This window comes from Nomascus leucogenys, chromosome 10 (genome assembly GCF_006542625.1).
Source record: "Nomascus leucogenys isolate Asia chromosome 10, Asia_NLE_v1, whole genome shotgun sequence".
NCBI lineage: Eukaryota > Metazoa > Chordata > Mammalia > Primates > Hylobatidae > Nomascus > Nomascus leucogenys.
In genome coordinates, this window is record NC_044390.1 from 36604205 (window position 1) to 36748383 (window position 144179).

The 144179-nt window shown below is 40.3% G+C and overlaps 2 protein-coding genes, 1 non-coding gene and 1 pseudogene across 6 annotated transcripts; 3 read left to right on the top strand and 1 right to left on the bottom strand.

The window, feature by feature from the left end:
* Positions 1 to 23951: 23951 nt before the first annotated feature.
* RAP1B (RAP1B, member of RAS oncogene family) lies at positions 23952 to 75280 on the bottom strand. 3 transcript variants are annotated; one of them, XM_003259786.3, is made up of 8 exons: positions 75075 to 75280; positions 36946 to 37028; positions 35263 to 35331; positions 33651 to 33707; positions 31437 to 31577; positions 28641 to 28784; positions 27864 to 27980; positions 23952 to 25267 (listed from the first exon to the last, which is right to left on the bottom strand). In XM_003259786.3, the coding sequence occupies exons 2-7, from the start codon at positions 37000 to 37002 to the stop codon at positions 27894 to 27896; spliced, it is 555 nt and encodes a 184-aa protein (XP_003259834.1). In that variant the 5' UTR covers positions 37003 to 37028; positions 75075 to 75280; the 3' UTR covers positions 23952 to 25267; positions 27864 to 27893. The 3 variants fall into 3 exon arrangements, with proteins under 3 accessions (XP_003259834.1, XP_030675881.1, XP_030675882.1); XM_030820021.1 differs by having other exon boundaries at positions 75066 to 75261; XM_030820022.1 differs by lacking the exon at positions 75075 to 75280 and adding an exon at positions 56727 to 56749.
* On the top strand, positions 42697 to 43251 carry LOC100595928 (annotated as a pseudogene). The gene has a single exon (XR_121291.4). The product of XR_121291.4 is annotated as an ATP synthase subunit d, mitochondrial pseudogene (transcript).
* LOC101177119 (60S ribosomal protein L10-like) lies at positions 57979 to 59067 on the top strand. The gene has a single exon (XM_012500064.2). It carries the CDS (start codon positions 58593 to 58595, stop codon positions 59046 to 59048), a length of 456 nt encoding a protein of 151 aa, XP_012355518.1. The 5' UTR covers positions 57979 to 58592; the 3' UTR covers positions 59049 to 59067.
* Positions 58508 to 58642, top strand: LOC115837125. The gene has a single exon (XR_004032159.1). It is a non-coding gene; the product is annotated as a small nucleolar RNA SNORA70 (small nucleolar RNA).
* Positions 75281 to 144179: the final 68899 nt, after the last annotated feature.

Genomic DNA, 144179 nt, shown 5'->3' on the forward strand with positions numbered 1-144179 from the left:
AAAAAAAAAAGAAAAGAAAAAAGAAACAGGCTCTTTGGATCACTCAGGCTGGAGTTCGGTGGCGCAATCTTGGGTCACTATAGCCTCAATCTTCTGGGCTCAAGCAATCCTCCCACCTCAGCCTCCTGAGTACCTGGGACTACAGACTCTCACTACCACACCTAGCTAATTGCTAATTTTTTTATGTATGTTTTTGTAGAAATGGAGTCTCACTATGTTGTTCAGGCTCATCTGGGACTTCTGGGCTCAAGTGATCCTCCTGCTTCGACGTCCCAAAGTCCTAGGATGATAAGCCACCTTGCTCACCCCCTCCCTACTTTTTATTTTGAAAATTTTCAAAGCTACAGAAAAGCTTATATAAAAATAGTACAGTAAGGCTGGCCGCGGTGGCTCACACCTGTAATCCCAGCACTTTGGAACGCCAAGGTGGGCGGATCACCTGAGGTCAGGAGTTTGAGACCAGCCTGGCCAACATGGTGAAACCCCGCCTCTATTAAAAATACAAAAGAAAGTTAGCCAGTCATGGTGGCGAGTGCCTGTAATCCCAGCTACTTGGGAGGCTGAAGCAGGAAAATCACTTGAACCTGAGAGGCAGAGGTTGCAGTGAGCCAAGATCACGCCACTGCACTCCAGCCTGGGCAACAGAGAGAGACTTGGTCTAAAAAAAAAAAAAAATAGTACAGTAGACTTCAACATACAATATTTCACCACAATTGCTGTCTTTTTGTTTTTTGTTTTTGGCTGAGCCATATGAAAGTTAGCTGTAGTTATGATACTTCACCCCTAAATTTTTCAGCATGTATCTTCTGTTAAATAAAATTGATGTGGAGAGCATTGCATTGGACTGAGCTCATGCCAAATCCATGTAATCAAACTGTACTTTAAAACAGTGCCTGTAGTCTCAGCTACTCTGAAGGTTGCGACAGGAGGATTGCTTGAGCCCGTCCAGCCTGGGCAACACAGTTAAGACACCATCAGAAGTCGGGCGCGGTGGCTCACACCTATAATCCCAGCACTTTGGGAGGCCGAGGCAGGCAAATCAGGAGGTCAGGAGTTCGAGACCAGCCTGGCCAACATGGTGAAACCGCATCTCTACTAAAGATACAAAAAATTAGCCGTGTGTGCTGGCATGCACCTGTAATTCCAGCTACTCGGGAGGCTGAGGCTTGAACCTGGGAGGCGGAGGTTACAGTAGGCTGAGATTGCACCATTGCACTCCTGCCTGGGCGACAGGGCAAGACTCCATCTCAAAAAAAAAAAGAAAAGAAAAAGAAAACACACACACACACACACACACACACACACACACAAATGGGCCAGTTTTCCAAAAAACAGGAGATTCACAGCAACTAATCAGAAGAGGCTCAGTCTACCTGACCCACTAAGGTCTGTTTTGACCTCATGTGTGAAAGTAACTTTGAAATGATCAACCTGTTTTTTCTTCCTTATTTCAGCTTTCTTCAGCCCATTTCTTTTCTTTTCTTTTCTTTTTTTTTTTTTTGAGACGGTCTCGCTCTGTCACCCAGGCTGGAGTACAGTGGTGTGATCTTGGCTCACTGCAACCTCTGCCTCCTGGGTTCAAGTGATTCCCCTGCCTCAGCCTCCCAAGTAGCTGGGCTACAGGCGCATGCCACCACACTCAGCTAATTTTTTATTTTTAGCAGAGACGGGGTTTCACCATGTTGGCCAGGCTGGTCTCGAGCTCCTGACCTCATGATCCGCCCAACTTCGCCTCCCAAAGTGCTGGAATTACAGGCACGAGCCACCACGCCCTGCCTCTTCAGCTCTCTTATGTCTATAAAGCACACCTCCTCTGCTCAGCTCTGTCTATTTTGTAGATGGGATGCTTCCTGATTCATGAATCTCTAGTAAAAGCCAGTTAAATCTTTAAAATTTGATTTGTTGAAGCTTTTTTTATTTGACACTCCTAAAACAAGGACAAGACATTCTCCTACCTAGTCACAGCAAATCAAACACTCAGAACAATTAATAGTGACAGAATGTCACAACGAATGTATGCAAATTTCCCCCATTGTCCCAATAATGTCCTTTATAACTGTCCCTCTCCAATATAGGATTGAATATTGGATTATGCATTTGTCATGTCTTTTTATTCTACTTTAACTTAGAATAGTGCCCCAGACTTTTTTTTTTTCTTTTAGTCATTTGGATTTCTGATTGTTTCCTCATTATAACTTTTTTTTTTTGAGACAAGGTCTTGCTTTGTCACCCAGGCTGAAGTGCAGTGGTGTGAACACGGCTCACTGCTGCTCAAGCGATCCTCTTGCTTCAGCACCTGAAGTAGCTGGGACTAGAGGTATGTGCCACCATGCCTGGCTAATTTTTTTGTTTGTTTAAGTTAGGGTTTTGCCATGTCACCCAGGCAGGTCTTGAACTCCTGAGCTCAAGCGATCCACCTGTCTGCCTTGGCCTCCCAAAGTGCTGGGATTACAGGCATGAGCCACTGCGCCCAGCCGATAAACACTTTAAAATACATTGAGGGGAAAGCAGAGTGCAGGAATACTACATAGATGTTACTAAGTATTTCTTAATCACATTGGATGGTATATGAGGTCTCTTTGTCTCAGTTTCAAAATCTGCCGAACTGTCCTTTCCCCAGACCCCCTCCAAAAGAAAGCATTCTTTCACCTGATGCCCCTTTCTAGCTGCTGTTTTTTCTCTCATTCCCATCTCAACCAAACATCTGTTTTGCTAAATTGTAAATAGCCAGTAGTGGTTTTCTTACTATAAATCCAGTGTAAGTATCTCTTACAAAAAGAGAATAGACATAAACAAAAGGAAAAAATTAAAGAATCCTATGATTCCATTAACTATAGCTGACTACAATTCCATGAAATACCATCATCAAGAATTACCCAGCTAAGTCCAGTTAACCCACAGAACCAAGAGAGTTAATAATATATTGATTTGCCAGGCACGGTGGCTCATGCCTGTAATCCCAGCACTTTGGGAGGCCGAGGCGGGCGGATCACGAGGTCAGGAGATCGAGACCATCCTGGCTAACACAGTGAAACCCCGTCTCTACTAAAAATACAAAAAATTAGCCGGGCGAGGTGGCGGGCGCCTGTAGTCCCAGTTACTCGGGAGGCTGAGGCAGGAGAATGGCGTGAACCCAGGGGGCGGAGCCTGCAGTGAGCCGAGATCACGCCACTGCACTCCAGCCTGGGCGACAGCGAGACTCCGTCTCAAAAAAAAAAAAAATAATAATAATAATATATTGATTTACGCCACTACATTTTGTGGTAGCTTTTTATGTAGCAACAGAAAAACTGTAACAAATGGAATCATATTGTAAAACTGTTCTACAATCTGCTTATTCACTTAACATGAACATTTTTATTTCAAAATTATTTGTCTACATCATTTATAATTTACCAAAACAATTTGAAAGAGTCATATTTCCTTTTTGTCTCCATTTACATTGACAAGGTGACCTAATGCTGTCTGACTACAACCTTCACTGGTAAATGAAAACTAACTAAGGCGACCAATGATCTCTGCCAGAAAAAGTTTATTTTTCATTTCTCAACATCTCTGGAATATTTGACACCATTCACCACTCTCTTCCTTAGTACCCCCATGCCATTTGGTGTCATGATTTTGTTAGTGGGCTTTTCCTAGTCCACTCCACCTTCTCTTGGCTAGTCTTCTCTATGAGCTCTATAAATCTGCCTTTACCTTAAACATTAGTTAATCTTTTCCAGAGCTCAGACCCAAGTCCTGTCTTCTTCAGTTCTGCATTATTTTCAGGCTTCAAACTACTGACAGTTTCCTAATAGATTTCCAATCTATATTCTAGCCTATATCTCAAATCTCAATTTTATATACCAGACTCATGCATCTGGTGGCTTACTAGACACATTCACTTGGAAGATATAAGGTACCTGAAACTTAACCTGTTCTTTTTTTTTTTTTTTTTTTTTGAGACGGAGTCTCGCTCTGTCACCCAGGCTGGAATGCAGTGGCGCAATCTTGGCTCACCGTAAGCTCTGCCTCCCGGGTTCACGCCATTCTCCTGCCTCAGCCTCTCCGAGTAACTGGGACTACAGGCGCCCGCCACCACGCCCGGCTAATTTTTTTTGTATTTTTAGTAGAGACGGGGTTTCACCATGGTCTCGATCTCCTGACCTTGTGATCCGCCCGCCTCGGCCTCCCAAAGTGCTGGGATTACAAGCGTGAGACACCGCGCCCGGCCAAACTTAACATGTTCTAACTCTAAACATGAACTCAATAGACCTGCCCCTCCCTCACTCCTCACCAAAACAACAACAGTACAACAACAACCCTACTTCTCCTATTTTTTTTTTTTTAGTCTTGGCAAGTGGCCATATCAGTTAGCCAAAAATTTGGAATTTAATCTCAGTAGGACTAAAGTTCCACGAGGGCAGAGATATTCATCTTTGTTTGGTGCTGTATCTCTCTGTTTGTCAATTGAATTTTTCTTCTCTCATCCCCTGCATCTACTTTGTCACCAAATCTCAAATATGTCTTCCCATTTCCATTGCTACCTTCTTCATTTCCAGTCCCAACTCATCATCTCTTCACTGTTCTAAGGTAGGCCCTCCAACCAAATTCCATTCTTTATACTACTAAGAGGATGATCTTCTAAATATGCAAATCTGATTGTCACCTTTCAGTTTCTTCCCAGTCTCAATTTTAACTTCAAACTACTACACTCAGCCTTCAGGACATGATTTACCTGTTATTATCTCTACCTCAAATTCTATATTCCAGCTATATTCAACTACAGTTCCCCAAACATTCTGCAGCCATTTGGCGTATTTTCTCTGCTCCTACTAAGTAGGAGCAGAAGAGGAATAAACCAAGACCATGTCATAGACTGCTATGCAGTCATTAAAAGGAAGTTTAGAGAGCATTTGTGATAACTTGGAAATGTTTATGTTTTACTTTAAATGAGGGAAGCAGACTGCCGTATTATATATATCAGTATGCTCAGAAACAATGTAAAATGTATAAAACAATACTGAATAAAAATTATACCACAGTTCATAGTGATCATCTTTGGTGAGACTTTGGCTATGCCTTGTTTTGTTTTGTTTTTTTGAGACAGGGTCTTGTTCTGTTGTCCATGCTGGAGTGTAGTGGCACAATCATGACTCACTGCAGCATTGACCTCCTGGGCTCAAGTGATCCTCCCACCTCAGTCCCCCAAATAGCTAGGACTACAGGTGTACACCACAATGCCTGGCTAATTAAAAAAAAAAACAAAACCTTTGTGTGTGTGTGTGTGTGTGTGTAGACAGAATCTCACTATGTTGCCAAGGCTGGCTGGTCTCCTGGCTCAAGTGATCTTCCTGCCTCAGCCTCCCAAAGTGCTGGGATTGCAGGAGTGAGCCCCTGCACCCGGCCCACTGTGCCTTGCTTTATTTAAAGCAATATATTTTCATAGCAAGATCCAATTGATTCAAATAAATATTTTAATAAGTTCATTAAGAATTCCGGGAGAGGCTGGGCGCGGTGGCTCACTCTTGTAATCCCAGCACTTTGGGAGGCCGAGGCGGGCGGATCACGAGGTCAGGAGATCGAGACCACGGTGAAACCCCGTCTCTACTAAAAATACAAAAAAAAAATTAGCTGGGCGTGGTGGCGGGCGCCTGTAGTCCCAGCTACTCGGAGAGGCAGAGGCAGGAGAATGGCATGAACCCAGGAGGCGGAGCTTGCAGTGAGCCGAGATTGCGCCACTGCACTCCAGCCTGGGCAACAGAGCAAGACTCCGCCTAAAAAAAAAAAAAAAAAAAAAAAAAAGAATTCCAGGAGAATGGCGTGAACCCGGGAGGCGGAGCTTGCAGTGAGCCGAGATTGCGCCACTGCACTCCAGCCTGGGCGACAGAGCGAGACTCCGTCTCAAAAAAAAAGAATTCCAGTGAGTCAGATGTGAATCTAGTGATTTAAGTTATAGCAGGTGCTTAAATACTTTTGCCGTGTTCAAAATATAGTGGAAAAATCTTGAATACAGTTGTAGGATACACAGAAGCTTATATAAAACAAAATTAAGTATTTAGACTATTAACAGCTTGTTCAGATACAAGATGGTGTGATTTTTTTCATTTTAATATTTGGGGAATTTTCCTCTTTGAGCGCAAAACGTGGCAAACATGCTGTTATAACTTAGTAATATTCTTTTTATCTAAAGTAATAGAATTGGCTGGGCCTAGTGGCTCACACCTGTAATCCCAGCACTTTGGGAGGCCGAGGTGGGAAGAGCACTTGAGCTCAGAAGTTTGAGACCAGCCTGGCCATCATGGTGAATCCCGTCTCTACTAAAAATATAAAAAATTAGGCAGGTGTGGTGGTGCGTGCCTATAATCCCAGCTACTCAGGAGACTGAGGCAGGATAATCACTTGAACCTCGGAGGCAGAGGTTGCAGTGAACTGAGATCTCGCCACTGCACTCCAGCCTTGGCGACAGAGTGAGACCCTGTCTCAAAAACAAACAAAAACCAAACAAACTCTCTCTCTATATATATATATATATTCTTAAAATCTATTATTAGTAAAACTTACATCTTGCAAATTGATATTAGTGCAGGGTTGGCAATGTTTTAGTCTTTTTTCTTTTCCTCCCTGGGTGTTGACCAGCTCTTTTAATTTACTTTAAAAAAATTGTGATAATGCGTACATAAAATTTACCATTTTAACCATCCTTTAAGTTTGTAGTTCATTGACATTAAATACATTTACATTGTTGTGCAGGGCAATGTTTTATTCTTTTTAAAAAAACTTGAAGGACTTGTGCCTGAACAATCCCCTCCCCTCCCCCTCCCCCTCCCCCTCCCCTGTTCTTTTTTTGAGATGGAATTTTGCTCTTGTTGCCCAGGCTGGAGTGCAATGGTGCAATCTCAGCTCACTGCAACCTCCGCCTCCCAGGTTCAAGCAATTCTCCTACCACCGTCTCCTGAGTAGCTGGGATTACAGGCATGCGCCACCACGCCTGGCTGATGTATTTTTAGTAGAGACAGGGTTTCTCCATGTTGGTTGGTCAGGCTGGTCTTGAACTCCTGACCACAGGTGATCCCCCCCACCTCGGCCTCACAAAGTGCTGGGATTATAGGCATAAGCCACCATGCCTGGCTGGGTTTCTTTCTTTTGCTTTCTTTTCTTTTCTCTTCCTTCAATTTAAAAAAAACAAAAAAAAAAACAAACTTGAGGGCCTTGTGCCTGAACAATGCTCTTTTCTTTTTCCTTCCTTCCTTCCTTCCTCCCTTCCTCCCTTCCTTTCTTCCTTTGTCTCTCTTTCTTTCCCTTCCAACCTTCCTTCCTTCCTTTCTTCCTTCCTTCCTCTTTCTTTTCCTTCCTTCCTTCCTTCCCTCTTTCCTTCTCCCCTCCCCTCCTCTCCCCTCCGCTCCCCTCTCCTTCCTCAGGATCTCGCTGTGTCACTCAGGCTGGAGTGCAGTGTTGCAAACATGGCTCACTGCAGCCTTGACTCCTCCTGGGCTCAAACGATCCTCCCACCTCAACCTCCCAAGTAGCTGGGACTACAGGCACACACCACTATGCCCAGCTAATTTTTGTATTTTTTTGTAGACACTGGGTTTCGCTTTGTTGCTCAAAATCCTGAGCTCATCTCAAATTCCTGAGCTCAAGCAAGCTGCCTGCCTTAGCCTCCCAAAGTGCTGGGATTACAGGCATGAATGAGCCATCGTGCCCCGCCCAATGTTTTATTCTTTTTTTTTTTGAGACGGAGTTTTGCTCTTGTTGCTCAGGCTGGAGTGCAATGGTGCGATCTCAGCTCACTGCGACCTCTGCCTCTCAGGTTCAAGCAATTCTCCTGCCTCAGCCTCCTAAGTACCTGGGATTACAGGCATGAGCCACCACACCTGGCTAGTTTTTTTTTTTTTTTTTTTTTTTTTTTTTTTTGAGACGGAGTCTCGCTCTGTCACCCAGGCTGGAGGGCAGTGGCGCGATCTCGGCTCACTGCAAGCTCTGCCTCCCGGGTTCACACCATTCTCCTGCCTCAGCCTCTCCAAGTAGCTGGGACTACAGGTGCCTGCCACCACGCCTGGCTAATTTTTTGTATTTTTAGTAGAGATGGGGTTTCACCGTGGTCTCGATCTCCTGACCTCGTGATCCGCCTGCCTCAGCTTCCCAAAGTGCTGGGATTACAAGCGTGAGCCACCGCGCCCGGCCTTTTTTTTTTTTTTTTAGTAGAGACAGAGTTTCACCACGTTGGCCAGGCTGGTCTCGAACTTCTGACTTCAGGTAATCCACGCGCCTCGGCCTCCCAAAGTGCTGGGATTTCAGGCATGAGCCACCACACCCAGCACCAATGTTTTATTCTTAAATAAATGTATTTGCTTTAAAAATTATATATATATACAATTTTTCTTTTTTTTTTTGAGACAGAGTCTCACTCTGTCGCCCAGGCTGGAGTGCAATGGCACCATCTCAGTTCACTGCAACCTCCGCCTCCCAGGTTCAAGCGATTCTCCTACCTCAGCCTCCTGAGTAGCTAGGATTACAGGCACATGCCACCATGCCGGCTAATTTTCTATTTTTCATAGAGACGGGAATTTACCATGTTGGCCAGGCTGGACTCGAACTGCTGACCTCATGATCCGTCCACCTCGGTCTCCCAAAATGCTGGGATTACAGGTGTGAGCACCACGCTCAACCTGTATATATATATTTTTTGAGATGGAGTTTCGCTCTCGTTTCCCAGGCTGGAGTGCAATGGCACAATCTTTGCTCACTGCAACCTCCACCTCCTGGGTTCAAGTGATTTTCCTGCCTCAGTTTCCCGAGTAGCTGGGATTACAGGCACACGCCACCATGCCCGGCTAATTTTCATATTTTTTAGTAGAGACGAGGTTTCACCATGATGGCCAGGTTTGTCTGGAACTCCTGACCTCAGGTGATCCATCCGCCTCAGCCTCCCAAAGTGCTGGGATTACAGGCATGAGCCACCGCACCCAACCATACATATATCTTTAAAATGATTTATTTAGTTTGGCTTGCTCTTAAAAAACACCAGATTTTTGTTTGTATATAGGTAGCAGTGATATTACAAAGCAGTTAAATATTGGCGATGTGAAGCAAAACAGTGCTTTGAATGTACTTTAGGAGGAAACTGCAAAATATATACGTTTGGTTCAGATAGACCAGGTAGCTCAAAAGATAGGAAAAACTGTTAAATTTCAAAAAGTTCATGAGTCGGTGGAGGAAAAAAGTATTTGAGCCTGGAATGTGTAAGTTGTGTATGCCCTCAAAAACTCAGGTGTGCTATTTGAACTTCATGTATAGGAGAAAAGCTAATGGAAGGATTCAACAAGACAGATACGATTCTAGGAAAGGATGTGGTTGTGGTGATTATAGCAGGAAGCCATTGATTAAGTACATTATGTCTTTTCAGATATGGTTTTTTTGGGGGTGGGGAAGTGTCTGCTTTGAAGAAAAATGCATTACTTTAAGGTCAAACAGGGTCAGAGTTTAAATGTGGAGCCTGGTTGGCACTTGTTAAATTGCGTGTCTTCCCAGTTAAGCAGTGTGAGGTAGTGGGTAGGATCATTGTCAGTTAACTTTTGGTGAGTTATTTCACCTCTTTACACTTCAGTTTTCTCTTCTGTAAAATTGAGAGAATAAGAATATTATCCTGAAAAATTTGCCCTGGGAACTAAATAATATTTATATAGCAGTTGAGATGTAATGCAGAACAAAAAGACTCCTTGAATTGAATTCTTGGTCCCCTACTTACTCTATGGAACCTTGGACAAATTATCTCTCTATGCCTTTGTAATTTTATGACAGAAATAATAGTACCTACCTCATAGATTTATTGTGAGGATTAAATTAGTTAACATACATAAATTGCTTAGGACAGGATTGGCATAGTTGGCATATAATAACAACTCAATAAACATTGGTTAATATTATAATGCACAACATATAATAAATATTCTATAAGTGTTTGCTATTTTATTCAACTCCAAGAAGGCAGGGACCATATCTATTTTATTCACATTCACCTATTGACACTTAGTAAGTGCTCAATAAATTTTTCTTGAATGAGAAGGTCATTTTCAATCAATACACTTGCATACAACTTCTCAAAAATGACTCTAACAAGATTAACTTAAAAAATTAATCAGATTATTTTTTTCATTTTCATTATATCACATATAGATATTTCACAGTAATCTCTACCACTTCAAATGATGTCTCTATCATCATAATCTTGTGGTGTTTAGAAACAGGAAGAATCCCTGAACAATTTATTTTTTATAGCTTTTTTTCTTAGTTCTTTCAAACTGTGTTCAATTTGATGAGGAAAATAGAATGGTGAAGTATAAAACTTTCTAATTTCAAATTACTCATATTACTGAATTGTGATTTAAATGCTGACATCTGGGAGATTTTTAACATAAAATCATAAATACATTACTGCTTCTTAGAATTCTAATGGTAAGAGTACGTCTGAAGTTAGTTTTCATTGTGGCTTATGCTTCTAATGTCTTAAGCATAGAGTAGCTAGTGAGATTTTTGAGGTAGTGGTGAATTTGCTGATAAAAAATTTGCCAGACAAATAAATCAATTGCAATGACTCTTCTTCACAGACATTTCAAGCCTCATCAGTAATGGAAATGATCTTGGGGCAACTGAAAAACTAAAATCATTATCCTCTGTTGATATAGGACATTATTCAGCTAAACCACAAAACTATTATTGCAACTTACGCATTTTGCTTTCCTGTTTTCACCTACTTCTCTGCTTGGCATAGAAATCCTGTAAATCCAACACACATCCACGTTTCTGAAGAGTGATTTATGAGGGCCCTTGGGAGAGCATTGTTTTGCTGTTTTCTATAAATAGAACAATTTATACTCTGTTTATATTTTATTATGCAAAGAATGTAGCTGGCATGAACCTTAACCCAAAAATTTGAGCAGACAAGGAAAGTCACATTAAAATTTTTCTCTTTTGTAGTTGTAGTTCTGACTGAGCCCTCATTCTGCCTGATGTGACGGGTTGAGGGCAGGAAATTCAACCTCACACATCACAGGGGCTGTCTCCTCTTCTCTAGGGCTTGCACAAACACTGGGGGGAAAGAGACACGGCTTCTGTGCTGCTAAGACACAGGAAAAGGCTTTTAGCTTTCAGTAGATTCTATCTACCTAACGCAGGTCATTGTCCAGGCCTCAGTGTTTGTCTGAAGATGGAAGGCATGTGCTGTTCACATCCTGAATTAAGTAGAAGAGGGTGGGGATGAGGCGGGGTGGGCCTGAAAATACAGAGAAAGCAAACAGACATCATTATCTGAATAAGTAACTTTTTGAAAACAATGTAACAAATAATTAAAAATTTGAATGGATAATCAGTTACCATATATATATATATATATGTCTATAAGTGAATATCTTCTAATTAGAGGATCTATGATAATGTATCTTTAAGAAGATGCGTCATGCATCTATGATCCTATGAATCCGCTCTTTAAGCAACAGAATATTCAAGATGTCTTTAATGTAATTCAGTTTTGTTTTTTTTTTCTGAGACAGGGTCTTGCTCTGCTGCCCAGGCTGGAGTACAGTGGTGTGATCATGGCTCACTGCAGCTTTGATCTCCTGGGCTCAGCCTCCTGAGTGGCTGGAACCACAGGCATGTGCCCCCATGTCCAGCTAATTTTTAAATTTTTTTGTAGAGCTAGAGTCTCCCTATGTTGCCCAGGCTGGTCTTGAACTCCTGGGCTCAAGTGATCCTCTTGCCTCAGCCTCCCAAAGTACTGGGATTATAGGCATGAGCCACCACACCTAGCCAAGGTGTTATTTTAACAATGGAAAATGTAGTATATTTAGTTCATAAATCAAGAGCACAAACTGACTTAAAATATTTCAAGTACATTTTGAGCTACAAACATATTGGCATAGAAGAGCAAACTCTGCGGCTTTTATAAATGGAAGTGCATTGAAAAGCATAAAATGATGGAATACTTATTGGCAATGCAATATAATGCTAAGAAAAAGTTGTGTCTATCTTGAGCATTGCCCTTGAAACTTGTTTGGAAGCTGAATCTGCTGCAAAAAGGGCATTTGGGAAATCTGTGCTTCAAAATCCATCCTGCCTACCTATTTGCAATTTTAAATGATTAAGTTTAATTTTTAGGAAACCCAGCATCCTAGAGAAGTCCTTCTGCTTCTTTGTCCTTCACAAGATCAACTGAAGTTCTCTAGCTGTGTAAAAAGGCTGAATTTCAGGTAATGAAAGAAAGTTAAACTGCTTTGGTTTTTTAAATTATTTTCTTGTTTAAATATAAGGTTTAAGTATAATGACAATTATTTTTAAATTTCTAAAATTAATTTTACTCAAAGATAGCATAATAATGTTAAGGAAAAGGAAATAATAATACAGTCATCCATGATACTGTTGCCAGCACAATAATTTTTGTTAATGCATATTATCATCCCATGTATTTAATTCATATTTTACATATAATGATGACATTCATATAGCTTTTTTTAATATTCCAGAAAATGTTATTTACTTGTTACTGACAATGACTCTTCTAGAAGAGTCATCCTGTTTTTTCTCCCACTGTTGTACTTTTGCTTTTCTTCTTCCACCTACTCAGATCCTTCACTTCCTCACCCCTATCCCTATATCACCATTTCAGGTAATGCATATTAACAACTTGGTAAATATCCTTCAGTTCCTTTCTTTGTCTCCTTTCCCAGGTGCACACATGCATCCCTCACATACATCCTTCTCTGTATTCTGTTTTGTTCACTTTGCACGGGAATCCTTCTAAGTCAACCTTTAAACATCAAACTCACTTTTAAATGAATGCATAATGTTCTATATTATGCATGAATCATAATTTATTCAATTTTTCTATTGATGAGCATGCACTCTGTTTTTCCTTCTAGAGTGTGGCAATAAATAATCTTGTGTATATATCCTTTCATTTCCTTGGTGTAGATATCAGTAGTAGAATTGAGGTCAAATATGCATATTTAATTTGAATAGATATCAGCTCTATAATGCACATTTCCATCGGCAATAAATGATTCATTTCTTGCCCTTTACCTCTCTTCTGGGACTGTAGTGTTCTCTGCAGTTTTCATCCATGTGTTGGGCTCATTGGTACTTTGATTTGTATTTCTCTGGCTACAGTTAGAGCATCTTTTTATGTTGATGGGCCATTTGGATTTGTTCTTATCTAAACTGCCTAGTTATGTATCTTTCAACCACTTTTCTTTTGAATAGTTTATCTTTTTTTTTTTTTTTTTTGAGACGGAGTCTCATTCTTGTTGCCCAGGCTGGAGTGCAATGGCACCATCTTGGCTCACTGCAACTTTCGCCTCCTAGGTTCAAGCGATTCTCCTGCCTCAGCCTCCTGAGTAGCTAGGATTACAGGCATGCACCACCACACCCAGCTAATTTTGTATTTTTAGTAGAGATGGGGTTTCTCCACGTTGGCCAGGCTGGTCTCAAACTCCTGACCTCAGGTGATCCACCCACCTCGGCCTCCCAAAGTGTTGGGATTACAGGCGTGATGCACCGTGCCTGGCCGTGAATAGTTTAATCTTTTATCTGTGTTATACTTTCCCAAATTTGACTTTGCAATATATTTTGCCAAATTTTAAATTTATATATACAGTCTGTGACTTATGGTCTTACTTGTAATTTTTCAGCTTTGTGATGGATTTATCAGGGTATTAAATGCATTTTCGACTTACATTTTTGACTTCTGATAGGCTTATTGGGACATAACCCCATTGTAAGCTGAGAAGCATTTGTGTGTACACACACACTTATTATTTACTTGAAATATATATTTTAAATATAGCTTGAGTTTTAAAAATTGGCTAAGAAGGTCTACCCTATCTCTAGATTTCCAGTCTCTTAGATGTTCTTCTAAGACTTCTATTGTTTTACTCTATAGCTTGAAAAAATTCTAATATATCTGGAAAGTGCTTTTTGCATGATATAGGGGTTGAACTTTTATTGTCTTTAGATGGATAGTTAGTTGTGCTAGCATTTTATTGATATTATTTTCTTTTTTTTCCCTTTTTTTTTTTTTTGAGACGGAGTCTCGCTCTTTCACCCAGGCCAGACTGCAGTGGCACTATCTTAGCTCACTGCAAGCTCTGCCTCCTGGGTTCACGCCATTCTCCTGCCTCAGCCTCCCAAGTAGCTGGGACTACAGGCGCCCGCCACCGTGCCCAGCTAATTTTTTGTATTTTTAGTAAAGACGGGGTTTCACCATGTTAGCCAGGATGGTCTTGATCTCCTGACCTCGTGATCCGCCTGCCTCGGCCTCCCAAAGTGCTGGGATTACAGGCGTGAGCCACCACGCCCGGCCTATTGATATTATTTTCTATTGAAATATATTTTTGTTGGCCGGGCACGGTGGCTTACACCTGTAATCCCAGTGGGAGGCTGAGGCAAGCAGATGACCTGAGATTGGGAGTTCACAACTAGTCTGACCAACATGGAGAAACCCCATCTCTACTAAAAATACAAAATTAGCCCAGGCGTGGTGGCGCGTGCCTGTAATCCCAGCTACTCAGGAGGCTGAGGCTGGAGAATCACTTGAAACTGGGAGGCGGAGGTTGCGGTGAGCCAAGATCGTGCCATTACACTCCAGTCTGGGCAACAAGAGTGAAACTGTCTCAAAAAAAAAAAAAAAAAAAAGAGAAAGAAAAAGAAATATATTTTTGTCATGTATAAACTTGTCATATATTGAAATCTAGTTCTGGACTCAGTTCTACTCTACTGATTAATCATTGTCATTTCTTTTTTCACTTGAACTTTAAGATCATTTTGCTTAATTTCTTTTCTTTTTTCTTTTTCTTGAGATAAGAGATTTGCTCTGTCACCCAGGCTGGAGTGCAGTGGCACAATCTCAGCTACTGCACCCTCTGGCTCCTGGGTTCAAGCGATTCTCCTGCCTCAGCCTCCAGAGTAGCTGGGATTACAGGCACCTGCCACCATGCCTGGCTAATTTTTGTATTTTTAGTAGAGACAGGGTTTCACCATGTTGAACTCCTGATTTCAGGTGATCCACTCGCCTTAGCCTTCCAAAGTGCTGGCATTACAGGCGTGAGCCACTGTGCCCGGCCCATTTTGCTTAATTTCAATTTCAAAACCTCACCCAAGTCTGGCATGGTGGCTCATACCTATAATCCCAGCACTTTGGAAGGCCAAGGTGGGAGGCCACTTGTTTGAGCCCAGGAGTTCGAGACCAACATCCAGTCTATTAAAAAAACAAAAACAAAAACCTCACCCAGTTGAAATTTAATTGTAATCATTATACATTAACATGCTAATTTGCGGGAATTGATATTTTTATATTATCTTCCCATTCAATGTATTTGTTCAGATCTTGATTTATGTCCTTCAGTAAGATTTTATAATAGTTCTTTCTTAGCCTTATACCTTAAGGCATTTAGTTTTCGTCTGTCGTGTTTACTATCATATCAACTTGTAGGTATTTTTAATAAAGAAAAGCTATTGATTTTTGTCATGCTTATCTTATATCCACCAAGTTCCTGAATACTTCTAATAGATTTTTTTGAGCTTTCAAGGTATTCACTTATAATACAAGCAAAAATAATTTTATTTTCCAGTGTCTATATTTAACATTTCATTCTTTTGATATAATGCATTCATTAGCTCTATTAGGAGACTCAGCCCCTATTCCATAGCATTGCTGTGAGGGTTAAACAACACATGTAAAGTGCTTAGAGCAATGGTGGCACACCTTAGGGTGTCCAAGAAATAACTAGTATTATTATTTCTCAACTATCAGAGCTTATCAGTTCTTTAATCTAGAAATGTCACTTTCGAGCAGTATCAAGCCAAATAACTGAATAAGTAAGCTATCATTTGCTGGTTTTTCTTATTCTTTCATCATTCCTCATTTTAATTGAATTTGGGGAGCCTACATGACAGCCTTCTTAAACTTCTATTTGTGATTCATAGGACGGCAGAAAAGAAGAGCCGAGAAAGTCTGTGCAGGGATGATTTCAGATTGTTAAGGTTATTTCTCTTTGGAAAAGAAGTTAATGTCAAACTAGATTTAAGGTTAGACATTAAATCTGTTTTGGTTTAACTCATGAAGAGTTTATTTTGTGCAGGTCAGGGAGACCTGGTCACAAAAAAATCTTTTGCTTACTAGAATTTGTAACTTTTCTTTTTCAAAGTGAGATAAAGCAGTCGAGCCAATTGTGACAAATTCCACTTGCTCCTCTGAGTGAGTTTTAGTAGTAACTGGGCTAAGAAAAAAAACCCTTCCTTATTATAATAGTCTTAGGGAGATCAACACTGTGCAACTGGCTCCTCTGACACAGTATGGAGGTAGGTAGTGGCACTGTAAAATGTCTTAACTTGCCAGGGCTAACCTGGTTGGCATTCTGTATCCATCCTGTTTGGATGACATCCTGAGACCTGTCCTCTTTACTCTCCCTTGAACAAAGGCCTTGGCAGGGGGCCTAGGGCAACCAAGTCATTAATTCTGCATGTCATTAACTACATCCTGCTAAGGAGAGAATGCCCTGACCATGAGAATATCCTGTACTGGTTCAGAGTGGAAGGATGGGGGAGGGTAGTGGATGCCACTTCTTTCTTTGGTGACATCCTCTGTGAAACCATTGGTGGAATAAAATTAGTTGTATGATAGTGGCCAATGATGTCCTCTTATTTCTGAAAAATTAAGTGCTGGCTGTTAGCTGTTTGCTAAATAGTAATTACCAGATAGTTCAGCTTCTGCAAGGAGCCCAAGATGCATTTCAGGAAGTACTATTGCTTTTTATTCTAACAAAATAGACTATAAATCTCCCGTTGAAATCCTGTATGATCCAAGGCATGAAGTCATGCTTTACTAAAGTTGGAAAATGCAAAGGAATGAGTAAGTGAAGTGAGAACTTTTTCCACAACAGCTCTGATAGAGAATGACTGAATCGACTTCTGGGAACTATAAGTTTGTATCTTAAACATGTAAAGCACACAAGTGGCTACAATTTCCTTATACCATTACTTGAAATAATAAATGGATAAAAAGGCTATCTGGAGAAGCCCAAATTCATTTTTGAGAAGTGATTACAGAGACAAGAAACCCAACCCTAATGCTGAATGTACTAACACATACAAAAACCTCAAAACCCATTGGGTTGAATTAATCTCTGACTTCCTCAAATGTTCAATGTACTTCATTCCAACCAGATGAGTTTTTATCATTTAATTCTGTGCCTGTCCATTCCTCCCATTTCTTTTTTTTCATGTACCTCTAGATATGACACTCTTCCCATTTCTTAAAAAACAAAAACAAAATAACCAAGCAGTAAATAAAACATTGAATTCAGTGCAGAAGCAAAATCTTATAAACACCACTATTTGGTCTCAGAAACACTAATTTTCTCTCATATGAATCACATATGTCTGATTAAAGATGGGACAGATGAGATGAAGAGAAAACCCTCTGGATATGTCTGAAAATGAAAAACAAAGAAAATAAGTTTGTTATATTACTATTAGATCTAAGTAAAAGGGGAGAAGTTTCTGTCATCATTGATAAATATAAAATATGTAGGGTAGGCAGGATATATACTGACACAAGTAGAAGGTAATTCTGTGGGATGACAATGGTTAACAGTATTCCATACCCAGTATGTTGCTTCTGGAATTGTAGAACTAGTCCATACTGAAACTCTGATGGACTCATTAAAGTCTCACCTAATCCCAGAATTCCCTCAGAATCCTTGTGGAGTAGCTTAATTCTGGGGCTTTCCTAGGTGCTCAGGATCTCTCTAGGGAGACCTGAGGGTCTGCTGATTCAGTTCAGAATGTTTTGAGTTATCCTGGAGCAGACCCATCTTTGGTACTGAAAAATTGTTAAAATGTTTTGGTAGGTTGTTAATGGCTCCCAACGACATGTCGACATCCTAACCCCCAAACTTCTGTTAACTTTATTTGAAAAAAGTGTCTTTGCAGATGTGATTAAGCATTTTGACATGAGATTATCCTGAAGTATGTGGGTAAGCCCTAAATGTCAAAACAATTGTCCTTATAAGAGAAAGATTATACAGAGGAGATACAAAGATGGAGGCACGTGATGTGGCATAATGCCATGGAACAGGTTCTCTCCGAGAGCCTCTAGGAGTACATCCTAACACTTTGATTTTGGACTTCGACCTTCAGAACTGTGAAAGAGTACATTTCTGTTGCTTTTTTTTTTTTTTTTTTTTTGAGACGGAGTCTCGCTCTGTCGCCCAGGCTGGAGTGCAGTGGCGCAATCTCGGCTCACTGCAAGCTCCGCCTCCCGGGTTCACGTCATTCTCCTGCCTCAGCCTCTCCGAGTAGCTGGGACTACAGGCGCCGGCCACCACGCCCGGCTAATTTTTTTTTGTATTTTTAGTAGAGATGGGGTTTCACCGTGGTCTCGATCTCCTGACTAAGCCACCAAATTTGTGATGTTACAGCAGCCCTAGGAAACTAATACATACTTTTAAACTAGGACACTAATTTTTTTTAGAAAACAATGGAAATAGATCAACATACGAGAATCCAATTAAAAAGAAGAATGTTCTCCCTAATATTTTGGGTAAAGCACCAAAATCCCACTTACGAAAATTGAGAGAAAATAGTTTACATTACTGGGGAAGTAGAGGAATACTGCAAATGCATATATTTGAAAGACGACTTGCCGGGCACAGTGGCTCATGCCTGTAATCCCAGCACTTTGGGAGGCTGAGGCGGGTGGATCACGAGGTCAGGAGTTCAAGACCAGCCTGGCCAAGATGGTGAAACCCCGTCTCTACTAAAAATAGAAAAACTAGCCGGGCGTGGTGGTGGGTGCCTGTAATCCCAGCTTCTCGGGAGGCTGAGGCAGAGAATTGCTTGAACCTGGGAGGTGGAGGTTGCAGTGAGCCGAGATGGCGCCACTGCACACCAGCCTGGGCGACAGAGCGAGACTCCCATCTAAAAAAAAAAAAAAAAAAAAAAGATGTCTTGTTACAGCTGAATTTAAATATAAGTTTGCCAATACTGGCTCTGAAACAGACTTTATAGTTGCTGCAGATATACATAGACCTGGTACTAGTTAGAGGATGGTATTTCCAAAAACTATCCCATCATCTCCTTACATTTGTAGCAAATTCACCACCAAGTATATACAGAGAGATAAAAATAATGAAGCATTTTGGAGCACAAAATTACTGCTGGTCTATAGCATACTAGAAGAGGAACAATAGTATTTTGCTCTTTGCCATAAAAGATGCTGTATTCTCAGTTGCTGCTCAGCTATTTGCCTTGTTCTCTGCCCCTGTCTTTGTAATAGCAATCCTTGTACTCCAACCCTTCTCCCCATCCCAAGCCTGTTTAGGCCAGGCTTTCCTTTTTATTACTTTTAACCCCATGTAATTCTTATGAAAATAATTTCATTCACACTCACGGTTTCAGTTGCCTCCAATATGTCAACAACTCCAAGGTCCAACCATTCAAATCTGACTGTGCACAGAAAATACATGTTCAAAGGTAGCTGACAAGCTGGCTGTGTTAATTCTGGCTCTACCATTACCCCCTCTGGGTTATCTTTCACACAGCTGGCAAATCTGTTGCTTTAGTTATGTATTATGTAACATTTACTATTAGTCTCATTTAGAACAGTAGAGAGCTCCCCATAACTACGTGCTGTACCCATCTGATTCTATTCCATTTCCAGTAGGGAAAGATACTTTTTTCTTTTTTGAGACAGTCTCCCTATGTTATCCATGCTGGCCTCAAACCACTGGAGCTCAAGACTTCCTCCTGCCTCAGCCTCCCAAGCAGCTGGGATTACAGGCAAGCACCACCACACGCACTTTTTTCTGCCAGCCACATAGTTTTTCATCATTGGTTGATTTGCTCAGGAAATCTGACACTGACCTGTTAATAGTCAACTAGATGTAATAGTTGGGAATATAAATCAAACAGTCCATATATTTTACAAAATACAATTTTTACTATGGGTCACTTGCTTTAGTATGGATAATGGAACAAGAACCACCTATGGTTAGACAAGTTATTAGATAGTTTATTTGGTCTTTCCCATCGACTTGTTAAACACCTTGCCAGCAGAGACTGGATTTTTTTTTTCTTTTTCTTTTTTTTTGCAGAGTCTCACTGTTGCCCATGCTGGAGTGCAGTGGTGTGATCTCAGCTCACTGCAACCTCGGCCTCCCAGGTTCAAGTGATTCTCCTGCCTCAGCCTCCTGAGTACCTGGGATTACAGGCACACACCACCATGCCCGTCTAATTTTTGTATTTTTAGTAGAGACAGGGTTTCACCATGTTGGCCAGGCTTGTCTCAAACTCTTGCTTCCAGTGATCCACCCATCCTGGCCTCCCAAAGTGCTGGGATTACAAGTGTGAGCCACCATGCCAGGCCAGACTGAATTTATTATATCATTTACTCCTTCCTACTCCCCTCTGCTCCAAACCTACTGCACTGCACATTAAAGAGTTTGACAGTAATAGAATTTCCTGTTCTGAAATTAGTGCTCACAGGGGACATAACTACCAGATTATAAATAGAAATCTGAATGGGTAATAATGGCAGATGACAAAAACATTAGAGGCTTTTGATCTCTGCCTATTTAAAAACTGAAACCTGACTTCAGTGAATGTATTATTCACATAAAAATCCTGTAATATATGTATGTGCTGTTTAGTTTTCAGGAAAAACCCTGCATTTTGACCCAAATGCTAAATTTGGATAATTGTCTCATTTATGTGGGTCTGTAAGGAAAGTCAGGTTAAACTAGGTTCATAGTAAAACATAGTAAAAACTGTCTTCGTACCCTTTTGGAGAAATCAGAAAAATTAGACTACCTATGAATAAAAAAAATTATATATATGAAAAATGACAGCTCACTTTTCTAAAATCATTACAATTTTCTCTTAGAAAGTTGGAAAGCTCTTAGAAAGTTTAAGAGACTGTTACCAATAGAGCTTTGTTCATTTGCTGTGTGTTTTCCCCATGTGGGCAGAAAATCCCTGCTGTACCTCCGATATTGTAAACAGCGCCTGAAACACGGTAGACAATACTGAATGGATTTGATTCTTAGTTACAAAAATCAGGTAGATGTGCCTAATTTTGGACAAAGCCTGTAATTCCTAAGGTCAGTAACCTACAGGCCACCAACAGGGATGTTTTAAGAAGCAAGTTTAAAATATGTGTAACATGGAATACTTTTTTAAAAAAATTGCAGCATTTAGAATACAGACCTATTTAGCAATAAGCACTTTACTTGTACTTTTCAAAGATAAACTAATGTCAAGCCTATGGAATTAGTTGATTAATCTGTTTACTAGTCGTTTCAACAGGTATCCCAACACAGACTCATCCATTTTCTTCCCAATAGTTAAGGAAACATACATAAAGTTTAGTTCTTTTCTCAATCTACCTCTCTTCTCTCATGTATTCTTGAAATATCAAATGTGTTGATTAGGCTGGGTGTGATGGCTCACACCTGTAATCTCCGCACTTTGGGAGGCTGAGGCAGGCGGATCACCTGAGGTCGGGAGTTCCAGACCAGCCTAACCAACATGGATAAACCTTGTCTCTACCAAAAAATACAAAATTAGCCAGGCGTGGTGGTGCATGCTTGTAATCCCAGCTATTCGGGAAGCTGAGGCAGGAGAATTGCTTGAACCCGGGAAGCAGAGGTTGGGGTGAGCTGAGATCGCACCATTGCACTCCAGCCTGGGCAACAAGAGCGAAACTCGGTCTCAAAAAAAAAAAAAAAAAAAAAAAAAAAGAAAAGAAAAAAAAAAAGAAAATTCAAACACATTGATGCCCTGTAACAAATAGAACAGACTTCATTTTTATTTTTATTTTTTTCTGAGACAGGGTCTCACTCTATTGCCGTCGTGGGAGTGCAGTGGCATGAACACAGTTCACTGTATCCTTGATCTACTGGGATCAAGCAATCTTCCTGAATAGTTGGGACTACAGGTATGGACGTGCACCACCATGCCCAGCTAATTAGAAAAAAATTTTTTTTGTAGAGATGGGGTCTATGTTGCCCAGGCTGTCAGATTTGTTCTGTTTGAAAAAAAGGCAAAACTTCATTTTATAAATGGAATTTTAAAAATTTCTATTTGTAATAGCCACATATGGTAAAGATGAGCTATTTACATTTAAGAAACAACTGAATCAACAAGAAAGTCAATACAGGGTTTTTACACATTTTAGAAAAATGTAAGTGAAAGACCACTCTGATTTTCTCCTAAAACTCAAGTTTCTCCAAGTATCGTTGGGGACATGAAAAGAACTCATGCCTTTTCTGACTCAATTATTTTAGTTTTTTCCCATTAAGCACCAGAAGTCAATCTATATGAGTTGTGTTCCCAAACTGCAGTTACTATTTTCTATAGGAGAAAATGGTGCTTTTTGCCAAACCACAGCCTTATTCCTATCAGCATTAAAAAATATTAATTTTACATATATATATAGTATATATATACACAGACCTCCACTGTACTATATATATGTACTCTATGTATGTACTATATATATAGAGAGAGACCTAGAGGATAGCAATGGCATTCGTTTCACTCTCCTATGAAGTAGGTATTATCATTCTCATTTTACAGATGAGGAAACCAAGGCACCCAACCAAAGGCATATAGTAGGAACTGGAAGAGCTGAGATTAAAAACCCAAGAAATCTGGCTCCAAAGTTTATATTCTTATTCACTATAGTAAACCATCCATCTTGTAACCCTAACACTCATCTGTAAGTAATGTGTTGTTTCCCACCAGAGCTGTAGTTCTTCACCAGGGAGATTTTGCCCTCCAAGTTCACCTCCCTCGTCCCCCAGCAATCCAACTGGGGGACATCTGGCAATGTCTGGAAACGTTTTTGGTTGTCACAACTCGGAGGCTGGGGTGGTGTTACTGGCATCTAGTGGGCAGATATTAAAATTCCTATAATGCACAGAAGAGTCGCCAGAATACATTATCAAACATAAAACATCGATAGTGCTGAGGCTGAGAAACTCTTCAATAGAATATAAATTCTAGTAGGGCAGCATTTTATAGTTGATCTTGGTTGCTGCTACATCCTTAGGCCTAGAACAATTTTTGTACTTAAGTACTTAATTTGTCCAATGAACGAATATTTAGCTGTTTGAGCCTACAACTGGGCCTGGTACATAACTGGTAGGCAGCATTTATTAAAAGTAATTATTGAATTAATGGTAGTATCAATGGATGTAACAGGACATAGTAAATTGAAGTAATTTTAATGTTTCACAGTCCCAGTTTTTTGGGCTTAATTTTTTTCCCAAATGATTATAAATAAAACCAGTTCTGCCAAAACAACTCCCTTTTGTAAAGAATCAGACTTTCTTCTTAACATGAAAGCCTTTAAAAATGTATCATTTAAACAGCGTGTATTTAGGGGATTAGCAGATACCCCTCTATTAGATATTATCACTAATTAATTGCTCCAGTAGCTGGCAAATACTTTGAAAAAGTTTGTGTTAAGAGCTTCTTTACAATTTTTAAAAACATTTTTAAAATAATTCTGTAAGAATTCAGTTCTTACAGAATTATAGCATATTTAAGAAAAATATGGATTCTCTAGAAGTGCTTAATCCACATCACTCAAAGATTTTTATAACCACAATATTCTAACTTCATCCTATATTTTAAAAAATCCATAGTGTAACATCCATCAAAGTATGTTAAATCATTCCTCTTTTACCTACCTCATCAAAGAGCTACTGAACATAACTCAAAGGCATTTGTTCATAAATAATACTGCTTGATTTACAAAATTATTTCTCAAAGAAAAGTTCAAAAGGTGGTTATGTGGATATTCAAACAATACCAGAAAACCTGCTGCTTACTTATTCCTGTAACTGAGTCTGGCTTGCCCAAATGTTAAATTATGAAACCACGCTGTGTAAAATGCACCTATTACAATTGAAACCAGGGTAAACCCATATTTATTTACTAGCACTGTTAAAACATTACACAAAACACATTCAAGTGGCAAGTAATTATAATGCAAGCCCTTGCATGGCAATCCAAATTTATTGAACTACTGATGCTAAGTTATACAAAATTGCACCACTTTAATTAAGGCTTTTAGTTTACATTTGGCCACCTCAAAGTAGTTGTAACATTAGGTTGGTCAATTTAAATACTGTGGCTCCCTGTTGGATAGACACACAATCTTTACATCCAAACATTAATGCATACAAAGCAACAAGGCATTGTTAAATAAAACAGCAATAGTTACTGCAAATTAGGCCTTGTGACCAATTACATATGATTAAAATTACTTCCCACATTCACATCCACAGTACTCGTCCACCATTTAACATCTCAACCAAAACGTTACACATGTGAAACAATCACTAACAGGCAAAAATACTAAACCTGTATATTTGGTATTGCAAATACACTTATGCATGAGCAAGCAAGGGATTCACAGTGAGAATCTACAGCTGCAGAAGCCTGAAAATGATTTACAAAAATTGTTAAATCATTAAAAAATTGTTTGAAAATATACACTTCTTGTTGTAGACCCCCACTGTACACACGACTATAAACATTGTTCCCTATGTAAACAAAAAAAGGAAACATATAATAAGAGATTTGAAAAGTCTGGACATTTCCTTCCCAACAGATATTAAAGGCAACGTCTTTAATCTAAGACATTATACTGAAAGGACTATCATATTTTAAAGACAAGATCACTGTCTCCACAGGTTTTTTAAAAATTAAAAAAACTATATAGCTGTGTTAATCAAAGCGCTTATTTTGTACAATAATAATGACCTTGAATTTCTTAAAAAAAAATTACAATAAGCTACAAGTATCAAAGAAGCGAAGTTATCTGGAGTAGTCTATATAGGAGCTCTTTGGACTTTCTTTTATTATGCTAAAATAGTGGTGCTTTTAGGATTTACATTATTGTACTCTCCAATACAAAGTATGGGGCATGTTAAAGTATACAGTACACCATTTTCATACATGTACAACATTGGTGGATGAAGAATGTCTCTTAGCAGTAATACTGGATGTAGCCTCTGGTTTTACCAGCTGCATACTCTAGGACTATTATATAAGTAAAAATCTCTCTTGTGATACTGGAAAGTGATTAGAATGTGCAAACTGATATAGTAGCTTTCATCCGCCTCTTAAAGGGTACCACCACAGGAAAGTCCATTTAAGATGTTGGTAGGTTTAACAAAGTTGGAATGCTGGCACTGTTGAATTGGGCAACAGTTCTTCAGACCTGTCAAAAGGAAAAAAAATTAATTAAAAACATGGGCTGGAAAAAGTAAAGACCCAAAAGGAAACAGTTAAGAAAACAGTCTTGAAAGTGTTAGAAATGAATATAATCTAGGCTCTTGTTCTAGGCATTACATTAGTGGCAACATACCACAATTCATGGCAGACCTTTTCATCTTTTCCTTCCAAAAAGATGAAGTCTATTCTGCTGCCCTCTTGAAAGTCAGTTAAATGAAAATCTGAGGAACAGAAAGGGAAAGTACCTTTGTGCAAATTTTTGTGCATTACCTTCCAAGGAATAAAAAGGAAAAAAAATCACATTAAAATTGTTAGTCAAGTCAACCTGATTAGAATTAGGATTAAAAAGTCAGATAGCAATATTAACAAAATGGGTGATCCTGTGCTTACACAATCGTAATGTAATCCTAGAATTAGATCATAAGTATAGAATGCACATCTAACCAAGGTTTCTAGTATCAGATAATCAAGTTCTTCCTTTTTCAATAAGAGTGGCTAAAAAGCTCGTTCAGAGAAGCAGACAAATAGAATTTATTTCATGACAGTGTTTTACAGATTTACAATCACATTATATACTTTCTAATTCCATATTTAAACATTCTATTAACTTTAAGACTGATGTCAGAAAAAGCTGGTATTATACTAAAATCACATGTAATTAAAGTTTTTTAAAAAGTAAACTTAGAACTGTTAAATATGTACTTTGAATAATTTTCTGCATACATGCCTCAGCTAAAAAAATGTTTCCTATTATATTTTCCTGGTGATCAGACTTGTTACAAGCTCCAGAAGAGTTGTTAATATATATGTGGCTGCTGAAATAATTTTCACAAATGCCTAGAACTTTAGGTCCTCATTCTGAGTCTGAATGAGGTTTGCAATCAAGTTTTCTAAATCCTAGCAGACTGCTGCAAATTAAAAAGGACAGATGGAAGTGTGTGAGCTTAAGCACATGTGTGCTGCTAAGAATGGGCATGTGGTCAGGAATTACAGGATATCAGAATGAGAGGATATACCACTAAACAGAACGCCCTAGATGGAAGGCAGGAATAAAAACTCTTAAAAAGATGCAGAATCAAAGTGCTATGGCAGCATTGAGTCAACTAACATAGGAAGAAACAAGAGTCAGGAATGTCAAAGGTTCTTAAGAATAAATAAATTAACAGTTTAACAATAAACAGTTTAATGACAGCTGAAGAGGAAACCATTATCACTGGCAAACAACAGCAGCTAACAGTTGAGTGTTAACTATGTGCCAGGTACTGATGGAGATCTCTGCAGCAAACCCCATGGTACACCTTTACCTATGTAACAAACCTGCACATCCTGCACAGGTACCCTGGAACTTAAAAGTTGAAGGAAAAAAAAAAAGTGACTGGCACATGATGAACATGTCAGGGGTGTGTGTGTGTCACATGATGAACATGTCAGGGGTGTGTGTTTTAAATTAGGCACGGGGTTGGCTGGGAGCGGTGGCTCACGCCTGTAATCCCAGCACTTTGGGAGGCCGAGGTGGGCAGATCATGAGGTCAAGAGATCGAGACCATCCTGGCCAACAATGGTGAAAGACCATCTCTACTAAAAATACAAAAAAACTAGCTGGGCGTGGTGGCTCGCGCCTGTAATCCCAGCTATTAGGGAGGCTGAGGCAGGAAAATTGCCTGAACCCGGGAGGCAGAGTTGCAGTGAGCCAGATTGCACCACTGCACTCCAGCATGGCGACAGAGCAAGACTCGTCTCAAAAATAAATAAATACATATAAATAAATAAATAAATTAGGGACGGGGTCTAGCTATGTTGCCCAAACTGATCAACTCCTTGTCTCTAGCAATCCTGCCTCAGCCTCCCAAAGTTCTAGGAATACAGGCATGAACCACTGTACTTGGCCATGTTAGGGGTTTTTATTAGCAACACTACCCTGTATTTATCTTAATACAGAATGTATCATGTTTTGCAATTAACTGCCTTTCTCTTTCAGTATACCTGAATTAGCTTAAAGTAATTAAGAGTCAAGGAGAGAAGGCTGGTCTTGTTCACCACTGTATTGCCAGCACCAACCAGTATACCGAATGAACTTATTTAGAATACTCAGTTGGGTGTGGTGGCTCACGCCTGTAATCCCAGCACTCTGGGAGGCCAAGGTGGGTGGATCACTTGAGGTTAGGAGTTCAAGACTAGCTTGGCCAACATGGTGAAACCCCATCTCTACTAAAAATACAAAAATTGCAGGGCGTGTTGGCATGTGCCTGTGATCCCAGCTACTCAGGAGGCTGAGACAGAAGCACTGCTTGAACCTGGGAGGCGGAGGTTGCAGTGAGCTGATATTGAGCCACTGCACTCCAGCCTGGGTGACAGAACGAAACTACATCTCAAAAAAAAAAAAAAAAAAAGAAAGAATACTTATGTGAAATACTTTACTCATGATGATGATAATTAATTAAATACTAACTCATGGATATCTTATAAAAATAAACCATTTATTTTTCAGAACCAACAAAAAGAATTCTATACTTGCTTTCATGACAGAGTGCCCTTAATAAGGCTGAGTGATTTAAAGTTAGAGGAAAGATAAGTGAACATACCTGGCTCAGAGCTACAATGCATTTAGTATATTAAAGCAACTGACATGATGACTTTTTGCGAGCCTTCCCAGGCACTGGAGTTTTTCTGTTAATTTGCCGCACTAGGTCATAAAAGATCTGCAAATACATTAATTTGTTTTAATTTACAGGAGGAACACCTCCCTCCCCCGAAAATGAAAAAAGTAAATTGAAAAAATAGAAATTTCCATGGATATAAATTAATGCCCGGAATTGTTCCGCTAAGGAATGAGAATAAAATCAGGTGTTATAACTGCCAAGCTCAAATTTTTGGGGAGTGTTAATATTGTGCTCCTTAAAATACTTAGTTGAAGGAGCTGCAGAGATCTTAACTTAGTTCAATTAGAACATTTACCATTACACAAAGAAAAAATCCTTTTAAAAACTATGTGTTTTTGCTCTACAACATGACTTGAAGCCTTTCAAGAACCATGCATACCTTTCGGAATTTTAGTCTCCATTTTTTACATAACATCCTTCATATACCTGAAGTCTTAATCTGTCTTCCCTATCCCTGTATTTTCTATCCAGTCTTCCTTTTTCATGGTAAATATCAATGTACAAGTATTTAAGAGACTGAAATAGTATTGTTGTTTATTTACTACATAGATACATTTAACATGAGAGGTTTTGGGTTTTTTTGCCTGTAACATCAACATATTACCCTGAGTACATATTAACTTGGGGTTAAGACATTTTCCATTCATCTTCAGTGTTGTACTTCAAATGAAGACCCATTGTAAGTATATTTGACCATACCTCATTAACATTTATTTTTGATTTTGCAGAAGATTCTAAGAATGCACAGTTGTTCCATTGTCTTGCTAGATTTTGACCTTGTTCCTTCCCTACAACTCTTTCATCTTCCAAGTCACACTTATTACCAACAAGAATCATTGGAACCTAAAAATACATTTGTGAGAGTAAAAATAAGTAAGTAAATATGCTATATGAATTCAAATCAAAAGAATTCTAAGAGTCAAATCTAAGAATTATGTTTCACAGAAAAATATTAAATAATGTATAATAAATTTACAGCCTTAACAATTTAATCTGTAACATAAATGTAAGTATTAACTTTGATGTCAATTATCTCCACTGCTTCCTCTTTTCATGGAAATGTCAAATGATAACTCCAAAGGGAAGAAAAGAGAGAAAGAAAACTCTCATATGTTAAGTAAAATGAACACAACCTAGTCAATGTAGACATAAATAAGACAATTTTACATAAAATTTTGAGAAAACAAGCTATGATCCTGTTATGGAGAGATGGGGGGAGAAAAACCTTAAAATTTTATCATAATGGACTTATAACTAATTATAGTAAGCAAAACATACAAACTTTTAAAAAAGTGCAAAAGGGTGTTACTGTGAAAATCCAATGTATTTCAGCATTTTAAAATGTTTCTCTAAAGGGTGTGAATCAACTTCAAGTTTTCTGGTTTCCTGATGTGCATTTATTAAACTCAGCATTCTCAGTTGCACAACACGAAAAGGAGAAATTTGGAAGGCCCCCAAAATAGAATTTTTAGTTTCTCATAGTCTTGTATTAAAAAAGCCAATCAAGGCTGGGCACAGTGGCTCACGCTTGTAATCCCAGCACTTTGGGAGGCCGAGGTGGGTGGATCACCTGAGGTCAGGAGTTGGAGACCAGCCTGGCCAACATGGTGAAACCCTGTTTCTACTAAAAATACAAAAATTAGCTGGGTATGGTGGCACACGCCTGTAATCCCAGCTACTTGGGAGGCTGACACAGGAGAATTGCTTGAACTTGGGAGGCAGAGGTTGCAGTGAGCTAAGATCGTGCCATTGCACTCCAGCCTGGGCGACAGGGCGAGACTCCGTCTCCAAAAAAAAAAAAAAACACAAAACAACAACAACAACGAAAAAACACCCATCAAACTGAATTTACTAAAAATCAAGACCACTTATTAAATGGATTTACAAATTTAAAAATGTTCCCTGAGATTGCTTTAATTATGTAGGGTTCCCCCAAATTCCCTTGTTTCAGAAGTCCAGAAAATAACAGCATTTACCATGGGTGTCTCCCAGCACTCACAATATTTGCTAAAATTAAACTGCAGTACAATGAGTCTTATTTATGTATTTATTTTGAGACAGCATCTCCCTCTGTTACCCTGGTTGGAGTGCAGTGATGTGATCTCAGCTCACTGCCAACCTCTACCTCCCAGGCTTAAGCGATCCTCCCACCTCAGCCTCCCGAATAGCTGGGACCACAGGCACGTGCCACCATGCCGGCTAATTTTTTTTTTTTTTTTAATTTCTGGTAGAGGCAGGGTTTTGCTGTGTTGCCCAGGGAGGTCTTGAACTCCTGAGCTCAGGGGATCTACCCACCTTGGCCTCCCAAAGTGCTGGGATTAGAGGTGTGAGCTACCATGCCCAGCCTGGTTCTTACAGTACCCAGATCAGCATCACCAACAGCACCTCGAAACTTGTTAGAAATGCAAATTCTTGGGTCCTACTGCTGACCTACTGAATCAGAAGCTCTGAGATCTCAGCCCAGCAATCTATGTTTTAACTGGTCCTACAGGTGATTCAGATGCAAAATCAATTTTGAGAACCACTACTATATTTAGTGTGATGAGGAATTAAACTCCATTATGGTAGACTCTGACGGGGCCCCTAAATTAAAAATAATGTTAGAATCTAATGTATTTGTTACCTTTCTTTAAAAATTATTATTGGCTGGGCACAGTGGCTCATGCCTGTAATCCCAGCACCTTTGGGAGGCCGAGGTGGGTGGATCACCTGAGGTCAGGAGATCGAGACCAACCTGGCCAACATGGTGAAACCCCGTCTCTACTAAAAATACAAAAATTAGCCAGGTATGGTGGTGTGCGCCTTAGTCCCAGCTACTCAGGAGGCTGAGGCAGGAGAACTGCTTGAACCCAGTAACGTGGGTGTTACAGTGAGCCGAGAGCATGCCACTGCACTCCAGCCTGGTGACAGTGAGACTCTTGTCTCAAAAAATAAAAATTTAAAAAAAAAGCTGGGGACAGTGGATCACGCCTGTAATCCCAGCACTTTGGGAGGCCGACGCAGGTGGATCACAAGGTCAGGAGATCGAGACCATCCTGGCTAACATGGTGAAACCCTGTCTCTACTAAAAATACAAAAAATTAGCTGGGCATGGTGGCGGGCACCTGTAGTCCCAGCTACCCGGGAGGCTGAGGCAGGAGAATGGCGTGAACCCGGGAGGTGGAAATATGGCGCCACGGCACTCCAGCCTGGGTGACAGTGCAAGACTCCATCTCAAACAAACAAAACAAAACAAAACAAAACAACAAAAAAAAGGGTGTAAGTAACATTTAATTTTCACAGGATAATGGCAAAGGAGGAAATTTCTCACTTTCCACATGATATATATTTGAAAACATGTATGGGTATTTTTGCCTTTCAAGGACAAAGTTTAAAAAAAACCAACACCCTCCTCCCCACCAAAATACACGAACTTTAAAATGAATTTAAATTTAGACTTAAACAATTATAATCAGGGTTTTGAAATAAAATATATTTATTAGGAAGTCAGCTTACATCATCAGTGTCTTTAACTCGAAGAATCTGTTCTCTCAGGTCTTGTAAATCGTTAAATGTGGACTGTGCTGTGATGGAATAAACTAATGCAAATCCTTGTCCATTTTTCATGTACAAATCCCTCATTGCTGTAAATTGTTCCTACAATAGAAAGAAAGGAACGTTAAAAAACAAGAATGTTTTGACAGTTATTTTTATAATTTTCAAAGTCTGTAATTATAGCTCAATGAAGAATATTGTAGTATTCTGTAACTTTGTTAAAATTATAATCTATGACAAGATACTATTTGAAAAATTGGCATTTTAGTTTCTTTTTCTTTTTTCTTTTTTTGAGATGGAGTCTTGCTCTGTCACCACGCTGGAGTGCAGTGGCACAATCTCGGCTCACTGCAACCTCTGCCTCCGGGGCTCAAGTGATTCCCCTGCCTCAGCCTCCCGAGTAGCTGGGACTACAGATGCACGCCACCACACCCGGCTAATTTTTTTCTTGTATTTTGGTAGAGATGGGCTTTCACCATGTTGGCCAGGATGGTCTCCATCTCCTGACCTCGTGATCTGCCTGTCTCGGCCTCCCAAAGTGCTGGCATTACAGGCGTGAGCCACCAAGCCCAGCTGGAAATAGGTTTCTTATTTAAAAATAATATACCAAAGTAGATTTATATACAAAAAATATACTCAAGTGGAACAGAAATATCCTATCCCCAAAAGTTACTAAAGGCAGCTTTTAAAATATATCATAGTGTGTAGAGCACCCCAACTGTATCTGCCAAGTTAATCTATATAGCTATGACTCAAATGCTATAGTTCTGTAGGGCTCCATCAGCATGATCTAGACCATCCCATTTTCCCAAACTATTTTTCTTCGCTAGACTGTGAGCATTTGAAGGTAAGAACACAGTGCCTGACCTGTATCAGGTATTCAAACATTAGCTGAATGAATACCATACACCAAGAACAAATCTTCCCTTCATCTTCACATACCTACAAATCTAGTTTGTCTATAAATACGTTGAAGGAGAACAGATACCAATCAAAGTATTTCTTTTTCTTCTGAGATGGAGTCTCACTCTGTCACCCAAGCTGGAGTGCAGTGGTGTGTTATCAGCTCACTGCGACCCCCACCTCCAGGGTTCAAGTGATTCTCCTGCCTCAGCCTCCCGAGTAGCTGGGACCACAGGCGCCTGCCACTGCACCTGGCTAAGGCTAATTTCTGTATTTTAATAGAGACGGGTTTCACCATGTTAGCCAGGCTGGTCTTGAACTCCTGACCTCAGGTGATCCACCCACTTTGGCCTCCCAAAGTGCTGGGATTACAAGGCGTGAGCCATCACACCCAGCTCAATCAAAAGATTTCACACAGCTGCTGAGGAATGAATCTATGCCTGTATTATTTGAAATATGGTAATAAATTGTTTTAAAAGTACTAGTGAGACTGAAAATTTTCCTTCTAACACATTTTCTAAACTTTTCAATAACTGACCCACTGCAATTACAAAAAGTGCAATATACTTCCTCCACCTCCCGGGTTCAAGCTATTTTCCTGCCTCAGCCTCCCAAGTAACTGGGATTACAGGTGTGTAACACCATGCCCGGCTAATTTTTTTATATTTTTAGTAGATATGGGGTTTCACTGTGTTGGCCAGGCTGGCCTTGAACTCCTCACCTTAAGTGATCCACCCACCTTGGCCTCCCAAATTGCTGGGATTACAGGCGTGAGCCACTGTGCCCGGCCAATATAAAATCAATGATTCCACAGAACAACAACAAAAAAAAGATTTAAAGTTTAGCAACTAGTGCTCTTATTTATTTTTTTTGAGACAGTCTTGCTCTGTCACCCAAGCTGGAGTGCAGTGGCACAGTCTCCAGTCTTGGCTCACTGCAACCTCTGCCTCCTGGGTTCAAGAGATTCTCCTGCCTCAGCCTCCTGAGTAGCTGGGAATACAGGTGTGTTCCACCATGCCCAGCTAATTTTTATATTTTTAGTAAAGATGGGGTTTAGCCATGTTTGGCCAGGCTGGTCTCGAACTCCTGACCTCAAGTGATCCGGCAACCTTGGCCTCCCAAAGTGCTGGGAACAGAGGTGTGAGCCACTACAACCGGCTGCAAGCAGTACTTTTAAATAAGCTTAACTAATATTTGTCTATGGAGTACTAGCATTTATGAAGTCAATACTGTTCAAACGGTGCATATACTTTGGTATTTAGTTTTACCTACCGTTCCTGCAGTATCCAAGATTTCAAGCATACACTGTTGTGCATCTACTTCAACTTGCTGGTAGAAAAATTAAAATACATGTTCATTTTTTAAACGTACATAAGACTACCTTAATATACACAAAAAAGCTAATGTATCAAAAATAAGACACACAGATTATAACAACTTTACAAATATCAAGCAATACTTCAACAAAGCAGGAGGAAAAATAGCTAAGTAATCAAGATTCAAAGACCCCCAAATTGTAATCAAGTTCAAAAGCCATGTGTTCTCAAGTCAACACAGGGAAACCTACACAATCCGGTCTCAATATGGATCTCTCAGCACTTAATTCTAGAGAAAAAATAGTTTCAAAATAGCTCAAATAAATAAACAAAACCAGCAATAGTTCCAACAGTATCGTAAGTTAATTCTGTCTATCTCAATTCTCCCATGATACTTTAGATATACCTCATTTCTCTAGGTAACTATATGCCCTCACCATACTGGAACAAGATTTCTGGTATTAAGGAAGCAGTGCCACAGCTATTAAATAAATTACACATATATCCCTGTTACCCCTTTCCATCTAGTATTTCCTAGGGAAAAATAGGTATTTAGAATCAGATGTAGAAAGAAAACAGTTAATACTGTCTCACAGCTGGGGTGCAAAAAAGTTTCCAGTTTTTTTGGTAGACTGTGGACGTGGGGGGAGGAACGGAAACATGGTATTTGTACAACAGTGGGGCCAGGTTGGCTGCTTCATGAAGGTTGGGAAATACCTCTTTCCCTACTATGTTAAAAATGTCTACACATTGTTTTATTGTCACATGCTGTTAATGGACACAGGAATTCACCTTTCTATAGGCTGAGCATCCCTAATCTAAAAATCCAAAAATTGCAATGTTCCAAATCCAAAACTTTTTGAGCCATGTGTGGAACATCACGCTACAAGTGGAAAATTCCACACATGAGCTCACGTGACCAGTCACAGTCAAAATGCAGCCAAAACTTTGTTTCATGCATAAGAATATTAAAAATATTATATAAGATTATGTGTATAAGGTGTATATGAAACCATGAATTGTTTAGATGTGGGTCCCATTCTATTTCATTATGTATATACAAATATTCTAAAATCAGAAAATAATCTGAAATGTGAAACACTTCTGGTCCCAGGTATTTCAGATAAGGGATATTCAACCTGTACTGTGAGTGGTGGCACTTTCTCAAGAGGTTAGTAAGTACAAAGCTTAGGAAGACTTGTGTCCACCTATTTCTAGGTTAAAAAGAGGGGAGCTTGAGAGTAATCAGTATTGCTAGGTAGGGGATTGGAAGTAACATGGGGCTACTACTTGAAATGGATGGTCTGCTTTAAAGTTTGTGTGTCAAATTACAATTTTAGGGTCAGGATAAACTTAAAATTCTGTGAATATGTGAGAGTATGGGTGTTTATGATCCTCTTAAACTGGTAAACATGCAATGCCAGAAAGTAACTGTAAACTTTTCCCACTAATTTTATAAATTAACCCTGCCTCCATCCTACTTTGTATAAAACATTCAATAATTATAAACCTAAAGTAAGTATTTATGTTAAAATCAAAAGCAAAAGGCCTTCCAAAGTAATATATACCTTTCTATAAGAATCTTCTATCGTAGGATCATATTTTTCTACAAAAATTCCTTGAACAAATTGTACAGTCTGAAAAAAAAATTAAGAAATCATTATACTTCTAAAGAAAAGAATATATTCAATCTTTAAATTGTAAACTGATTTCACACAGGGAGTTACACCATCGATGAAAAAAACCACAGCCAATACTACATTTGAATGTGTACATTTGGTAAGAAAATTACCTCAGAAAGCTGTTTTATTATTTTTAAATAAATAATCACTATGCTCCTTATTGGGTAATTCTACATTTAGAGATCATATATTAAGATTTTTTTAATGTCTCTTGCTTCAGTCCTTTGTTTTTTCTCCTTGAGACAGAGTCTTGCTCTGTCTCCCAGGCTGAAGTGCAGTGATGCAATTTTGGCTCACTGCAACCTCTGCCTCCCAAGTTCAGGCCATTTTCCCACATCAGCCTCCCGAGTTAGCTGGGATTACAGGCATGCACCACCACACCTGGCTAATTTTTGTATTTTTAGTAGAGATGGGGTTTCACTATATTGGCCAAGCTGCTCTCGAACTCCTGACTTCAGGTGATCCGCCCGCCTCGGCCTCCCAAAGTGCTGGGATTACAGGCGTGAGCCACTGTGCTGGCGTTGTTTCAGTCTTAAGAGCTTATATTTGATTTTGAAATTAGAAATTGACTAATTATTACGTATACACACATACATGCAGGATCAACTGACCTCCCCATCGCTTTGGATACAAATGAAAAAGCAGTTCATTTCACGCTGTATATACTTCTCAGTTTGTTCCAAGCATGTCAATTCTGAGCTAGGTGGCCTTTCTAAGTGGCCAAGATGGTTTATCTTATGAGTGAGGCAGAAGGTCAATCTATTTGCTTGTGAGGCTTTGCTAAGCTCTGAACTATTCATCAAATTATTTTCCCTACGTTTTTCCCCTTTCCCAACCCTCATTACCGAGTTATGTCTTCATTCTTGCTATACCATTCCTTGATGCAGAAAATATGCCGTTAAAAAACGTAAAACTGAACAAAGGTAGTATCTGAAGACTTTTTATACGCTTTGATATTTTCTAACATAAAATGTATAGGGTAAGACTATTCATAAGAAGAAAGAGCAAGCCAGGCATGGTGATTTATGCCTGTAATTCCAGCACTTTGGGAGGCAAAGGTGGATTACCTGAGGCCAGGAAGACCAGCCTGAGCAATATAGCAAGACACCATCTCTACAAAAAAGTTTAAAAATTAGCCTGGCATGGTGGCACGTGCCTGTAGTCCCAAGCATTCAGGAGGCTGAGATCACTTGAGCCCTAGCCTGAGCAACAGAGTGAGACCCTGTCTCCAAAAAAAAAATAAATAAATAAATAAAAAGACCAAAATTTATTCCTATCTGGCTCTGAAATGCGAGTGCAAAAAGCCATGTATTTGTATGCTCTCAATCTCTGTGCTTAGCTCAAATTGTATTCCAGCATAACTTGTGTCATTCTGGAGTCAATGTTCCGGAGAGAATATGATCCACCCAGATATAATTAAAGTTGAGTAAAATTACAAGAAAAATATTATATTGCTTCTAAAGTCATTAAGGGATTTTATCTTAACAAAGACAAATCATCAAAACCTAAAACTCAACAGAAAAAGAACATCTTGGAGTGAAAGGCTTAGGTAAAGTAAGAATGACTTACCAAAGCAGACTTTCCAACGCCTCCTGAGCCAAGAACGACTAGCTTATACTCACGCATGATGCAAGCTTGTCAAAACCCAGTACCTTATTAAAGGAAAAAAAAAAAGAAAAAGAATTCTAAGTAAAGTTTTGTATTCCTGTGCTTTTCACATAAATAAGACATTCAGGAAAATAGATTTATTTAAAATGATTACTATACAACCCTAATATGGAGCACCCTATAAGCAGACTTACTAAAAGATGCTCAGAGGTAGAAGAAAACTACAGAATTACAGACATGACTTTGAGCCCGATCTAGGATAGAGAGCACAGGTCTGAAAAGAAATCCAACCACCTGTTTTGTTACATCAAGTTTTACTCAAACACAGCCATAGCCACTCATTTGTGTATCGTCTGTGGTTTCTTCTGTGCTGTAACAGCAAAGTAGTTACAACAGAGCCTAAATATTTACGTATCTGGCCAAGCTCTGGCATACATAAATGGTAAATATAAATATGTTGGTAGAGGAAGCAGAAGACCAAATATTTATTCCTAAAGTGGGGGACGTACAGACAACCTGAAAATGGTCTCGAATCAGAGGCAGAACTGAAGAATATGACTTCCAAGACTGAAAACGTCTACTTAGAATGTTTAGTATGATGAAATAGTAGAAATAAAAACAAAATATATCCAGAAAGAAACAATCCATACCAAGGCTTATCATTATAAAATTTCAGTATAAGAACAATAGACATAAGGTCTTAAAAGATTCCAGGGTGGGGGCATTACATGAGAATAAAAGGCTCCTATATTCCTAGAAAAAAACTAAAGGGTCAGTAGTTCAAGTGGTACAAAAGTAGCCACCAGAACAGGTTTTAAAACTTCTAATCAAGAAATGACAGTTTTTTGGGTCATGGTTAACAAAGCTACTATAACTAACTGGTTTAAATGATTTTAATCAACCAGTAACAATTTGCCTCAGATGATATGCTTCTACAAACTAACCAATTAATGAGAGTTCCTTACTTCTGAAACTCGGGCAATCAAAAATGGCCTATTAAACAGACACATCCCAAAGCCAACCAATCAACAACTGTCTCACTTGAGTGACAGTGCTTCTATAGCTAACATTAACCTGCTCCTGTCTTTGAAAGTCTGCCAACCATTGAACTTCCTAATTCCCCAAAATCCTGTAAGACCAGCAGTCTAGCAAGGTTGGGGAAATTTAAAAAGAAAAAAAAAGAGCAGTGTATCTGATCAGGATAGGTAATCAAGGACTCGGCCAGATGTGGTGGCTCACGTCTGTAATCCCAGCACTTTGGGAGGCTGAGGCGGGTGGATCACTTGAGATCAGGAGCTCAAGACCAGCCTGGCAAACATGGCAAAACCCTTTTTTTGGGGTGGTGGGGGCGGGGACGGGGCTTCACCATGTTGGCCAGGATGGTCTTGATCTCTTGACCTCATGATCCACCCACCTCAGCCTCCCAAAGTGCTGGGATTACAGGCATGAGCCACCACACCCGGCTTCAAAACCCTGTTTCTACAAAAAAAGACAAAAATTAGCTGGGTGTGGTGGTACACGCCTGTAATCACAGCTACTTGCAAAGCCGAGGCATGAGAATCGTTTGAACCTGGGAGGTGGAGGTTGCAGTGAGCCGAGATCTTGCCACTGGGCTCCAGCCTGGGCAACACAGTGAGATTCTGTCTCAAAAAGATTCAATAGGATACAAAATAAAAATTGATTTAAGGAAATTTTCAAAAGTATTCAGGCACAGACCCAACAGCTAAGGTAAAGAGATGGCCTTTTTGTATATGGGTTCAGGTCTGAAATAAGAAACTTAAAATGGAAAACTGGTAATCTGAAAAAATCTACAATGGTTGAGATTTTCAGTCTTACAAACAAGCTAGAAAAAACTAAATAAAAAGGTCTTTGTTTTCGAAGAAATGAAAGCCCACAGAAGAGGCTACTTGTACAAACAGAGCCACAGGAGGAACTGATGTTGCATGTTCACTAAGAAATGGAAGTACAATAACCCCAAATCTGTTCAATATTGCTGCTCCAAGGGAAATATGAGCATCCAATTCTCTACCCTTCCTCCACTGGGGGTGAGAGTGGGACTGACTACATATAGTCACAGGAAACCTTTTGGGGGTGATGGAAGTGTTCTAAAAACTGGTTGTAGTGGGCCAGGTGCAGTGGCCCACACCTGTAATCCCAGCACTTTGGGAGGCTGAGGCGGGTAGATCACGAGGTCAGGAGTTCAACCTGGCCAATATGGTGAAACCTTGTTTCTTCTAAAAGTACAAAAATTAGCTGGGCGTGGTGGCGGGCACCTGTAATCCCAGCTACTCGGGAGGCTAAGGCAGGAGAATCGCGTGAACCCTGAAGCAGAGGTTGCAGTAAGCCGAGATCACACCACTACACTCCAGCCCGGGTGGGAGTGTGAGACTCCATCTCAAAAAAAAAAAAAAAACCCCACCAAAAACTGGTATTCACTAAAACCTCCAAACATAACACAACTGACCGAAACAACATAAAAACGACAATTTAAAAATACTGAATATAAAAAGTATACATTTATCAGAGGTGATTATCTAAGAGACGTATGCCTTTATTTTCTTATTTCACAAAGGTGGCTGAGTTGGCTGTGGGAGTTATACTTCTTAGTGAGGTGATTGGGACTCTTTTTCCCAGCTGCTTCATTTATCCATGAATGAGCATTATTATTTGTTGCTAGAATGAGTCAGGTTCATCCATATTATTGTATCTATCAGTAACTTGCTCCTTTTATTTATTACTATTGATTAAAATATACCATATGAATACACGATATTTTCTTTACCCATTCACACCAGCTGATTTCCAGTATGGGGATATTATCAGTGTATTTTTGTTACCTTAAAGAGCAAAACAAAAAAACCCCAACACTAGTTAAGATTTGAATCAATATTTTTCAAATCTGTGCTTTCTACTACACCAGCCTTGAAAACACTGTTTAAAAGACTAAGACTGAAATAAAAAACAGATTTTTATTGTGAATGCCAACTCCAACTGACTGGCAACAGCCATTATCCTGTTTTTAGGATGGTGTGGTTGCATCTGGTTTTGCAGAAAAGACAAATCTGTTCAATAAGCAACATAATTGGCTTGTGGTGCTGGTAGGGACTAGGAAAGAGTTGTAGCACCTGTATTTGTGTAGTGTATTTGTGATCTCTAGGCATAATCTTTCTGTTCAAGTGTTCTTTTCCTGAAGTCCTTAGTTCAGGTTAAGAATAAGCACTTTGAAATATGTCAATTCCCTAAAATTTCACACACAATTAAAAATGGGAATAGTTACATCAGATTTTCAAAGAGATTTGTGACAACTACTATTTGAGACATTGAGACTAATTGTTCTCTTTCACAGAACCCCATGGGGGGACAATTTTGACAGCACAGCATAGTGGCTAATGGTGCGTAAGTTTCAAATCGTGGTCTTCTATAATCTTGGGCAAGTCATGAAACCTTTCCGAGCCTCACTTTCCTTCCAGGTAAAATTAAGATAGTAACAGCTACATGATAAGGTTGTGAGATGGATTATAAAGAATGTAAACTCCATGAGGATAGGGATTTTTTTGTTTTACTCACTGCCATATTCCCAGAACCTGAAAACTGCCTGAAATATGTGTTCAATAAATTAAAGAAAGAATTAATAAGGAAAAAAATGTAGTAATTCTTCAGAGTCACTGACACAACACCTTGCACATACTCGGTCAACAAAAGATAAATTTTAGGCCAGGCGTGGTGGCTCACACCCGTAATCCCAGCACTTTGGGAGGCCGAGGCGGATGGATCACTGGACGTCAGAAGTTCAAGACTAGCCTGGCCAACATGGCAAAGCCTCTACTAAAAATACAAAATTAGCCGGGTGTGGTGGCACATGCCTGTAATCCCACTTACTCAGAAGGCTGAGGCAGGAGAATTGCTTGAACCCAGGAGGCGGAGGTTGCAGTGAGCCCAGATTGCACCACTGCACTCCAGCATGGATGACAGAGCAAGACACCCATCTCAAAAAAAAAAAAAAAAAGTTAACTTTTAAAATAAGAGTAATGGCAATGGTTTGAGCTGCCACTCAGTACAGAGAACTGCTATTCCTTCAGTTGAGAATCACTGCTTGACTTTTTTTTTTTTTTGAGACGGAGTCTTACTCCGTCACCCAGGCTGGAGTGCAGTGGCACGATCTCGACTCACTGCAACCTCCGCCTCCTAGGTTCACGCCATTCTCCTGCCTCAGCCTCCCGAGTAGCTGGGACTACAGGCACCCGCCACCACGCCCGGCTAATTTTTTGTATCTTTTTAGTAGAGACGGGATTTCACTGTGTTAGCCAGATTGGTCTCAATCTCCTGACCTCGTGATCCGCCCGCCCCGGCCTCCCAAAGTGCTGGGATTACAGGTGTAAGCCATCGCGCCTGGCCCACTGTTCAACTCTTCAATCTACTAGCTCAATAAAACATATAAGAACCCTCCATGTCAATATAAAAAAGCAAAAAGCTGTGTATACATCAGTATTTTGAATAATTTAAAAATGTTCAGAGATAATGACTGGGAAATAGCCCCTTTTAAGTATTTAAAAAACACATTACTAAACAAAAATCCTGTAATATTGGCATTATCTCTGACCGCTAGTATTAATCACAGAAGTCTTAATGAAATCTATTGGACCTGAAGTTATGCAGACTGTAATTTTGACAGCCTAGGAGGAATCTCATTATTACATTACCTCAAGGGTATGGAAAAAAATCTTGAGATTATAATAGAAAATGAATTTCAATTCCCTGGAATAAAAAAAAGAAAAAAAATACATGACAAGGTGGTGGGATAGGGAATTGTTTTTCTTTTTGCTTATTTTTTTTTCTGACAGTTCTATTGTTAATAGAAAAAAATTATAAAACAAATGAAACAAAAACTGAAGTTAACAGAGGAATTGTGAAGTTGTTCTATACTTACCCCAATATTATTATAAGAATGCTGATAATTACTGGCATTTTTAAGAAGTAGACTTTAGAAAACTCAAAAATGCCAAGTTTAGCCACTCAACTCATAGAGTAACTATAAAATACTGATGTTGGAAAAGCATTTCTTGGATTAATAAACTAATGGTGAGGGTACCTTTTTAAAGAAATAAACAAGTAAGCATAAAAGAATCAATTAAAGTTTAATTCTATTCTTTAAGCCTTAATTACTTCTCAGAAAACACTTCTCAAAAAGGACTAAGAGATGCTTTACTGAAAATTACATTAAACATATTTTAAATGCTTTACAGAAAAAGAAATACTCTTAATGTAAATACGGATATTTTAAACACCTATCTTGTAGCAATGCAATATTTACAATTAGCAAGCAAAAAATTTATCTAGAATGAAAAGATAAATACAGTAGCAAAGGACTTAAGTTAGTACTTTAACTGGTGTGCCACAAGTAAATGATTATATTCTGAGAAGCTTGCTCATTTTTAACTACTTGTACATCAGTAGAAAATAAGGATTAAGTCAAAAAGAAGACAGGAAGTAATACTAGAATACCTGGTATTATAAATTATTAAGAGTTCTGACTATTAGAAGATATTACTGCCATGTACTACCATTTAAAGTGAAGAGATTTTGGAAGAAAAACAAAAACTATAATCAACAGAAAAATAAACTCTGAAAGAAATTTTAGAATGAACAACCTTCAAGAAGTTAAAGGCGGCTGCAGTGGACCGTGGGCAGCCAGAGTCGGTGAAGGATCCCAAGATGGCTGGGCGAAAACTTGCTCTAAAAACCACTGACTGAGTAGCTTTTGCAGAGATCACAACCCAGAACCAAAAGGCCATCGCTAGTTCCCTGAAATCCTGGAATGAGACCCTCACCTCCAGGTTGGCTGCTTTACCTGAGAATCCACCAGCTATCGACTGGGCTTACTACAAGACCAGTGTGGCCAAGGCTGGCTTGGTGGATGACTCTGAGAAGTTTAATGCCCTGAAGGTTCCCGTGCCAGAGGATAAATATACTGCCCAGGTGGACGCCGAAGAAAAAGAAGATATGAAGTCTTGTGCTAAGTGGGTCTCTCTCTCAAAGGCCAGGATTGTAGAATATGAGAAACAGATGGAGAAGATGAAGAACTTAATTCCATTTGATCAGATGACCATTGAGGACTTGAACGAAGCTTTCCCAGAAACCAAATTAGACAAGAAAAAGTATCCCTATTGGCCTCATCAACCAATCGAGAATTTATAAAATTGAGTCCAGGAGGAAGCTCTGGCCCTTGTATTACACATTCTAGACATTAAAAATAGTAATTATACGGTAGACCAATAGCACCATAATTTTAGGCACAGTAAATTATTTAGTCAATATCTCTCATTGCTAACTCAGTTTCATTTAACTTCTTTTTTTTTTATATCATTCTCGTTTGAATTTCCAGTAAAAGTGATGAGATTTTGTTCATTTACATGTGCTCTCTTTATGGTATTCCTTGTAAACAATAGCATTTATTTGTAAAAACTGGATGCAGTTTGAAACTATCTGTACAGTTAAGAATTGCTTGTTAACAATAATATGCCTATGTATGAATTAATCTACAAATGTAGTACATTTGTATTCATCTTTAGTCTATGAATTAACCAATTATACCAACTAATGAGGGACTCCCAGATCTTCATTTTACTCAACCCGTTAAAAAGACTGTAGCATATATGCGAAATGAACTTAATGTTATCAACAGTGCAACTATACGATACTTCATTAGCAAAAAGGTGCAATTTCTACATCACGTAGGCACATACACAATTATAAACTTTATATGCATGATTCACATTGCCCCTCCAACACAATCTAAGATTACAGATGAAGAAAATCAATTAAATTTCTAAAGAAAGCTATCAAAATACTAAAAATTCCACCACTGTTCAAGCTTAAAAGTATTTTCTACACTTTTAATTTTTTTTTTTTACCTTTGATTCAGAGGAACTGATTTTTTCAAATGCATAAATATTTCTGCTATTTATCTTTGAATATTTTTTTGGGTAGTTTTTAGTATTAGGTCATTTACATTTTACGATTCCTAATTTGAGTTCCTTATATAATCACCTAAAATTTGCGTGACTACAACTAACCTGATTGATGAAAGTAACTGACGGCTTTTACACTTGGCTATTTACTTCCTGCAAAATACCTACTACCTTACTCATTTGTTTAGAAGTAGTTTATTATTCCTTCTACAACTTTTTCCATTTACTCTACAGACTGGAGTTTTATTTGCATCGGTTCTTTTTTTTTATCAATTTTAAAAGCTGTTTAATTCTAGTTTCAGAGCAAACCACAGCAAAGACATGGAAAGACAAGAAAACAAAACCTCCTTTGGCATCATCGAGAGTCCGGTTTCAGTGGCTGCTTCGTAACTGAAATGAGAGTGGAAGAAGGGGGTGGTGGCTCATGCCTATAATGCCAGCACTCTGGGAGACAGAGACAAGCAGACTGCTTTAACTCAGGAGGAGTTCAAGACCAGCCTGGGCAACATGGTGAAACCCTGTCTCTACAAAAAATATGAAAATTCGCCAAGTGTAGTGGCACACACCTGTAGTCCCAGCTACTTGAGAGGCTGAGGTGGGAGCATCACTTGAGCCCAGGAGGTCCAGGCTGCAGTGAGCCATGTTTGTGCCACTGCACTCCAGCCTGGGTGACAAGTGAGACCCTGTCTCAAAAAAAAAAAAGAAGAGAAAAACAAACATAATCATATTCTACATTAAGTTCAGTAAATCTATCTAAGATAATATTTCATTAACCAGAAATTATTAACTAATATTTTCACAAAACAATAATGAATGCTATAATAATTCTGAGTTAACAGAAAATCCTGAAGACATGAATCAAAAGAAAATAAAAACTGGTCTTATGGGGTAGTTTTTGTCTAAATGTGTTCACTATATTACACATCAAAATGCAAATAACTAATTTAATTATCTAACATCCTGGATTGCCTATAACATTCTTCCTAAGATTCAACTGTAGATATTACTGATCCAAATTATGAACAAGAGTTATTCTAAAAAATCACTGAGGAAACTAAAAAGCATAGCAAAATGATAAATTTATGTATTAAAAAAGAAAATTCTTGTTTAACTACTTGGTGCTGAGATTTATTGAGGACATACTCCATCATCCCAAGAACTGTGCTGGTCAGAAAAGAAAATCTAAGAAATGACACCTTCCATTAACACTACTATAATACAGCATTCAATATTTGACATCAATAAATATATACTGAGTACCTAATATATCTTAGGCACTATTCTAGGCAGTGGGAATATAAAGCAGTGAACGAAAGACCCTGTCCTCAGAATTTATAATCTGGAGTGAAGGGTATAGAGGGGGAAACAAAATCAATATAAAGTGTCAGATGTGATAAGCAGTATGGAGAAAAAAAAAAGATAAGAATGGATGGTTTTATATGGGGTGGTTATGAAGGACTTCTATTAAGGTGAAATTACTATATAGCTCAGTACACAAAGAGTCCTGTCAATGGATTGATATTAAATTTTGTTTTTAACAAAAGACTACCATTAGGCTTTGTCCTGTTGAGCATTTAAAAAATCATCTTTGGGCTGGGCGCGGTGGCTCATGCCTGTAATCCCAGCACTCTGGGAGGCTGAGGTGGGCGGATCACGAGGTCAGGAGATGGAGACCATCCTGACCAACATGGTGAAACCCTGTCTCTACTAAAAATACAAAAATTAGCCGGGTGTGGTGGCGGGCGCCTGTAATCCCAGCTACTCAGGGGGCTGAGGCAGGAGAATCGCTTGAACCCTGGAGGCAGAGGCTGCAGTGAGCCGAGACTGTGCCACTGCACTCCAGCCTGGCAACAGAGCAGGACTCAGTCTCACCAAAAAAAAAAAAAAAAAAAAAAAAAAAAAAAAAAAAAAAAAAACTTTGGTGGCGTGACATGCTAATTAGTTTGTGGCTGAAGTTAAATTTGGATTTGGGCGTCAGAGATTTATCCAGCCCCTTCCTCTGCAAAAAGGGGCATAAATGGGATTTCTGGAGAAGTCTAAATGTAGTTGGTCTTATGAGGTGCTGTTTTTCAGTATGTACAAAATGCCCTTTGGTGAGTTCCTGTGCCAGCTCTTTACAGGAGGACATTTATCTCTTTTCCTCAACTGTGTAGCAAAAACAACACAGATCAGGACAGCATATCTCAAGATGCAGTTCTTAGGAGGTTAGCGTCAAGGAAATGTCTCTGAAGCATTCTTGCACTAACTCAGCCCAGAGTGATCATTCTCCTTCATGACAAGTTATACCAAATACTTTAGGACTTGATTATGTATTACCTTGTACTATTTTCTAAGGAGACAACAAGCTGTAGAAAGTAACATTAACTTTGAATTTGAATTTAAGAAGCTCTATTTAAAAAGTTGTGTATCTTGAGATAAATGACTTAATTCTTGGTTTCCAGATTCCTTGTTTACAAAAAGATGGAATGCGGGAAGGGGAAATACTGAACACTCAGATGCCTTATATCAGCCAAGTAACCATGTAAACGCTTGAAGCAGTTAAGGTCTTATTAGGTAATAACGTGGACTGTGGTCAAGTAGGGAGTGAATGCTTTACAGGTAAAGTCATTTGAATTCTAAAAATTATGAATATTGTATAAACCAACAAAATCAATTTGAGAGATAAGAGATCTGAACCCTGGTCCAGCAGTTTTTGACTTCTAGACTAGATCCCTAAAGTCCCTTTCAATTATAAAATGTTTTGTTACAATAATGTTACACGTACCAGACTTTGAAGAATTAAACATAAATGGAATTTTAAAAGCATCTTAGGTTGGGCGTGGTGACTCATGTCTGTAATCCCAGCACTTTGCGGGGCTGAGGCGGGCAGATCACTTGAAGTCAGGAGTTCGACACTAGCTGGCCAACATGGTGAAACCTCGTCTATACTAAAAAATACAAAAATTAGTCGGGCATGGTGGTGCACACCTGTAATCCCAGGTGCTCAAGAGGCTGAGGCAGGAGAATCATTTGAACCTGGAAGGCCGAGGCTGCAGTAAGCCAAGATCACGCCACTGCACTCCAGCCTAGGCAGACAGAGTGAGACTGTCTCAAAAAAAAGAAGTTATATTCCTTATACTATAAAAAATATAAATTGCACTGGTAATAAAATTTAATGATAATCTAAATATTATTTCTCTAAATTCATAATGGTGGTTTGATGTTATAGATATCTTAGAGTCATTATCTTTCAAAAACAATACATATTTTAAAAAGGAGTGAAAATAAACATAAGACAACATCCTTACTCCTAAGGTATGCACAACTGAGAAAATCCATTAAGACTAGTGGGCACTCAACCAGGACAAGATGCAACCACATTTTCTTTTACCTTCTTGCATGCTAGTCCAAGATGCTTTATGCAATAAAAGCCATATAACTAAAAATTAGGGCACGGACATGACATCCTCTCTCAGGAAACACACTTCTCTTCAAATAATACCACAAATAAGAGACTAACTGTATAAGGGATTATACAAATTGGTTACAGAGATTAAGACTGGGAAGTAAAATATAAAAAGAAGTTAAAAACAAGTGACTACCAAGGAAAAAATCTATATACCAAATATACAAAAAATGTGGACTAGTGAGCCAAGTGTCACCACACTGTACTATGAAACATTAAAGCCAACAACAGATTACCTTTAAAGACTGCTTTAATCCTATCCAGGATAAAACACAGGGGGCGGGGGGGGGGGGGGGGGGGGGGGGGGGGGGGGGGGGGGGGGGGGGGGGGGGGGGGGGGGGGGGGGGGGGGGGACGCATCCATGGAAAAAAAAAAAAAAAAAAAAAACAAAAACAAACAAAAAAAAACACAGCAGACCAATGGAATTTTAAAAACTGTAAATTTGTAATCCAGTTAGCACAATTTGCATCCAAGGTTACCTTAAAAACTTTGAATCCAAAATTATCTTGAAAAGCAAACAAATCAACTCATTTAAAAAAAAGGACCCATATTTAAGTAACTTAGAGCAATTCTACATTTTAAGAAGATGAAACCAAATAACTGACATTTTAAGAGACTTCCTTAACTGAGTGAGGCTAGTTCATGATTGGTAAATAAAGAAATCCTGGGGCTGGTTTGAGGCCCAAACTCAGTTTTTCCTTATACACTTAAAAGTAAATACTGTATCATCTTTGGAGCTCAGGGTGGTAAAACATGAAATCTGGAAATAAGGAGACCAAAACTAGCTACGTAATTTACCAGAGGGTGGTCACTTATTTCTAGGCTGGCGTCTTTTTTTTTTTTTTGAGACGGAGTTTTACTCATCGCCCAGGCTGGAGTGCAGTGGTGTGATCTCAGCTCACTGCAACCTCAGCCCCCCTGGTTCAACTGACTCTCCTCTCAGCCTCCCGAGCAGCTGGGATTACAGGTGCGTGCCACCACACCTGGCTAATTTTATATTTTTAGAAAAGGTAGGTTTTCACCGTGATGGCCAGGCTGATCTTGAATTCCTGACCTCAGGGGATCCACCCGCCTTGGCCTCCCAAAGTGCTGGGATTACAGGCCTGAGCCACTGCACTCGGCCTCTAGGCTGGTGTCTTAATCTGTGAAATACAGACAATACTGATTGTACAGAGTTGATGGACAGATTAAGTAAGAATGTACACTGTTTATAAAAGCATTACATGTTAGTTATTACCATCATCAAGCAACTGCAGGGTAGTCCCTATTTTGGTGTCCACTATTTGGTCTATAAATGTTTGCTGAATAAAGACTAATCATTTCCAGCAAATGACAGAAGTATAGACTTTTAAAAGAAGAGTAATAAGTTATCTTTTTATAGGTAAATTGCCATTTAAGTTCACATCAATTATTGACAGATGCCATGAATCCCAACTGAAGATGAAATACACAAATCTTGGCATTTAAAAAAGTAGGGACACGCCAGGTATGGTGGCTCACGCCTGGAATCTCAGTATATTGGGAGGCTGAGGTCAGGAGTTCGAGATGAGCCTGGCCAACATGGTGAAACCCCATCTCTACTAAAAATACAAAAATTAGCTGGGCGTGATGGTGCACACCTGTAATCCCAGCTATTCCGGAGGCTGAGGCAGGAGAATTGCTTGAATGGAGACTCCACCTCAAAAAAAAAAAAAAAAAAAAAAAAAAGTAGGGATCGGCGTGGTGGCTCACACTTGTACAATCCCAGCATTTTGGGAGGCTGAGGTGGGAAGACTGCACGAGACTAGTCTGGACAACACAGCAAAACCACACTTCTACAAAAAATTTATAAAGTAGCTGGGTGTGGTGGTACATGCCTAGAGTCCCAGCTGCTCAAAAGAATGGGAGGATCACTTAAGCCCACTAACTGGAGGTTACAGTGAGCTATGATTGCATTACTGCACTCTAGCATGGGTGACGCAGGACCTTGTTTCTAAAACACACAACAAAAAAGCAGTTCTTATACTTGTCTTCTAGGAATTACAGTCCAGTAGAAATGCCCTGCAGCAGGAACTCTAGTGTTAAAACCAACTTCTGGGTTCCAGACAACTGCTCTTAACTTTATAACCTGATTTATTTCTTAAATCTCATTGACAAATGAAAAAGTAGCTTACAAGAATCAAATCCTTGAAAAGCAATAAGCAACATTTAAAAAGCATAATTTCTTTCCCTTAAAATATGCCCAAAAATAGCTGAGTGTCGTGGCTCATGCCTGTAATCCTAGGACTTTCGGAGGCCAAGGTGGGTGGATCACTTGAGGTCAGGAGTTTGAGACCAGCCTGGCCAACATGGTGAAGCCCCGTCTCTACTAAAAATACAAAAAAAAAAAAAAAAATTACCCAGGTGTGGTGGCGGACGCTTGTAGTCTCAGCTACTCAGGAAGCTGAGGCAGGAGAATCGCTTGAACCCGGGAGGCGGAATTTGCAGTAAGTAGAGATTCTGCCACTGCACTCAAGCCTGGGCTACAGAGCAAGACTTAGTAAAAAAAAAAAAAAAAAAAAAAAAAAAAAAATCTCTGCATGGGTATAACCAAAATGGAAATTTTGCAAAAGCAGTTCTCCAATCTCAAGTTGTTTAGCTACTACACTCACCCCCCAACCCCAGTTTGAAATTCTGTGATCCTAAATTATAAAAAGAGGCTTAAGTAGGCCAGGCACACTGGCTCACGCCTGTAATCTCAGCACTTTGGGAGGCCGAGGTGGGTGGATTGCTTGAGGTCAGGAGTTCCAGACCAGCCTGGCCAATATGGTGAAACCCCATCTCTACCAAAATACAAAAATTAGCTGGGTGAGGTGGTGGGCACCTGTAATCCCAGCTATTAGGGAAGCTAAGGCAGGAGAATTGCTTGTACCCAGGAGGTGGAGGCTGCAGTGAGCCGAGATTGCACCACTGCACTCCAGCCTGGGTGACAGAGTGAGACTCTGTGTCAAAAAAAAAAAAGAGGCTTTAAATACTGGTTCCTGAAGTCAGGTAACATTACTTCTCCCACTGCACTTTCTGAAAGAGAAGATACTTGACTTCTCCTTTCCACCTCCAACTCCAAAAGTAATACTTTAATAGCTAAAGAGGATAACTGTGTCCTTTTCTCATTCCCAAATAAATTCAACTAATTCAACTGTCAGAAGGACCTGTTATGAATCTGTTTAACACAATGACAGACTTTAAAAATCTTTTTGAAGGAAAAAATAAGGGGCCCAAACACTACCTCTCCTACCCTCTTTTAAAAATAAAACTTCTAACAAGGAACTATAAAATAGAAAGCTGCTAAAATGAAGACTGCTTATCATATTTACTTTGTCTGCCTCTCTCATAATGAAGACACATGGAAAATGTTTCCAATCTTACTCATTCTGCCAAGAAAGATCTCCTGTGAACAAGATTTCTAAATCTAGAGAATGCAAAATTTGTAGATTATCAGACTGTGTATAGCATTTTCTCTATTCTGATCATATTTATAATACCTCAAGAAAGAAAAAATTCCCTTGCCCTTTTCATGGATTAATACTGCTAGTAAATAAGTTTTTTCAACTAATCACACTAACTTTCTCACTGAAATATTCAACAACATATAATTTGACATGCAACGTAAGGTTAGCTTTTCCAGTTTCATTTCTAGTTACCTTTTCAGTTCAGTATTTGAGCATGTATGGTAGAATACAGAACAGAGTGTAACAATTTATCAATAATCTGACAAATGCAGAAGAACCAGTTTAATAGATTTCTCAGCTGAGTCAAGAGATAAGCAAAATAGTTAAGTGATTTTTTAAAAGAAGGAGAGACCAACAATTTCAAAAATAGGTAAAATAAAAATAATAATAATAATACAGGCTCAAGATCACCTTACTAGTTTCTATCAGATCTTTCCAAATAGGCTGTATTTGTGTAGAACTCCTCCCTGCTCCCAATTCTCTAGATGTGACCAAAAAAATGTCATTTTTTCCCTGTATCTGAACTAGCAGTAAAATCCATAGGGATGCATACTGACTTGGCATAGGCTTTAGATCCCATTGTCTGGGTTGGAATCAGTTCTACTTAGTTGAATGGCTTTGGTCATGTTATTTTAAACTCTGTGTCTCATTTCCTCACTTGAAAATGGAAATAAAATTATCTACTCCTTATGGTTCTTAAAGATTCAAATGAAATAACTTACCCTATGCAAAATGTGTAGCACAATGAGTAACACACAGGAAGCAGTCAGTAAATGTTAATTTGCTATTTTTTAAAATTAAATCTATCTAGGTGTTTATAGTGCTTAAGACACCTAAAGGACTTCAATAGCATACTATTTTAATAGGTAACTGTACACCCAGGAGTTGTCATGAATTCTTCTCTCTTCACTCCATTATCAAGTCTGATTCATTCTACCTTGATATCTCTGGAATCAATTCCATTCTCTCTACTCCACTACCTTATATTGGGCCTTATTATTTCTTACACAGAAAGAGGATACAAGAGGCAATGAGAAAACATTAATTTGCTTTACACCTCAATTTCAATGACCAGATTAGAGATGTTAAGGTTTTTTTTTGTTTGTTTTTTTTTTTTTTGTTTTTTTTTTTTTTTTTGACAGAGTCTTACTCTATTGCCCAGGCTGGAGTGCAGTGGCACGATCTTAGCTCACTGCAACCTCCACCTCCCAAGTTCAAGTGATTTTCCTGCCTCAACCTCCTGAGTAGCTGGGACTACAGGCACATGCCACTATGCCTGGCTAACTTTTGTATTTTTTAGTAGAGACGGGGTTTCACCACATTGGCCAGGCTGGTCTCGAACTCCTGACCTCATGATCCGCCTGCCTCGGCCTCCCAAAGTGCTGGGATTACAGGCATGAGCCACTGCACCCAGCCAAGATATTAGTTTTAACTATGACAAAGACGTTATGTGGCCCAGAAATCTGAGGAAAAGCAAATGTGACAACTACATATTCAAGCCCAGAAGACACTCTGTTAGTTTTATAAATTAAAATGTTCACAGTGTTTGCACTGTGTTAGCTCACAATCAAGCAGGGTCTACAGTATAAAGTGCTTGCTGTGGATGCACAGAAGAGAACAATTGTCTACCTATAAAGAACTATCAGGCAAGGCTTCCTAAGTGGATATTTAAAGCAGACCAGTGGATATATAAATCATTAGGGAATAGGGGAGTTCACTTGTAAAGTGAGGGCACTCTGGGGAACAGGATGAGTATGACTGAAGTCATCAAGTCATGGGTGGTGGGGGGTTCGGTGGAGGTATGGGGGAATTTATTTTGTGATAATAAATCTCAACTTAGTTTTAAGGTTTTAGATGTAAGATGTCACCCAATGAACTTTGATGATGTTTTTCCCAGCTTATGAGAAATAGAAATATGAACAGAAAAAAATACTGCACAAAACTGAAAACCTTTCTAACTTAGTAAGCTTCTCACAATAAAACACGCAGTGAGTAGCTTGTATTGTACAATAAACCATAACATATGAAAATCACTTGCCAGCTGGGTATGATAGCTCACATCTATAGTCCTAGTTACTTGAATCTTGCTTGAGTGGGAGGATTGCTTGGGGCCAGGAGTTCCAGACCAGCCCAGACAACATAGTGAGACATCATCTCTAAAAACATCATTAGCCCACACAGTGCCTATAATCTCTGGACTTGCTCCCATTTCCTCTTTATCTGAAGCCTTTTGTAAAAAGGAGAGTTAAGTATCTTACATCTTATTTTTAATTTCTCTAGCAAGACACCACTGTTGTGGTCAAATCACCGCCACCATTTACTCCACATTCTTTTAGGGTCTACTCTAAAAAAAAAAACTGTGTCTACTAAACATAAACCAAAACTACTGAAGAGTCCCTCTGCTTGTGAAAAGAACATCATTCTTATTCAACTTTAGTTAAAATTTTCCCACATTTTGGTCTTTTTTATCATCTGAATCTGATCTTTACCATATGAATATAATCTTCCAAATATTTGCTAAAAGGCACAAGTAATTTTTCTTTGTTAATTAAAAAAAAATTTGTGTGGCTGGGCATAGTGGCTCATGCCTGTAATCCTAACACATTGGGAGGCTGAGGCAGGAGGATCACTTGAAGCCAGGAGTTTGAGACCAGCCTGGCCAACATGGCAAGACCCTGTCTCTAATAAAAATACAAAAATTAGCAGGGCATGGTCACACACATCTGCAGTCCCAGCTACTCAGGAGACTGAGGCCCAAGAATTGAACCTGGGAGGCGGAGGTTGCAGTGAGCTGGGATTGCGGCTGCACTCCAGCCTGGGTGACAGCCAAACTGTCTGAAAAAAAAACAAAACAAAATCCCAAACCCAAAAAAACTGTTTCCTTCATGTTCATTTTATGTGTTTATTTTTTAAAAAGAAAAAAAAAAACCTGCAGTAAAGCACTGATATGCAAAAAAGATGGCTACATCATGAAGTGGAATCAGGGTGACCAACGGTCCAGGTTTAAGCACTGAAAGTCTCATGTCTGAGGAAACTCTCCATCCTGGGCAAACAAGAATGGTTGGCCATTTTAGGTAGAATACGTTCTGACAGGAATTTGCTTCTTATTTCATATTCTTAAAGATGGAAAAAACATACCTGCTCTTAAAAAGCTTACAATTTTGTAGGAAAAGATGGAGACATAAAAATATGAAAAATATCATGAGATGTACAAAATACTATGGGAGTTCAGAAGGAGAGATCAGGAGATTTATGAAGAGGGTGGCAAAAAAAAAAAGAAAGTTACAATATTTCAATAGGAAAGAACATACCAGGGGTAAAGAAAAGTGAGAGCAAAGGCACAAAAGGCAGCATAACATGGGAACATTAATTAGACTATAGCGGAAAAAGCAGTCTGACTGGCTCACAGGGAACAAAGGAATAGGAAAATAAAAATAGCAGGAATCTTCAGTTAAGATTAAGGAGATCTCTGAATATCAGTGAAGAGCTTTGACTCATTTAATAAGCAACAACAGACATTTTGAAGATAAATACTGAGAAAACTAAAGATACTTTTAAATTAACGAAAGAAGTTCTAACAGTAGAAGGCTGAACAATACATCTAGGCATGGTAAGCATTTCATTAAAATATGAGTAATATGTGGTAATTTTTAAAATGCGTAAGTTAACTTGCAACAAAAACCTATATTAAAATGGTGAAAAACAACAAATGAGGTCAGAAATAGCATACCAAATGGAAGAAACTGCAAGAAACTGACATAAGGATAGTTAAAAACTTGGAATTTCAGCTTTATTCAATATTATATGGATATTAAGTATCTGCTATGTGCAGCCAGTGTAGATATCATATGCAAACATTTTTGGTTCCCTATTTTTTATAACAGGATATTAATTTTGATACCACGGCATCTAATATCTAAGGCACGCTGAAGTTACATTTAGTTATACCACTATCACAAAACATAGCACTTAGGGTATTTGCCTACAACCTCACATGTATTAACAAATAAAGCAGATGTATGGGGCAGGCCCCATTTTTCCCTCAAAAAAAGTACTTCGAATCTGCCAAAGTGCATGAAAAAAACATATTCAGGCTGGATGCAGTGGCTGACACCTGTAACCCTTGGGCAACAAGGCGAAACCCCACCCCTACAAAAAATACACAAAATGTAGTTCCACCTACCCAGGAGGATGGGAGGTGAAAGGATCACCTGAGCCTGGGCAGGTTGAGGTTGCAGTGAGCTGTGACAGCGCCACTTCACTCCAGCCTGGGTAACAGAGACCCTGCCTCGAAAAAAACAAACAAACAAACAAACAAAAAACAAAAAACACTCCAAACCCAAAAAAGCAAAAAGCCCCAAAACCATACTCAGTTAAGGGTTAAATACCTCATGACCTGGGGCCTACGTGTAATGATTATTGCTATATAATCAAAACCTAACACAGTGCCGGGAATATGGAAGACACCTAATTATTTGTTGAATGAATCAAAACCAGTTTCTTGCCCTAGAGGGGAGGTTGGCCAACTAGAACTCCCAGACCAAATCTCATTTGCTCCCTGTTTTTGTTTATTTATTTTTTTTTTTTTGGTATATAAAATTTTGTTGGAACACAGTCACACTCATAAAGTTTTAATGGAACATAGTTCATTTGTTGTGTCTTGTCCATGGTTGGCTTCAGGCTACAATAGCAGAGATGAATGGTTGTGGTAAGAGACTGTATGGTTAACAAGGCTTAAAATAGTTATCTGGCCCTTTACAGAAAAAGTTTGCCAACACTTGCACTATAGGCTAGAGCCTGGAAGAGACAAGGATAGACCTTGCCCATTAACTCAGAGGTGGTAAATGGGTTTTAGCTTAGTCATCAACTCAAAATATTAATAGCTACCTGTAGCTAAGTACAGTGTTGAGCATGATTTTTGAGATCAACTAAGACTCAAAGGGAAAGAATCTAGTTCTCAATTACCAATGGCTACTGTGGCTTAAGTGAAGGAGAGACATGGTTGTATTAATGATTCCAAAAACATTTGAAAATTTCTGCTGTAGAGTATTTTAAACATCTAGCACTGTTGTCTGACGGTTTTACAAAAATGAATTAATTAGCTGCAAAATATATGCCAAACAACCCCCTCAAAACAAATCAAAACACCTATAAAGAATTACTGAGAATGATCCTGCTAAATGCTGAAGTCTGTCTACCAAAACCAATGATTTCTGGCATAGCTAGCTATCATTTTTATAACATTCATTCAGTATCTCTATGTGACAGGTACATTATTCACTTAGTTAACAGATTGAGTTGTTTAAGATCATTCATGAGGATGATAAAATAGTATATATAAAGGGAACCTATAGCAAGAAGGTTAAGCCCCTAGTATATATAAAAACTTTAAGATTTATAGATAAAATTGAAAACGGCAGCTTGGGTAAAATATATTTCACATTTAAAATGAAAATCTAATCTGTTAATTTTGTGCATTTAGATTCTTCAAGTGGTTAAAATACACATGGTCTAACATCAAAGTATTCATGCCACTGGGGTTCTGAAGTTTCTCTTCAGATTATTTTAGAATAATCCTTTGTTAACCAATAAATATATTTCTAATCTGGAACACTGACGTGTCTGTATGGTGCTTTTAAAGCTCTTACCATGTCCTTTCATATATTAAATTTCAATCTTCAGAGCAACAATGAAGATAAGGTACTGTCTTTAGATAAAGGATCTGGCTGGGCACAGGGGCTCACGCCTGGAATCCTAGCACTTTGGGAGGCTGGGGTAGGTAGATGGCTTGAGCTCAGGAGTTTGATACCAGACTGGGAAACATTGTGAAACCTTGTCTCTACAAAAAATACAAAAAATTACCTGGGCATGGTGGTGCACGCCTGTGACCCCAGCTACTCAGGAGGCTGAGGTGAGAGGATCACCTGAGCCCAGGGAGATTGAGGCTGCAGTGAGTCGTGACTGCACCACTGCACACCAGCCTGGGCAAGAGAGTGAGACTTGTCTCAAAATAGATAAATAAATAAGTAAATAAAAATAGATAAAGGATTTGTGATTCAGATTACTTACCTGAAGTTGCAGAACCACAAGACTGTAGATTTAGGATTAGAATCCAGACTACTGCTGTCCAATAGAGCTTCCTGTGATGATAATGTTCTATCTGGACTGTCTAGTATAGTAGCCACTAGCCACAGATGACTATCAAACACTTGAAATGTGGTTAGTGTAACTGTAAAACTAAAATTTTGATTTTATTTAATTTCAATTAAAACTCTTTCTACACTTCTGGATTTTTGCTTATGAAACTACTGAACAAGGCATCCAGAGCTTCAATATTCATGAAAAGCTTGGATCTACCAAAAGTGTCATCATCAGGGCCTCTTTATTTCTGGAAAAGCAGTTTGCCCCAGTCTCATTCTTGTACTTTTCTCTCACAAGGATACCACTCGTTTTCTTCACATAAATATCCCTTTGAAAAGTTTTTGCTAAATTTTCTAAAGTCATGCATTGGACAAGGTTTCCTGTTGGAAGTTATACAAATCACATTTACATATAAAAATAAGTCATTAAAAAATATCAAGCAACTTACAAAATTACTGTGGAAACTAGAGAATGAAGTTGGAAGCTAGCATAGCCACAAACACCCAAAACCATATTACAAAATTGGCCAGGTGAGGAAACTGCTGTCACATCACTAACAGTAGATGCTTCAGTTTGTATCAGTTGTTTCTGCAGCAGAAAACTGATTTGTGGTATACATCAACCAAGAGGAAAAGAGAAATCCATCAGAAATTTATCATCTCTTCCATCTCAAGTTAAAGTACATGTAATTTTGTGGGGCCTAGGTCAAGTACTTGTGCCCTAGCTGCAAGGGAGGCTGGAAAAGCTAGTATCTGGCATATTCATTTTCTTCTTTTTAAGAGACAAGGTCTCATTCTGTTATCCAGGCTGGAGTGCAGAGGCGCAATCATAGCTCACTACAGCCTCAACTCCTGGGCTCAAGCGATCTATCCACCTCAATATCCTGAGTAGCTGGACTACAGGTGTGTGCCGCATGCCCGATTAATTTTTTTAATTTTTTTGCAGAGACAGGGTCTTGCTATGTTGCCCAGGCTGGTCTCAAACTCCTGGCCTCAAGTGATCCTCCTGCCTTGGCCTCCCAAAGTGTTGGGATTTCAGGAATGAGTCACCACTGTCTGGCCCATTTTCATTTTCTATAAAGCAAGGTTATCTACCAAAACTTATGTCCGTTTTTTCAGTATACTGGGGAGTCTCTCTAAAGATAAATTAACATACCCTGTACACATCTATCTATATGATAAAAGATGCTTTTTAGTCAGGTATTATGTTTCTGTTAGATGTAGTTTGGCTGGTATGGGTCACATTCCAGCATGATGTGAAGTAAGGAGCTACGCATGGGGTATTTCGAAAAGTGGGTAAAACAAAAGTCACACTGGGAATAACGAGAGGGGAAGTTTCAAGGTCAGGTCAAATTTATATGTGAAGGCCCAGAAGCCCAGGAGTGCTAATCAATTTTAAAGTAGTGGTTGGCTACCAAACCATTTACACTTCTAACACTATTATTAGTAAAATCTCTCATTCTAGTAGGGATTGGGTGTATGTGTGTTTTAAAAAACACCCTGCTGCAGCCTATTAAGCCGACTGAGTTCCTTTCCTCATGGGGGCCCAGTGTGCAATGGCTACAAACAGCAGCTTCCTTGGTAGTGTATGCAGCCTGTTTGTTGTATCGGTTGCTCTAAGGGACCTTGGAGACAGTCCTTTCAGATGGATGTACATGTTTCTGACCTTGCACTACCCCAGTGTAGGCTTCAAACAGGCATGCGAGGTGCCTTTGGAAAGCCCCAGGGCACTGTGGCCAGGGTTCACATTGGCCAAGTTATCATGTCCATCCGCACCAAGCTGCAGAACAAGGAGAATGTGATTGAGGTCCTGCGCAGGGCCAAGTTCAAGTTTCCGGGCCACCAGAAGATCCACATCTCAAAGAAGTGGGGCTTCACCAAGTTCAATGCCAATGAGTTTGAAGACAGGGTGGCTGAGAAGCGGCTCATCCCAGATGGGTGTGGGGTCAACTACATTCCCAACCATGGCCCTCTGGACAAGTGGCGGGGCCCTGCATTCATGAGGGCTTCCACTGTGCTGCCCCCTCTTAATACTCACCAATAAATTCTACTTCCTGTCCACCCAAAACAAACAAACAAACAACAACAATAACAAAAAACACCCTGGAAAATTCTGATACTACCTTCCCTTTTCCTTAAGACCTTTACCCAAGCCCAGAACTATTAGGGGCTGTCTACTAGGAACATTTTATTCATCTTTTTGCCTATAAAATAAATTTCCCCAATTTAGTACAGAAAAGGGTGTCTGCTATTCCTCAGATCTCCAGAAATCAGATTATTTAGTAGTTTAAATAAGCTACTCAAATGCCTTAACTTCCACAAGTCACAGATTAAAAATGAGACACTATCTCCAAAGGGATGACTGAGACTGGGGGGAAAAAGGTTGTCCAAGATGGTTCTCTATATCCAAAATTTAAAGATACCGTCAAAAACGCCCCATAATATTTGCTGAACAGGTTGCAAAGTAACTACAACCACCACAGAAATAGCCCTATTAGTTAGAGAAAATATCTACTTTCATATATTTCAAGCAAATGCTATACTACATGCAGTTTATAAGCTGTTGGGGTACAGGTATAAGAAATCCAGGAGACTGAGACCACGGTGAAACCCTATCTCTACTAAAAATACAAAAAAAAAAAAAAAAAAATTGGCCAGGCGTGGTGGTGGGTGCCTGTATCCCAGCTACTCAGGAGGCTGAGGCAGGAGAATGGTGTGAACCCAGCAGGCGGAGCTTTCAGTGAGCCGAGATTGCACCACTGCACACTCCAGCCTGGGCGACAGAGCGAGACTCCGTCTCCAAAAAAAAAAAAAAAAAAAAAAAAGGAAATCGAAAGTGAGGAACTTTAGTGTTAGTAGATAAATAAAGGTAAGAACTCCAGAACAAAGCATACCCATTTTCATGCATAGAAGAATGCCATAAATATTTTCTCAATATAAATGCTTAAGTGGGGTGGTGCTTTTGCAAACCATCACCCTCCACAAGGATGGGTGAAGCTTTTTTAAAACATGATTCTACAGTCTGTTTCAACACAAGGCTGAATTCAGAAATAAACAGAATTAGTGTCTTCTATGAGAGGAGAAACAAATGGCTCAGAAAAATATTTTATTTCATTTTACTGTTACCCTCATAACCAGGATCAGATGACAAACTCAATATGACCACTCCTAAATACATCTGAAACTTTTTTTTTTTTTTTGAGACGGAGTCTCGCTCTATTACCAGGCTGGAGTGCAGTGGCACGATCTCAGCTCACTGCAACGTCCGCCTCCCGGATTCAAGCAGTTCTCCTGCCTCAGCCTCCCGAGTAGCTGGGACTACAGGTGCATGCCACCACACTCGGCTAATTTTTGTATTTTTAGTAGAGATGGCAGGGCGGGGTTTCACCATGTTGGCCTGGATGGTCTCGATCTCTTGACCTAGTGATCCACCCGCCTTGGCCTCCCAAAGTGTTGGGATTACAGGCATGAGCCACCACGCCCAGCCTCATCTGAAACTTTAAAAAAGAATGCCTTGATTTTAGATTGTGGGTTCATAACCTGCATGATTATATTATACATTCAAAATGAAACTTAAGGACCAGAATATTCCTAATGGAAAACTCCCCAGTAAACCTGCCAGAAGTTCAGAGGAGAAAAATTAACCAAGTAACAAAACATAGTGGGAGCATAGGTACTTCCTATAATTTTCTCTAATACTAATTTTATTATCTCAACCTAAGCATTTATACTACCTGCTTATGCGTGCACTGGCTCATGCAGCTAATTGTGTTATAAAGTTTTTTTTGACTAATTTAACAGTTCTTCCTTTTATAATCTACCCTCTTCAGTCTATTCAAAGATCCATTTAGTATTCTGTAAAATAAAGGCCACTCAGAAAAATGAAAGGCACACCACACTTCACTGGAAGACATAAATAATGTTTACATTGGGCTTTCGCATATGAACACTTAACTACTTACTTGCATAATTACTAGGCCAGTAAGCACTTAAAAAAAAAAGTAGCTCCAAAAGATGCCTGTCATGGCAATTCTAAAAGTGGTAAGACGGTATCCAAAAAACATCACATGCATTAATGTGTGCATCATTGAACATTAGTATATACACCCAACAAATGGATAAAGGCAATGAGAACCAAAGTCTGGGTGGTTAACTAGGCTGTTAGAATAACCAGAGCATCTGAAGAAAACATGGAAAGTGGGCAGTCACTTCCTGTAATCAATTCTGAGTTTCTAAGTAGCCTCTTCAGATATTTACTTCAATCCTTGTCACTACCAAATGGTTCCATCGAGGAGCTTTTGTTGTTGTTGTTGTTGTTATTGTTGTTTGAGACGGAGTCTCACTCTGTCGCTTAGGCTGGAGTGCAGTGGCATGATCTCAGCTCACTGCAACTTCTGCCTGCCAGGTTCCAGCAATTCTTCTGCCTCAGCCTCCTGAGTAGCTGGGACTACAGGAACACACCACCATGCCCAGCTAATTTTTGTATTTTTAGTAAAGATGGGGTTTCACCATGTTGGCCAGACTGGTCTCGAACTCCTGGCCTCAAGTGATCCGCCTACCCTGGCCTCCCAAAGTGCTTGGATTACAGACATGAGCTACTGTGTCTGGCCTGAGGATGTTTAAATGAGGATTACATTAGTCCTATTTACAATATTCCTATTCTAATCTTCTATTGTATTCTTACTTTACAATTAAATTTATCAAATAATTCTTAAAAACTTTATTAGGAAACAAACTGCCCAATATCTTACAAGACTTAAAAAATCACCAAGATGAAACTGTGGTTAAGTTATGAGCTCTCAATATTTAAACATTTAAAAAAATGTTAGTGTTTGTCAGGCACCAACCTTAGCTATTTCCAAACATTTAACTGGACTATGCAATTATAGAATTAGGTGATTCTCCCATACCCTAAAGACTCATCACCCTCAGCAGTGCATTCCATCCTGAGTCAGGGTCAAATAATTCCTTGGCAAAGAGGGTTTCTAAAGCTAATTGCTTCAAAGTAACATTTTCAGACCCTGGTATCTTCTCCAAACAGTAATGAATAAAGCCTTTTTAACTCATTTGAAACCAATTTCTTCTCTCGTTTTTTTTTTTTTTTTTTTTTCCGAGATGGAGTCTCACTCTGTCGCGCAGGCTGGAATGCCATGGCGTGATCTCCGCTCACTGCAACCTCCGCCTCCTGGGTTCAAGTGATTCTCCTGCCTCAGCTTCCTGAGTAGCTGGGACTACTGGCGTGCACCACCACGCCCGGCTAAGTTTTTGTATTTTTAGTAGAGACAGGTTTCACTGTGTTAGCCAGGATGGTCTCGATCTCCTGACCGCCTGATCCACCCACCTTGGCCTCCCAAAGTGCTGGGATTACAGGCATGAGCCACTGCACCCAGCCTGAAACCGATTTCTTATAGAAATTCTGAAATCCTAAAATCTCTGAAAACTCAAAGTTCTATAACTATGTTGGTGGCAAAGCTTGACCTGATATATAATGGCAAAACTTCATCTGAGCACTGATGGGAGACTATTTTTACCTTTTCTCTCACTTAATGTGACTATCCATGTTTCACATTAATACTGTGTTTGATTACTCTTACCAAAATCTAAAACAAATCTTTCCTCAAAATTCTGAAATCCAAAAATACCTGGCACCAAAGGTTATATATAGGAAAGCGATTATGGCCCTATAATCAATTTTACAAACATCTACCAGAGCAAAACACTCTTGAATTTACTTCAATTTCTGTAGTGCTGCTCACTGTAATTCACTGTTAATCTCAAACTCCTTTAATATGCAGATTCTACCTTATTTTTACTGTCTTTTCTAACTATTAGATCCTAAGGGTTTCACTTCTTCCTTTAACTCTAATAGGCACTCATTTATATTGCTCATTTGGATATTCTGAACTGCTAACAGTTTTATATTGGTTAACTTTTCATGTCTTTGCTAAAAACCTTTTGTGCAAAATTACTCAATTTAATCCTAACATATAGTAACTAAGAACAATTAGTTTTCAATAACATGCAATCAGATCAAATAGTCCTCAAGAGACAGATGACCTAAATAAAAAATGAGGAATTATAGTTGGACATAGATATACAACTTTAAAAATTAGTTTAAGGCTGGTTGTGGTGGCTCACGCCTGTAAATCCCAGCACTTTGGGAGGCTGAGGCAGGAGGATCCTTGAGCCCAGTAGTTCCAGACTAGCCTGGGCAAGATTACAAGACCAGGCCGCTACCAAAAAAGTAAAGAAAAAACCAGTTTAAGGAGTAGCTTATGGGAATTGATATGGACAAACCGTTACATACTTTATATATTTTTTTAACTAAAATAATTCTCTTGAGCACTAGGCAGTTACTGGGCTAACCAATTGAGACAGTGGTGGAAAAGTAACATGATCTTCCTGTCCTCCTGAAACAGTTTAGAGGGGATGAGAGGTAAACAAATGGATAAATATAATTATTGATTATGGTAAGAACTACAGAGGTAATGAAGACAGATGCTCCTTTATATAAGATGATCAGGAAAAAACTCTGTAAATGTGACATCTGAACTGAGATCCACTGTTGTGACTGAGGCAGAATTGCAGAGGGCTGGCAAAAGATTGCCACAGAAAGAAGTACAGCTGACTAGAGCTTAGTGAGTAATGGGGATAAAGTTGTGAAGTAAGCAAGAACTGGATTATGCAGTACCTTCTAGGCCTTGATAAGGAACTGGTTCTTAAGGATAAATTGGGACCAGAGGGTATTATTACATATCTGATTTACATTTTTACATTTTTAAAAAGGTCACTTTCTATTCTGGGTGGAAAATAATGTGGGGAAGGACAAGAATGAAAACAAGTTAGGAAGCTCCTGTGAGTCCAGACAAGAGATGACTGTGGCTTAAACAAGGGTGGTATCACAGAAACACAGGATTTGAAAGCCCGAAAAGACCTTAACAGCCATTTAGTCCAACTGTCTCTACATAAAGATAAGGTCCTAAGACAGGAGTTAACTTGTTCAAGGTTTCATGACCAGTGCCAGAGACTAAACTGAAGCCTGTCACCTAGGTCAATGTTACCACCACTAAACCATGCTTTTTAAGACAACAGAGTACAATAAAAGGTCTAATTACTTAAAACAAATACCTGAGTTCTCAGATTTAATTTCACACCCAACCCAATGGAATGAGCTAAAACATATGAGGACAATGACATAAAGGTCTAATTCAAGCACCTGAAGGTCCAGAGAAAAGTACATAAGGGACTGCTGGGGAGCAGAACTAGTCAAAGGCTCTCCAGTCAAACTGCTTAGTGATGAAATTTTAAGACTATAATCTCTAACTCAAACATGATGCCAGTTTATCCTCTACATAGGACCTTCTGATGGGTAAGATGTATCAACCACTATAATCACAAGTGTTTTTCAATGTTGAGTTTATCATTCCTGTTGACCAGAACTGTGAAGTGAATTGCTTTTAACAGTAGTCCTGCACTTAACAAGAACCTCTTAATCACCATCCTCACTCTCTTTTCTGCTCTACTTCCTGCCCTTTCACCTCTTCATTGCCTATTATCACCATCATTAATCATCATCACTTTCATCTAAACAGAGAAATGTTATAAATGCTTTTTCTGTCCTTAAAAGCTTGCATACCTAGTCTTAATTGTTTTGTTGAAGGATGATTAAGTTGAGAGCACCTGGAAGAAAAAAACACAAGTATAAACAAGCTAAAATCGAAGGATTTAATGCAATATTTTCAACTAGCAACTAAAACTCTATAAACAAGTCAGTGACAACCTTGTGACTAATTTGGATGTCCTGGACATAAAATATGATCTCAGTATGTTCCCTAATTCAGAACTGCTAGAACAGCTGACCAGTTAATTATTTAATACAGGCAGCACTAAAGCTTCCTGTTAAATTCCCTTGCTCTTTATGGGATTAGCTCATGTAGGCAGGAGTTCTATAATGCTTAATCCCTGAAGCTATCCTGAAGTTAGCATTTTCACATGTATTCCTTCCCTAAACCTTTTTCTTCCTCTGGTGTCAACTTTGTTCTCTGCAACACTGGTGTTCATACTGAATTCTCTTTTCTCTCCATTTTAATCTCTGTAGGGAAATAACTGGCACTAAATTTCCAAGAAACTGTGCACAATACAAACTGTAACTTAACCATCTTTCTTAACACTTTCCTAATCTGAAACTGATTACTCGATCCAAACACAGTCTAAAAATCCCTTAAAATTTGTAACCAGACTGGTGTTGTGGCTCACTCCTGTAATCCCAGCACTTTGGAGGACTGAGGTAGGAGAATTGATTGAGCCAAGGAGTTTGACACCAGCCTGGGCAACATGGCAAAACCCTGTCTCTACAAAAAATACAAAAGTTAGTTGGGTGTGGTGGGCACACGCCTGTAGTCCCAGCTACTCGGGAGGCTGAGGTGGATCAACTGAGCCAGGGAGGTCGAGGCTTCAGTGAGTTGTGACACTGCACTCAAGCCTAGGTGAAGTGAGACCTTGTCTCAAAAAAAAAAAAAAAAAAAAAAAAAAAGGAAAATAAAATTTGGACTTATCCCATGAGTTTATAAAAACAGTTTAACAAGGATTGCTACAAATGTTTTAAAATTAACATAAAAAAGAAGGCCGCGGAGTGGCTTTACCCAGCACTTTGGGAGGCCGAGGTGGGTGGATCACCTGAGGTCAGGAGTTCGGGACCAGCCTGGCCAACATGGTGAAACCCTGTCTCTACTAAAACTACAAAAGTTAGCCAGGCATGGTGGTGGCGCCTGCAATCCCAGCTACTTGGGAGGCTGAGGCAAGAGAATCGCTTGAACCTGGGAGGAGGAGGTTACAATGAGCTGAGATTGCACCACTGTATTCCATAATCCAGCCTGGGTGACAAGAGAGACAGACTCAGTCTCAAAAAAAAAAAAAAAAAAAAAGCAAGAAACAGCATTCTCCTGAAAGGTAAAAAAAAGGATCATTCTACAGGTGTGTTTTTGAAGAGTGTCTACTTAAGGTAAGACAACACACCAAATTCTCAGGTCAAAAAGACATTACTAAACTTGAAACTTACAGCTTTACTATGGGAAAGTTACCAAATATTTTAAAACTGAGAAAGTCAACTACTAAAAATCTACTTAAGGATTACGTCAGAATTTGGACACAAGGGAATTCTGTCTATAGATGAGCAGTCAGGTATACAAAACAAATATTAAAACCAAAAATAGGCTTAAAAATAACTATTATCTAATCCATTACCAAGACTAAAAGTTGAATGGACTGCTCAGAGAAGACTACAAAGAAGTTAAACTTAAACTGATTATATATCAATAGATTTTAAGATAAAGCACATGAAAACATTGCTTCACATTTATCTATGGCTCCCATTCCTGCTTCCAACAAAAATATAAACAAAATAAATCAAAGAAGACATCAAACACTGAGAGCAAGCATGGAAAATGAGTAATACAAAATACATCAGACAGTTGGGAATATTTTAATAGCGTTTTCAGATAAATCTGGATATTGGTCTTTGACACTACACCAAAGCTCAGCAATTGGTTGCAATATGGAACAGGATACCTTATTGATAAACTTCATGTTCTCTATAACATTAAAATCCGTTGGTCTAGCTGACACTTTGGAAAGATTTCTTACCCATGTATGATTTTTATAATATTATGCATTGATCATTTGGAAATACTGACTCAGTTATGCAGATAATCAAATAATGACAGATTATATACTTACAGCAGCTGATACAAGCTTTCTAAAATTTTTGCTTAAAATCTAGGAACTTTATCATTGACCATAAATACTACTACTATTTTCCCTAAAGCAAAGCCTCACTGTTTTCAAGAAAATGTCAGCCTAATGCCCTAGTCTGGCATTCTTCTAAGCAAAAATGGCATTATATGAAGACTGATTCAGTGTGCAACTCAATCACACAAATACTTTCCCTAGAAACAACTATTATATTTCAGTATGCTGCCAAGTGTTTTTGTTTTGTTTTTTGAGACAGGGTCTTGCTCTGTTACCCAGGTTGAAGTGCAGTGGCACGATCACAGCTAACTGCAGCCTCCAACTCCTGGGCTCAAGAGATCCTTCCACCTCAGCCTCCAGAGTAGCTGTAGGTGTGCATGACCACACTGGCTTTCTTTTTTTTTTTTTTAATAGGAGAGACAGGCTCTCACTACATTGCCCAAGCTGGACTTAGCCTCCCAAAGTGCTGGGAGGCTTGCTGTCCATGGCCTCGCCAGTGTTTTAAGCATACTTCCTATTTTGTTACAGTATATTAAAAAGATGTGTACAAAGGAAGAGATTTAGTTTAAAATTTTTTTACTTCTTCATCAACAGCATTTAGGTGAAACTTAAAAAAAAAATGTGAGTGCATGGCAGTGAATACAATGATTATTAGGACAGTGAAGTACTCTAACCTGGTTTATTCTAAAGTGCCAGAAGTTTTATCCACCACTGTTTTTACATTACAGGTACAAATGTCACTACAGAGAAAACGGCAAAGAATGTCTCAGTGTTATAAAAATAGTTTTGCACTTGCAGACTCGCCAAAAATGTCTAGGGGACCTCCAGGATTCCTTGGACCATACTTTGAAAATACTGATCTAGGTAATGCATGTTACACTAATCAAAACTCACAATTATTTATTAGTCCTTATTCATACTTTAATGGGAATCTTAAGCAATGCCATAAGAGAATAAAAGCTTTATAGGGCCAGGCAAGGTGGCTCACGCCTGTAATCCCAGCACTTTGGGAGGCTGAGGTGGGCAGATCACAAGGTGAGGAGTTCGAGACCAGCCTGGCCAATATGGTGAAGCCCCGTCTCTAAGAAAAATACAAAAAAAATTAGCCAAGCGTGCTGGCGCATGCCTGTAATCCCAGCTACTCAAGAGGCTAAGGCAGGAGAATTGCTTGAACCCGGGAGGCAGAGGTTGCATTGAGCGGAGATCGTGTCACTGCATTCTAGCCTGGGCGACAGACTCCATCTCAAAAAAAAAAAAAAAAAAAAAAAAACAAAAACGCTTTATAGAACAAGAACTAATACGGCTGGGTATGGTGGCTCACGCTTGTAATCCTAGCATTTTGGGAGGTGGAGGCGGGCAGATTACTTGAGCTCAGGAGTTCAGACCAGCATGGGCATCATGGTGAGACCCTGTCTCTACAAAAAATACAAAAATTAGCTGGGCATGGTGGCATGCGCCTGTAGGCCCAGCTACTTGGGGAGCTGAGGCTGGAGAATGGCTTGAATCTGGGAGGTTGAGGCTGCAGTGAGCCAAGTTTGTGCCACTGCACTCCGGCCTGGGTGACAGAGTGAGGCTGTCAAAAAAATATAGTACATTATTATTTTATGGTTTATAAAACATTTATGAGTAATACTGCATTTGATCCTCAACAACTCTAACAACAGTATGTCATCATTCTCACTGAGGAGGCAAGGAGGCTGGAAAGCTTCAGAAGGAAAGTACACATTTTGCTTTATACACATTTTGCTTTAAAAAAGTCATTGTAGTGATGGCATTATGGATGATACTCATTTTCTTCTTTATACTTTTCTATATTCTAAACATTAGTAAGAAAATCAAAGACAATCTTATAAATACAAATTCAGTACACTACCTCAAGTTTGTTAATTTCAAGAGCAGTAGGAGAAAATAACAGATAACATACATTATATATCTCATCCTATCCCTCAATTCAAGATTCCAGAGGAATTCCTGCATTTTGCTATTGTATTGAGAAGCTCGTGGATAACTTAGAAGCATCAGGCACAAATGTTGGTACAATGTAGTAATAGGATTCCACATTCTAACTGCAACTTTAAAACACAAGGTAACAAACAGCTGGATGCAACAAACATACCTTTTGACGCATAAAAACTAAGTAAAAATAGATTATATATATAGTCCTTATTTTATTGATACCCTTTCAGTTCTATTAACTGAGAACTTAGTCCCTGAATTTACTATAAAGTAACTCTGAAAAATATATTCTAATGTGAGAAGGATAAATTTTAGAATACACAGATAATTATAATTTCATTTTACCCAGCATTTTCCATTTCCTCTCCAGAAGCTTTCACCAAAAATTGCTACTAAATAGACAAAACATGTTTCATCTTTTTCCCTTCCCACAAGGCAAAGAAAAGGAAACAGGTAGAGGCAATCCACCACTTCGGCAATCAGTTCACTGTATATTTTTAAAATAAAGTTACTTAGTGAAATGCTGGGCCAGGCACAGTGGCTCATGCCTATAATCCCAGCACTTTGGGAGGCCAAGAAGGGTGGATCCCTTGAGCCCACGAGTTTGAGGTGAGCTTCGGCAACATGGTGAAACCGTCTCTACAAAAAATACAAAACCTGGCCGGGCGCAATGGCTCACGCCTGTAATACCAGCACTTTGGGAGGCCGAGGCAGGTGGATCACCTGAGGTCAGGAATTCGAGACCAGCCTGACTAATATGGTGAAACTCCCTCTCTACTAAATATACAAAAGTTAGCTAGGTGCGGTGGCCTGCACCTGTAGTACTAGCTGCTCAGCAGGCTGAGGCAGGAGAATTGCTTGAACTCGGAGGCGGAGGTTGCAGTGAGCTGAGATTGCGCCACTGCACTCCAGCCTGGGGGACAGAGTAAGACTCCGTCTCAAAAAAAAAATTAGCCAGGCACAGTATTCCCAGCTACTCGGGAGGCTTAGACTGGAGGACTGCTTGACCCCTGGAGGCGGAGGCTGTGGTGAACTGAGATCCTGCCACTGCACTCCAGCCTGGGGGACAGAGCGAGACTCTGTCTCAAAAAAAAAAAAAAAAAAATTAGCCAGGCACAGTATTCCCAGCTACTCGGGAGGCTTAGACTGGAGGACTGCTTGACCCCTGGAGGCAGAGGCTGTGGTGAACTGAGATCCTGCCACTGCACTCCAGCCTGACTGACAGAGTGAGACTGTCTCAAAAAAAAAAAAAAATAGGCCAGGCGCGGTGGCTCATGCTTGTAATCCAACACTTTGGGAGGCCAAGGCGGGTGGATCTCAAGGTCAGGAGATTGAGACCATCCTGGCTAACACAGTGAAACCCCGACTCTACTAAAAATACAAAAAATTAGCCGGGTGTGGTGGCGGGCACCTGTAGTCTCAGCTACTCGGGAGGCTGAGGCAGGAGAATGGCGTGAACCCAGGAGGCGGAGCTTGCAGTGAGCCAAGACTGTGCCACTGCACTCCAGCCTGGGCGACAGAGCGGGACTCCGTCTCAAAAAAAAAAAATCCAAATTATTTATTAGAGTTTTTAATGGATGCTCACTTCCTTTATTCAGTCTATTTGCACAACAGTTAAAAACATTCAATCCCCCAGTACTGGAAAAAAATCACAAGTTATGAGACCAGAATTCAGTTAAAATTTAAAAGGTCTCACTGATATATGTATATGTGTATATATATATATATATATAAAGTAGTATAACTACAAAAACAAAGTGAAAGTAATTACAAGTAAGCTTTAGGAAATGGTTTGATATAAAACTCAAACTCACAACATTAAATAATTACTCTCTATGGTCAGAGAGACAGATTTGTAACTTAAAAGAACATTTCTAGTATGCAGGCACCTCATATACAATCAAGTAATTTTTTTCTTTTTTTTTTTTTGACAGAGTCTCACTCTGTTGCCAGGGTTGGGAGTGCAGTGGAGCGATCTTGGCTCACTGCAACCTCCGCCTCCAGGTTCAAGCGATTCTCCTGCCTCACTCTCCCAACTAGCTCGGATTATAGGCACCTCCCACTACACCCAGCTAATTTTTTGTATTTTGAGTTGTATACTGATACCACAGAATATAGTCCTCCTGTACAACAAAAATCAGATGGAAATTCTGCAATTCATGTTGTAAATATTTTTTATTTTAGGGAATTTAAATTTTAAAAAAACTGGTACATTTCCCCTACATTTTCATTTTTTCCTAAGTTTTAAGGTTCTTTGGAAAGTTTTAAAAATTTTGACCCTCTACTGATTCAAAGGAAAAAAAATCTTTCTAAATTACTACTTAAATAATCAGTTGCTACTGCACCCTTGATTTGACCAACATTAGGAATAAATAGTCCAATGTTAGGAAATACGGAATTTACGTAAGTGATACTATTTTTTGTTGCTGGTGAATTTTAAAAAGTGATGTTTTTAAGGCAGCACAAAAGTTCCTGATAACTTTTCTTGTTTAAAATAGAAACTCTCTAAGACCAAAGAGACTTGCTTTAGAATCCAGTGCTCAACTGGGTTCAAAGTACAACAGATTATATACAAGCCAGTTTTTACTGCAAATGGATAAATTCATCTATTCTTTGTAGCTACTGCTTCCACTGTGCTCATGAGATTTACAAAGAACTTAAGACCTCAAATGGTAATTAGTACCTTTCAATACCATTGCAAAATAATCTATGAACACAGGAAAACATTAGCTTCCAGAGCCATGGTACAGTACTCCTGTTTATAGATGGCTGAACTAAAAATTTTGTCCAATGTTACAATGAATCATTGCATCAGCCAAAATGTCTTAACTTGTTCTAAAAGAAATTCAATTTGAAAAGTCTAACAAAAACTTCAGCCTAATCTCTTAGACCATGGAGTCCTCAATGACAGGAGGGGGAAGAAAACCCAGGGCATATTTTTAGTCACAACCTTTGTCTTAGAAAGTTTAAGAAAGACCAATATTTGCCTAACTTTTCTATAGAGTGAACATGTGACATCACTGCTATAAAATAGCAGTAAATAGCTAATTCATAAATGCTAAATTACTCCTAGTGCCAGTCAAATCTAGACACTGCAGATCAATACTCAACCTCCTCTTTAGCAACACAGAGAAACACAGTTATTTTACATCTTTAAGGAAATGATGCAAATCAGTAAGATCTGTGTGATAATCGATAATAAAACAGCCTATTTAAACAATACTTTTGGGGAAAAAGTAAATGGACACCTTGTAAAATCGGTCAAATTCTCTGTAACAGATCCAATTTCAGATTAATTTCACTGCCTCAATAAATATTTACCCAGTACCTACGAAAGGCAAAAAAACCTGAACGTGAGCTTTTCATCCAAATCTTAGACTGCATTTAAAATAACATGTCTAATCAGTTACCATGTTATCAATCTCTGCATAGACCTTCCACCAATCTTGAATTAGACAGGAAGATACACTTGAAAGGATCCTTACAAAAATGGATCTAGTTGTTTTAACGATTAATTGTTTGCTATACCCTCCTTACATGGTGGCTCTTTATTATGGGAGGGGGTCACTTTACCTTTATACAGGTTAAGAGAAAATACTGGAATTCTGGAAAGGATTGAGGATAGAACGAAAATTAATTTGTCAAGTAAAAGGGATTCCAAAGCCAATATGGAAATGTTTCTTTTTAAAGGATTACACCATTCTCTTCAAGTATCCTCTCTTTGAATGTTCATTACCATTATAATCCCTAAATTCAAACGCTAACCATTACACTGTGCCCAGGCAAAGCGCTAGGAAGAATACTGTGAAGAATGAAATGGATCAAGTCCCTACCCTCATGGTACTTACATTTAACTGGTGTTGAATGTCTACTGCAAGGCACCATGCCAGTGCTTTAAGGCATACAAAACAATATATATCTTGTGGTTGGAGTTTACAATTCAATGGAATAAATAATATATAATGGTAACAGGAGGTAGGAAGTAATGCGTGTCATAGAAGGTAAGAGAGATGACTTTTACGCGGTCGGGGGTGAGTGGGAGAACGTAAATGAGAGCAGAGCAATCATTTTCTTTTTCCCTTTTTTTTTTTTAGACAGGGTCTAGCTCTGTCACCTAGGCTGGAGTACAGTAGTGCCATCTCGGCTCACTGCAGCCTCTGCCTTCCAGGTTCAAGCTGGTTCAATCTGAACTTCCCAGGTTCAGATTCTCATGCCTCAGCCTCCCGAATAGCTGGGATTGCAGGCGCGTGCCACTACACCCGGCTAAGTTTTGTATTTTTAGTAGAGACGGGGTTTCACCATGTTGCCCAGGCTGTTCTCGAACTCCTACCTCAAGTGATCCGCCTGCCTCGGCTCGGCCTCCCAAAGTGCAGGGATTACAGGCATAAGCCACCACGCCTAGCCAGAGCAATCATTTTCATGCCCCATACCACATTTTAAAGTTAAATCAGTTTAGTATTGGTTCTTCAGTTGTATTTTGATACCTGGCATATTAAAAACAACAAACTGGCTACATGTGTTCCAATGATTTACTTTAGGACTTCCTCAGATAAGGCAGCTTCACAATTTATTGTCAATGTCAAACAAGGAAATGCATGTGAAAACACCTAATGCAGTACAGATTAAAAGCACAGATGCGCTCAAATAAGACTATCATTCAGGCTCTGTGTGCTTATTTAATCTGAGTATCAGTTTCCTCACCTAAAACCTGAGGATGAAACTACCCAAGTGGTTTTTCCTCCTATTTGACTAAGGTACCCACTTTTTTAAAAGTGCGATATGGGAAGAATATTCTTTGTAAGATGATAATTCACTATAAAAATGTTGTATTTCTTTCTCCATGTTGTCTCTTATGGATAGACTACTGTCCTAAAGGTCAGTGGACCCACTAACTGGTTATCTTATCTAGGCCTCAGTTTCCTCCTCCATAAAATGACAGGGTGGGACTGGATGATCTAAATAGTCCCTTCCGGCCCTTAAAAAGTCCCATGACTCCACTATGACTCAATAAATACTATTTCAAGAGTCAGCTTTTAAGAGTAATATGGGCTTGAAGTTAAATGAATGTCTCCCTTTTCTATTTACATAAGTTACTTTTTGTTAAGATAAGGTCTAGTTGAGCAAGTCCAAACAGTATTTTAATTACAAAAAAGGAGAGCTGAAAAATAAATTTACGAGTAAGAGCTTTAAATTGTTAAGTACTCGACATATATTAGATGCTGCCAGCAAAACCAAAATGCAATCAGATGGAATTAATTTTAAAATACTAAAATCACAATCTTCATTTAGTGTCAACTTTCTACCCCGTAAAAATGTGACTTCCCGTTACTGCAACACAGAACTGCTTCTATTCATACCAATCAGAAGTTACAGGGCCAAAACGTTTTTCTAAACTATTGAAGAGAGTGGGAGAGGGGGGAAAGCGAAGGGGAAGGAAACCATCTGCTTTAACTTGCAAGAATTATCTTTTCTCCAAGGCATCAGTGTTTTTCAGAAGAAAAATCCGGAGGGCCCGGTTCGTTGGGCGTAGTTTTAAATAAAATTCATGGCGCTGATAGTTTTAAGATTAGACACCTCGAGATGGCGAAAAAGAGAAGAGGACAAACTTCCTGGATTTTCTCTCCCTCTGTAAGAGAGATTTCCTCTTGCTGACGAAGGGAAAGGCCCCTTTAACAGTTTTTCTCTACACGGTGGCTGCTGCCAGACTAGGTGGGGCTCTCTCCGCTGCCTTCCTCCTGCCACTTCCCGCAACAAATGGAGCAAGCCAACCCCGTTTCAAGCAAACTTTTTCCCTGTCAGGCTCAAGCCCGCGGGGCGCCGGGGAGTGGTTTCCCCCGAAGGCTCCTCGCCCTAGCTCTGGACTGGGGGAAGCTGGGTCTTTGCAAAGGACAACTTTCTGGTTTCCGTTCTAACTTCCACCCATACCACGGAGGGAAGCCAGGCGACAAGCGAGGGGGCTCGGGGCGGGGAGCGAGTCTTTAGGGGAGCCGGCGGGGAAAGGAGGGCGGCGGGAGCAGCTGCGGCGGCCGCGGGCTGAAGAGAGCGGGCGGATGGGGGGGGGTCCTCGGGCTCTCACTTCCTCCGCCATATTTCAGACATTTGACCCCTTCCGCAAAGCGCGCTGTTCCCCCGCGGCGGCGGCGGCTCCTCCTCGCTGGCCCGCAAGGCAGCGCGCTCGCCGGCCCGGCGCCTGGCCCTCGCGCCACCTGCCGTGCGCCGAGGGGCTGCCGCCGCTGGGGCCCCTGACCGCCGCGCCCGGCCCGCGCCTCGCCGCACCCCACCCGCTCCCCTCAGCCGGCGCCCGGCCCCTGCCCCGCGCGGCCGCCGCCGCCGCTTCCCTCAGCGGCCACGCACTCACTCTGCGAACCTCTCACGCTGTCACCGGGTCCCTGCAGGCAGCGTCGCCCCGCGCTCCCTCCGGGTCGCTACTCTAGGCGCCACGGCGGTCCTGCCTCTGCCGCCGCCGCTCCGGCTGGTTTACACGCCTGAATCTGGGCGAGGTTTGGCGATGTCGCCTTGACGTCAGGCGTTCAGCCTCGCTCCAGCTTCCGCCCGCGGGCGGGGCGCGCGGGTGCGCGGCCCGGGAAGGGGCGGTCCCTGGGGGGGCGGGGCGAGGGGAACCGAGGGGGCGGGGCCGCCGTGCGCCGTGTCCTCCGCGTGCCGCGAAGCCGGAGCGCAGGCCCTGCCCACGGGCCCCTTAGCTGCCTCTGGGCGGCCTGTCTGCCGAGGTTTTTCTCTCTAGCTGCGCCGCGCCTTCAGGTTTGCTTCCCCAGGCTGTCTGGTGGGCGGAATCCGCGCGTCGGTGTTTCTGACCCTCGTAGGTTCCAGTGGAACCCTCTGAAACCCAAAAGGCGCCGCCTCTTAATGCAAACTGTAGTCATTGACTCGTCCAGTCTGTTGGTATTCGCGTCGTCCTTTGTGCTGGGCAAAGTAACCGTGAAGTAACGGAGAGCGCCGTTTCTACACATAGAGCTCCCCGAGGGAGCCTGGGCCAGCAAGTCTTTCAATTCTTGAGATGCCTTTTCTCCTGGATTGACAAGTATTTTATCCATTGGTGTCTTAACCCGGGCGAACTCTTTCCAAATTCCCTTGCCAAACGCAGTTATCAAATCGATGATTTCCAAATAAGTTTGTACCCTGCACCTAAACCAACGCCATTTATATAACTAAAATAAATTGCGTATTTTAATGCATGGCCTGGACGCTTTATTCACTTCACAGGATTACCCATAGGCAGGTAGGTTTATCGTGTGACTTCAGGGCACCAGAAAACACTTTCTGTTCCAAAATGCCTCGTTCCAAAAAGGGCGGGAACTTAACACGGGAACTTACCATTCTTACCCTTAGTACAAGAAACTTACCAGAACTTTTTCTTGAAGCAGTTCTGATGGGCGAGGAGATTAAGAGAGCAAAGTGTAGGGAAAAGTGGGGATCGAGGGGTCATTTAAGACTTTCTTGATTCACAATTTAATTAGGCCCTGTACAAATTATTCTTGAAATAAATCTTCATAAACGTTGATACATTTGGAAGATAAATGGAATGTGATCAATTTCACTCCTTTTAAGAATATGTAGTGATTGAAAACTAAGCTAACCTAAGTTAAATGAATAGGTGAGAATGAATTATAACAGTTCTCTGTGTTTTATAATGTTTTACAATTTAGGTTAATTGAATAGATTACCTATTTCGATAATTTCTATTTCCTTAGAAAAACATTTTTAAAAAAATTATTTACTGTCTGCATTTATTGTGCATACAACATGATCGTTTGAAGTAATGTATACATTGTTACATTACCTCACGGAGTTATCTTTTTTTTTTTTTTTTTTTTTTTAGAGTCTTGCTCTGTCACCCAGGCTGGAGTGCAGTGGCATGATCTTGGCTCACTGCAATTTCCGCCTCTCAGGTTCAAGCGATTCTCCTGTCTCAGCCTCCCGAGTAGCTGGGATGATGGGCGCGCGCCATCACGCCCAGCTAATTTTTAGTAGAGAGGGGATTTCACCATGTTGGCCAGGCTGGTCTCGAATTCCTGACCTCAGGTGATGCGCTCGCCTCGGCCCCCCAAAGTGCTGGGATTACAGGCGTGACTCGCCGCCGGCTGAGTTAGCTTTTTTTTTTTTTTTTTTTTTTGAGACAGTTTCGCTCTTGTTGCCCTGGCTGGAGGGCAATGGCGTGAACTCGGCTCACCGCAACCTCCGCCCCCCGCCACCCCCGGGTTCAAGCGATTCTTCTGCCTCAGCCTCCCGAGTAGCTGTTATTACAGGCATGCACCACCACGTCCGGCTAATTTTGTAATTTTAGTAGAGACAGGGTTTCGCCATGTTGGTCAGGCTGGTCTGGAACTCCCGACCTCGGGTGATCTGCCCGCCTCGGCCTCCCAAAGTGCTGGGATTACAGGCGTGAGCCACCGCGCCTGGCCTTGAGTTAGCATTTTTTTATGAGAACACAACATCCATTCTTTCAGAAAACCTTTTTAAATGAAAGTTTCAACGGCAAATTTCAGAGCAGTCCGTTGGAATTACTGTAACTTCTCAATGAATAAGTGAATTACAAATAAATTTGACTTTACTAACTTTTCAATGATTGCATAAAAATTTGATAACTGAAAGTCTGAAACTTTGAGCTCACGGAAGTGTTACCTGAGAACACTGTGCTTTTTCTTTCTTTCTTTTTTTAGAAAAACTCTTTGTCCTTTGGGCAATTGATTTTTTTTTTCCAGAAAGAAATTAGTTTTAGAAAATTGAAGCTAGAATTTTTAGAGTTTGAGAGAACATGTAAAATAATCTATTTAATTAGAAACACATTTTCTCTTATTGGTCTGGAAATCATTGTATTTGTATTAAACTGTTACCACTCTGCAGAGAATACCATAATCTGCATCTCTTAGCACTGAACTCACTTTTCAGTTTGAGCCTCTTTCCTATTTATTTCCTTGACTTCTTCTCCAGGATATTCCACTGGCAATTTGCACTGGTCATGTGTGCAAACTGAACTCATCGTCTTTGTAACCAAACCAGTTTCTTTTCCTTTTCCTTTGTGAATTGTATCACCATCTTTTAAATTACCCAATCTTCAAGCCTGACACTTAGCTCTCTGCTCTTCTTGAATAATCCATCAATTGGCATATCTATTAGATAGTAATTTGACAAGGTCTTTCATTGTGTTTCCTCTTTTCCATTTCAACTAAGACCATACTAAGTGAGTTTTTAGTTGCCAAGTTTAGGTTGGCAGAACTCATCTCCTGGACCTTTGCAGCCTGGTGGCCTCCAGTCTCTTTCTGATGTGATCCATTTTACACATTGTTGCCAGATGATTATCTTCAAGCATACCAAGCAAGTCATTCCCTTCCTCAAAGAGCTTTCAATTACTCCCCTACTCTACCAAAATAAAATTAAAATCCTTGTGTCTCACGTTTTCCTTTCACTTAAAACTGATTTACAGTCAGAATGGACAGTGGACTTTTCCTCTTGCCCACAAAATTTGCTTCCCCATCTCTCTGTTGTGCATAGGTGAATGATTTCCTCTGCCTGGAATGCCCCTTCCCATTCCATCTCATTCTGCAAATATCTTGCGCATTATTCAAGGTTTATCTACTTTCTCTTAAGAATGAGGTTCTTGGCCAGGCGCAGTAGCCTATAATCCCAGCATTTTGGAAGGCAGAGGCGGGCGGATCACTTGAGGCCAGGAGTTCAAGACCAGCCTGGCCAACATGGTGAAACCCTATCTCTACTAAAAATACAAAAATTAGCTGGGCATGGTGGCACATGCCTGTAATCCCAGCTACTCGGGAGGTTGAGGGAGAAGAACTGCTTGAACCGGGACCTGGGAGGCGGAGGTTACAGTGAGCAGAGATCGCACCACTGCACTCCAGCCTGGGCTACAGAGTGAGACTCCGTCTCAAAAAAAAAAGAAAAGAGCTTCTTTTCTGATACTTCTAACCTTATGTGTTCTCTTCTCTTCTCTTTTGAATCCCCCAAACATTTTATTGCTGCTTTTCTTTGTCACTTGTGTTTGACCTTCCTGTGAATAGGGATTTGCAAACTTTTTCTGTCAAGGGCCAGATAGTAAATATTTTAGGCTTTGTGGGCCAGACAGATGGTCTCTGTTGCAACCACTCAACTCTACAATTGTGGGACAAAAGCAGCCGTAGATAATACATAAAGAATAGACCTGACTGTATTCTAATAAAACTTTATTTATGGACACTAAAATTTGAATTTCAAGTAATTTTAACATGTCACAAAATATTCTTTTTTTTTTCTTTTAGCCATTTAAAAATGTGAAAATCAGCTGAGTGTGGTGGCTCACGCCTGTAATCCCAGTGCTTTGGGAGGCTGAGGTGGGAGGATCACTTGAACCTCAAGAGCTGGAGACCAGCCTGGGCAACATAGTAACAACTAAGACCTTGTTTCTACAAAAAGAATTTAAAATTAGCCAGGTGTAGTGGCACATGCCTATCGTCCCAGCTACTTGGGAGGCTGAGGTGGGAGGATGGCTTAAGCCCAAGTCGAGTTTGAAGTTACAGTGAGCTATGATCATGCCACTACACTCCAGCCCTGGTGGCAGAGCAAGACCCTGTCTCAAAAAGAAAAGAAAAGAAATGTCTAAATTGTTCTTAGTTTATAGGTGCACAAAAACAGAGGTAGCCTGGATTTGGCCAGTAGGCCATAGTTTGCTGAGCCCTGTACTCAGGGCCAGCTTCACAGGCGTATGACCCATGCATGCAGTTGTACAGAGCCCTGTACCTAAGTATATTGTTGTACTTAGCCAGGTAAGTACAATTTGGTAAACCCAGCAACACCCTGCATGGCTGGGTTGGGAAGTTGAAAAGAATAAGAAGACTGCTTATTAGATGCAAAAGAGAAAAAATACATATGGTAAACCCTTCTAAAAGGGTTCCATGATTGGTTTAATGCTCTAATGTCACTATCTTGATTTTTTTGTTTGTTTTTGAGACGGAATCTTGCTCTGTTGCCCAGGCTGGAGTGCAGGGGCGTGATCTCGGCTCACTGCAACCTCTGCCTCCCGGGTTCAAGTGATTCTCCTGCCTCAGCCTCCCTAGTAGCTGGGATTACAGGCGCCCAGCACCACACCTGGCTAATGTTTTGTATTTTTAGTAGAGACAGGGTTTCACCATGTTGGCCAGTCTGGTCTCGAACTCCTGGCCTCAAGTGATCTGCCGCCTCAGCCTCCCAAAGTGCTGGGATTACAGGAGTGAGCCACCGCGCCTGGCCATCTTGATGTTTTAAATAATTTTTTAAATAAGAAGCTTGAATTTCCATTTTGTACTGGGTCCCACAAATTATGTAACTGGTCCTGCCTATACTAGAAGATAAAATCCAGATCAGAATGTGTATGTGTGTATGTATATTTCTTATAAGATCAGGATTTCCCTCCTCTCCTCTCCTCTCCTCCCCTCCCCTCTCCTCTCCTTTCCTCTTTTTTTGAGACAGAGTCTCACTGTTGCCCAGGCTGGAGTGCAGTGGCATGATCATGGCTCACTGCAGCTTCCAACTCCCAGGCTCAATCAATCTTCTGCCTCAGCCTCCCAGGTAGCTGAGACTACAGGCAAGTGCCACCACAGTCGGCTAATTTTTCTATTTTTTGTAGAGACAGGGGTCTCACCATATTGCTTAGGCTGCTCTTAAACTCCTGGGTTCAAGCGATCCTCCCAACTTAGACTACCAAAATGCTGGGATTACAGGTGGAGCCACTGCGCTGATCGTATTTCTTATCTTTATAAGAAATACAGCTTGGTGCTTTCCACATAATAGGCATTTGAGATATATTTGTTGCTTTCGACATAATAGGCGTTTAAGACATATTTGCTGAATTTTCTTTTCCTAAGGTAGTGTGAAATGGCAGAGAGGGTGAGAATCAGAGTCCAGCTCTTATTATGCTTATTAGCCTAGTGGTCTTGGAAAAATCCCGTTACCATGTTGAATCTTAGTTTCCTCACCTATAACATGGGGTAATAATATTTGCCTTACAGAACTGTTGTAAAATAGTGTGTAGAAAATAGCAATGTCTCAGTCTCTGGGACAAGAAGCAGCTCGGCCGGGCACGGTGGCTCACGCCTGTAATCCCAGCACTTTGGGAGGCCGAGGCGGGTGGATCACAAGGTCAGGAGTTCAAGACCAGCCTGGCCGAGATGGTGAAACCCTGTCTCTACTAAAAATACAAAAAAATTAGCTGGGCATGGTGGCGGGCGCCTGTAATCCCAGCTACTCGGAAGCTGAGGCAGAGAATTGCTTGAACCCAGGAGGCGGATGTTGCAGTGAGCTGAGATCATGCCACTGCACTCCAGCTGGGACACAGAGCAAGACTCTGTCTCAAAAAAAAAAAAAAAAAAAAAGAAGCAGCTCAAAGCAAGTTTTTCCCCTTTTAAAGAAAGTGAATTAATAGTGTCCTTAACTATCTAACCTGATGACAGTATTTCTAATTTTTCATATTATTTACTTCCTTAAAAGTTTTACTTTTTTTTTTGAGACAGAGTTTCACTCTTTCCCAGGCTGGAGTGCAGTGGCACAATCTCGGCTCACTGCAACCTCTGCCTCCCCAGGTTTAAGTGATTCTCCTGCCTCAGCCTCCCAAGTAGCTGGGATTACAAGCGTGCGCCACTACGCCTGGCTAATTTTTGTATTTTTGGTAGAGACAGGGTTTCACCGCGTTGGCCAGGCTGGTCTCAAACTCCTGACCTCAGGTGATCCGCCCACCTCAGCCTCCCAAATTGTTGGGATTATAGGCATGAGCCACTGTGCCTGGCCAAAAGTTTTACTTTAAAGGAATAACATCTATGCTTCATTGGTTTTAAAAAGTCCATATGAGTAGCAGTCTTATTGCAAATCCAAAATTGGATTTTTAAAAGACCCAGATTTATAATTTTCCTGATTGACAGTTAATGATTATCAATATAAACATTTAACGTCCAATTTATCATGGTTATCAGTAACATTAATGTACCTTAACATTAAACATTAGTATATTATTTTATTCACAAATTAACAATATTGAATTTGATCCTTTCAAGGCACTTCCTTACTGGCTTTTCCCTCTGTTGTGTGTGTGTGTGTGTGTATGCATGTATTATATAAATCTATGTATGTGTATATAGTGTATGGTATATAAATACAGTTCTGTACCTTTGCAACACCCTGCATGGCTGGGTTGGGAAGTTGAAAAGAATAAGAAGACTGCTTATTAGATGCAAAAGAGAAAAAATACATAGCTTACATCTCTAGTTATTAGTTTGTAGACAGCTGCTTTAAAAAAAAAGAAAGCAAGAAAAAGAAAAAAATTGCATCTTCAGTAGTTTCATTCTATTTTCTTGGTCGAAGATTGCATTCCAAACTCACTGCAGTTATTTTATAAATTCTACCACTTAATCACACAGGAGACCAGGTAAGAGCTTATTAGACCATTGCTATTATGAGAAAACAACTCAGAACTCATACTCTCCTAGGGTAGTTTGTGTTCCTCTAAGATTTATGTTTTGGGGAAACCATGCACTTATATATAAGAAAAATGAAGCAGCTTGGCATGTTTCTACTCTGTGTAATAACTGTAATAACTGCTTATTTGTCTCAAGATATATTTCAAATTCTTTTTATACTCAGTTTCAGCAGTTGTGGGCTTGACCACCAAACCTGCCTACACCACATTAAATAAATCTAACAGCCCTCTAATTTTGTCATTGCTAAGGTCTGTGATGTAAGGAACAGATTATACTTAAAATTTCCCCATCTCAAGTCTTAGCTGAGAAAAACCATAAAAATGAAAATGGCATTACCAGAGCCATCATGTAATTGAGTGTTAAAAGCACAAAACTATTGGTAAAACCAACTTCATAAAATATACCCTATTATGAAATTTTCAAAAGAAATTTTAAATTAAGAAAATCTTCAAAAACCACATATACTTTCAGAATCTGGGCTGTCCCCAAATCAAACAGCTAATATGCCCAACATGCTCGAGTCAAGCATTTCTTGGGACTTTATTATTAGGATAGTATTTAGCTTCTGGTTCCAGTTATGGCCAAGTCCTGTGTATGAGTCACATATCTCAATAATAGTTATCAAATTCCAAGAGGTAGGTTTTAATGACCCATTATAAAGATGAGAAAATTTCTTCTATTTTGTATTTATCTAAATCTTAGTCATTCTTCAAGACCCAGTGGTCTCTTCCTTCTCTGAATTTCCCAAATAATTGTTGTTTGTACCACTCATTTGGTACTTATCATACATTGCCTTACTTAAGTTGCTTTTGTCTTCTTTCCATTCTGAGATCCTCAAAAACCGAAACTGTATCTTAAACTTCTTTGTACCTACTATACTGCCAGGCATTACAGATTAGAATCAAATATAGGGGGAGGTTTTTCTAATCTTAGTTAGAGTCTCCAAATTAATTATAGTGGATTTACCTCTGGCAGTTATTTAGCCTTTGAAAGTTTCTCTTCATTAATCTTTATTCTTTTTTAAATTTCAAGACAGGGTGTTGCTCTGTCGGCCAGGAGTGCAGTGGCATGATCACAGCTAACTGCAGCCTCAACCTCCTTGGCTCAAGAAATCCTCCCACCTTAGCCTCCTGAGTAGCTGGACTACAGGCAGGCACTACTGTGCCCCACTAAATGTTTAAAGTTTTTTTTTGTGGAGACAGGGATCTCACTATACTGCCCAGCCTGGTTTCAAACTCCTGGGCTTGAGTGATCCTCCTGCCTTGGCCTCCCAATATGTTGGGATTCGAGACGTGAGCCACTATGCCTGGCCTTTTTATTAGTCTTTAAAATGCTCATAACAATGTTTATAATATAGGCCTTTTAAAAGGATTTAAAATAGGTCATGTGTCAAAATGGAAGTAATATAGAGTAGTGGTTAAGCGGGCCAGCTCTGATGCCATACAGCACATGTCGAAATACAGGCTCTACTCATCCTGAGGAATTTACTTCTGGTACTTCAGTTTTCTCATTTGTAAAATGAGTACAATTATATAACCTATGTCATGGGTTATTGTGAGAATTAAATGAGTTCACGGTACAAATAGAATAGTGCTTACCACAGAGTAAGCACTCTATTAACTACTGGCTATCATCATCTAATGGATTATCGATATATGTTTCTTTCTGCTACTTGCTCTGGCACAGTAATACTTTCTGCAAACATAGTAAGAATTCAACAAGTGTTTATTAAACTTTCACATTGCTTTGCTTATGACAGTTCTCAAAAATTGTTTATGTCAGTAGTTTGCAACTTGAAGATATTTCTGCAATGGAAACAATGCTGTAAAGTTTATACCATGAGTACGTTAACACGCTACTTGATTATTAGGGAAGTTCAAAAAAAGTCTATTTTAGGCCAAGTAATCCCAGCACTTTGGGAGACCAAGCTGGGCAGACCACCTGAGGTCAGAAGTTTGAGACCAGCCTGGCCAACAAGGTGAAACCCCAGCTCTACTAAAAATACAAAAAAATAGTCAGGTGTGGTGGCAGGCACCTGTAATCCCAGCTACTTGGGAGGCTGAGGCAGGAGAATTGCCTGAACCCAGGAGGCGGAGGTTACAGTGAGCCGAGATTGTGCCACTGCACTCCAGCCTGGGCGACAATAGTGAAATTCCACCTTAAAAAAAAAAAAAAGAAAGAAAAAAGAATGACACGGTTCCCTCAGTTTTTACAGCACCACATTCTCATGGTTTCCTCCTTTCTCTGACTGCTCCTTCTCAATTTCTCTTTGGCCTGTCCCTTCCTCTTCCTGTCCTTTAAGGGTTGCAGTCCCTCAGAATTTGATCCTGGAGTTTTTTCTTATATATTTCTGCTGGGCAATTTTATAGTCTTTCCCATGATTTTACATGCTGTCTAATAGCCAATAACTCATAGATCCCTATCTGCAGTTCAGACTTCTCTGCTGAGCTCCAGATCATAGAGCTAGTTGCCTCCTGGAAAGCTTTCCTTGATGACCTCCTTCAAGACTGCTCTTCCTCCAGGAATCCTCCTATCAATAAATGGCACCAGCTCCCTGAAACAGAAATCTGCCACTTCCCTGTACCTTATTCCACATAGCAAATTCTTCAGCAAATCCTATTGATTCTGACTGACTCCAAAGTCGGTCAGTCAAATCTAACCACTTTTCTTTATTTTTATTGTCTGGCTGGTTTATTTACGTGCTTTCACTTTGTCCTCCCTCTCAACTAGTCTCTAAATAGCAGTGTTAATTAAAAAAAAAAAAAAAACTTTTTCTTATGGAAAATTTTGAACATACATAAATAGAAGAGTTTAATGAATCACCATGTTCTCATCATTCCAGTTCAACATTTAACCTCAGTTTGCTAATCTTGTTTCATCCATCCTCTCTATTTTTCTGGTTGGAGTAGTTTAAAGAAAATCCAAGACATCATTTTGTTTTACTTGTAAATAATTCAGTATGCATTCCCGACAGATAGAACATTTAAAAAATATAACCACGATGTCATCGTCCCATGTAACAAAATTAAAAATGATTCCTTCTTTGGGAAGCCGAGGCGGGGTGGATCATGAGGTCAGGAGATCGAGACCATCCTGGCTAACACGGTGAAACCCCATCTCTACTAAAAATACAAAAAATTAGCCGGGCATGGTGGCAGGTGCCCATAGTCCCAGCTACTCGGGAGGCTGAGGCAGGAGAATGACGTGAACCTGGGAGGCGGAGCTTGCAGTGAGCAGAGATTGTGTCACTGCCCTCCAGCCTGGGCAACAGTGTGAGACTCCATCTCAAAAAAATAAATAAATAAATAAATACATAAAAATGATTCCTTAACACAATCTAATATCCAGGTCATATTTAAAATTTCCTGATTGTACCAAAGATAACTTTTTACTGTTGGTTTGTTTAATTCACAATCCAAACGAATCCAAACAGTACATTTAATTATTGTGTCTCTTAAATATCTCTTATTTATTTTATTTTATTTTTTAGAGTCAAGGTCTTGCTCTGTAGCCCAAGGCTGGAGTGCAATGGACAGTCACAGCTCACTGCAGCCTCAAACTCCTAGCCTTAAGAAATTCTCCTGCCTCAACCTCCCAAAGTTCTGGGATTACAGGTGTGAGCCACTGAGCTCAGCCCTTAAATCTCTTTTAATCTCTAACAGTCGCTCCTCCTTTTGTTGAGTGAATGGCCATTTGTATTTTTTTGTGTGTGTGTGATGTGTCTTTCCTTATTTTTCAGCTTTTGTATAAATGACATCACTTCAGGTCAATACCTTCATAAGTACTCCGTAGCAAAACTCCTATGGCTTTTACATTACATATCTTTTTTTTTTTTTTTGAGACGGAGTCTCGCTCTGTCACCCAGGCTGGAGTGCAGTGGCGCAATCTCGGCTCACTGCAAGCTCCGCCTCCCGGGTTCACGCCATTCTCCTGCCTCAGCCTCTCCGAGTAGCTGGGACTACAGGCGCCCGACACCACGCCCGGCTAATTTTTTGTACTTTTTAGTAGAGACGGGGTTTCACTGTGGTCTTGATCTCCTGACCTCGTGATCCGCCCGCCTCGGCCTCCCAAAGTGCTGGGATTACAAGCGTGAGCCACCATGCCCGGCCTACATATCTTTATCTATAATATAAATACAAGACTGAGAAAGTAAAGACCCCTCTTCTATACACACATATTTTTATTATGCGAAGAAAACATGGAAGGTGGATTGAAAATCCAGACAAGAAGTGCAGTTAATAATTAAGCAACTGCTACATGCTAGGAACTCATCTCATTTGATCCTTTCAAAAATCCTTTGAGTTGGGTATTTTTGTTCCCATTTTCGGATTAGAAAACAGGTTGCTGGAGGCTAATTTAGAAATATGGGGCTACAATGTCAGCCTGAGGCAGAAGCCCAGGTCCCCCTTTCTGGGGATCTCATGGTCATTCCTTTCCATCTGGTTACAGTGCAGACTACAGCAGTGTAATGAAGAATATAATGAAGTAATGAAGGATGGTTTAAATAGGGAGAAAGCTACCAAAGGATAGTTCTTGTAGATGCTTTACCAAATCAAAAAGAAGAAAAAAAGAGTCGTACCCGGATGTGTGTTGTGGGCAGACTTATTTTGTCTAAAGGTGAATATATTTGAGAAAACAATTACACAGTGGGGTTCTGATAAAAGTATAACAAAGTTTAATAGTGGCAGAGCAGCATTCTAAGGGCATATATCTTTCAGTGCCCTGTGCTAGCTGATTCTGTCCATTTCTTTTTTCTTTTTAAAATTACATCCTGGCTGGGCACGACAATTTGGGAGGTTGAGGTGGGAGGATCGCTTGAGCCCAGGAGTTTGAATGGTAACATAGTAAGTCCCACTTTCTATAAAAAATTAAATTAAAAAAATTAGGCTGGGCAAGGTGGCTCACGCCTGTAATCCCAGCACTTTGGGAGGCTGAGGTGGGCGGATCAACTGAGGTCGAGAGTTCAAGACCAGCCTGACCAACATGGAGAAAACCTGTCTCTACTAAAAATACAAAAATTACCTGGGCATGGTGTCGCGCACCTATAATCCCAGCTACCCGGGAGGCTGAGGCAGGAGAATCGCTTGAACCCGCCAGGCGGAGATTGCGGTGAGCCTAGATCGCGCCACTGCGCTCCAGCCTGGCCAACAAGAGCAAAACTCCATCTCAAAAAAAAAAAAAAAAAAAAGAAAAAAAATTAGCAGGGTGCAGTGGCACGCACCTACAGTCCCAGTTACCTGGGAGACTGAGATGGAAGGATTGCCTGAGGGCCTGAGACAGGGAGGTCAAGGCTGCAGTGAGCCATGATCCTGCCTCTGGACTCCAGCCTGGGCAACAGAGCAAGATTCTGTCTTAAAAAAAAAAAATTACATTACTTTGCCTTTTTTAAGACTGACTTTAACATTACTGATGTGTTTGCACATTTCCTTCCTGCTTCATAGTAGACCTCAGAACCACAACTTTTTTTCTCTAGGATCCCTTTCCCCTTCTGTCTCTTATCTAAATCCTTCAGAGCTTGTTATGTCCTTAATGCTTGAAAAAGCATGTCAAAAACTCGTTAGCCAAGGGAGGGAAATTATGTTTAAAATATATTTGGTCTGAAAATTCTATCTGGTTCACCAGTCTGCCTCATGTAGCTACATTTACCCAAGCCGTGAACCACCCCAGCCTCTTGCGACTGTTATTCGTGATACTGGCTTAAGATGACACACGAGAATCTCCCTAGTTGTTCACACATTTATAAATGCTTCGTAAATGGAGATGTCCACAAAAAACAAAAGGCAAAGAATAATTGGCCAATAGCAAAGAGAAGAAAGGTATTTAAAATATCTTAGGTTTTTTTTTTTTTTTGAAACAAAGTCTCACTCTGTTGCCCAGGCCGGAGTGCAGTGGCACCATGTCGGCTCACTTCAACCTCCCTCTCCTGGGTTCAAGCAGTTGTCCTGCCTCAGCCTCCAGAGTATGTGGGATTACAGGCGCCTACCACCATGCCCGGTGAATTTTTTTATATTTTTAGTAGAGACGGGTTTCACCATGCTGGCCAGGTGGGTCTCGAACTCCTGACCTCAGGTGATCCACCTGCCTTGGCCTCCCAAAGTGCTGGGATTACAGGCATCAGCCACCATGCCTGGCCTAAAATATCTTAGTTAGTGGGTATATACCCAAAACAACTGAATCGAACCGGAACAGATATTTGCCCTCCCATGCTTATAGCAGTACTATTCACTATAGTCAAAAGATGGAAGCAACCCAAGTGCTGATAAAGAAATGAATGGATAAACAAAATGTGGTGTGTATACAATGGAATACTGCAGATACCAAAATCCATGGATGCTCAAGTCTCTTATATAAAATGGCATAGTATTTGCATATAACCTATGCACATCCTCTTGTATTCTTAAATCATCTCATCTAATAATACCATGTAAATGCTATGCAAATAGTTGTTATACTGTATTGTTTTAAAATTTTTTTAATTAAAAAAAAACACTTTTAATCTGAGGTTAGTTGAATCTAAGGATGTGGAACCGGTGGATGTGGAGGGCCAGCTGTAGTAATTAGCCTTAAAAAGGAAGGACACATGCTACAATATGGATGAACCTTGAGGACATTATGCTAAGTGAAATAAGCCAGCCACAAACAGACAAATATTGTATGATTCCACTTATATGAGGTACCTAGAGTAGTAAAATTCATAGAGACAGAAAGTAGAATGGTGGTCAGGGGTTGGGGTGAGGGGAGTTTGTGTTTAATGGGTGCAGAGTAAGTTTGGGAAGATTAAAAAGTTCTGGGGATGGATAGTAGTGATGGTTGAAGAACAACATGAATGTACTTAATGCTGCAGAACTGTACATTTATTTTGTTTTTTTGAGACTGAGTCTTGCTTTGTTACCCAGGCTGGAGTGCAGTGGCACAATCTCAGCTCACGGCAACCTCCACCTCCTGGGTTCAAGCGATTCTCATGCCTCAGCCTCCTGAGTAGCTGGGATTACAGGTGTGCACCATCGGCCCTCCTCAACCTCCCAAAGTACTGGGATTACAGGCATGAGCCACTGTGCCCAACTGAGAACTGTACATTTAAAAATGGTTCCATTGGTACATTTTATGTATATTTTACCACAATTTTTAAGGAATGTCTTGATTAAGAAAGAGCTTGGGCTTTTAGTCAGAAAGCTGGGTTCAAATTCTGACTTCATAACTTATTAGCTATGAGAACACACACTATTTCCATATCTTAAGTTTGAGTTTCTTCACAGAAAAAAAAGAGTCTAAAACTAGTATGTGCTTTATAGGCTTGTGAGGATTAAATGAAAGAATCCATTTAAAATCATTTGCACACTGCCTTGTCCCTAGTCAGCATTCGATGAATGTTAGTTACTTTGATTTTATTATCAATTATTAATATCTAGACTCACTTTTAAAGGTTATATTGATAGATTTTCCCATGGATTTTTAGGAATTCAGTCCATACTTAGAATTCTTAATTCCATGGTTCCTGGCAGTGATTTCAGTATCTGCCAAAGGTAGCTCATCCAGAGACACTGATGAATAGTATGAAGTTCTGATGTGTTCGTGAGGTTTGATGGAAAGAACAAAGGTATTAGAATAATTATAAAAGTATTCTTTTATATTTGGAAAAGAAAATTTTCAGCTGCTTTCTCTCAACCATTGGAAAATAAATTGCAAGGAAAATAACAGTGATTTTTTAAATATTCTGAAACTTTAGATAGTTTTTCAATTGTTTGGTAGTATTTGCTGTGTAATCCAATAGTTACAACTACAGGAAAATTTCCTGTAGCCTAGATCATACTTTTTGGAAAGCAGGTACTGAGTATCTGATGTCTTGCATAATTACAGAACAATAATCATGAAATGTCTCAGTTTTACACTCAGAAGTATGATCTTTTTGTGAGTAATTTTGATGTGTGTTTGGGAAACAACAGAAAGAACTATGGAGCTGCTGCCTTTTGAAAAAGGGAAACTCAAATAATATAAGGGAGACAGTGTGTCAGGCTTGTTACAAATGAAACCTCCAACCCTTCAAGGTTGCCATTATTATCAACACTATTTTAAAGGCAAAGAAAGAGGCTCAGAACTTGCCTGTGTGTGCAGAGAGCCAGAATTTTGAATATAGGTTGATTTGGCTTCAAAGCCCATGCTCTTTCTTTCAAACCTATTTTGAATATAGGTTGATTTGGCTTCAAAGCCCATGTTCCTTCTCTCAAACAAGCCACTTGTTACTATCACAGGAGCTAGCTTCACTTTTGGAGCTGCTGCACGTTCTGAAATCACTTTGGAACTACTGCTGTCACTGATGGAATGTAGTGGTGGCTCTTTCCTCTAGTCTGCCCTCTGCTAAGGGAAAGAAGCTGCTGCCTAGAGGAAATAAATCATAAGGGGCATAATGAGACCTCTATTGCCCAGAGATATTTCTTCTCTCTTATTTGACCTGAAATCGCCACTATTAAAGCAATTCTTGGTTTACAAAACAAAAGTGCCACTGTCTTCAGAAATCCCCTGTTACAGTATACATATGTTACCTGAGAGTAAGAAGGAGAGACTGAGAGTTTCTTCTAGTTCTCTCATTAGTAGTTTAGTTTGGCAGTTAAACCAGTTGTCTCCTGAAAGGCCTAGATAGACTATCCCAGGGAATACACACTTGACAAGTGAGTGTCACTAGTGCCCCGTGCCCTAGGGCTCAGAGAGGTCAGGAGGCCTGGCCAGAGGTCCTGAAACCTGAACAGTGATGGGGCAGATTGTGGACCCTGAAATGATAGAGAATAAGCCTCAGCTATGGCTGCTTATAGTAGTGACCGTTGGTTGGTTGCAAGCAGCAACCAACCTGACCTACCTTAAACAGAATGGGAATGTATTAGAAAAATACAGAGGTATCTCAGGAAATGATGGAATTATTGAATGGCCAGGCCTCAGGAAGGATGGAACCAAGGGAAGTCCTGGGACTGCAGTGGCAGTTGATGGAGGCCCCAGCCCATGACTATCCAATGATCCGACCTGATTTCCAATCCCAGTGTTTCTCAAACCTCAAGTAAGAATGAGAATATGATATGTTCATCTTAGATTATTGTTCACTGTTGGCTTACTCAGCAATGGCTGTGTTATGGAGAGGGGCAGGGTGAGGTCCCATGGGAAGTTCACAGAAAAGAAACAGGAACCTTCCCTGTGGGCAAACTAGGCAGTTTCAAAGAAGAGGGGCTGGGGTGACACTATGGGACACCCGCCACATATTCTCACAGAAACATCTTCTCTGGGGAGTTATTTTGTAGGGGAAATTGCTTTGGCATAGTCTAGCATAGGGGTTAAGAGTATGCATACTTTAGAGCTAGATTGCCTGAGTTCAAATACCAGCTCTGCTACTTCCTGGGCAATCTACTGAAGTATTTTGTGTATCTGTTTGCATACCTCTAGAGTAGTGATAATAATAGTACCTACTACCTGAGAGCATTAGAACTAAATGAATTATGCCAGGTGCAGTGGCCCACGCCTGTAATCCTAGCACTTTGGGAGGTGGAGGTGGTTAGATCATGAAGTAGGAGTTTGAGACCAGCCTGGCCAGCGTGGTGAAACCCTGTCTCTACTAAAAATACAAAAATTAGCTGGGCATGTTGGCGTGCTCTTGTAATCCCAGCTACTCGGGAAGTTGAGGCAGGAAATTGCTTGAACTTAGGAGGCAGAGGTCGCAGTGAGCCGAGATCGCACCACTACACTCCAGCCTGGGCAACAGAGCCTGACTCCATCTCAAAAAAAAAAAAAAAAAAAGAACAAAATGAATTAATACAGCAAAGAGTTTAAATCAGTGCCTGAGTGTGATTGACATTCAGGAATATGCTTTCAGAATACATAGTCCTGTAATCAAAAGAGGAACACTAAGTCAAAACAGTGCCTGAAAAACAGTACGCCCTTGATAAATAGCTATTATTATCTTGGCCTATGGGGCAACATAATATTTACTGAAACCATTAAATGGGTCCACCTCACTTAAAAAATACCCAGTGAGGCTCTTTTTACAAGTAATTTTATGAAAGAGGGGAACAATCAGATAAACATTTTGTTTTGAAATGTGAATTTAGTTTAACTTAGGCATAAATATAGATGCAAGAAATAAAAAAAAGAGGATATAAAACTATTAAGAAAAAACATAAAGCAAAAAAAGAAAAAGAAAAAGAACAAAAAGGGTTACAACACCAAAAGCTAAATTTATAAAAGAAAAGCTGATAAATGTGAATTCATCAAAATTAAAAACCTTTGCTCTTCAAAAGTTACAATTAAGAGAATAAAAAAACAAGGCCAGGGGCTGTGGTTCATGCCTGTAATCCCAGCACTTTGGGAGGCTGAAGCAGGCAGATCACTTGTGGTGAAACCCTATCTCTATTAAAAAAAAAAAATACAAAAATTAGCCAGATGTGGTGGTGTGCACCTGTAATACCAGCTACTTGGGAGGCTGGGGCAGGAGAATCGCTTGAACCTGGGAGGCGGAGGTTGCAGTGAGCTGAGATAGTGTCATTGCACTCCAGCCTGGGCACCAGAGTGAGACTCCATCTCAACAACAGAAGGAAAAGATGGCCAGGCATGGTGGCTCACACCTGTAATCCCAGCACTTTGGAAGGCTGAGGTGGGTGGGTCACTCAAGGCCGGAATTCGAGACCAGCTTGACCAACATGGCAAAACCTCATCTCTACCAAAAATACGAAAAATTACCCAGGCATGGTGGTAATCGTAACTACCCAGGAGGCTGAGGCACAAGAATTGCTTGAAGCTGGGAGGCGGAGGTTGCAGTGAGCTGAGATTGAGCCACTGCACTCCAGCCTGAGGGACAGAGCAAGATTCTGTCTAAAAAAAACAAAACAAACAAACAAAAAACGAACAACAATAACAAAAAACAAAACAAGCTACAGACTAAAAGAAGATATTTGCAAATCATATATCTGATGAAACACTTGTATCAAGAGTAAAAAAAACCACTTATAACTAATAAGAAGACAAATTACCCTATTAACAAAGGAGCAGAAGATTTGACAGATATTTCACACAAAAAAGCTATATGAATGGCTAATGAACATAGGAAAAGATCCTCAACATCTTTGGTTTGGGAAATGCAAATTAAAAGTGATAATGTAATACCACTGTTTGACTGACTATAGCAATATAGGAGATGTGGAGAAACTGGAACGCATGTGTATGGAGGAACTGGAATGCACATTACTACAAGAATGTGAAAAGGTGCAGCCACTCTGGCAATATCTTAAAAAGTTAAACAGAAATTTAGCATGTGACCCAGCAATTTATTTCCTACATGTCTACCTCAGAAAATAAAGAAATGTGTATATACTCATGCAAAGACTTGTATAAAAATGTTTATAAAAACATTATTTAAAATAGCTAAAAGGCCGGGCACAGTGGCTCATGGCTGTAATCCCAGTACTTTGAGAGGCTGAGGCATGCTGATCACCTGAGGTCATGAGTTCGAGACCAGCCTGGCCAACATGGTGAAATCCCGTCTCTACTAAAAATACAAAAATTAGCCAGGCAAGGTGGCAGGCACCTGTAATCCCAGCTATTTGGGAGGCTGAGGCAGGAGAATTGCTTGAACCCAGGAGGCAGAGGTTGCATTGAGCCAAGATCGTGCCATTGCACTCCAGCCTGGGCAACAAGAGAAAACTCTGTCTTAAAAACAACAACAACAACAAAAAAGCTGTGTGTATATATATATATATATATATATATATATATATACACATACACACATCTATATACATATATATACACACACATCAGTAGTTTGTTCACACAGGTGAACTTCAAAAACAGTATGAGAAGTGAAAGGAGACAGACACAAAATCTTGCATGATTCTATTTATGTGAAATTTCTAGAAAATGTAAATCCACAGAGACAAAAAGCAGAACAGTAATTGCCTGGGGCTCAGGATGAGAGTGGGAATTGACTGCAGATGTGTGCAAGAGAAATTTTGGGGGTGATAGAAATGTTTGAAAATTGGATTGTAGTGATGGTTGCACAACTGCATAAACTTACTAAAATCATTGAGGTATACACTTAATAGGTGAATTTTATGGTATGTAAATTATACCTCAAGAAAGCTGCTTCTGTCCTATATTTCAGTCTGACATACCAGTAAAAACTGTAGCTAAAAACACTTATGAAAGAACTCTTTTAGTTCAACACTATTTGCTGAAACTTTGTTTTTGCTTCAAAATGTTTTATACCCAGTTCCACCCAATCTCCCATCTCACTTATCCATCCTAGAGTAGTAACTTTATCAGGGTTGCTAAATCATGTATAGACAATGGAGTCTAACATGATTTCATAGTGAGACTTTAGGTTTCAGTGTTTCTTCATTGATATTTAAAAAAAAAATGCATCTGGAAAAGCCACAGGCACCCAATGCCAACCTATGAGAGCAGCTGCAGGGGCTGAACCCTGTGGTTCAGCCCCTTAGTCTCTACCTTGAGACTTTAGGTTGAGACTCTTTATGAACTGTGTTTGTATGGGTCTAGCTATTCCCTTTCTATTTGATACTGGGCAGATCCAAACTTTACTGAAATGTGAGAAACCATTCTCCAGGGAAAATTCACCAGTGCTGATTTCTAGAGCTGCCGGCTAATACCCAGGAATTTATTTTCTCTGTCTTCAAAGTGCCATACTACCCTAACCCTGACAGGAAGAAAACAACTTTCAGGTTGAGTGCCACATCAAAAAGGCTTCTCCTGTTACTAAAAAAAAAAAATTTCATTCACTTGATAGTTACTTCCTGTGTCAAACTATCAGATGTTCCCCTTGAATGCAGCCATCTGGAGGTTTGTTGTTTGTTTTATGCCAACATGTTAACATAAGGCACCTGGAGGGAACAACATCTATTTGTTTACATATCTAGCTATCCAGCTATGCATCTATCATCTACACATTCAGCAATGGTTTCTTGAGTACCTGCTACGTACTATGAGACTTCGAAGCCTTAACTCTTGCATTCGTACAATACACATACATGCCTAAATCTCATGTCAAATTGTAATCCCAACTCTTGCATTCTTGCATATACTATACATACCCAAATTAAGGATGCAACAATGACTAAGAATGACATGGTTTCCACTCTCACGGAAATTAGTCTTTTTTTTAGATAGTAAAAGTAAGTAGTGAAGACACATTTTTCTACTTTCCAAGTTTTCTTGTGCTGGCCTTGGCTCCTCTAGTGGCTGTACTGGTGACATCTCAGGTGACATGGTGTATTAGTTTGCTCTCACATTGCTATAAAGGAAATACCTGAGACTGGGTAATCTATAAAGAGGTTTAATTGGCTGATGGTTCCACGGGCTGTACAGGAAGCATGGCAGCATCTGCTTCTGGGGAGGCCTCAAGAAACTTACAATCATGGCAGAAGGCAAAGTGGGAGCAGGCATCTTACATGGCAAGAGCAGGAACAAGAGAGAGAGAGAGGAGGTGCCCCAAACTTGCAAACAGCCAGATCTCATGAGAACAGCACCAAAGGGATGGTGCTAAACTATTCAGGAAGGACCATCTCCATGGTCCAATCGCCTCCCACCAGGCTCCAACTCCAATATTGGGGATTACAATTTGACATGAGACTTGCCTATGGATATGGATGCAGAGTCAAACCATATCATTCCACCCCTGGCCATTCCCAAATCTCATGTCCTTCTCACATTGCAAAATACAACCATGCCTTCCCAACAGTCCCCGAATTTTAACTCATTCCGGCATTAACTCAAAAGTCCAAAGTTTCATCTGAAACACGGCAAGTCCCTTCTGCCTATGAAACTGTAAAATAAAAAACAAGTTAGTTACCTTCAAGATACAATGCAGATATAGGTATTGGGTAAATACTCCCATTCCAAAAGGGATAAATCGGTCAAAAGAAAGGGGCTACAGGCACCATGCAAGCCCAAAACACAACAGGGCAGTCATTAAATCTTAAAGCTCCAAAATAATCTCTTTTGACTCCATGTCTCACACGAAGAGCACAATGGAACAAGTGGTGGGCTGCTAAAGCCTTGACAGCTATGCCCAGGGCTTTGTGCCCTACTCCTCAGTACCACTTTTCTGTATTAGTCCATTTTCATATTGTTATAAAGTAATACCTGAGCCAGGCACAGTGGCTAATGCCTGTGATCCCAGTACTTTGAGAGGCCGAGGTGGGTGGATCACCTGAGGTCAGGACTTTGAGACCAGCCTGGCCAACATGGTGAAGCCCTGTCTCTACTTGAAATAGAAAGTTCAGCCCCCATGGTTGCTCCCATGAGTTGGCATTGGGTGCCTTGTTTTTCCAGGTGCACAGTGCAAGCTGCTGGTGGATCCACCATTCTGTGGTCTAGAGGATGGCAGTCTACTTCTCACAGCTCCATGAGGCAGTGCCCCAATGGGAACTCTGTGTGTGGGGTCCAACACCACATTTCCTCTCCACACTGCCCCAGCAGAGGTTCTCTATGAGGGGTCCACCCCTGCAGCAAGCTTCTGCCTGAACATGCAGGCTTTTCCATACATCCTCTGGAATCTAGGCAGAGGCTCCCAAGCCTCAACTCTTGCATTCTGTATACCTGCAGGCTTAATACCATGTGGAATCCACCAAGACTTATGGCTTGCACCCTCTGAAGCAGCAGTGTGAGCTTAACCTGGTTCCCTGTTAGCCACTGTGGGAGCCAGAGCAGCCAGGATGCAGGGAGCAGTGTCCCGAGGCTGTGAGGCTGCTCAGGGCAGCAGGGCACTGGGCCTGGCCCATGGAAACAATTCTTCCTTCCTAGGCCTCTGGGACTGTGATGGGAGGGGCTATGGTGAAGGTCTCTGAAATGCCTTTGAGACCTTTTCCCCATTGTCTTGGATATTAGCATTTGGCTCCTTTTTTTTTTTTTGAGACAGACTCTCGCTCTGTTACCCAGGCTGGAGTGCAGTGGCACAATCCCAGCTCACTGCAACCTCCGTCTCCCGGGTTCAAGCAATTCTCCTGCTTCAGCCTCCCAAGTAGCTGGGACTACAGGCATGGGCCACCACGCCCGGCTAATTTTTTGTATTTTTAGTAGAGATGGGGTTTCACTATGCTGGCCAGACTGGTCTCAAACTCCTGACCGTGTGATCTGCCCACCTCAGCCTCCCAAAGTGCTGGGATTACAGGTGTGAGTCACTGTGCCCGGCCTTGGCTTCTTTTTACTTATGTAAATTTATATGCTGGCTTGAATTCTTCCCCTGAAAATGGGCTTTTCTTTTCTACCACATGGCTCAAAGGCAAATTTTTCAAACTTTTATGCTCTGCCTTGCTTTGAAATGTAAGTTTGACTTTATGTCATTTCTTTGCTTATGCATATGAGCATAGGTTGTTAGAAGCAGCCAGGCCATATCTTGAACACTTTGCTGCTTAGGAATTTCTTTTGTCTGATACTCTAAATCATCACTCTCAAGTTCAGTGTTCCACAGATCCCTAGACAGGGGCACAATCCAACCAAGCTCTTTGTCACAGTGTAACAAAAGTGACCTTTGCCCCAGTTCCCAATAAGTTCCTCATCTCCATCTGAGAACTCATCAGCTTGGCCATCTCCGTTCATATCACTATCAGCATTTTGGTCACAATCATTCAACAAGTCTCTAGTAAGTTCCAAACTTTCCCTTACCTCTCTGTCTTCTTCCGAGCCCTCCACACTCTTCCAACCTCTTCCCATTACCCAGTCCCAAAGCCATTTCCACATTTTTAGGTATCTTTATAGCAATGCCCTACTCCTCAGTACCACTTTTCTGTATTAGTCCATTCTCACATTGCTATAAAGAAATACTTGAGCTGGGCCAGGCATGGTGGCTCATACCTGTAATCCCAGCACTTTGGGAGGCTGAGGCAGGTGGATCATGAAGTCAAGAGATCGAGACCATCCTGGTCAACATGGTGAAACCCCATCTCTACTAAAAATAAAAAAATTAGCTGGACATGGTGGCATGCACCTGTAGTCCTGGCTACTTGGGAAGCTGAGGCAGGAGAATTGCTTGAACCCGGGAGGTGGAGGTTGCAGTGAGCTGAGATGGCACCACTGCACTCCAGCCTGGTGACAAAAGTGAGGCTTAAAAAAAAAAAATACTTGAGCTGGGCACAGTGGCTCATGCCTGCAATCCCAGCACTTTGAGAGGCCAAGGTGGGTGAATCACCTGAGGTCAAGAGTTCGAGACCAGCCTGGCCAACATGGCAAAACCCTGTCTCTACTAAAAATACAAAAATTAGCCAGTCATGATGTTGCATGCCTGTAATCCCAGCTACTTGGGAGGTTCAGGTAGGAGAATCACTTGAACCTGGGAGGCAGATGTTGGAGTGAGCCGTGATCACACCATTGCACTCCAGCCTGGATGACAAGAGTGAAACTATGCTTCAAAAAAAAAAAAAAAAAAAAAAAAGAAGAAAGAAGAAGAAGAAGAAGAAGAAGAAGAAGAAGAAGAAGAAGAAGAAGAAGAAGAGGAAAACCCAAAAAGCCAGGTGTGGTGGCTCACACCTACAATCCCAGCACTTTGGGAGGCCAAGGTGGGTGGATGGCCTGAGGTCAGGACTTCGAGACTAGCCTGGCCAACATGGTAAAACCCCGTCTCTACTAAAAATACAAAAATTAGCTGGGTGTGGTGGCAGGCGCCTGTAATCCTAGCTACTTGGGAGACTGAGGCAGGAGAATCACTTGAACCCGGGAGGTGGAGGTTGCAGTGAGCTGAGATTGTGCCACTGCATTCCAGCTTGGGTGACAAGAGTGAGACTCCATCTCAAAAAAAAAAAAAAGAAATACCTGAGACTGGTTAATTTATAAAGAAAAGAGGTTTAATTGGCTCATGGTTCCACAGGCTATACAGGAAGCATGGCAGCATCTGCTTCTGGGGAGGCCTCAAGAAACTTACAATCATGGTGCCAGAGGGCAAAGTGGGAGCAGGCATCTTACATGGCAGGAGCAGGACCAAGAGCGAGAGAGGGGAGGTGCCACACACTTTTAAACAGCCAGATCTCATGAGAACTCTATCATGAGAACAGCACCAAAGGGATAGTGCTAAACCATTCAAGAAGGACCATCCGGATGATCCAATCATCTCCCACCAGGCTCCATCTCCAACACTGGGGATTAAAATTTGACATGAAACGTGGGCAGGGACACAGATCCAAACTATATCACATGGTTATCTATATAGTTATAGATACTCTGACAGTGGAGGCAGGGAGCTCCCCTGCGCTGGTAACGTGGTTTTAATACACTGACAGTGGTTACTTAGTCAAGCTCTAGAAGGACTGTCTTGGAGGCAGCTTCCTCTTTAACGACAAGGACAAAAGTCTCAGCAGAGGCCACAAGAACATTGACAATAGTAGCTGCTCTGCCATTGTCAGTGGTCTCTCCAGCACCACTGCAAACTAATAAAAAACAAATGCAAATTTTATGTCTTTTTATGAAAATGTAGCTCCTGGTCTTGCTTGGAAACACATCAGTTCTATAAAATAGAGCACTTTTATACCCTAATTCTCTCAAGAAATGATGTCATTTGTTTCTCAAATATTTAATATTTCTATAACTACATGGTAAATCAAGATTGCTTTTCAATTCTTTGTTGTTGTTGTTGTTTTTCTGAGATGGAGTCTTGCTGTCTCCTAGGCTGGGGTGCAGTGGCGTGATCTCGGCTCACTGCAAGCTCTGCCTCCTGGGTTCACGCCATTCTCCTGCCTCATTCTCCCGAGTAGCTGGGACTACAGGTGCCCGCCACCACGCCCGGCTAATTTTTTGTATTTTTTAGTAGGGACGGGGTTTCACCATGTTAGCCAAGATGGTCTCAATCTCCTGACCTCGTGATCCACCCGCTTCGGCCTCCCAAAGTGTTGGGATTACAGGCGTGAGCCACGGCGCCCAGCCGCTTTTCAATTCTTCTGGTATTTTCAGCTTGGTGGTATGTGGTAGTTAGGTGATGACATTAGATAACATTGTTTTTAGAACGGGAAATTAAAAATAATGTGTCTAGTTGGGACTCTACAGAGAAAAGACAGTAAGTAATTAGCCAATTTATAACTATGAACAAAAGATACAGCTCCAACCTTTACTTTTGAACAAAACAATGAAATAATATAAGAATAGAACAGTACTTTTTAGGTAATGTAAGTGAGTTGAAACCTCGGCCAGGCACGGTGGCTCACTCCTGTAATCCCAGCACTTTGGGAGGCCGAGGTGGGTGGATCACCTGAGGTCAGGAGTTTGAGACCAGCCTGACCAACATGATGAAACCCTATCTCTACTAAAAATACAAAACAATTAGCTGGGCGTGGTGGTGCATGCCTGTAATCCCAGCTACTCAGGAGGCTGAGGCAGGAGAATCGTTTGAACCCTGGAAGCGGAGGTTGCAGTGAGCCAAGACCACACCATTGCACTCCAGCCTGGGCAATAAGGGCAAAAAACTCCATCTCAAAAAACAGCAACAATGAAAAACCCTCATAAGAACGCTGTATATGCTGTATAGCATTTTTGGCCTAAACCGTCTCTGCACATGGTAGAGTTTAAAGCTTCTTAAGTTACACAATTTGCAGAATGCCACACAGTCTGACTTCCTTTACTGCATCAGTCATAGGGGACTGCTATGGTAGTTCCTTTTCTTCTGCCTGTCTGGGAGATTCCTACCATCGCAAGCACTGCCTATGAGGTCAGAAATGACAAATGTATAGCAGACATGTCTATGCCCAGAGGACCACCACTCATCCATTCCAGCACTCTTTTTTTTTCTTTTGAGACAGAGTTTCGCTCTTGTCATCCATGCTGGAGTACAGTGGTGTGATCTCTGCTCACTGCAACCTCCGCCTCCCAGGTTTAAGCAATTCTCCTGCCTCAGTCTCCCAAGTAGCTGGGACTACAGGCACCCACCACCATGCTGGCTAATTTTTGTATTTTTAGTAGGGACTGGGTTTCACCATGTTGGCCAGGCTGGTCCAGAACTCCTGACCTCAGGTGATCTGCCCGCCTCAGCCACCCAAAGTGCTGGGATTACAGGCATGAGCCACCGCTCCTGGCCCCAGCACTCTTTACCACTGAGCCCATGCATGGCCTCAGAATCCTTATCAGCTCACCATTCTAGGGCCCACTACCAATCGGTTGGAATTAACAGGAGATGAACTCTATTTGGTATTTTTGAATTAGGGAATTAAAACAGGGGCATTAGCTCTAAAGCCTATAGAGAAGTGAGGCTGGGCGTGGTGGCTCATGCCTGTAATCCCAGGACTTACAGAGGCTAAGGTGGGAGGATTGCTTGAGCCTGGGAGTTCAAAACCAGCCTGGGCAAAAGAGAGAACCCATTTCTACAAAAAATAAAAATTTAGCCAGGCATGTTGGTGTGTCCTTGTAGTCCCAGCCAGTTGGAAGGCTGAGGCCATAGGATCACTTGAGCCCAAGAGGTTGAGGCTGCAGTGAGCTGTGATTGTGCCACTGCACTCCAGCCTGGGTGGCAAAGAAAGACCCTGTCTCAAATGAATAAATAAATAAAGTGAAATAAATGTATGTTACCTAGCAAAGAAGAAATTGACTTGCCAAGAATAAGAGCTTTTTTGTTTTAATTTTTAAAAATCAGCTTAATATCTGGGCCTGAAGAATCAGGAGAGAGAGTTTGAGCATGAGGAAGCTAAGAATGGTAATGACCAGGTCTGCAGTTTGAGGAGCAGGACCAGGGAGGCAGCACAGAGAAGAGCAGATGAGAGAAAAAGCCAAATTTGGCTTGTTTTGCAATTCCCTGGGATCATGATACTCCAGCTTGGTCTCTTTCCTAGTGCGGGCTACTAACAGTGACTCACCTGCCACTTCCTGCATTACCTGGACTTTCTGGAAGTCTTCCACCAAATACTGGTTAGGGCAGCCCAGCCCCATCCACCTTGTGACAACTGACACCGTGCTTGAAGCAAATCTGAGTAAATAGTAAATCCCTGTGCTGATCATTTCTAGTGAAAACGGAAAGCTTTGCTTTTTTTTTTTTTTTTTTTTGAGATGGAGTCTCGCTCTTTCGCCCAGGCTGGAGTGCAGTGGCACGATCTCGGCTCACTGCAAGCTCTGCCTCCCGGGTTCACGCCATTCTCCTGCTTCAGCCTCCCGAGTAGCTGGGACTATAGGCGCCCGCCACCACGCCCGGCTAATTTTTTGTATTTTTTAGTAGAGACGGGGTTTCACCGTGGTCTCGATCTCCTGACCTCGTGATCCGCCCGCCTCGGCCTCCCAAAGCGCTGGGATTACAAGCGTGAGCCACCGCGCCCGGCCATTATTATTTTTTTTAAGTAGAGACGGGGTTTCACCGTGTTAGCCAGGATGGTCGCCATCTCCTGACCTCGTGATCCGCCCACCTCGGCCTCTCAAAGTGCTGGGATTACAGGCGTGAGCCACCGCGCCTGGCAAGGAAATAAAGCTCTTAGTGACCTCAGAGACTATGAGATTTGTGGCTTTACAATGAATGGCCTGAGGTCATATGTGTAGCCAAACAAATCTAGGAACTTCCACTTAAAGTTATCTGATAAAGTCACTTAATGGTGGGGATAATTTTATTGGCCTATTTAATGAAATGACAAAGACCATAATACGGCATTGCAAATTGCCGCTTTTTCCTTTACTACCTGGGTGACCTTGGACAAGTCTTGCTATTTTTCTATTTCCTTATCTGTAAGGTAGTGTAATTCCTTTTTTTTAAAAAAAGAAAAATGACAGCAAAATTTATTGAATGTATACTGTGTGGAACACATTGAAGGTTGGTCCTGGGGAGTAATCAAGGATGGAATAAGGATAGACAGCACCTTCGAGGACCTTATCACACAGAATAGACACAAGGAGAACAATAAGAACAACACAAAAGGGCTGGGCGTGGTGGCTCACACCTGTAATCCCAGCACTTTGGGAGGCTGGGGTGGGCGAATCACCCACCTCACCCACCTTTTTGTTCGTGTTAATGGAAAAATAAAAGGCTTCCATATACTTTACTCTCTTGTGCATTATTTATGGAAGAAAAAAACACAGTGAGCTGGTAAATAGTTTGAAATTGATATATATAAGTATGTAGTATCTGCTTTAGTATTGTTAACAGCTCAACCACAACACATTACCAATGGGAAAGGCAAAACTTGCTCCTATATAAGCCAAATGCTTTGGAGCTAGTTATGGTAGAAAACCCGTCTGCCATCTTCAAATCACACTCTGTTCATTAGAACAAAGATGCCAATGTGCAACCTTAACGTTTTGTTACTTTTGAAAACATTTACTCTTCTTTTGACTCTGAGCTGAAAGAAGCACAGGAGAGTTTTATAGCAACAAGCTAAAAATAAACTAACCTTCTGTAGTCCTCCTCCTTTTAGCAGTAGGAGTCTAACCCAATTAACAAAGTGATTTAAATGAAAATAAAATTGTGATCAGTTCTGGTTACTTTCTCCTCCTCCCTGCTGTTGAATCCCACTGTAATTAGCATTTTAATTTTTTAGTATCTAACTTTAGTCAAGAAGATGAAATTGAGGATGTAACCTGTGTAATTTTTGAGAATTTTTATTTTGTTCTCTACTAATACACTCCCCCATCTGATGAACTTCATATTTCCACAATTTTATACATACTTTTTTCTAGAACATGAGGAATAACTCCAAAAGAAAAGACCAATTAGCGAGGAATTCACTATCTACATCTCTTCTTTTTTAAAAATTATTATTTGTGATTTTTTTGTTTGAGATGGAGTCTCCGTCACCTAGGCTGGGGTGCAGTGGTGTGATCTCGGCTCACTGCAACCTCTGCCTCCCAGGTTCAAATGATTCACCCACCTTATCCTCCCAAGTAGCTGGGACTGCAGGTGTGTGCCACCACACCCAGCTAATTTTTGTATTTTTAGTACAGATGGGGTTTTGCTATGTTGTCCAGGCTGGTCTCGAACTCCTGACCTCAAGTGATCTGTCTGCCTCAGCCTCCCAAAGTGCTGGGATTACAGGCGTGAGCCATGGTGCCTGGCCTGCATCTTTTCTTATTTGCCTCAAACATAGAGCAAATTACCATACTTGAAATATATATGTTTAGCCTCAATTCATCTTGGATATACTGATGACAAAGTCAAATAGAAGTGGAAAGAAATTACGTGGCTGATATTTTATTTACATTGTTTTTCTAAATTAATTATTTTATTTTTGAGACAGGTCCTGCTCTGTCACTTAGGCTGGAGTGCAGTGGTGTGATCACGGCTCACGGCAGTCTCAACCTCCCAGGCTCAAGCAATCTTCCCGCCTCAGCCTCCTGAGAAGCTGAGACTATAGGCTTGTGCTATCAGCTAAGAGTATAGGCGTGTACATCCAGCTAATCTTTTAATTAAAAATTTTTTTTTAATTTAATTTTATTTTGATACAACACTTGAAGAAACTTGACCAGCTAATTTTTGATTTTTTTTTTTTTTGTAGAGATAGGGGTCTCCCTATGTTGCCCAGGCTGGTCACAAACTCCCGGGCTCAAGGGATCCTCCTACCTAGGCCTCCTAAAGTGCTGGGATTACAGGCCTGAGCCACTGTGCCTGGCCTAATTAAGAATCTTAAATGCACAGTGTAGCCTAATTGTGGTTGTATCACCGTTTCTATTGAATTAAAAGAATAATTTACCCTAAAGTACATAGAAACTTAAATAGCAGGGCTGAGCCAAAGCTGAGAACCAGTGATTTCTGACTAGAAGGAGCACCCTTTGCCCTACTGCTTGCGTCATCACATATTAATAACATTGCTTGTCCAGTGTTCCGCATCCACAAGCCTGCGGACTTCCTCCCCAATTCCTACTGAAGCAATGCGTTTTATTTCCAATAAGACAACTTACTTTCCCTTCTCATTTGCAGGAATAGATTGGCTTGTTCTTTCATCCTCAGAGCTACAGAATATAGACATGAATTTTAATATATATAATAAATAGATGAACACTGTGTTCTTGTCTCAGTAAGGTGTTTCATTTCTTTTTATCTTTAAAGTATTTGATAGACATCTTTAAGACAGATATTCTCCTTATTGTCTTGGATATATGTGGCTAGATCATTTTGCCTTAGCTTGAAGCTTTTATCCTTCTTCCTCTCCTTTTCAAGTTCTTCCCTTCTCTACCTCTCTACCCTCTCTCTCCCTCCTCACTTCCTTTCCTTTTCCTCCCTTCCCTTTCCTATCTTTCTTTTTTCCCCCCCTTTGTGGGATTAATATCACTTGACATAAATCAAGTAACAACAAAAAAATTAGAAATCTTGGATGGATGCGGTTACTCATGCCTGTAATCCCAGCACTTTGGGAGGCCAAGGCAGGTGGATCACTTGAGGTCACGGGCTTGAGACCCGCCTGGCCAACATGGCAAAACCCCATCTCCACTAAAAGTACAAAAAATTAGCCGAGTGTGTGGCACACGTCTGTAATACCAGCTACTTGGGAGGCTGAGGCAGGAGAATCACTTGAACGTGGGAGGCGGAGTCTGCAGTGAGCTGAGATTGAGCACTGCACTCCAGCCTTGGCAACAGAGCGAGACTCTATCTCAAAAAAAAAAAAATTAGAAATCTAATAAGGGTCTCAGATGCCTAAATATTTTCCCCTAAAAATGTGACTAACCCTGACGGCTTTCAAGCTCAAGAATTAATTTCAAACTAAATTATTTAATTATTTGGTATAAAAGACAAAGGCAACAGCAAGAGTTTATTTACCAAATGTCAGAAGAACAAATCAGTGGGTGAGATGTTCTCTCTGTCTCTGTCTCTCTCATACACACACACACTCACACACACACTCATAGCCCACTTGATAAATTGTTGGCAATTTTTGTGGTGAATACTCTAGGGCATGCTATTTAAAACAGACCTTATTTAAAGCTTTTTTACTTGAAGTGGGTCATTCTATACTTTCTAACATTCGGATAAAATATTCCTTACAAAATGTATGACTTTTAAGGTTGGAAATCAAGTTCACCTCAGTAAACAATGTGTTAACCAGTTTCTTATTACAAATCTCTTAAAACATTTATAAAAGTGAAGGAAATAAATTTTTATTGAAGTTTGCTTCCGTGTCAGGTGCCATTCTTTGAGTTTAGGTCCTGAAGATAGACTGCCTAGGTGGAAATCTGGGCCCTGCCACTCTCTACCCACATGACCTGGGCAAGTGACTTAATTATGCTGTGTCTTCGTTTTGTCATCTGTTTGTAAAAATGGGACCAATAACTCAGTTTATATGTAGAATATATGACTCAGCTTATATAAACTAAGACTCAGTTTATATGTAGTAGTGAAGATTTATTAGATAATACAATAAAATATAATAAAATATTTGGCACACTGCCTGATTTTTTTTTTTTTTTTTTTTTGAGACAGAGTTTCGCTCTTTTTGCCCAGGCTGGAGTGCAATGGCACTATTTTGGCTCACCGCAACCTCTGCCTCCCGGGTTCAAGTGATTCTCCTGCCTCAGCCTCCCAAGTAGCTGGGATTACAGGCATGCGCCACCACACCCGGCTAATTTTGTATTTTTAGTAGAGATGGGGTTTCTCCATGTTGGTCAGGCTGGCCTTGAACTCCTGACCTCAGGTGATCCGCTTGCCTCGGCCTCCCAAAGTGCTGGGATTACAGGCGTGAGCCACCGCATCCAGCCTACACTGCCTGGTTCTTAATGAATAAATGTCAGCTCTGATTGTTATAGATATTTTTTTTTTTTTTTGAGACAGAGTCTCACTCTGTTGCCCAGGCTGGAGTGCCGTGGCAAAATCTTGGCTCACTGCAACCTCTGTCTCCCAGGTTCAAGCAATCCTCCCACTTCAGCCTCCCCAGTAGCTGGGACTACAGGCTTGCACCACCACATCCAGCTAATTTTTGTATTTTTAGTAGAGATGGAGTTTCACCATGTTGGCCAGACTGGTCTCAAACTCCTGACCTCAAATGATCTGCCTACCTTGGCCTCCCAAAGTGCTGGGATTATAGGCATGAGCCACCGCACCCGGCCCCTGTTGTTGATATCATTGCTTACCTTCAGGACTTATTATTTTTCTCTTTAAGGCGGCACTATTCCATCTATTTACCTGCTGAGTAAACTTAACCAGAAAAGTTTAGTAACTAACCGCCAAGCCACAGAGCTCTTCACCAGCAGAAAAGCTCTAGTATTTGAACTTTCTTTTTCTTTTTAGTTTTTCGTTTTTAGAGATAGGATTTTACTGTGTTGCTCAAGCTGTCTCCCAACTCCTGAGCTCAAGCAATCCTCCTGCCTCAGCCTCCCAGGTAGCTGGGACCACAGACATGCACCATTTGTCTAGCTCTTAAGCCCATGTACCACACTACACTGAGTTCTCTGCATACAGATTATAAGTCATTATAGGATACTTTAACATATAGGATAAATTAGAAAATTTGAATTTATTGGGTATTCCAACAACCAATTAATTCTAGTAACAGAAATATTTGTAGCCACTCTAAATTTTTACTTTATGAGAAAGAAGCAGATAATTAAAAATCAAATTGTAAGGAAATTTAGCTAAAGAAGAAGAAGCAAGAGAAGTAGGAGAAAAAGGAGGAGGGGAGGGACGATGAAAAATACACACACACTGTAAGGTGTATTTCAAATGTGGGGCAGGTTGACATCACTCTTAACTCAATTACATCACTCAGAATTGCTTTGGGGGCATCACAACGTAGTTTGAAGTACACAGACTTTGGAATCGCGTAGAGTGCAGCTATCTGGATTCCAGCATTGCTGAATTAGGGAGCTCTAAGCCAGTTTTCTTATGGACAATTGTGTCTCTTTCATAGATTTGTTAAGAAGATTAAATGGGACTGTTTCTGAAATGCCGGGAATGATGCTTAGGACAGATATGGTGCTGCGTGAACAAAGCATAATCAGCTTTTATAGTAGTTTTTTGAGGTTGTATAAGGTTAAAATGGGCCTTAATAACATTAAAGAATGCTCAATAATAGTGTAATCATAACACTGTGGAATTTTAGAGATGCCCGGCCTTCTAACTCAATCACTTCATCTTACATTTGAAGAAACTGAGACTCAAAAAGACTAAGTGAATTGCCCCAAATCCCACAGCTAATTATAATCAGGTTGGGACTAGAACCTGGCCTCTTAATTAATGCTTCTCTTAATTTTAAAGAAGTTATGAGTGAACGATCATGCCACTTGAGCAGTAAATTATGAAATATGTCTGTGAACAGAATTTAGAGTTCTAATCAAATAACACTTATAATAAAGTTAGACATACATTTAATGATAGCTGTAATTATTATTGTACTGCATAACAAGGCATAAATGATAAGTAGTTCATGTTAACAAGTGTCATTGTAATTATTTTGTGCAACCAAACCAAGAAAAGGAAAAATAAAATTAAGAAGAGCAGGAAACTACTCTGAGGGCCTCTTCAAAGGCTCTGGAATCTGTTACCCATGGGGCCTAGGTAGCTGTGTTTTTCTGGCAAAAGATAAAGGGCTTAGAGGTGGTTTTGCTATTTTTTGTTGTTATTATTATTATTATTTTTTTTAGAGACAGAGACTGTTGACTGAAAAGCAGACACTTAAGAAAAGCACTCATTCATTTACTTAGAGACAGGGTCCCACTTTGGTGCCCAGGCTAGAGTGCAATAGTGTGATCATTGCTCACTGCAGCTTCCAACTCCTGGCCTCAAGGGATCCTTTCATGCTTTGGTCACCCAAAGCACTGGGATTACAGATGTGAGCCACCACAGGTGGCCTGAGAAGTGGTTTTGGAGGGAGGAGGGACAAGGGGTTGTTAACACTTACCTCCTCCCCTACTAATGGAGGAATCAGCCAGTATTCTCCTCTTTCTCCATCAACTTCTTGCTTGGATCTGAAAGTATAAGCTACCAGAATCCAGTTCTTAGCAGTCAATGCCAGAGGTAATTCCCCGAACACGTTGATAGAATAACTTTGCTTTTCGCATATTTAACATGATCATTATATTCTTTTTTTAAAAATTAGAGAATTCTTAATTGATACATATTAGATGCACATATTTTTGGGATACACTTGATAATTTGATACATTCCTATAATCATATCAGGGTAATTGGGATATCCATCACCTTAAATATATCTCTTTTCTTTATGCTAGGAACATTCTAATTATTCTCTTCTAGCTAGCTGAAATGTACAATTGATTAATGTTAACTATATTCACCCCGTTGATTATCATCGTGTTCTGATTCTCAATACTTTGTGGTCATTGCATTGATACACTGAAGTTGTCAAAGAACACCTGGGTCATGGAGCATCCCCCACCCCAGCCAAGTGGGGACACTTGGCTGCATAATTCCCTCTGTGGTCTTTAGAGAGGATCCCAGTTTTCCAGTTCCTTCTTCTTTTGCCGCCAACAGGAGAGGGTGAGAGCTCCCTTTTTCTACACTCTTTCAGGGAGACCAGATCAAAGATGTGATTGAGGGAAAGGCTCCTGGCTCAGCGATATTCTTCCCACATGCGTGATTGTACACAGCCATGGAACTGTTGGTTTGGGGTCCATTTCTAAGATCATCATATGCCCAAAGAAAGATGGTGGGTCCCAGCCCTCACCTTCTTTAAGACATGGCAGGAAAGGAGTTCCTCAGAGCAACAGCATCTTGAGGAGGAACTCCTTATTCTGGCATGCATTTCCGGATAACATCATACTATACTAATACCATTATTAATATCTAAACCAATACCAATGCCAATACTTACAGCAATACTGTGTGTGTGTGTGTGTGTGTGTGTGTGTGCACGCACGTATTCTTTTTTGTTGGAGATGGGATCTCACTCTGTCTCCCAGGCAAAGTGCAGTGGCTCAATCATAGCTCACTGCAGCCTTGAACTCCTGGGCTCAAGTGATCCTCCTGCCTCAGCCTTCCTAATAGCTAGGACTACAGGCATGCACCATCACACTCAGTTAATTGTTTTATTTTTTTGTAGAGATGAGGTCTTGCTATGTTGTCCAGGCTAGTCTCAAACTCCTGGACTCAAGCAATCCTCCTCACTTGGCCTCCCAAAGTGCAGCAATACTATATTAGTGCTAATACCAACATAAATTCTAATATCATTAAATGCTACTACTAATACTTCTACTATTTCTGATACTAACTACCATTTACTGAGTATTAAGTATATGCCAGACAGTATGCCAAGAACTTTATAGGTAACATTACATTTAAGCCTCACAAGAATCATTTGATGATAAATTATAAAGTGCTTAATGTATACCAATAAGTGTTTTAGGTGCTTTACAGCTATTTACTTAATTCTCAGTACAACCATAAGAGACAGGTATTATTGTTATTCCCATGGATGAGGAAATTGAAGATCAGAGTGGCTAAGTAACTTGCCCATGCTCACACAGTTAAACATGTGACAGAGCAAAGATTTTAAATAGGTTTCTCTGACTCTAAATCTGGTATTATGTGGTGTACTTGTGTGTTCAAAATTTCAGCCGGGCACGGTGGCTCATGCCTGTAATTCCAGCACTTTGGGAGGCTGAGACAGGAGAGTCTCTTGAGCCCAGGAGTTTGAGACCAGCTGGGCAACATAGCCAGACTCATCTCATTAAAAATAAAAAATTAGCTGGGTGTGATGGTGCACACCTGTACTCCTAGCTCCTCGGGAGGCTGAGGTAGGAGAATAGCTTGAGCCCAGGAGTTCAAGTTTACAGTGAACTGTGACTGTGCCACTGCACTCCAGCCTGGGTGACAGAGCAAGATCCTGTCTCTTAAAAAAAAAAAATTGGCTGGGAGCAGTGGCTCAAGCCTGTAATCCCACCACTTTGGGAGGCCAAGGTGGGTGGATCGCTTGAGGCCAGGAGTTCAAGACCAGCCTGGTAAACATGGTGAAACCCCATTTCTACCAAAAATACAAAAATTAGCTGGATGTGGTGGCGGCCACCTGTAATCTTAGCTGCTTCAGAGGCTGAAATAGGAGAATCACTTAAACCTGGAAAGCAGAGATTGCAGTGAGCTGAGATTGTGCCATTGCACTCCAGCCTAGGCAACAGAGACTCTGTCTCAAAAAAAAAAAAATTGCCAATATGCATTTATAAACTGTCATACAATATCTGCATTTGCTAATGAAATTTATGATAATAAACTGTCTCAATGGAATGTGTCTTTTTATAAAAAGATAATCTTACCCTCAAATTTTGCTTCACTTAAAAGTATCTTTTGAATTCAGATAGACTTTCTTTTGATTTTTCTTAATTTCACTAAACTGATTTGAAGTTAAGCTTCAGAAATGACTCCAGGACTGGGTTATAGTCCATTGTCATGAATAACTCTGAGGTTGTCTTTTAAAATCTCCTGTGGCTTTGAAAATAATTCAAAACATATTATTTGCGATAAGTACTTCATCATATTTTATTTGTGTATGTCTCTTTAATAGTAAATAAAGACACCAGAACTATTTCCTTAAATTGTTCTTGTCAAGCACCACTTTATTGTAGAAATGTCTTTTGCTAAACTGGATTTTGGGGAGAGCTTAGAACTTAATGTTTATAGAGAACTTTCAAAGGAATTTGATTTTTATTATTTTTCTTAGTTTCATATTTGATTTTATTGTTGAGAGGGATGTCCCAAATAAGGCCTTCGAGACTGATGTCTTTTATCTGCAGATTGGCCAAAACATACTATGTACACAGTAAATGCATAGCTATTTTCCTGGGTCTCAGTTCTCTGCAAAGGAGATGCTCAAGGGGCCCACTGATAGTTCATTTTTCCTTTAATCTGTGCATTGACCAGTAACTGCAGTCTAATGTCCTTTGTCATTTGCAGTGGAGTTAACGTTTTACAACACAGGCCTTTCTGGATGACAATGACTAGAATCAGTTATCTATATATTATAACTTTCACCAGGTTCCTGAACTGTGAAAGGTGCTAAAATTGAGGACCCAACTTGCCAGTATCTAATTATACCACAAACCAGAACTCTTGTATGGTCTCTGATGGAATGCAGGAGTCATGCAGACTCTTTCATGATTTAAAGCAGTGTTCTAACCTGGGATCCATAGATTCCCAACGCATCTGTGCTTGGACTTGAGGGGCCCATGAATCTGATGGAAAAAAAAATCTCATATTTATTTTCATAATCTCTACCTGAAATGTAGTATTTTTTTCCATTGTGAATGTAGGACACAAACCACGACAGAAGTAACTTTAGCTGTGATTCAGTCTCTAATAGAAATCATATGTATTTTCCTTTTACATTACAGTGGTTACTGATATCTCAAAATATTATTTATCCTCCTCTCTAAGATTGTGGTAATTATTAGATGTACTGTGACATCCTGAAATGTGGTATTTTAATAAAGAAACATATTAACAAAATTAAATTCAAATATTTTGATAACTGTATTTCAATATAATGGGTTTGCTATCTTGTGTCTTATAGATTTAAAAACATTTTCAGAAAGGGGTCCACCGGACAGCCAAAGCGGTACATGGAACAAAATAGGTTAAGAACCCCTAAAGAGGCCAGGTGTGGTGGCTCACGCCTGTAATCCTAGCACTTTGGGAGGCTGAGGCGGGCGGATTACCTGAGCTCAGGAGTTCAAGACCAGCCTGGGCAACACGGTGAAACCCCATCTCTACTAAAATACAAAAAGTTAGTCAGGTGTGGCGGCATGTGCCTGTAATCCCAGCTACTCAGGAGGCTGAGGCAGGAGAATTGCTTGAACCTGGGAGATGGAGGTTGCAGTGAGCTGAGTTCGTGCCACTGCACTTCAGCCTGGGGGACAGAGTGAGAATCTGTCTCCAAAAAAAAAAAAAAAGAACCCTTAGAGAGTTGGCACAAAGGTGTGTAGAGCAAGGGAACTCTGGTCAAATGCAGTCTCCAAGTCAAACTCTGTGTGTGAGATCCAGGGAATCTTATGAAAGAAAGAGAGAGCCTCATCTGCCCTTCCAGCTTTCAGCAAGGATGACTGTTCCTCAATCTAACAGAGCTTAATGTTTATGGGAAATTTTTAGAGAAATTGAAAACAGATTCCTGAATCAGAAATCTTGGAACGTAAAGAAAACTAGCCAATCCATAGCCAGAAGTGTGAGCAGGTCCCAGGGGCCAATGGCCAATGGTGCTCCTATCCATAGTATATCAGGCATGAACCCAGGTAGACTGGAGTGTTTCCATGGATCATGCCACGTAACTACTCATGTGATTTCTGCACAAGGTTACTATGTTGCTCATTACTATGTTGCTCACTCTGTACTCAGTTTTAGGGGGATACTTAGTAATATTTAATATGTAAAACACTGACACAACTTTAGTCTTTATTCTGAAATATGTATACAGGAGAATCTAGCTTCTACTCTTCAAAATTTAATGTGGATCTAATAGTATATCCAGAGGTTGACTGTGTCTTGGAACTGCTATTATCTTGAGCTAATCACTGCATTCTCTGATTACTCATTGGTGAAAGCATTTATTTTAAAATGCATAACCTTAAAATAGAAATAATTTGGGAAAATTATGTGTATCAGTTAGGATTAAGATCTGCTGCATATAATTGGAAACTCTAAATCACAGTAGCTTAACAAGATGTATATTTATTTTCTCTTATGTAAAAATAAAAAGCCTGATGTAAGAAGTCCAAGAGTATTATGATATCTCTGTAAAGTCACCGACCCAGTTTTCTTCTTTCTGCTATCCATCTGTAACCAGTGAAATTTGTCTTTAAGTTGCCTCAGGAGTCAGTACGGCTGATTGAGCTCTTGCCATCACATCTGCATTCCAAGTAGCAGGAAGGAGAAACCCCAGAAGGATAAAAGCATTCTTTTTGCAGCTGAGTTGGCCTCTTTTTAGCAGCCTTCTTAGTAGGTCCCATTTGACACTTCTGCTTATATTTCCTTGACCAGAACTTAGTCACAAGGTGCTACCTAGTTTAAGGGAGAATGGGAATGTAATCTCATAATTATGTGTAAACTGTTGCCTCTGAAAAAACAAAAAACCGGGGTTCTATTTCTAAAGAGGAAAAGGAAGTGGATATTGGGTAGCAAGTTATGGTCCCTGGGACAGTATATACAGGGAGAGTTTAATTAAGCATACACATGCTTCACAGAAGTACTCAAAAAATAGCAGTGGACTAGCAGACAGTTGCCTTAGGTCCTAGTCCCACCTCTACCTTTTATCTACCACACTTTGAGCAAATTATTTAGCTTCTTTGAAGTTTAGTTCTTTCATTTTTATGTGGATGCGATAATTTTTTTCCTTTCAGCTTTTCAATTGCTGTGAACTATAATTGAAGCAATGCATAAGAAAGCACTTTTAAAAGTATAAAAGCATTGCATAAATGCAAGGTATTTTGTTTCTTCAGGATACATGGGAGCTGTGATCAGAGAAGGGTCTGTTCAGTAGATCTCTCAGTAAACTAGTTACTCATAAAACCCCAAGCCAAGAAGCAATCCCCATCTCTATATTGACTTAGCAACTTCTGATAATGTATTTTCTAAATTTAGATGGAGATTAAACTGTTGTGTCACCAGATCATTAAATGATGCCAGTACATATACTGTAACTGTGATATGGGTAAAGAAAGAAATTTTAAATTCTGTCTGATGGCTAATGTTTTCATGGGAATCTTGGTTACCACTGAGAGGACAGCATCAACTCTAGCTAGCAGAAGCAGAAAGGGATGCCTTGCAAGATTTAATATGGCTTGCAGAATCACTGGGGACGGGGAGCAGAAGAAACAGCCCCTAGGCTGAGCTTCCATAGATAACTCCCAAAGTCCCCATAGAATTGTGCTGTGGCTCCTGCCATCATCAAGAAGCCATCTGTTAAACCAGGAGTCTTGCTCAGGGTCTTAACTCCAGAGTTCACAGTGTTGCAGCCTCAATCAGATCCAGCCTGATCCACACCAGCAAAATGGTGCCTCCTGCTCTTTCTTACTCCACTTAACTCCATTCCCAAATCCAGTCCCACATGATTGCATTTGATTGATAGAACCTCCATCAACCCAGAACCCTAGCTTCAAGGGAGGGTAAAAAATATAGCTTTCATCTTTGAAACCTCTGCTAGAAGCATGTTGACATAGATACTGTATGCGCCAATCCATAATATCTGCCAGAATGAATGTTAATTGTACCTATGAAATGGAATGTGCTATTTGAGGCCCCCAAATACTGCCAACATGTCTTAGAAATGAAATTATTTCAACATGGCATAATATAATCAAGGCAGCGGGAATTCATTTAACTTAACTGTGGATTGACTGAAGAGTCAGGAAATACAGAAAACATGCATGTACACATATCTGCAGCATGCTATTAAGTTAATACATTTGCACTAGCATGCCAAGTTAGGCATGTGGATGTTTCATCAAGAATATTATTTGCTCATATAAAAAATTTCTGTTTGCTTCCATTGATCAGGACTAGAATAACTCACTCACTTTAACGTATTTATACACCATGACAAAACCACAATAATTAAAGTTCAACATGTGCATAGAGGTGATCTGAAGTTTTATTGACTAGGAGAGTTCTCAATATTCATCCTTCTACTTGAGCAGCTTAGCTAATAAAACATAAGGCATTCAAAAATAAGAATGGGTTAGAGTCATAGAAAAATAACCATGGTTCTTAATTATTTTTAAAAAATTGTGGAAAATAAAATGTATTCGTTAGTGTGAGAAGATGGTTTTGTCGTTACAGGTCAGATCACTTTCTGAGAAGGGCAGACTTTCAACCTGATAATACAGAACTTCCTGTGGCTACAGAACCATGACTTCTCACTGATTGATGTGTATTGGAAAACTAGACGAAGATGGTCAATGGCTGGAAGAATTAGACTGACATTTCTTTTTTTTTGAGACAGAATTTCGATCTTGTTGCCCAGGCTAAAGTGCAATGGTGCGATCTCGGTTCACTGCAAACTCTGCCTCCCGGATTCAAGTAATTCTCCTGCCTCAGCCTCCTGAGTAGCTGTTACAGCATGCGCCAACATGCCCAGCTAATTTTGTATTTTTAGTAGAGATGGGATTTCTCCATGTTGGTCAGGCTGGTATGGAACTCCTGACCTCAGGTGATCTGCCCACCTCAGCATCCCAAAGTGCTGGGATTACAGGCATAAGCCACCACGCCTGGACTTTTTTTTTGTTTTTTGAGACAGAATCTTGATCTGTGGCTCAGGCTAGAGTGCAGTGGCACAGTATCCGTTCACTGCAACATCCGCCTCCCAGGTTCAAGTGGTTCTCCTGCCTCAGCCCCCTGAATACCTGGGATTACAGGTGCCTGCCACTATGCCTGGCTAATTTTTGCTTTTTTAGTAGAGATGGGATTTCGCCATGTTGGCCAGGCTGATCTCAAACTTCTGACCTCAGGTGATCCGCCCTCTTTGGCCTTTCAAAGTGCTGAAATTATAGGCATGAGCTACCTACCACACCTGGCCTAGACTGACATTTCTAAAGACTGCTTGGGTGGGGCTTATGTAGAAAGGAGCAGAGAAAGCAAGACTGGAGGGCATTGGGGTTAGTGAGCAGATCCCTCTTTCTGAAATCTGTTTTGTTTTTCCCTAGGAAAATGGTTCTCAAACTTTTTGGTCTCAGGATTGTTTAAACTCTTAAAAATACTTGGGGCCCCAAAGAGCTTGTGTTTATATAGATTATATATATCAATGTTTATCATTCTCAAAATGAAAACTGAGAAATAGAAAACTATTTGTTAAAAAATAACAATTTTAGGGTTGGGCACAGTGGTTCATGCCTGTAATTCTGGCACTTTGGGAGGCTTGCATGAGCCCAGGAGTTTGAGACTAACCTTGGCAACATAATGAGACCCTATCTCTACAAAAAGTAGAAAAGATAGCTTGGCATGGTGGCACATATCATAGTTTTAGCTACCCGGGAGGCTGAGGTGGGAGGATCCCTTGAACCTAGGAGTTCAAGGTTGTAGTGAGCTATGATGAAGCCACAGCACCCTAGCCTGAGTGATAGAGCATGACTCTGTCTCAAAAACAAGCATACCCAACAACATTAAATCTATTACATGTGAATGTAAAGATTAGTTGCAATACAACTTCATGGTTCTTTTCTGGATTTAATTGGGTTTCAGTTGGTATTACGTACCTGCCTCCTTTGTGGAAACAGGATTCTGAAATGGATATTAAAGTGCTCTTGAGTTGGGATGTGCTCAGTAAGAAAATCACCATGTTTATTTTTGCACAGGTGTTTCCCTTTTTATGGAGTTGGGCCAAAGTGCTCCTGTACTGTAGTTTCTAGTGGCTTTTAGTAGGTTGGGTAGGGTAGGCCTTGGGCAGGGTGAATCTTGCCGGTAAACTAAATCCCAGGTAGGTGGGAAGTGGGGCGGTAATCTGGAAGGGTGAGGAGGATGGTCCCTACCCCTTGCATATCTGGAAAGGCTTTTAGATAGCACTGTCCTGAAGATCAAGGCACTCATATTGTCAGGAACAAGGCTGTAGAATTATTTTCATGAGATTTTTCCCAATTATGGCTGAATGTAGCTGTTAAGAGGCAGAATCAAGAATTCCACCAGGAATTGATTGAGATTGTGGGAGTCACATTTGGGAAAGCTTCTTGGAGAGTCATGAGTTATAAAGTGAGTGTGTGTTCTGAAAGAGTATCATTAGAGGAATCTCGCAATCGTATGTTTTATCCTGTGAATTCTTAGAAATGCAGAAATCGGCGGGGCGCGGTGGCTCACTCCTGTAATCCCAGCACTTTGGGAAGCCGAGGCAGGTGGATCACGAGGTCAGGAGATCCAGACCATCCTGGCTAACACGATGAAACCCCGTCTCTACTAAAAATAGAAAAAATTAGCCGGGCGTGGTGGCGGGCGCCTGTAGTTCCAGCTACTCGGGAGGATGAGGCAGAAGAATGGCGTGAACCCGGGAGACGGAGCTTGCAGTGAGCCGAGATCGCGCCACTGCACTCCAGCCTGGGCGACAGAGCGAGACTCCGTCTCAAAAAAAAAAAAAAAAAAAAAAAAATAGAAATGCGGAAATCATTTCTTGAATGTGAAGAGGCTTCAGTATTTCACAGCTCAATTGTTAGAATTTACTTTAGCAAGTTAGATTTATCCATTGCACACTTCTGCTTGAAATTAAAGGCCTCTCGGCTGGGCGTGGTGGCTCACGCGTGTAATCCCAGCACTTTGGGAAGCCAAGGCGGGCAGATCACTAGGTCAGGAGATCCAGACCATCCTGGCTAACACGGTGAAACCCCATCTCTACTAAAAAAATACAAAAAAATTGCCCAGGCGTGCTGGCGGGCGCCTGTAATCCCAGCTACTGGGGAGGCTGAGGCAGGAGAATGGCATGAACCCGGGAGGCGGAGCTTGCAGTGAGCCGAGATCGCACCACTGCCCTCCAGCCTAGCAACAGGGCGAGACTGTCCCCCACCCAAAAAAAAGAAAAAAGAAAAAAAAGAAATTAAAGGCCTCTCACGTGAAGCACAGGATAACCTGGTTTCGACAAACAGTGTTTCTGAGTTATCACAGGGAGGGCCCAGGTTTTACTGACTGTGAAAATCTTTCGGCATTTCAGAAGGCTTCTTATCACAATGCTTTCCTTGTTTTTTTTTTTTTTTAATCTTGCTCAGGTTAGTCCTACCTTTCTTCGTACTTGTGGTCACAAGATGACTAAAATATGTTTTGCCCCCACCTTTCTTTACTTTAATACACTATCTTACTCAAAGTTAGTTGTTTTATTGTTTTGTTTTGTTTTGTTTTGGGGGGACGGAGTTTCACTTTTTCGCCCAGGTGGGGTGAAATGGCACGATCTCGGCTCACTGCAACCTCCGCCCCCCAGGTTCAAGCAATTCTCCTGCCTCAGCCTCCGGAGTAGCAGGGATTACAGGAGCGTGCCACCATGCCTGGCTAATTTTTGTATTTTTAGTAGAGACGGGGTTTCACCATGTTGGTCAGGCTGGTCCCAAACTCTTTGTATTTTTAGTAGAGACAGGGTTTTGCCATGTTGGCCAGGCTGGTCTCGAACTCTTGACCTCAGGTGATTCACCCGCCTCGGCCTCCCAAAGTGCTAGGATTACAGACGTGAGCCACCGTGCCCCGCCTAGGCTTTTAAAAATCAAGGTTTCAGGCTGGGCACAGTGGCTCATGCCTGTAATCCCGGCACTTTGGGAGGCCAAGGTGGGTGGATCACTTGAGGTCAGGAGTTCATGACCAGCCTGGCCACCGTGGTGAAACCCCATTTCCACTAAAAATACAAAAATTAGCTGGGCATGGTGACACATGCCCGGCTACTAGGAAGGCTGAGACAGAAGAATCACTTGAATCTGGGAGATAAAGGCTGCAGTGAGCTGAGATGGCACCACTGCACTCCAGCATGGGTGACAGAGCGAGACTCTGCCTCAAAAAAAAAAAAAAAAAAAAATCAAAGTTTCTCTCATTTTCAAGGATAATCAAATTTACCCTTTCATCCTGTGATTTTCTGTGTAATAATATGTGTTTATTTCTTTTTAGGTCTGAATGCAGTTATATATACATTCTTTGACTCCTCTTATTAGAGAATCTAATGAACCTTCATTCTATCAAATGTTTCCCATGGTATATTTGTAGTTGGTATGATCATTAAATGCAGAAGAATGCTTCACTGACCAGTACCTCTCTTAAATCATGATTCGACATCATTTTTGTAATTTTACCAATATTTTTATTTCCCTAAATCCCTAAAGACAGATTGGCCGGGCGTGGTGGTTCACGCCTGTAATCCCAGCACTTTGGAAGGCCAAATCCATTTTTGGCGGATCACGAGGTCAGGAGATCGAGACCATCCTTGCGAATACAGTGAAACCCCGTCTTTACTAAAAATACAAAAAATTAGCCGGGTGTGGTGGCGGGTGCCTGTAGTCCCAGCTACTCGGGAGGCTGAGGCAGGAGAATGCCGTGAACCCGGGAGGCGGAGCTTGCAGTGAGCCGAGATCACACCACTGCACTCCAGCCTGGGCGACAGAGCAAGACTCCGTCTCAAAAAAATAAATAAATAAAAATAAAAAATAAGATAAAATAAGATAGATTTTGATTCTCCAAAACATTTCATTTTCTATACTTATACATGCCAATTTCTGTATTTTCTTTACATTTTGTGCTTTATATAACTATTTAAAACAGTATGATCATAGGATGTCAAATGATGTCACAAGAAGAAAATACATAGAACTAGAGTCTTCTTGCATTTCATCATGCTATTAACAGTAAACTCATTAACTGTGTTGCTTTTCAAAGTGTTCACAATGTTTGTTCATATTGCTAAGCAGAGAAACTGTTCTTTGGAAGGGAGTACAGATAATTTTCACAAAGAACCATCATAAAGCATGTTTGAGCTAGAAGTAAAAGCAAATAAAAGCTGCAAATGAACCAGTAAAAAAGAAAAAGAAAAGCATTTGCAAAATAAATTCTATGATGCACTTAGAGAAGAGCTGTATGACATTTCCTTCTGCTGTTATAATGATATACTCTTTGGTTGACCAGCTGGCCAGCCAGCCCCTAAAGACTTCATATCCTGTTTTCCAATTATAGGACTACAAATCAACACATCTCCAGTGTTGAGCAATGATATTTTGGGTCATTTAACTAACTCCTTTATGCAGGTTATCCTCCTTTATCAGCACCATAAAAATGAGACTGATGGTAGTATTTATAGTCACTGCAAAGAGTCGCCTAATAAGTTGGTGAGTCATGACCTCATTCTTTCCTGTTACCTAGCATTTCTAGCAAAGTTGAAACATTGAGGAAAAATGAACCATAGATTTTGTAAACAGATAAAGAAATGTGGTGATAGGTTAACTCTGACATGAGAGCTAGAATGAGAAGTCATCTGGAGCCATAAAAGTCTGTCAAACTTTTTCCTCTTAGAAAATTGCCTCATAGACAGTTTAAACCATCCTTATATGGTATTTTAATAAATTAAGAAAGATGATCCATTAGGTTATTAGATTAAATCATTGTGTTGCTACTATTGTAACATTAGATGAATGAATAGCATGAATGTGTTTTTATGCTCTGCCATTGATATGGCTGGCATGGGAAAGGCTTCTTCCTTTGTTTTCAGGGCTTAAATTGTTCGATTGGACAGAATGGGAGAAATAACTGCATACTTAATAAATTCTTTCTGATGAGATGATGCTTTCAAAGAAACTCAGACTCAAGGTCCCTTTTCTGAGGTTTGAATGATCAAGGGAGAAATCAGTATCTAAATCTATCTTTTTCTTCCTTGTTCTAGAAGAAAGTACATCATATATCTATATCTATATATTTGCTAGTGAATAAGGGAATAAGGTCTTATCATAGGTAGGAGTAGCTATATTTGCAAATGATGTAAAATTTGGATTTACATGTGCCATCCCCAAATATGGTCATACATAGAGTTTCATTGATAGGATGCGTTCTGTGACTTGAAATGTGCATTTTTTTTTTCAGTTATGTTAACTTTATTAATAGGCTGCAGTCTCAAAAATCTTTCTCTTCGTCATCAGATGTTTGCGAAAGTTTTGGCCTTTGAGTGTGAACCTGGAGCTTTACACCATCTATAATATGATTTTCCTGTTGTAGTACATTCCGAACTTCTTCTTCTGAAGAAAACTGAACCCAACCCAAACCTCTGTGAAAGCCAGTCGTCTTGTCAAAATGCAGAATGCACCTTCTGACATGGCCGAACTGTGCAAAGTGTTCTTTCAGCTGACCAGACTTGGTGGTGAGGAGGGGAGATGGACAGAGAAGTTGTTGAGTTGGCTGCAGTCTCCATCCTCAGCAAATATCGAGTGTTTTCATCATGTCAGTTACTGTGCTATGTGGACTATGATCCTCGACGCCGCAGTCCAAGGAATTCTTCTCACAAAAACAACCGGCCGATTGATATTTCTACGCAGCGCCACCGAAATGTGCATTTTTATTACTGAATTATATCACCATGAATTAATATTTTAGGATAAATCCTGCAATTATCTTGTGAATATTACATTGTGTTGTGTGCATATTACATTGTGTTGTGAGAAAACCTACTGAAAGGGGTCAGATGTAATATTGTATTGTGTATGTGAGATCTACTGAAATCTCACCCCTTTCAGTAGATTTTCTTACCAGCTTTCTATTTTTTTTTTTTTTTTTTGAGACGGAGTCTCGCTCTGTCGCCCAGGCTGGAGTGCAGTGGCGCAATCTCGGCTCACTGCAAGCTCCGCCTCCCGGGTTCACGCCATTCTCCTGACTCAGCCTCTCTGAGTAGCTGGGACTACAGGCGCCCGCCAACACACCCGGCTAATTTTTTTTTTGTATTTTTTAGTAGAGACGGGGTTTCACCATGGTCTCGATCTCCTGACCTCGTGATCCGCCCGCCTCGGCCTCCCAAAGTGCTGGGATTGCAAGCGTGAGCCACCGCGCCCGGCCTCACCAGCTTTCAGTGGTGGTGGTGATGGTGATGGGAACAGTTAAAAACATTACTTTGCTGAAGCTAACATTTATGTAATTTGTTGTAATACTATTTAGATATTTCTTCCCTTTTAATAAGATCAGAGGCTAAAAAAAAAAAAGAGAAAAATAAAAAGTAACTCTTTCTTGACACCTGAGAGGCTTTGGAAATAAATACAAAGGAAAAATGTGAGAACTTAAATGATTTTTCCCTAGAAATAATTGTGTTTTTAGAAGAGTGAAGTAAGATTCAAGGAGAGTGTCACCCAACAATTAGGCCGGAGAAATTGAAACTGAGGAAGGAAGGAAGGAAGGAAGGAAGGAAGGAAGGAAGGAAGGAAGGAAGGAGAGAGAAAGAAAGAAAGAAAAGAAAGAAAGAAAGAAAAAGAAAGAAAGAAAGAAAGAAAGAAAGAAAAGAAAAAAAGAAAGAAAAGAAAGAAAGAAAAAGAAAATTCTTCCTGAGAAGGGCCCAACATTTGCATTTCTAACAAGTTTCCAGGTAACACTGATGCTCTTTGCCTGGGAAGCACGCTTTGATAACTTAGAATATGTTAGCCCTGCAGATCTGGTGAAATGCCACAGCTGACTTAGAACAGGTAAGGATATGAGCCTGGGGACACTAACATGAATTTCAGTATATCAGTGACAAAGGGAAGTTATTCTAATGTCCCTCAGATTATAAAAGGGAAGTTATTCTAATGTCCCTCAGATTTTACCACTAAGTAACTTCACCTGTTATAAAATGGATGTTGCTTTGGGTTCAAATGCTAAAATAAATTATTTGAAGCTGCAATAAATCTAATTGCAGGCAAATAAGAGTGGCTGTAGTTACATAGAACTAGGTTGAAAAAACTTGGTTCCAGGCTGAGCGCCATGATTCATGCCTGTAATCCTAGCACTTTGGGAGGCCGAGATGGGCGGATCACTTGAGGTCAGGAGTTTGAGACCAGCCTGTCCAACATGGTGAAACCCCTTCTGTATTAAAAATACAAAAATTAGCTGGGCACGGTGGCGCATGCCTGTAATCTCAGCTACTCGGGAGGCTGAGGTAGGAGAATCACTTGAACCTGGGAGGCAGAGGTTGCAGTGAGCTCAGTTAGCACCACTGCACTCCAGCATGGGCGACAGAGTGAGACTCTGTCTCAAAACAAACAAACAAACAAACAAACAAACAAACAAAAACTTGGTTTCAGTGCATTGAGGTAGGGAAAAGATTGAAAGAGAATTTGTCACCTTATTGCAAAGATGGGCAAGATTTGTTTCACTTTATCTTTTTCCATTTGACCTTGAATGATTACAAGAATGGCTACAAAGCCTCTGAAAATTAAAAGTCATCTTACTACAAAGGAATTTTTATGCAGAAGCTTTAATGTTGAACTTAAATTGACCTAGATTACAGACTGCATACTTTTAACTTTCTTGGTGGTTTTATGTAAATGAATTAATTTTGTCCCTCAATTTCTCTTTTGGTTGTAGATATTTTCAATTATGGGTATAGTATGGAGGTTGTTAGTAAAAACTATTGAAAAATGTTTTACAATACTTTATTATTTCTAAGATATGATGATGAATATCAGTATGTATATTTATACTGACGTAAATAAAGCATATTTTCTCCTTGGTGTTTTTACACAGATACCTCTTATTAACTAAAGTTAGATTACCTAGGCAACTTTGAGGAATTATATGAATTACATGCTATTAAAGCTATCATTGTGGTCAAGAGTTTAGGTACTATTTTCAGCCCTGGCTGTGTATTGCAATGGTATGCAGATGAAGAATGTATAAATGCATGACCTTGTCAATAAAAACAAAATGAATAAGCAACACCAATGACAGTTTTGTTGGAACCAATTCCTCCCTCCATTTTTTTCTGGAAATATGTGGCTGGCACACGGTAGTAGGCTTATGAATTGAACAATTTAATACTTTATTAAAATAAAAGCAAATTAAACAGAAAGGATTGAGTTTATCTTTAGTTAAGAATGCCAGTGGCTTGGCTCTGGGAAGATGTGTTGAAGGGAGCAGAAAAAAGGGATCACTTAAGTGATTAAGTATATGAGGATCCATGAGAATTTCACGTAGACCCTGCAAAGTCCATTTTGATTGTTTCTTGATTACATTTTTACATTCTTCTGAAAGGGTCTTCAGAATTAAAGAGCAGTTTGAGGAGCAGGGAGGAATGAACAAGAATACCAAGTTTCCCAGAAGCTGGTGAACTACTGCCTATGACTCTGATTGCCTTTAATGTCACGAAGGAAGCTCTAACCCAGCTGCTTCACATAAGGGTGCAAAGCTACGACAACTCAGGTGATGTAGAACAGCTGAACCAGTCCAGGTTTATGCCTCATCTATCTCATGGCATAATCATTCTTTAAAAAACAACAACAACAAAAATCTAGCATTTGCTTTCTAATTCTCTCAAAGCACCATGCAAATATTTATTGATCTTCCCAATGTCTGATAAAGAAGATACTAAAACAATTTATTTTATAAATCATTAGTGAGTGGATGGGTGTGGTAGGATGGCATTTTGTGATTTCTTAAACTTCGACTTCCGAGTTCTAATTATCTTCTGGTGCTATGTGATAACAGCGTGTAATAGGAAAAACGCGTCTGACTTTCAGGTCAGAGTCATCTGGGTCTGCATTCCAAACCAATCACATAATTAGCCTCGTGGCATTGAACAAATTCCTTAATCTTTCTGAACCTCAGTTTCTTCATCTATAAAATGGGTATAGTAATGCTAGGTTATTGTAACCATTAAAAAGACTGTGCGTAAAATTTCTGGCACTCGGCAAGCCCTCAACACATAATAAAAGTCATAATAGTTCTTTTTTTTTTTTTTTTGAGACGGAGTCTCGCTCAGGCCCCCAGGCTGGAGTGCAGTGGCGTGATCTCGGCTCACTGCAAGCTCTGCCTCCCAGGTTCACGCCGTTCTCCTGCCTCAGCCTCCTCAATAGCTGGGACTACAGGCGCCCGCCACCAGGCCTGGCTAATTTTTTGTATTTTTAGTAGAGATGGGGTTTCACTGTGTTAGCCAGGATGGTCTGGATCTTCTCACCTCGTGATCCGCCCGCCTCGGCCTCCCAAAATGCTGGGATTACAGGTGTGAGCCATTGCGCCCAACCTTTTTTTTTTTTTTTCTTTTTGAGATACGGTCTCATGTTGTCAGCCAGACTGGAGCACAGTGGTGCCATCTTGGCTCACTGCAACCTCCGCCTCTGGGGTTCAAGTAATTCTCCCATCTCAGCCTCCCAAGTAGCTGGGACTACAGGCACGCTCCACTATGTCCAGCTAATTTTTTGAATGTTTTGTGGAGATGGGTTTTTGCCATGTTGCCCAGGCTTGTCTCCAACTCCTGAGCTCCAGCGATCCTCCTTCCTCTGCTTCCCAAAGTGCTGGGATTACTGGCATCAGCCACTGCACCCGGCCTTGTTTTGTTAATTTTATCTATTGTATCACATGAAGAGAAAATACTTACCAATTCTAGCCTGGAGCATTAGGCATTTATTGCTTTCAGTAGATATTCTCAATTGTCATAGATCATAGACCCGAACTGGTGTTTTTAACCCCTCTGACGAGGCATCACAAGGACAAAAATTTAATTTTATCCAGGATGTATTTGTTAGTCTTTGGCCAAGCTCTTAGCCAGATCTTTTGTAGGATTCCTTTGAAAGTCCTAAAAGAAATAATTCATTTAGTATTTACACTCGATCACTTAAATGTTATGTATTTTAGGATTAAGCAACATCTGGAATTAACCTCTATTTATACAGTTAATTTTTTTTAAAGCCAACAGATGACTCCTTTTGGCACTCTTCTGATAAAATTCTGTCCAGGCCCACAGAGTGATAATCTTGAGACTGGCTGCTCACCTCTCCTAGCCTACTCCAGTGCCACAGGCCTAGTTGACCTCTGCTGGGTTTCCTGGGGGTGGGCCTGGCCCCCTTCTGCTCACTTCTGGGCCATTTGCCTTGACTTGCTTGGCCCACTCCAGCTGCTTCCCATTCATTTCCTGGCTTCTGAGCTTGCAGAGGGCTTGGGAATTCTTTCCAACTCAAGCAGCGACCAGCATTCTTCCCAGCTGGCAGTTTTCCTGCTAAATGGGAGCTTTCCTCTTGCAGTGTCCTCCACCTGTCTGCAGCTATATCACCTCTAGACTTGTCCATGGCCCTGGATCTCAGTGCACGTGTGACACAGCCTGAGCTGAATTCCTGATCAAGGCTGCAGGGGAGGCCACCAGCTCCACACTTTATTTAGGGCAATGGAAATCCCCTCTTCCCTCACCATGCTTCCCACCCCCAGTCAGCAGGGGAGCATCCTCTGAGCAGATTGCCATATGTGCCTGTTTCTGCTTCCATTTCCCCAAATGAGAACACTATGGAAGGTCAGCAGAGCTTGGAACCAGCTCAGCAGGGTTAAGTCATGGAAAACACCAGTGATCCAGACAGGAAATAGGGGCCACGAGTAGTTTCGGATAGTGACAAAAAACAGGAGTGGCTGAACATTCACGCTGTGTATAAGTGGAGTTGGCCACCGCCTGATGCAATTTGTGTCTCCGAGGGTGGCTTCCATTGGCTTACGCAGTGCCTGAAGTTCTAGTTCCTAGCCCAACTTCCTCTTTCCAGTAAAAGCAGGGTGTGGTGCAGAATTTTCCAGAGTGTTCCTTGCAGTACAAATCCCCTGAGGTGCTCCTTGAGAAAAGGTTTTCATACTTAAATAATATTGTGCAATGCTGCACGCTTAGCTCCTTCAAGATCACAGAGTGCATTCGTATATTAAGACTATTCGCTCTTGGAAGCTGTGCTTTATCCAGAGCTCTGAAAGTTATTGGACTACAGCGTGCTTCTTTCAAATAACACTTAATCATAATCAGTAAAATTAATGTTCAATGGACATACTGTTCTTTTTTTTGTTTGTTTGTTTCTATTTGAGTTGGAGTCTTGCTCTGCCGTCCAGGCTAGAGTGCAGTGATGTGAGCATGGCACACTGCAGCCTCGAACTTATGGGCTCAAATGATCTTCCCATCTCAGCCTCCCATTACCATGCATGCTAATTTTTTCTATTTCCTATTTTTATTTTTTTGTAGAGTCAGAGCCTCACTATGTTGCCCAGGCTGGTCTTGAACTCCTGAGGTCAAGCGATCCTCTGGCCTCAGCCTACCAAAGTGCTGGGATTACAGGCATGAGCCATGGCACCCTGTTCAACACACTATTTTTTAAGCCAAGAACACACCTACCTCAGGGCCTTTGTCCTTGCTGGTCCTTCTACTTGCTATGACCTTTCTATGGATATTCACATGACTCACTTCCTCAACTGCTCAAAAGAGGTTTTCTCTGAATGTCCTATCTAAATGACTCTCCCCATTCACTTCAATACAGTCACTTTCTCTTTATCCCCTTATCCGGCTTTGTTATTTTCTATAGCAGTTATGACTCCCTGGCATTATAAATCATTTATTCATTATGTAATAATTAATTTATTTTTGACAAATGTATTGTAGTTAAAATGAAAGCTCCCTGAGGGCAGAGGCATTGGTTTGCCTCCTGTTGTATCCTCAGATCTAGAACTCTGCCTCTTTCTTTCTCAGTATGACCTTGGGCAAATCCCTTCATCACTTGGACCCTCAATTTCTTTAGGTAAGATGAAGAAAAACAATATCCGTTCTGCTTCTCTCATGGGACCATGAGGAGGATCAGGTAAGAACTGGGCTGTGATAGTGCTCGTAAACTGTCAGGAGCTAAAAAATATAGGTTGTTTATATATCATTAAACATATATCTATGTACATAATAAATATATTATTAAAGATACAATGCAAAACAGAAAAGGGAGGTAACCCCTGTGGTGAGATCAGATGAGCTAGGAATGTGAGGATAGGTCGTTTTGACAAAAAAAAGGGGCAGGGTAGAAGAAACTCTAAAGAGGCAGTGTGACCTAGGGAGAGCAAAGACCCATTGATACTGTCCTGAATCACAGGAAATGGGAGAAATACTTCAGAGAGGGAAGAAAGTTTCACTAGTAGAGCTTGTTAGTGTAATCTAGTAGTTATTGCTTTTTGGATGCTTCCATATCTCTGACACTTTGATTTTTAAACAAATTTTGTTTAATCCATAGGAGAGTCCTATAGGGTAAGTATCATCTAGGTTTTATTCACAAGGAAACTGAAGCAGAGGGAGTTTCAATACCATACTGTACCCAAGGCCACATAGGGAGTGACAATCCAGACCTCAATGTCAACCTGAGGCTGCCAGACAGGGCAGTCTTGGCTCCCACAGAGCCTAATGGGTCTCCTCCTCGCCCTATTTGGAGGTGGCCTTGTAAGAGTGAGGACAGTTAACCAGAGAACTTCTGTTAGCCTCTTCCTTAGCTCTCTAGAAAAACAGTTTGAACCATAAACCTACAGTGGTGCCACAAATCTAGTTGATGTATAGAACCATCCACTGAATTGCTCTTTAGGGGAGGGAGCAGGGGAAGGACAGAGGAAGGTAGGTAGTTGTTAAAGTATAACAATGGTTATGACTTTGTTATTTGAGGAAATGTATGTATGTTCGGAAAATGGAAGTTGAGGCTGGGCTGCATGGAGACTGCTGTTTGTCTTGTATTATTTTCTGCTGCAAGGGCTTATATCCTCTGATATCCTGTTTCTCTTTATTTTTAAAACCATGTGTCAATATTTTGTTTGCATTAACTAATTATCTGTGTGTCTCCATCTGAGACATCTAAAAATTATTAAAGACTTCAGTAGCAAATCTGGGAATGGAATAAATGGAATGAGATCTATCATAAGATTCTTCTCTGTGTTACCAATGTTTGCCTAATGAGGTTTTACGTCAACATTGAAAACCTTAATTTATTTGGGTATTAAATTCAATTAAAGGTCTCCCACCAATCTGGCAGTTAGTCCTGAGGTGTGAAACTTGCCCTCCCTGAAGATGCTGGGAACTTTGCCCATAAAATAGGAAACGATGGTTGAAAGTCAAATCTTGACAATATTAGAACATGGGATAGTTGAAATCTCTGGGATGAAATGAGCGTGACTAATATCATTTCTATTCCATAGAGCTCATTTTCCTTACAGAAGTTGTCAGGGAGTGAGTCTAGAGGGAGGCTGTGACTACACATATGTAGCAGCAAACCTAAGCAATTATCAGGATGATTCAGCCACCAAGACCTTTTATTAGAAATAAACTGATATTTAGAGATTAAGAATGGGAGTGGGAAAATGTTTTTCTTTCATTTTTTAAAAATAATGCTTTCAATGTTTTTAGTTCAAGTGAATGGACGTGTGTGTGTGTGAGAGAGAGACAGATGAGGGAGATAAGAGAAAGAGAGAGGAAAGAAGTGGGAGGGGAGGACAGGCAATGTCTTCAAATATCAAACTCTGGGATAATTGAATAGTTGGATGTGGGTTGTGCCCCCTGTTAAGGGACAGTGCCATGTAGTGGTTAAAGGGTTTAAGTCAGACACTTAGATTCAAAGCCTGGCTTAGTGCTTTTCTTAAACTGTTCCCTGTAACTTGAAAGATCCTAGTGGTCACCTGGTGTGATTCTATTTATCTTTCAAAAGGTCCTACTTGGATCTTTTGGAGTTTTCCGTAATTGTATCAGCCATAATGAATCTTTCGGTCTTTTGAATTCCTACAGTAATTTATTGCCTTGTAAATATTTGTGTATATGTTTATCTTGCCTATTCTTTGAGAGCAGACTCCCTGCTTTACCTGCCTTCCTATTTCACACAGTTTTTAGTACCGTGTACTCAATAAATTTTTGTTTATTGAATGGAAATGGATGAATAAAAAAATACTTTTGAGCAAAGCTCATGAAAGTGTTTGTTATTGCAATTATGGTAGAGGTGACTTGTCTGAGTTCTAAAATATATTTTATTTTAAAATTTTTTTTAATTTTTAATTTTTGTGGGTACATGGTAGGTGTATATATTTATATGATACATGGGATGTTTTGATACAGGCAAGTAATGTGAAATAAGCACATTGTGGAGAATGGGGTATCCATCCCTTCAAGCATTTATTATTTGTGTTATAAACAATTCAATTATACTCTTTTGGTTATTTAAAAATATACAATTACATTATTATTGACTACATGGCCAGGCATGGTGGCTTATGCCTGTAATCCCAGCACTTTGGGAGGCTGAGGCAGGCGGGTCATTTGAGGTCAGGGGTTCAAGGCCAGCCTGGTCGACATGGTGAAACCCCGTCTCTACTAAAAATAAAAAAAATTAGCCGGGTGTGGTGGTGCATGCCTGTAATCCCAGCTACTCAGGAGGCTGAGGCGGGAGAATCGCTTGAACCCAGGGAGGTGGAGGTTGACAGAGTGAGACTCTGTCTAAAAAAAAAAAAAAAAAATTATTATTGACTATAGGCTGGGTGAGGTGGTTCATGCCTGTAATCCCAGCACTTTGAGAGGCTGAGGTGGGTGGATCATTTGAGCCCAGGAGTTCGAGACCAGCCTAGGCATGATGAAACCCTATCTATACAAAAAAATTTAAAAATTAGCTGAGTGTGGCGGTGCACACTTGTAGTCCCAGCTACTTGGGAACCAGGCATAGGAGGATCTCCTGAGCCCGGAAGGTCAAGCCTGCAGTAAGCCAGCCTGGGCAACAAGAGTAAGACCCTGTCTCAAATAATAATAATAATAAAAAATAAATAATAAAATAAATAAATTATTAGACTATAGTCTCCCTGTTGTATTATCAAGTAGTAGATTATTCATTCTTTCTATTTTTTTGGACCCATTAACCATCCCCACCTCTCTCCTATCCCTTCACTACCCTTCCCAGACTCTGGAAACCATCCTTCTATTCTATATTTCCATGAGTTCAATTGTTTTGATTTTTATATCCCACAAATAAGTGAGAAAATGCACTGTTTGCCTTTCTGTGCCTGGCGTATTTCACTTAACATAATGACCTTCAGTTCCATCATGTTGTTGCAAATGGCAGGATTTCCTTCTTTTTTATGGCTGAATAGTACTGCACTGTGTATATGTACTACATTTTCTTTATTCATTCACCTGTGGATGGACACTTTAGGTTGTTTCCAAATCTTGGTTATTGTGAACAGTGTTGTAACAAACATGGGGGTGTAGATGCCTCTTTCACATATTGATTTTCTTTCTTTTGGGTATATACCTAGCCATGGATTGTGGGATCATATGGTAGCTCTGTTTTTAGTTTTTTGGGGAACCTCCAAACTATTATCCATAGTGGCTGTATAATTAATAATTTACATGCCCACCAAGAGTGTACAAGGGTTCCCTTTTCTCCACATCCGTAGCATTTTTTATCACCTGCCTTTTGGATATAAGCCATTTTAACTGGGGTGAGATGAAATCTCATCGTAGTTTTGACTTGCATTTCTCTGATGATCAATGATGTTGAGCATCTTTTCATATGCCTGTTTGCCATTTGTATGTCTTCTTTTGAGAAATGTCTATTCAAATCTTCTGCTCATTTTTTGATCAGATTATTAGATTTTTTTCATATAGAGTTGTTTGAGTTCCTGATACATTCTGATTATTAATCCCATGTCAGATGGGTAGTTTGCAAATATTTTTTCCCATTCTGTGGATTGTCTCTTCACTTTTATTGTTTCCTTTGCTGTGCAGAAGCTTTTTAACTTGATGTGATCCCATTTGTTCATTTTTGCTTTGGTTGTCTGTGCTTGTAGGGTATTACTCAAGAAATATTTGCCTAGACCAATGTTCTGGAGAGTTTCATTAATGTTTTCTTGTAGCAGTTTCATAGTTTGAGGTCTTAGATTTAAGTCTTTAATCCATTTTTATTTCATTTTTGTATATGATGAGGGGTCTAATTTCATTCCCTGCATATGGATATCCAGTTTTCCCAGCACCATTTATTGAAGAGACTATCTTTTCCCCGGTGTGTAGTCTTGACACCTTCATTGAAAATGAGTTCACTATAAATGTATAGATTTGTTTCTGGGTTCTCTTTTTGTTCCATTGGTCTGTGTGTCTGTTTTTATGCCAGTACTATGCCATTTGTTTACTATAGCTGTGTAGTATAATTTGAAATCAGGTAATGTGATTCTTCCAGTTTTGTTCTTTTTGCTTAGAATAGCTTTGAGTATCCTGGGTCTTTTGTGGTCCTATATAAATTTTAGGATTGTTTTTTCTATTTATGTGAAGACTGTTATTGGTATTTCTATAGAGATTGCATTAAATCTGTAGATTACTTTGGGTACTATGGACATTTTAACAATATTGATTCTTCCAATCCATGAACATGGAGTGTCTTCCATTTTTTGGTGTCCTTTTCCATTTCTTTCATCAGTGTTTTATAATTTTCATTAGAGAGATCTTTCACTTCTTTGGTTAATTCTTAGGTATTTAATTTTATTTGTGGCCATTGTAAATGAGATTACTTTTTTATTGTTTTCAGATTGTTCACTGTTAGCATATAGAAATGCTACTGATTTTTCTATGTTGATTTTGTTATACTGCAACTTTACTGAATTGTTTATCAGTTCTAATAGTTTTTTGGTAAAATCTTTAGGTTTTCCCAAATATAAGATTATATCATCTGCAAACAAGAATAATTTGAATTCTTCCTTTCCTTTTTTTTTTTTTTTTTTTTTTTGAGACGGAGTCTCACTCTGTCACCCAGGCTGGAGTGCAGTGGCACGATCTCGGCTCACTGCAAGCTCCACCTCCTGGGTTCATGCCATTCTCCTGCCTCAGCCTCTCCGAGTAGCTGGGACTACAGGCGCCTGCCACCACGCCTGGCTAATTTTTTGTATTTTTAGTAGAGACGGGGTTTCACCGTGGTCTCGATCTCCTGACCTCGTGATCCGCCTGCCTCGGCCTCCCAAAGTGCTGGGATTACAAGCGTGAGCCACCGCGCCCAGCCTGAATTCTTCCTTTCCAATTTGGATGCTCTTTATTTCTTTCTCTTGTCTGATTACTCTAGCTACGACTCCCAGTACTATGTTGAATAACAGTGGTGACACTGAGTATCCTTGTCATGTTCCAGATATTAGAGGAAAGGCTTTCAGTTTTTCTCCATTCAGTATGATACTAGCTGTGGGTTTATCATATATGGTTTTATTATGTTGAGATATGTTTCTTCTATACCCAGTTTTTTAAGGGTAAAATATATTTTAGAAATGAAGAAAATGAATGCCTTAGATGCTAAAGAATTTGAGTGCAAAGTGCTGTGCCCCTTGTATCAGATATAATCCTTTATTTTAGGAGCTTTATTCATTTAGTCAGTAATTATTATTTGTTTTTATATGCTATGCACTGTTTCAGGGGTTATAACCTTGAAAAAGACTCAATCTATGCTCTTTTTTTTTTTTTAATCTTAAAGACAAGATCTTGCTCTGTCACCCAAGCTGGAGTGCAGTGATGTGATCATAGCTCACTGCAACCTTGAACTCCTGGGTTCAAGGGATCTTCCCACCTCAGCCTCCTGAGTAGCTGGGACTACAGTTGCATGCCACTGTGTCCAGCTAATTTTCTTGTTGTTGTTTTTGTTGCCCAGGCTGGTCTTGAACTCTTGGGCTCAAGGGATCCTACTGCCTTGGCCACTTAAAGTGTTGGGATTAAAAGCATGAGCCACTGTGCTCGGCCCCACTCTGTGCTCTTAATTAGTTTGTAATTAGTGGGGAATTGAGATTTGTTTAAAAAGGCAATTACAAGATTTTGATTACATGGTGATTAATGCTACATAATGATAAGATAGGGTGCAATGGAAGCATTATTCTAGTCTTGGGAGTGAAGAAATGCTTCTTAAAGAAAGTGATTATGTTAAGAAAATAAGAATAACATACATGAGTTATTTACTGAATAATACCAGCATGTTGTGGATAATGTTAAATTGGGAGGTAGGGACCATAAATACATTGTGTTCTAAGATGGGCTGATATAGCCAGAGAAGTCTTCAGAGACAAGATTTGATTTAAATTAGATCTTGCCCAATTGATGAATATAATTTTTATATGGTTGTGATTAAAGACAGGGGGAGAACATCCCAGGTAGAAGTTTCAATACATGTGAAAGGCTAGGTGAGGTGGCTCATGCCTGTAATCCTGGCACTTTGGGAGGCTGAGGCAGGTGGATCACCTGAGGTCAGGAGTTTGCACTTTGCATTAGGTGCTAGGGACCCAATAATGAATCAAATCTAGTCCCAGTACAGCAAATCATAGCTTATAGTATTATAAGGAGACCAGTCTAAATAAAGCAGAGGTTTAATCCTGGGGAGTAGTGGGAAATCTGAAGAGATAGAGTGGGGCCACCTGTATTTTGACTAATGTCTTGGGAGTTCAGATTTGAAGTCACTAACATTTTTTTATAGCGAAAGTACATTTCCTGGCTAATATGATAGAAGAATTGCAATAGAAGAAAGAGCAGCTTTTGTAGGCACAGGGAAGTTACAAAGCAGGCTAGAGAATAGGCTAATTTTTGTGTTCGTTCTCCATCACCACTTCAAGTATACTGGCTTAGCAGGTCTGAGTTGCAAGTGCCTTCTGACTGGTCTCCCTGATTACAGCTCCTTGTCCACTCAAATCTAGTTGACACACTGCTGCCATGTTATATTCATGAAACAACATCTAGATTCTCATCTGACTAAGAAATTTTCAATGAATCTCTTTTTATTAAACTAATAAGCATTTGTTGAGGGTCTATGTATCTATCTATAAGTGGTAAGTTTTAGGAATCAAAGCAGAATAAGGTAACAGAGAATAACAAAGATGGTGATTTTCTTGGATAAGGTTTTGAGGGTTACTTTTCCAAATAAGAAGAAACTTGAGTTAAGACTTGATTGGAGGGAGAGCTTTTGAGGCTTAATAGCAAGGGAAAAGGCCTTGAAGAAGTGTGTTTGTTGAGTTGAAGGAGTGAGAGGTGGTGGGTGTGGCTGGAGCACAGTGAGCAAGAGGGAGAGTGATGGAAGGTGAGCTTGAGGTGGGTGAGTGGGTGGTGCCCCCCACCTTGAGTCAAGTTGTGCTTTGTAGTTCATCCTAAGGACTTTGGATTTTGTTCTGAATGATATAAGAAGTTGTCGGAGGGCTTTGAACAAAAGAGTATCATGATCTTATTTAGATTTGAAAAGGATTGATGGCTGTTGGCTGGAGATAGGCTCTAGAGGGGCAAAGATGAAAACAGTGAGATCAGCTGAGGAAGTAACAGAAATGAAGTTGAGAGATGCTGGTGGTTTGGACAAGAGTGGTAGTGATGAGGGTGTAGAGAATGATTGGACCCTTGGTTGCAACTTGTAGCTAGGATTAATAGGATTTGCTGAATAAAAATAGAAGAGTAAAAAATGACTTCAATTATTTTGACCTGAGCAACTGGAGTAATGAAATTGCTATTGACAGGGAGGGGTAAGGTAGCTAGAGCAAGTGGCCTGGAACGTGATTAGAATCATGCTTTTGAACATATCTCTTGCATGCTTATTAGCTGTCTGAATAGAGGTGTTGAGATAAAAACAATTGGATATATGATTACGGAATTCAGGAAGTGTCTGTGCTGGAGATACACATTTGGGATTTGTATATAGATAATATAGATAATATTTGAAGCCACAGGACTAGATGAGATCACCAAGGAATAAGAATAGGTAGAGAAGGACAAACTGTGGTGCTCCAATGGTCAGAAGTGAGATGATAAGGAGGAATCAGCCAAGGAGACTGAGAAGAGTTATCCGTGAGGAAGAAGGGATCTTTGGAAGCTGAGTGAAGAAAAGATTTCAAGGAGGAGAGAATAATCAACTGTGTTGAGCAACTGACATTTGAATTTTGTCATTGGACAGGGGGGAAGTCGATAAGCACAGTTTTTCACATTGTGGTGGTGAAGTGGTCACAGCCTGAATGGAGATTTTTCAAGACAGAAAAAAAGTAAAGAAGTACAGGCAGTGAGTTACAACAGTCCTTTAGTTTAGAATAACTTTGCTGTCATGAGAAAGTAAAATAGGGAGGTAGCTTAAAGGGACGATGTGGTACAGGGAGGTTTGTTTTTAATGAGTTAGGTAGGGCAAATTTCATGATAATAGGAATAATGAGGGATAACACAGGAGAGGGGACATTTGCTGAAGCCGTGTCATTAGTGTCCTTGAGAAGGTGAGAAAGCCTGGGAACCAGTGTCTGGTGAATGGGCTAGCCATAGATAAGAATATGGACAGTTCTTCTGTCATAGAAAGTGTGGGCAGAGTACATGGGGACATCAGAGAGAAATTTGTTGATGTAGTCTTGGGACTCTTTGGAAATTCTTTTCCGATTGCCTCTATTTTCTCAGCAAAACAGTAAGACTCTCAGTAGCTAGAAGGAGAGTAACAAAGATGTTGGAAGTTTGAAGAGCAAGAATAAAGTATAAAACAGACATTTGGCCAGGCACGGTGGCTCACGCCTGTAATCCCAACACTTCAGGAGGCCGAGGCGGGTGGATCACGAGGTCAGGAGATCGAGACCATCCTGACTAGCACAGTGAAACCCTGTCTTTACTAAAAATACAAAAAATTAGTCGGGCAAGGGAGCAGGCGCCTGTAGTCCCAGCTACTCGGGAGGCTGAGGCAGGAGAATGACGTGAACCCCGGGGGGCAGAGCCTGCAGTGAGCTGAGATCGCGCCACTGCACTCCAGCGTGGGCAACAGTGAGACTCTGTTTCAAAAAAAAAGACTTTTTTTTTTTTTTTTGAGATGGAATTTTGCTCTGTTGCCCAGGTTGGAGTACAATGGTGTGCCAACTCACTGCAACCTCTGCCTCCCAGGTTCAAGCAATTCTCCTGCCTCGGCCTCCCGAATAGCTGGGACTACAGGCACCTGCTACCACACTTGGCTAATTTTTGTATTTTTGATAGAGACGGGGTCTCACCACATTGGCCAGGCTGGTCTCGATCTCTTGACCTCAGGTGATCTACCTGCCTCGGCCTCCCAAAGTGCTAGGATTACAGGCATGAACCACTGCACCTGGTCTAAAACAGACAGAAGAGAATGTGATGATGAAGAAAATCTTCAAGAATTGCCATTTATATTATTTGTTAGGGTATTCAAAGCTTTTCAAAAAATTTCTCCTAGTTCTCTTAACTCATCTATTCTCCACTCCCAGTCATTCCCAATGCACATTTCTGTTTTAGCATCATGATGATGGATGCAATATAGTAGAACACCTAGGGGCATCAGGCTGCAGTGAGCCATGACTGTGCCAATGCACTCCAGCCTGGGTGACAGGGTCAGACTGTGTACTCAAAATAATAATAATAATAATAATAATAATAATAATAATAATAATATATAGAATGCTTAGGAGTGGGAACTTTGGTGGTGTCCAGCTTTTGGAATTTGAATCTTGGTTTCACCACTGTCTTTCTTCTGGCTTTGGTTTCCTTATCTGCAAATGAGGAAATAAACAATCCTTACTTCTTGTGGTTGTTATAAAGATTATAGAAGATAATGCATATTGAGCATGTGGCACATGGTAAACATTCAGGAAATATTAGTCACGGTTAATTTTACTACTACCATCATCTCTATCCTGTGAGGATGTGTGTCTTAAGGGAAAGGATTATTTTACTCAGCCTGTGATCCTCATGATACCTTGTATAGAGTTGGTGTTTAACAACTATCTAATGGAATGCAATCCACACTTAAACAGTATTCAGTGCATTGCAGTTGGCCCTCAGGTTTCCTGAAAATCTGACTCTTATAATCAGCATGTTCTCTTTGAAGGTATTGTCAGTTGTCAAGTTGAGTGTTTGAATGCTCCGCTGCCCTAAAAAGAAATTCATGATGGTATTTCTTGAAAAACATATTCTACACATGCAAATGTTGCCTTATTTTTTGAACATCCACTTCTTAGATGGGATCCTACTGTGTTGTGGTCTTCCCTGGGAGCCTGATTTTTATGAAGCTGGTAGGGGGCTGGGTGCATAAAGAGATTCACAGCTGAGGAAATCAGACAATTGAAGCTCTGAACAGCCTCAGTGAGAAAACAGTATTCCTGTTTCCTCTGTGCCATAGTCTTGTCACCTGCTTTTCCATACAGTGGTGAAACAGAGGTAGAAAATTGACCTGGCAAGTCACTTCTATTATTATCTTAGTGTAGCAGGACTAGTCTCAGACAAAACTCCTCAGACACCAAGTTAAAGAAGGAAGGGCTTTATTTGGCCGGAAGCATTGGCAAGACTCACATCTCAAAAACAGAGCTCCCCAAGTAAGCAATTCCTGTCCCTTTTAAGGGCTCAGAACTCTAAGGGGGTCTGTGTGAGAGGGTCGTGATTGATTGAGCAAGCAGGGGGTATGTGACTGGGGGCTGCATGCACTGGTAATTAGAACGGAACATAACAGGACAGGGATTTTCACAGTGCTTTTCTATACAATGTCTGTAATCTATAGATAACATAACCAATTAGGTCAGGGGTCAATCTTTAACTACCAGGCCCAGGGTGTGGCGCTGGGCTGCCTGCCTGTGGATTTCATTTCTGCCTTTTAGTTTTTACTTCTTCTGTCTTTGGAGGCAGAAATTGGACATAAGACAATATGAGGGGTGGTCTCCTCCCTTATTCCCCCTTTTGAGAACTTCACTCATTAGTGGGAGTTCTCACTTTCATTCTAACTACCCATGTCTTCTTGCAAGACAGATCAATAGTGATTCATATAGTACACTTGTGCTGAAGCATTTTGATAAACTAAGGTAGCGATGAAGCTTTTTATCATTTGAAGAAGTAGAAGTAGCAAACAAGGGAGCAGTAAGCAGGTTTCTATTACTATTATTACTCCTATTTGAAGAGTTTTAAATCTTCTTAGTGCTGGGAACCGTTTTCTAAACATGGCCCCAGGATCAAATCCATGCCACACTTGCACAGGCACATGTGCTAGTTTTGTCATATTTCTAACTATGTCTTCAACTACTTGCCCTTGATCATCTATGTGTAGACAGCAATTAGTAAGGCTAAATTTCCTATAGACCCCTTCTTCAGCTGCTAGCAAGTAGTCGAGAGCCAATCTATTTTCATAGATAGCATTTCTCATCTGAGTTTCTTGCTGGGCCAGAACAGTCAAGGCTCTGCCAGTCTTACTAGTGATTATTTTTAAGACAGCTTGTAACTGTATGATTTGGTTGAGCATGTAAATGGGGGTCCAGTATCCACATGAGCCACCATCTTGTGCCCAAGTGCCAGGCACATAATATTGTGTGATTCTCTCAGGGGGCCATTCATCATCTTTTTAATTTTCTATAGCTATGCTTCTCTTTTTGCGGGAAGCATAGACAGGGAAGCCCAGGAGTTCACCTGTCTTTATGGGCAGTAGGAAGAAAGATGGTTTAACAGTGCCAATAACACAACTACCTGCCCACTGGTCGGGTAATTTGGTGTAAGCTCTATGCCCCCATATCCAGTATAATCAAGTGGGGGCTGTCCAGTCCCGGTGGGACTCCGGGTGGGTCCACATGTTTTGCAACTTTGGGAATTTACTAAATGGATTTTTCTTAGTGTGGTTTGAACTCCACTAGGTGGCTGTTTTTGTAGTACTATTATACAGTTTTTGCACAAGGCAGCTGAGTCTTCCCACAGGAAGGGTGAAGTCCTTCCCCACTCTTGCTATACAGTATTGTCTAATGACTGAGGCTTTTAGGACCCAGAAGTTATCAGGGTGATTCTTTTGAGCTGGGAATTCATCAGGAACTGGGTCTGTAGATACTAATTCTCGGGCTTCCCGTGGCCATTGATCTCCCATTACAGTTCCTCCACATACATAACATGAAGTGACATTGAGAGACAGGGCTACATGCTCGGCTAATTGCAAAAACAAATTTCTTGTTTTTCCTGGAATTTCTGGTACTGGCACATTTAGTTCATCATAGAAGATCTGAAATACTGGCTCAGGAGAGTGTTTATAAACTTCTCCTCAAACCACGATATTTACTTGAGGATCCAGTCCAGCCCCATGGATTCCTAGGGTTACATGCTCCCCTTTTTTCCAGCAAGGATCAAGGGAGTTGGTTATTACTAGTTCTAAGGGGTTACACAGACCACTGGTACATGAAGGGTCACTCTTCCCTTTCTGAAGATGGACAGGATCCTTTTCATTTTTTATCCAAGTAGCCTAAATGACACAAGACCAGTATCCACATTCATTTCCGCACAGTCTTAATTCATGACAAATGTACTTATTTTCTGCCATATAGCCTCTTTCCTTATTAAGAGAACCACATCCTATTCCTAACTTATTACTATTAATGACAGCACAGGCATCAAATTTCAAGGTGACTTGTTTGGGCACTCCTTTTTCTTCTGTTTTGGCTAGCACTTTACTCATATCATTTATGAGCCCTCACCAGTCCTCAGTCCTCAATCTTATTTTAAAAACTGTGGTCATGGGAGGCTCAGATGGGTCATAATACACATCAGCTTGGGGGCTACATACCTTGTATAGAATAGCATTATACAAACAAGTTCCTTTTAGAGTCCCGGTACACTTATGATAACCGTAAAATAATAGGACTGTAGCAACTTTTTGTCCTACTTCTGTGACTTGATGTATACACTGGGAATAGTCCTCAGTCTGAGGAAGGTCAGTTGAAGTCCTTTCTGTACGAGTCCAAATTTTAAGAAAAATGAGTCCCGAGATTAGTTTTCTCATGCCTTGGCCACACGTGGACCAGTCAGCTTCCGGGTGTGACTGGAGCAGGGCTTGTCATCTTCTTCAGAGTCACTTTGCAGGGGTTGGCAAAGCTGCACCCATCCACGTACAGCTCACAGCCTACTGATGTTCAAGGATGGTCTCAGAGGTTGGGCCCACTAGAATAAACTGAGTCCCGTACCTTTACACAGTTATGTTCAACTGGGCTCTCTGATACTGGGAGCAAGGTGGTGGGGTTTAGGGTGTTGCAAACTTCAATGGTTATGCAGGGATTTTCACATAGCAAGCTTTGGTACTTGGTTAATCTAGCATTTGTTAGCCAATGATGCCCTTTGGTATTCATCAAAGTTACCACAGCATAGGGGGCCTTTATATTCAGGTTTTGCCCAAGAGTTAGTTTATCTGCTTCTTGTGCTAACAGGGCCATTGTTGCCAGGGCCCTAAGACATGGGGGCCAGCCTTTGGAAACCCCATCTAGTTGTTTTGAGAGATAGGCCACTGGCCTTGGCCAGGGCCCCACAGTCTGGGTTAAAACTCCAACTGCCATTTTTTCTCTTTCTGACACATAGAGTGTAAAGAATTTTGTCAGGTCAGGTAGCCCCAGGGCTGGGGCCAACATGAGTTTTTCTTTTAACTCATGAAAAGCTCGTCACTGTTGGTTGTAATAGATGTAGTTTATCCAATCTACATTTTTATTAACTGTCACCCACCAAAATATTGACTCAAATCCTGCAGCTATTTGATTTCAAGCTTTAAATTGATCTGGTATTCCCCGTGGGACTCCAATTGTGTCTAAATAGACGTGAGAGTTGAAAGACCCATAAGGGTCTTCTCTCGCTTTACGATGTCTTATTTTTCCTCCCTCTGGTTGATGAAATGCCAGGGTGAAAGGGATAGCCAATTGGACAAAAGTACAATTGCCACTCCAGTTATTCGGCAGAGTGCCCAGTAAAGGTCCACTGCAATACCACCACACATCCGCTCAGGGATGAACAAGGGCTGACTGATTGATAAGCTCTTGAAAATTCTTAAGCTTACTGCATCCCTTCAGGTCTCCAAGGAACGCTAAATTTCCTACCTGTCATGAGAGACAGGAAGTGAACTTAGTGTGGGGAGATGGAGGCTGAATGGTCCTCGGGGGCTGACCTGCAGAGTGCCGGACTTTGGGATCTAGTAGAGAGAGCTTGGCACGACTTATTACTCCAGGCTGTAGAATCCTGGAAAAGAGCTACCATGCAGCCCACGCCTGGTTGACTGGAGGACCACCTTAGTGGAAAGGGGACAATCTGGGACTCTGGCCTGCCATGTGCACAAAAATAACAATTGCTTTTGTTTAACATGTGGATGGAATATTTGATCCATTTCAACCAGGCATTTGCATCTTGGTATCCTGTCTTAATTGCCAAAGTTTGTTTTAACTCTTTAACTTCTATGATCCTCTAGTAAAATGAATGTATGATTTTAGGAAATTATAAAAACTGGTTGGGGTAGTCCATCCTTGCTCTTTAGTGGTCCACAGAATGTTGGACCAACTATGGCATAAAAGCTCTACATTAGGGAGCAAGACTCCTGGTTGACGTGGGAGTCTTTATAGAAATTTCCCCAGATTAAATGGTCCTAATTTACTAATGACCAGTCTGAGGAGAGTCAGGAGGGACAGAAGTAGTTTTCTGAAGTGGAAAGCTGTCTTTGACTTGGCAAGTCCCCACAGGGTATAACAAGGCAAGCATTAAATGCAATAGTTTGAGGTGAAATTGACTTGGTTATGTTAATAACTAGATGGTCAGCAATAGAACAGGAAAGAAGAAAGAGTAATAGAATAGATGAAAGAATTAAATTTTTCTTAGCTTTAGTTTGGTAGGGTTTTCCCCTGGGACTATCGCACACGACTCTGGAGGGGATGGCGCTTTCTTGACTTGGTTGTGATGAGTCCATCCTTTTTTTGCTGTACGAACAGCAGTCTTGGTGGTTAGCAGCACAAGGTAGGGTCCTTCCTAGGCTGGCTCGAGTTTCCTTTCTTTTCACCCTTTGATGAGAACGTGATCTTCATGCTGGTGGTGGTTTACTGGAAATTCTAGGGGTGGTTCATGTGCCAAAAGACTTTTAGTTTTGAGGGAAAGGAAAGTGGAAGATAAACCAAGTATATAATTTCTAAGAAATTGACCTTTTGTTTTAAATGTGGGGACATCAGCAGTGGACTTTATAGTCCTTGGTGCCTTTCTACAGAGAAATTTCCTCTAGCACCTATTTTTATTAGTTTTTGGACCAAAGAAGCCAAATAGCATTTTATATTTGACAATGCTTCAGGTATGATTTTTATACCAGATAAGCTAAATTTCACCTTTATATTAGTGTGTTATTAATGTTAAACTTAGTTTTAATAAAACTTTATATACATATTTATTCAATTTTTAATGTCAGACCATAAGGTAAGATTTTTATAGACTCTTTTTAACCTTTTATAATCTTTGTTAAAGAGCAGGTTAGTGCTTTAAGAAAAACCCGTTGTGTTTTTACTTTAATGTCCAGTTCACAGAAAAACTGGATGATACCCCTTTAACTTTTAGCTAATATGTTTACACACAGAATTTACACACAATTAATGTTTTAAAACTTGCTTAAACTTTTAAAATAAATTTTTAACCTTTTAATGTAGGTAAAAAATAGTTTTACGTTCAGGAGGCCTAATTACTTTTAAATTATACAACATTTCTTATATAAATTCTTTTTTAGCACACTTTTTAAAATAATTTTTTTCTCTTTCATGACTTTTACAGACAATTCTTTGGCATGCCTTAACTTTCTGACTTATTACAAACATTTCTTTCTTTAAACAACCAGTTAATTTATTTCAGGACAAGAATTTACTATATAACATTCTTTTTACATAAAGTCTGCCCCCCCTTTTTTCTCTCTTTTTTTTTTTTCAAAGATAACCATTCTTTTCCAAAGTTAATTTCCTTTATGTCTGTGGACCAGACTATCTAAGGCCACAAGATTAGAAGTTACTATAATACATGTTACACGGTTAACTTT

Bases quoted from the DNA above. Each gene is read 5' to 3' on its own strand.
- RAP1B (XM_003259786.3), bottom strand. From the start codon at position 37,002: ATGCGTGAGTATAAGCTAGTCGTTCTTGGCTCAGGAGGCGTTGGAAAG. The intron at 33,708-35,262 runs GTATATATTACT...TTTTTCTACCAG, and splicing joins TAGAAGATTCTTATAGAAAG to CAAGTTGAAGTAGATGCACA. The intron at 31,578-33,650 runs GTAGGTAAAACT...TTTCTATTGTAG, and splicing joins TCTTGGATACTGCAGGAACG to GAACAATTTACAGCAATGAG.
- LOC101177119 (XM_012500064.2), top strand. From the start codon at position 58,593: ATGCAGCCTGTTTGTTGTATCGGTTGCTCTAAGGGACCTTGGAGACAG.